Source organism: Symphalangus syndactylus, chromosome X (genome assembly GCF_028878055.3).
Source record: "Symphalangus syndactylus isolate Jambi chromosome X, NHGRI_mSymSyn1-v2.1_pri, whole genome shotgun sequence".
Taxonomy (NCBI): domain Eukaryota; kingdom Metazoa; phylum Chordata; class Mammalia; order Primates; family Hylobatidae; genus Symphalangus; species Symphalangus syndactylus.
Genome location: NC_072447.2, coordinates 134683066 through 134827244, shown reverse-complemented (window position 1 = coordinate 134827244; position 144179 = coordinate 134683066). Strand labels below are relative to the sequence as shown.

Here is a 144179-nt window from a genome sequence, read left to right as displayed (position 1 = left end):
AAATCTCAGGACCCCAAAATCACTAAGCCAAAGGGAAACGTCAGCCTGGGAACTGCGTCAGGCAAACCTGCCTCCCATTTTATTCCTAAATAAGATGGCTACAATGACTGAACAAAACAAAAACAAAAAGCTACATATCTCCCTCACAATTTGCCCACTAGGAAATTCCTTGTGAGTCCCAAGATTTTTACCCTGAAACAGTTGTGTTGAATTTCACCCTGACAATGCAAATTTTGGCTTATCCTCACAGGTATGGAACAAAAGACAGAACTCAAAGTCTTCCCTCTGCTCACTTGAGACAAATGCGTGTCTGATTGCTTCCTCTGCCCTGTGTTTATTTTATCCTATGTAAAAAATGCAGATTCACTGAGCTAGGTGAATGTGTACGTGACTATTCCTCTACCCTCATCCCACCTATGCAGGGCTGATCAAAGACTCAAAAGAATGCTACCCTTTGCCTCTTATCTACCCACAGCTTTTCAAAATTTCTTCCCCTTTCCCCAGTATCTGCCCTTTCCCTTTTAAATATTGAAGCCCTCAAAATCATCTTTGAAGGAAGGCATGGACCTATCTCCCAGCCATGCGTGTGCTTAAACTGGCAAAATAAATTTCTAAAACTATTGAGACCTGTCTCAGACCCTTTTTAGTTTACAAAACATAATCCAGATGTTTATCAGTATTACTAATAGGTACTGTTTATGACAGTGCTTTACTCTTGGTCAGCACATGGTTCTTTTCTGAATCCTTTGCAAATCCTTTGCAAGCACCATGTCTTAATTACTTAAGATAAAATACCATAAGATTGACCCCTAAGTGATAAGCACATACACACTATAAGTCACAGGAAACCATTGACAGTCATATAATAACATAGGAACATGCCTGTGTTCCGATCGTAAATTATTTTGACTATGAGACTGTATCAGTCTCCTCTGACTGGAATTTATACATATTTGAGTTTGTGTATCCCTCCAAATGGGCACTGTATAGCACGCAGTCTTGAGAACCATCTAGACACTTACCTTAGGGTTCCAGACAACTGCTTCTCCCTCAACACACAGGCCTAGTGCCTAGGCCAGAAATGGAGTAGGACTCCCAGGAAACCCGGGAAGTGAGTCAGGCAAGAACAATATGTACAGGTGCCTGGATTTGCTCTTCTCCAAGCCCTTAGATGCAACCATTTGCTTTTCCGTCTAGGCCTGGATCCCTGAGGTTTGACCCCGATACACCAAGACAATTTAGTACCATGAGAAAAAGCTAGGTGAAGAAAAAGCAGAACTGTGAAGACTAGGTAAGTGGAAATTGAGTTCTTGAACTGAAAAGACCCCTGATGAGAGTGTAGGTTTAGGCGCCAGTTTGATTTCAGATGAAAAACCAAAAGCAAAATCACAATAGTGTGAGCAAGTTTCTCAAGTCAGCCATATTTCCTGGTGCCTTAATCTGTTGGTCACTTTTTTTTTCACACCGGACGGGCGGGAGAAGTGGGCTTGGGGGCAGTATTGGATAGAATTCCAGGAGCAACACTGCCATCGTGAGGAAATTTCTGGAAAAAGCCCCATCCCTTAGAGGACTTGTATTGGAAAGTTCCATTCTGTTAGATGCTGAGCAGGCTCGGACCATGAGCTGGATCTTAGTTCCACTTCCTGAGGCCTACCTGAAGCTCTGGACAGAGTGAAGTCCAGGTATAGGAACTGGCCCGTGGGGAGGGAAGACTAAGTCGGCCTCTGGCAGGAAGTGCAGGCCCAGGAAGTTGTAGGGTGGAGTCTTGGTATTCTCCCAGTATGGGCGGGACTGGAGGAAGCCACCAACCAACGAAGTACTGCGCCTGTGGGTATTCGTCTCTCTCTCCGCCCCCGAGAGTCTGGGAAAGGCTGACACGTGGTGCCTTCAAGCTCTGGGGCCTAGGACCTTTGTGGTAGCAGAGTCAGTGCAGAGAACCAGACAATACCAGGTTGCTTATAAAAGGATGCCATGTGCTTGCTGGAGGTCCCAGGTGCAACCAAATTGCTTGCAGCTAGGAGGACCTTGAAGAGAAATGGAATCAGCCCGCGAAACCAAGAAGAGCTGACCACGCACAAACAGATGAGAACCAAAACCGAGTGAAGAGGATTGAAGATGAACCCACATTTTAAAAGTTCTTGTCTGCTGGAGGTGGCATTACCTGTGACCTCGCTTCACTTCTCCATACATGGCTGTTATAGCAGGTACATTGTAAAGAAGCATGATTATTTCCAGAAATGCAAAAACATGTGGCAAGATTTTAAAATCTGTCATTATTCTAAAGAATACTTAATGAGATTTGAAAAGCATTCAAGTTACAAATGAGGAAAACCTGTTTTAACATTCAAAGTACAAGAGAATTTGAACATTTTTTTAAGTATATATTATTTGTGCAAAGTGAAGATATAAGAATGTATGGCAAGGATATTTTTAAGTGGCTATTTCTTGTTGTGATTGAAGTACCGTTTACTCTCTACTTTATAATTTCTTAAAATCTAAACGGTGCCAGCAGTGGGTGTAACTTTTGTAATTTCTTGAAATAGAAAGATCTTCTAGAGTAAGATACAAAAAAAATCCAAGCACTCAAATATACATTGTTATTCATGTATGCAAATGGTATAAGGTAGTGTTGAAGACTTTGTGCAAAACTATATCCAGTTTGCATTCAATTATCTTTAAAGAGAAGGATAGTCCATGCTCCCAGAGGTTGAATAAAAATAAATAAATAAATAAATAAATAAATAGAAGTAAATGTATATATAATAGGTGCAATCATTTTCTTTTCCCTGTAGGCCTGTAACTAGGTAACTTGGACCTATCTATCTAATGCATATACATATATATGCATTATGCATATCATGCATAGTCATGTCAGTGTTAGAGTGAGTATGCGTTTCAACTTTATAGATTTTACATAAAATTTTAAGATAAATTTTTGTATAAGTTTTGAAAAATATAAACAAAAGAAACCCTAATGTTCTGAGGCATAAGCACACAGTGCCTGTTCCAATGTTAGTATATATATATAGTCAGCATAGTAATGATTAGGTAAGGCAGGTATCAAAATTAAGATACTTGAGTGGTGGCATTATAGGTATTATGTCCTGTGGATAAATTTTTTTTAAATTGAGAACTTAACATTCTTTAATGAATTAGTCAATCAAGAAGCTCATTGCAAATGTTTTATTATCTAAAATCCAGGTCTTGCAAATATTTCATGACAATTTCAGTTACCCAGGAACGAGCAGTGAAAAGTTTGCATCTAAAACATGATGCATATATAAATTTAATTTAAATATGTTTATTGTAGTGTATTACCGTAAATATAGACCTGTGTGCGTGTTGAAATAATGGGAGTAAATATACAAAAGGCTATTAGTGTTTAATACAAGATTTTATGACAGTGCTTTTGTTCTTGATCAGCACATGGTTATTTTCTAAATTCCTTACAAGCACCATGTCTTAATTACTTATGAGAAAACACCATAAGACTGATTCCTAAGCTTAAGCAGTGGCACACACATACATAATAAAGTCATAGGAAGCCATTAAAAGTGAAATAATGACGTGCATGGGAACTTGCTTGTGTTTTAATGTTGAATGATGGAACCATAAGACAAAGTCATGTTCCTTTCTACTGGAATTTTGTAAGTTTGGAGTGTGTGTGTCACCCCAAGCGGGACATTGTATGGAATTCAGCCTTGAGATCTATCTGGACCCTCCTATTAGGGTTCTGACATGGCTGCCCCCAACTCAATACACAAGACCTAGTGCCCAGGTCAGAAAATGGAGGACTCCCAGGGAACCTGGCAGTGAAACAAGTCACATGGCCTGCTGCCTAGATTTGCTCTTCTCTAGGCTGTTATTTCCATTATTTTCTTCACTTTCTTAGCCCTAGGTCCCTAAGAATTTCCCACTGAAGCAGATAACTTGGGAAATTGTTGGGGATCAAGGTTGAATGAAGAAGAGCAGACCTACAAAGCTGTGGTAGAGTGGAAATGGGATTCTTTAAACAAAGTATGGCTGATGAAACTGGGTGGTATAGGCTTCAGTTTGAGTTCAGAGGGAAACCAGGAGCAAAAGTGAATTGGAATGAGCAGATTTCCCCCAAACAGGGCCAATAGCAAGGCATCTTTGTTTCCTGTCTCCTTTGTCTTGGTGGCTTTTTTCAGATTGAATGGGTGAGAGGAGAAGGGCTTTGGGGGTGGGGTGCCCAGGTAGGGCTAATCAGCTTTTCCAGAGCAATACTGCCATCAGGAGGATGTAATTTGACAAAACACAAACCCAAAGTTGTTAGCGCTCCCTCAAGTTTTAGCAACTGAGAAATGTTGGGCCTTTTGTGAGGTTGAGTGGACCCTAGCCCTAAGCAGGTCCCCTTCACTTTAAATCTGAAGCCTTCCAGGAGCTCTGGACAAAGGCAGGATCCTGGGGGAGAAGCTGATAAGTGGGGGGTCAGAGGGAGGACTGAGGGGACAGCTGCTAGGCAGGTGGAGTATAGGAAGTATTGGGGCTTAGATATCTACCCAGTGAGGGTAGAGCTAAAACAAATGGCTCAGATCCTATTTGGGGGGACTTCTAGCCACATATCCTCTGGCCGTGCCCCTTGAACAATGAGGTAGGGGGTTGGCACAAGGTGTCAGCAATGTTAGGGTGCAGATGAAACATCTCATTCCAGATGATATCTAACAGCAGCCAGCGTGCTTTCTGGGGGTCTCAAGGATACCTAAAAGTCTGGTGCCCCCATTGCCTAGAGCAAGGAAGACCTGAGGAGAAGGCAGTGTGTGTCACTTGGCCAAGCCAATAAATCCTTGAACATCAATAGGAGTGCAGATACACACAACCAGAAGACCTGGAAGTATTTTCTGAAGCCAGGAGGTAACAGCTACTGTGGTTTCGCAGCACTTTTTCTAGGGCCCAGTGTGAAGGCCTACCTATTTAGAGAGACCTACTCTTAGCTCTATTAGGGGAACAGAAATGAGTTGTTTAGCTGTTGGCCTTCCCCTAAGGAAGATGAGGCCATTGAGACTTGGGACCTAACTGTTCATTCAGATTAGCAAGTATTGTTCTCTGTGCCTGCTTCTTAGCCTTTTTCTAATGAAGATTCCTTGTAAGGCCTCTAAAAGCTGAGCACATCAGGACCCGCAGGACACTTGCTCATAGCATAGCAAGAAAAGGCAAAAATTTCGTAAGATTGACTGCACGTGAGAGTTTTCTCGTGTATCAATGATGGATTCAGTGGCTGACCACTTACAGAAGAGAAAGGAATGTTATTCTCATGCACTGCTGTAATATGTGGTCACCACCTGAATTCTACTTGCCCAGGGTGGAGCTATAACATCTACTAGGAAATTTTTAGCAACTACTACAAAGACCATAGGGTCCCTGGGGAAATTGACTCTCCTGCTATTCATGCCTTGGTCTAGCTGTCCTTGAGTATGTTATAGGTTGACATGAGCCAAGAAGGGTTTGAAAACATTTGAGAAAGCATGTCTCAATGGTCTCAAATACCTTATAAAAGTGTAAGGTGACCTCTGACCTTTTCAGCCTACTTCAGCTAAGCAGGTGACTGAGAGAAACTCTGCATCAGATGGGTTAGGCTGCCTGCTGTTGAGTCATAGTTTGACTTGACCATATGCTAGACTAGGAAAGCTAGATGTGTGGAGACAGTGCACCATATCTGAACTTAGAATTGTGAGTGACAGAGAGGTAGCCCCAGCCCTAGAATTCCTCAGGGTCGGGAATTTTGTATTCCCACACATTTTGGTTTACATTAAGAGACTATCTGGTCAGAGAGTGGATAGAGGCCTAAAGCAGCAGCACCCTGCTGAGTCCCAGGAATTCAAACGTGACACCGTGACCAGTAATAGGAGATTATAACTATTGCCAACTCTCAATACCACTCCATCATTGACACTCAGCTCAGATCAAAAGCTGTTTCAAAATGTAGTTAAAAAGAAAACCACTCAGCAGGAAAGATGGCAAAGGAATAAGGCACCTCTATTATCACAGTCTCAAATTCACCAGTACTGAAGTAAATTGCAGTTCACTGTGTTCTTCCATAATGCCCTTAAGTCTTCATCATAACACCAAGCAAGCCTTTGAAAAGGAATCCATTGATGTCAGTGTTTGTGTAATGATTTGTAGAATTGGACAAGCTCCTACCAGGTGAGAAGCACTGTTAATTGGTACACCTCTTTGAAGGTCAATTGGCCAAATCATTTAACCTTTCACATGAGCATACCCTTTGTCCAGAGACTACCTCTTGAAAATGATCACACAGCCAAACTCCCACAGGAAAGTAGAAAGGAGAGGACAAAGAGGATCGCTGAGATTTCTTTTGCAAGGATGGCGGTGGGGAGGGGGCAAAACATCCATTGTCCAAGTTCAACTACAGTAAGTTCAGCTATAGTAGGTAGTCTTTTTAAGCCTTTGGAAAGATTGAAATCCATTCGTCAAGTCCTCAATAGGGGAGATGACCACACCTCTGATTTAGGGAAGAAAATGCAAAATGTTGTAACAGGAATCAAACCATTCTGGTCGGCTAATAGCAAGGAAATAGAAATGAAAAATGAAGTCTTTCTTTCTCTCTTAATTACATACATTATTAGTTCAAGTTGAACACATAAACCTATTGGTTCAGAAAAGTAAATAGGCAGAAAGGAAGTTATCTGGAAAGTTCCTCAGTCAAGCAACTAACAGTGTGTAATTTTCTACAGTGATGTTTCTAATGACTTGCCTTCACGTTTTCACTTACACTTGTCTGAAGGCTTGAAATGTTGAAAATGAGAAAAGCTTACATTTGCAAGTTTTTTAAAAATCAAGAAACCAGCATCATCTCAATATATAATTAGGAAAAGAACATATTACAAGATGTATTTTTCTTTAAAACATACACACTTCTACACACACGCAAGATTTAAAGGCTCTATTCTGAAATTCTATTTCCAAATTTTACTTAACAGAAAATCCAGCTTTCTGAAGCATATTTAATGACATATGATGAGACTTATGTGATGTGAGACCTGAGAAAACTATGATAGAAAGAAGCAACTCAAGCTGCAAGGATATTCCTCATGTATCATGCAAGGATATTCCTCATGTATCATGTAAGTAAAAAGTCACCAAATCCTGACAACCTGTCCACATGTGCCCACACATGTACAATTATATAATAAAGAGCAGAATGCAATATAACAAACATCAATGGAATATCGATTAAACTTCTTAAGAGTATCATTTCTTTACTGCTATATATTTGTTCCACTTACTGATTTTTTTCCAGATGCATATAATTCTTACGGTTTGATCAACAGTAAAAGAATGCTATGAGATTTAACCATAAAAAACTATCTTGTTCCTCAAGAAAAGTTAATGATATTGGAGAGTACTCATTGTCCAGTGTTGAGTTGAGAATTCAGGGCACCAAATTCTATGTGTAGTGGGACCAAGGAGGATGAATTTGAAGAAAAGAAATGGAAGTGTGTGTGTGTGTGTGTGTGTGTGCGCGCACGCGCCTAGCATTGTGCTGAGGAATGTGGTGAGTATATTGATGAGATATAGATTAAATTTATTTCACTGAATAACATCAGTTCTTATTGAAGTTATATATCATTTTTCTAATGTTTAAACCAATATACTCATGAAGCTGCTAACAGTGGATGCCTCAAAAAAGTGGGATTTGGAATAAAGTGTTTCCATTTGTTCTTCATAGATTGTGTATTCTAAGAGATTTTTCAAGAAGCTGATAAGATATTTGTAATTTGAGAGTCAACCCAGAACAAATATGTGCAGAAGAAATTATTGGTGAAAACTTGATTTGTTGGCTATTTGAGACCTAATATATTTATATATTTAACCGATCACAGAAAACAGGTGTATTCAGGACACCCACATTTTAAAAATCCTTATCTGCTTCAGCGGGCATTACTTGTGGCCTCACTGCACTTCTTTGTACAAGGCTAATGTGTCTGGTTATTTTGTAAACAGGTATGCTTAATTTTAGGAAATGCAAAAATATGAGAAGCAACCTTAAAAATATTGCATATTCCAAGGAGTAGTTAAGGATGTTTCCAAAGACCTCAAACTGTCCTAAGTGAGAAAAGCATGTCTGACATACAAGGTAACTGGGATTTTAGGTTAAAAAATATACATTAAATATAGATAGGGAAGATAAGAGAATGTATGGCAAAGACATTTTAAAAGTTATTTCTTCTAGTTTTCATTGAGATACTATTTATTTTTGGCTTTGTAATTTCTTAAAATATGAGCAGATTTCCAACAGCAGATGTTACCTTTATAATTCCTTCGAAGAGAAACCTCCTTGTAGAATAAAGTATAAAGAAATTTCCAGCTAGGGAAAATAGATGTTGATATATGGAAACATGCAATTTATGTAAGTTGGTGCAGAAGACTTTGTATAAACCTATGCCCAGTATAAGTCAAGTTATAATTAAGGTGAAATAAATGTGCATATATATAAAGCAATATTATATATTATATATGCCATATTTAAACTATATAATAAATGGAGTAATAGGAAACATTTTTGCTTGTTTGTTTTTTGAGACGAAGTCTCGTTCTGTAGCCCAGGCTGGAGTGCAGTGGCATGATCTCAGCTCACCACAACTTCCGCCTCCCGGGTTCAAGCGGTTCTTCTGCCTCAACCTCCAGAGTAGCTGTGATTACAGGCTCGCGCCACTGCACCTGGCTAATATTTTGTATTTTTAGTAGAGACGGGATTTCACCATGTTGGCCAGGCTGGTCTTGAACTCCCGACCTCTGGTAATCCGCCCGCCTCGGCCTCCCAAAGTGCTACGATTACAGGCATGAGCCACTGCGCCCAGCCAAGAAACATTTTTTTGCAGTGTTTTGATTACTAAACATGAAGACAAAAATTTTATATAATGTGGCCAAACTGAGAATCAGGAGTGGCAATCTCCTAGGCAAACCATCATGTACCAACAACAAGTTTTTTTTTTTTGTTTTTTTTTTTTTTTTTGAGACGGAGTCTCGCTCTGTCGCCCAGGCTGGAGTGCAGTGGCGCAATCTCAGCTCACTGCAAGCTCCGCCTCCCGGGTTCACGCCATTCTCCTGCCTCAGCCTCTCCGAGTAGCTGGGACTACAGGCGCCTGCCACCACGCCCGGCTAATTTTTTGTATTTTTAGTAGAGACGGGGTTTCACCGTGGTCTCGATCTCCTGACCTCGTGATCCGCCCGCCTCGGCCTCCCAAAGTGCTGGGATTACAAGCGTGAGCCACCGCGCCCGGCCAACAAGTTTTAATATAAATTCATTGTCACATATGAACATAAATATAGAACTCTGTGTGTATTGAAAGGAGTAAGAGGACATGATCCAAAAAGTTATCAGTGGTCTTAATCAGTTTTATGATAGCACTTTACTCTTTATCAGTGCATGGTTGTTTCTGAATCCTTGGCAAACATCATGTCTTTATTACTAATGAGGAAGTGATTTTAAGGCTTATCTCTAAGAGATAAATGGTAAATACAGATACAAAGATAAATACACAGACACACACACACACACACACACACACACACGTCCCTACATACCCAATAAAGTGGTAGGAAGCAATTGCAGACCACTTAATGGCATCGGAAAGTGTCTTCAAATGGTAAATGAAATCACAAGACAAAACTCTTGGAATGAGAGCTATTTGGGCGCTTAAGACTCCAGCCAAATGGCTGCCAACAAGTCAACACATAAGACTTAGACCTCAATCCTGAAAATACAGAATTCCTTGGGAGCCTTACAGATGGATGAGCCAGGCAAGGACATGTGGTTTGATACTTAGAGATAACCTCCTGGCCTTGAGTTTCTAGCATTTTCTTTTTCTGCTTAGGCCTGGATTCTTGAGTCTTGAATCCAGAAGCAGACAACGTGATAACTTGGGAAAATACTGGAGATGTAATGCTGAGTGAGCGAGAACACAACTGTGAAGGCTAAACCTATTGGAAATGTAGTTCTTAAAAAGAGAAGGCCTCAGTTTCGTTTCAAATGAAAACCAAAAGCAAAAGTGCAGCAGCGTGATGAGATTGTCCCAAACTGGGCAAAAGTAAGGCTGCCATGTTTCCTGGTGCCTTTTTCTTGCTGGAGTTTTTTTGGACAGAAAGGGCGGGAGAAGGACTAGGGAGCAGTACTTGTTGGCATATCTGGAGCACGACTGCCATCGTGAGGAAATAGTTTTAAAATACCCTACGCCATTACAGCGTCCGTCCCGTGAGGTCTTTCGGTTTAGAAACGTCCGTTCAGCGGAGAGATTGAACAGGCCCTGACCCGAAACTGGGCTTCCCTGACTTCTCTGAGTTATTCCGGGAGCTCTGGGCAAAGACTTGATGCTAATATGACAAAGGTGGTATCCAAGTGTTAAAGCCTGTTGTTGGCGAAGCCAGACAGAGCCAACAGCTGCCGGAAGTCCGGGCACAGGAAGTTGTTGGGTGGGGCTTCCGTTGAGGAAAAATTTCAGGGCCCAGTGCAGGGCTTGTGCCCATCGTCTCCTGTTCCTGCCCCTGTCCGTCAGAAGATGATTCAGGCCAATTCACCTTGTTCTGGAGCCATAGAACCTGGGCTCCTTGTGATAGCAGCATCACGACTCATAAAATAGGCTAATTTGAGGAGATACCTTATAACAGCATTTGTGCTTGCTGGGGGATCTCATACACAGCAAAAGTCTGGACCCCATTGCCTTACAGCAAGGAGGGAAATGAAGAAGCATTGGGAGCCATCCTGCCGAGCCAAAAAAGGCCAAATCTCCTGCTTAGAGAGCAGAGGCATACACTAAGAGGCCAAAAAATGTTATGCCTATAGCCAAGGCCTGTCCCCTAATAGAGCTTTGCTGTGATCTCAGGTCTCTTGATGGGGTTGGTGGGGAAGAAGGGAGGAGTGCGCATCTCTTTATTTGTTCTCCCAGAGGATGCTGAACTCCTTGAAGTCTAGTGATTCTCCCCATACATAACAGTTGTTCTTCTCTGTTACTTCTTCATAAAAAGCTCCAGATGAGGATACCTGGTAAGCCTGACAACCCATACTTCTTGCTCCTAAGTTGGTGGAGAATGTCTAGAATTACTTGGGATTCATTGCATGATGGAGAAACATTCTGGCGCCCTCTTCTACTTTCCTCACTCAGTTAGCATTTGACCTCATAGAGTAGTTGAAGATGATTTTTTGTATGTGTGTTTGCGTGTAAGCGTCCTGTGACTAAAAAATTTAAAACTTTCTGTTTCTGTCGTATTTAAACCAACGGCAAAATTGGTAAAGGAATTAAACAGGCAATTTACAAAAGAAGAACTCCAGCTGTTTATTAAATAAATGAAAAGATATTCAATTTTACTAGTGTTTACGACGTTCCAATTATCTACACACATTGTGTTTATGTATATATTGTTAGTTTATAAATATATGCACCAATATTTGCACATATTCCTATATCTATGCATACATACTTGTTATATATATATACGTACTGTGTATATACGCATGCACATTAAGTTATATACAATTTTACAAATATAGAGGTATATATATAAACACATGTATGTGTATTTGTAAATGTGTGTGTGCACAATTAAAATAATTCTATTCACTTAAATATTATATTCAATTACATATTAATAATTTCAGTTAAATATTCATTATAACTGATATAGTAAATAAATATAACTGAATTATATTAAGTTAAATATTAAATAATTCTATTCGGTTAAATGATTCTATTCAATTAAATATCCTATTTAATATTCTTTTATCCCCAAGGCTTAGAACAGTGTTCGGAACTTGGCAGGAATTAGATAAATATTGGTTAAAGGAATGTATGATTTCCTCTACATATTGAGAGAGCTGAGATGATAAACACCAAAGTGCAAATAGTAGTTACTGTACTACCATATACTGTTTATGAATGGGTGCTCATGCCTCTTTTTTGAAAAACATTTTTCACATGAAAGGATGCTTTATAAAAGATAAGAAACAGCTATTGTTTTAATATATTTAAAAATACAATTCCAGATTATTAGGTATCATCCATAGTAAGAGTCTTTTTTTTTGAGACAAAGTCTTGCTCTCTCGCCCACGCTGGAGCGCAGTGGTGTGATCTTGGCCCACTGCAACCTCCGCCTCCCAGGTTCAAGCAATCCTCCCACCTCAGCTTTCCAAGTAGCTGGGATTACAGACATGTGCCACCATGCCTGGCTTATTTTATTTTATTTTATTTTATTTTATTTTTTGAGATGGAGTCTCGCTCTGTCGCCAGGCTGGAGTGCAGTGGTGCAATCTCGGCTCACTGCAACCTCCACCTCCCAGGGGTTCAAGCGATTCTGCTGCCTCAGCCTCCAGAGTAGCTGGGACTACAGGCGCGTGCCACCACACCTAACTAATTTTTGTATTTTTAGGAGAGACAGGGTTTCACCATGTTGGCCAGGCTGGTTTCGAACTCCTGGCCTCAAGTGATCCACCCGCCGTGGCCTCCCAAAGTGCTGGGGCACCAGGCATAGGGGAAACTGGACACATTGGAGGAGGTCAGAAAATTTTGAGATAAATTTTGTGAGGAAAATTAAATTGATCAAAATCTATAATATGAATGAGACTCGAGAGATATTTTAGTCAGTTTGTATATGTGTGTGTTTGAATGAACTATGAGTACACAGACCATCAAATGAAATGACAAGTAAATTATTCTAGGGGACAGAGACTAGAGGAAAGATGTCCAGAAAAAGAAAAGCAAACACAATTTAGTACATGGATCATCTCAAGATATTTACATTGTCATAGTATTGTATGCATTAAACATTGACACAAGCAATTATAGCTACATTGGGAGGATGGGAAGAAAGGAAGGATGTAAGTGAAGTAGTAATATTGATATTAGTGAAGTGTAGTGAGGGCAAAGAAAGTGAAATATTCTTCTAGAAGGAAGAGTATATATTATGAATGTATGGGTTAGTTTATAAATTGGTACTATGGGCATTCTATTTAGGGATACATAAGCAAGTAAAAACTTACTAGCTAAGAGTGTTAAAAGTGTTTCAATCAGCCTGGCACGGTGGCTCACACCTGTAATCCCAGCACTTTGGGAGGCCAAGGCAGGCAGATCACGAGGTCAGAAGATCGAGACCATCCTGGCTAACATGGTGAAACCCCGTCTCTACTAAAAATACAAAAAATTAGCCGGGTGTGGTGGTGGGTGCCTGTAGTCCCAGCTACTCAGGAGGCTGAGGCAGAAGAATGGCGTGAATCCGGGAGGCGGAGCTTGCAGTGAGCCGAGATCGCACCACTGCATTCCAGCCTGGGTGACAGAGCGAGACTCCGTCTCAAAAAAAAAAATTAAAAAAATAAAAAAGTGTTTCAATCTCGGAGGAATGTCAGAGATGGCATAATGTTGTTTGTAAAGTATTGTACAAATAACTAATGTTGAAAAATGTGTTCATGTATAATTTTGACTTAAAATCTTTAAAAACTGTATCTATCTATCTCTCCATCCATCCATCCTTGTGGTATATAGGCAGAATTCTGAGATGATTCCATCTCCTTGTATAATTCCTTAAGTATGAGTGGGACCTGTGAATATGATAGATTATCACTTCTCTGATTCCTTTATATTATATGGCAAAAATGATAGGGTCTCAAAAGGGAGATTACCCTTGGGGGGCCTGATCCAATCAGGACAGGAAAAGAGGGCCTGGTGGTCTGAGATCTTCTCTTTTGCTAGCCTCAAAGAAGTAAGCAATTATGAGTTCTATAGCTGCAACAAAATGAATTCTGCCAACAATCACATGAGCTTCCAAGAGGATCTTGAGCCTCAGATGAGTCCCCAGCCTTAACCGACACCTTGATTGCAGCCTTGAGCTGAGGACCTACCTGAGCAATGCCCAGACTCCTGACTCACAGAAACTGAGATAAAAAATGTATGTTGTTTTAAGCTATTAAGTTTGAAGTAATTTGTTACATAGCAAGAGATAATGAATACAATGCTTACTCACGGGGAAGAAAAAAAAAAGAAAACCTAGTAGTATGGACTGAAAGTTTGTGTCACCTCGAAATCCATATATGAAAGCCTTAACCCACAGTGCGATGGTATTTGGAAATGAGACTTTTGGGAAGTAGTTAGGTTTAGATGAGGTCATAAGGGTGGAGCCTACATTATGATTAGTGCCCCTATAAGGAGATGAAGGGACAGAGCTTTCTCACTTTGCCTTGTGAGTATACAACAGGAAGGTGTCCATCAGCACACCTGGAAGAGGACCCTAGCCAGGAACTGAATTGGCTGCCACCATGATCTTGGGCTTCCCAGCCTCCAGAACTATGAAAAATACATATATTTTGTTTAAAAATCTATGATGTTTTTATGGCAGCCCTCCCTGACTAAAACATCTAGAATAAAGTATGGAGATATATTAAAACTGGTTTCCTCTAAGAAAATAATGGAGGAGATTCAGTTTACAAACTTTAAAGAACATATATTGACTATTGTTTTGTTAAGGAAAATAAAATAGTAAAATGCAAACCTGTGAATTCAGTGCAATGACATAAGTGAAAAAGGAGTGTGTGTGTGTGTTTGGACTTCCACATTTAGCATTGTAAGAAGTGTATTGATAATTACAAAGACAAATTGGTCACATGACAGATGTACTGAATAACTATATGTTTTTACGTGTATGAAAAAATAGATACACCAAAGTGCAAAGAAAAGTTACATCTGAAAACTGGTTTTAGATAAGAACTCACCTTTTTGTTTAATACGTTTCTTCATTAAGAGTTTCCTAAGAACAGGCTAGGCCCAGTGGTTCATGCCTGTAAATCCAGCACTTTGGGAGGCTGAGACGGGAGGATCACTTGAGGTCAGGAGTTCAAGACCAGCCTGGCCAACATGGTAAAACTTCATCTCTACTAAAAACACAAAAATTAGTCAGGCATGGTGGCGGGTTCCTGTAGTCACAGCTACTTGGGAGGCTGAAGCATGAGAACCGCTTGAACCCAGGAAGTGGAGGTTGCAGTGAGCCGAGATTGCACCACTGCACTGCAGCCTGGGAGACAGAGTGAAAGACTCCGTCTCAAAAATAAATAAATAAATAAATATAAAGGTACATTTGGTATGTCACATATGACATGACAAACCAATGAGAGCTATATAGGCTATAAGAAAATAATCTCAGGAATTCGGCCAAATAACAGCCTTCCACCAAACAAAAAGATTAGTGTCTCCTACAAAATGGAGGGAGATTCCCTGGTAACCTAGAAAGCTGCGTCAAGGACCATGATGCCAGGTGACTAGAGATGACCTTTTCCGGGCCTGGAACTTATGGCGTTTTCTTCTCCCATTTCATCCTGGAATCCTGAGTCTTGTTCAACTTTAAGAAGTCAACTTAATACATTGAGAAAATGCTGAAGAACTAATGTTGAGTGAAGAAGAGCTGAACTGTGAAGCCAAAGATGTGGTGGAAATTTAATGCTGGAAAAGGGAAGATGCCTGACCAGGGCGGGGTGGTTAAGGACTCATTTTGATTTAAGATGGAAATAGAAAGCAAAAGCACAGTGGTGTGAACAAGCTTCCTCAAACTGGGCAAGAATTGAAACAGTTATGTTTCCTTGTGCCTTTGTCTTTTGTTGGCGTTTTTTCATACTGGATGGGCGGGAGAAGAGGCACTGGGACAGGGCTGGTTGACATTTCTGGAGCACTACTGCCATCGTGAGGAAATCAGTTGATGAAAATCCAAGCCATGAACAATTCCTCCCAAAAACCCAGGATGTCGAGGAAGGTTGCACCTACGGGGAAGTTGGGACGGCTTCTGGCCTCAAGCATGATGTCCTTGCCTTCATCTTTCAGACCTTCTAGGATCTGTGGACAAAGGTGTGATATAGTTGTAGAAGTGGCCAGAACGGACCAGGGGGCAGGCAGGAAATTCATGCACAGGAAGTCCTGGAGGTGGAGCTTTTGTGTCCTCCCAGTACAGGAAGAACTAGAGGAAGCAGTTTACTGCTAAGTGCAGGGCTTCTGATCATTTGCCTCCTGCCCCTACTCCTTGTTGTAGAGGCAGACAGTCTGGGACACAGTCCTCTAGCACACTGGGGCCTGGGATATGAGCCTCATTTGGCAGTAGTGTCGGAGCTCAGAGTACAGGGGGAAAATTCCCACTATTTATTGTAGAGCATATATTGAAGAATGCATTCAGAGCTGAGAGGCAATACATAGTTGACAAGAAGGGTCAATAACTCTCAGGAGTGTCTTGGAGACGTGGTAAAGCATCCCTTAATGATCCCAGATGTCTTGTGAAGGTGAAAGGTCATTGCTGATCTCCTGATCTCAGTTAAAACAGACCGAAAGGGAAGGCCTGAACTAGATGGGTTAGCGTGCCTGCCTTGGAGCTGCATTTTGACTAGGTCGTATATTTGAAGTAGAGTAGACAAATGTGTGCAGACAGAATTGTGGATGGCACTAGTAGTGGCCTCAGCTCAGGAGTTCCTCAGGCTCAAGAATGTTGTGCTCACCTCACCTGGCTATACTTAATAGAGGCTAACAGGCCTGATTGCAGATGGAAACAATTTCATTGTTTCAGGCATAATAAAAATAACAGCAAAAACAGGAAACCACAAGCAATTATTTGTCAGTGTTTACTGCCCTTCAACCACTGATATCCATTACAGATCATTAGCTATTTCAAGATGAAAAGTTAAAGAGAAACAATTCAGCAAGGAAAGAGAAAAGGAATCAGGCACAAACTTCGCAGAAGAAAAAGGCCACGGAACAACAAAGTCCATTGGCAGAGGTTCTCAAATTCACCAATACTCAAGTAAATTACAGTGTGACAAAGTCTCAACCATTCCCCACCTCTTCAAAATATCCCTGAGTAAGCTACTGAACATGAAACCACTGATAACACCTGGTTTGTGTGAACATTTGTAGAATTGGACAAGTTCCCATGAGGTGGGAAGCATTGTCAATTGGTTTAACTATTTGGTGGGCAATATGTGTGCATCACTTAACCTTTCACATGAGCACACTCTTTGTCCAGAGTCAAGGTCACATTCCCATAGGAGACAGGAGTGTAGAGATGAGTAGGTTCATTCAGCTTTCCTATGCAACGTCAGAGAGTGGGGAGGAGCAAAGGGTCTATTCTCTAGTAGATTGACTCCACATGTTTCAGCTATACCAGGTAGTCCTCTTAAGTCCTTGAAAAGATTGAATTCCATTCTCAGTGTCCACATCAGTAAAGATATTCCACCTCTTTGATTAGGGGTTAAAGCAAATTATTGACTCTTTGGGATCAAACCATCCTAGTTTACTAATACAAGAAAACAGGCCGGGTGCGTTGGCTCACACCTGTAATCCCAGCACTTTGGGAGGCCAAGGCAGGCAGATCACGAGTTCAGGAGATCAAGACCATCCTGGCTAACATGGTGAAACCCCGTCTCTACTAAAAATACAAAAAATTAGCTGTGCATGGTGGAGGGTGCCTGTAGTCCCAGCTACTCGGGAGGCTGAGGCAGAAGAATGGCGTGAACCTGGGAGGCGGAGCTTGCAGTGAGTCAAGATCCTGCCACTGCACTCCAGCCTGGGCGACAGAGCAAGACTCCATCTCAAAAAAAAAAGAGAGAAAACAAAGGAAAAAATAAAGTCTATCTCTCTCTACTTATTCCATGTATGACTACTGTAAGTTGAGTGCATATATATGAATTCTAAAGAATGAATTTGCAGTCTTCTAACGAAGCTACTCATTGTGTCTACCTTCCTGTAGTAATTATTTTAAGGCCATGCCCTCAAGTATTAACGTTATACATGTCTCCATGTTTGAAATAGTAACAAGCAAGGTTTACATTGGAAATCAAGAAACAAAGGTATACCCTTCAGGTTTTAAAATAGCCTTCAGTGTAAGAATCAGTTTCTCTGAAAATTATACATTGCTCTGTTTACATATGGAAATAAAAAAATCACTTTTTATGGTGAAGAAAACAAAAATCTTTGGGCAAATTTATAAGTAACACAAAATCCAGTCATCCGAAGGATATTTAATGGCCCATGCGGTGGCCTTATAATAAAAGGGAAAAGTAAAAGGAAAAATTTCAAAACCCAAGGAGATCTGCAAACTATGGGGAAGCCTAAAGTCATACCAACAAACCCATGAGTGCTCACACATACATGTAGTCATGCAAATATTCAAATGGAATAGATTTAGAAGAGAGCAGAAGAAAGAAGATCAAAATACTCATGCTTGTTTTCATGGACTGCTCAGCATTTTCTCGAAAGGATCATGTACAGAGATCATCTCTGGTACGAAAGAGTGGCACTAAAGAGGCAAGTTTTCTGGGGTCTTGATGTACTCAACTCCTTGAAGGATATCTTGTCAGGCCTACAAGGAATCTTCATCAGAAAAAGGCTAAGGAGCAGGCACAGAGAACAATACTTGCTAATCTTAATGAACAGTTAGATCCCGAGCCTTAAAGGCCTCATCTTCCTTAGAAGAAAGCTAAAGAACCCATTTCTGTCCCATTAAGAGAGCTGAAATGAGAGCAGATCCCTCCACGTGGGTATGCCTTCACACTGGACCCTAGAAAAAAATGCTGCAAAGCCACTATAGCTGTTAACCCCTGGGCTCAGAGAATACCTCCAGGCCTTCTGGCTGTGTATATCTGCACTCTTATTGATGTTCTGGAATTTATTGACTTGGCACAGTGACACATGCTCCTTTTCTTAGATCCCTTTTGCTCTAGGCAACAGAGGCACCAGACTTTTGGTGTCCCTGAGACCTCCAGCTGCTGTTAGATGCCACCTCAAATGAGATTCATTTCCCCCTCCTCACATTCTAACGTTGCTAACATTGGGGCCCATACCCCAAAGTACAGGGATATCTTGTGCCAGCCCAACAGTCTCATGGTCTAAGGGGCAGGGCCAGGAGACCAATGCCCAGAAGCTGTGTGTAGACTGTAGTTTCTCTATAGTCCTGCCCACAGTGAGAGGAAACCAAAGCCCTGCATCAGTCCTGGTACCTTACTCAGCAGCTTCTTCACTGAGATTTTGCCTTTGTCCAGACTGAACTCCTGGAAAGCCTAAGAGTTGAAGTTGAGAAGGCCCATCTTGGGGTCAGGCCCTGTTGGACCTTTCAATTTGCTAAATCTTTCTTAACTGCTAGGTAGGAGGGAAGTTCAAACCCAGAGCTTTTGCTTTTGTCAAACTACTTCCTCGCGATGGCAGTATGGGCCCAGAAAAGCAAACTAACCCTGCCCCCAGGCCCTCTTCTCCCTCCCATTCCATCTGAAAAAAACCACCACTAAAAGGCAAAGCCACCAACAAACATGGCTACCTTGTGTCTTGCCCAGCTTGAAGAAACTTGCTCACACCGCTGCGCTTTTGCTTTTGGTTTCCATATACAATCAAACTGAAGCCTAAAACCACCCACTCTCATTAGGCATCTTTTCTTTTCAGTAATTCAGTTTCCTCTACCACAGCTTCATAGATCTCCTCATCAGTCACCATTAGATATGTAGGATTTTCCCCATTTTCAAGTTTTCTGATACAAGGTTCAAGTCCCAAGGAGTCCGTGCATGAGGAAAAGATATTGCTGGAACTCCAAAGCTTGTGTGAGGCTTGGCTATCTGTCTCCATCAGACGTTGTGGTCTTTGACCTGGCTCATTTCCCAGGCTGTTATGGCGTGCTCCATTTTCTGGCTCACATATTTTAGAAAGTAACCAAAATGGCATCCTTCTTTTTAAATGTCTTTCCAGATGGAGAACTCACTAATAAATATTTCAGTTGCTCAAACTTGATGTTCAAAATAAATACTCATATTTAGCTATTATCATTCAAAGACGTTAGAGTTAAGCTCTTCCATAGGTTTTGAACTAATATGTTAAAACATTATCTACTTTATCGTATGACCTTTTCTTACACTTTTATATTTTTATGCCTCATATGTATTCATGTTTTAATTTTCACATAGATGATGCCTTGAATGAATAAAGAAGCAACACATTTTAAATAATTAATTGGGCAGTTAGGTAGAGAATGTACATTGTGTATCCTCCTTAGATAATTATATAATTTACTGTCCAAGTTGGACAACTGTGTGAACTGTGACTTCCTAAGGCAAACTGAATGTTCACCCTATTTATCATTCCACAGTCTTGAGACAAATACTGATCACCTCTTTATGCTTTATTTACCTAAATATATTGATAATTTTTTTTTTTTTTTTTGAGATGGAGTTTCTCTCTTGTTGCCCAGGCTGGAGTGCAATGGCGCAATCTCAGCTCACCACAACCTCCGCCTCCCGGGTTCAAGCGATTCTCCTGCCTCAGCCTCCCTAGTAGCTGAGATTACAGGCATGTGCCACCACGCCCGGCTAATTTTGTATTTTTTTTTTAGTAGAGATGGGGTATCTCCGTGTTGGTCAGGCTGGTCTCAAACTCCTGACCTCGGGTGATCCACCCGTCTCGGCCTCCCAAAGTGCTGGGATTACAGGCATGAGCCACCATGCCTGGCCTTTTTTTTCTGTTTTTGAGACAGAGCCTTGCTCTGCCACCCAGGCTAGAGAGCAGTGACGCAATCTCGGCTCACTGCAACCTCTTGCTTCCTGGGTTCAAGTGATTCTCCTGCCTCAGCCTCCCAAGTAGCTGGGATTACAGGCATGTGCCACCGTGACCAGCTAATTTTTATATTTTTAGTAGGGACGGAGTTTGGCCATGCTGGCCAGGCTGATCTCGAACTCCTGACCTCAGGTGATTGGCCTGTCTTGGCCTCCCAAAGTGCTGGGAGTACAGGTGTGAGCCAGTGCGCCTGGCTGATAAATTTTAATTTGTATATACACATATATGTTTACAAAAATTGGGCATTGTCCTGCATATTTTTTCTTTCATACTTTTTCTCTTGGTTATATTATGAGCATTTTGACAGTAGTACTTTAGTTATCCAAAAGTATAATTTAAAAATATGAAAATAGCTATTTATTTATAAGAAATAGAAATATTTCTATTTATATAAATATTTATTAGTAGAAATATTTAAAATTGGCCGGGTGTGGTGGCTCACGCTTGTAATCCCAGCACTTTGGGAGGCCGAGGCAGGTGGATCACGAGGTCAGGAGATCGAGACCATCCTGGCTAACATGGTGAAACCCCGTCTCTACTAAAAATACAAAAAAAAAATTACCCGGGCATGGTGGCGGGCGCCTGTAGTCCCAGCTACTCGGAGAGGCTGAGGCAGGAGAATGGCGTGAACCCGGGAGGCGGAGCTTGCAGTGAGCCGACATTGCGCCACTGCACTCCAGCCTGGGCGACACAGCGAGACTCCGTCTCAAAAAAAAAAAAAAAAAAAAAAAAAAAATATTTAAAATTGAAAGAAATAGACTCTTTTAATAAAGAATATTTAGAAAATATGGAATTCAGATAAGTGAACACAAAATGACCTATCGTATTAATATAATCTGTATGTATTTTTTCTGTAAACACCAGTTGCATAATAGCGTATGTTGGATTTTTTTCCCCTGATATTTCTATTTTCTCCTCTTTAATCCACTCTTCATTTTTCTCTACTTCTCGGCGTATCAAATGGCTAATCTGTATGGACTATGTAATCTGGATGTCTTGCTCTATGGGTCCTGGTTATGTTCTCCCATAAAGGGTTCTGACAGGATTTCAGGAGTAGGTTAGGTATTTATTTAATCAGATCTATGGGTTTGACTCCATCCCTTAGCCAAATACCACTATCTTGACAGTATCCAGGAGGAGTAATTGAAATATTTGGCAAACAGCCCTAATGAATACCCGTATACCCATAAATATAGTTAAACAACGTCAGCATTTTTAAAAATTAAAACATTAGAACCTGAATGTGACTGTATATTTCTACATTCCCAACTCTAATTTATCTTTTTTTTCTGAGCCAAAGGGGTCCTTGGGCCTATAGGTAGCTAGGGATAAGTGGGGCCTTTATGGGAATTTCTCCCTTGAGCTGCTTGCCAGGCTGGAGTGCAGTGGCGCTATCTCGGTTCACTGCAACCTCTGCCTCCTGGGTTCAAGCAATTCTTCTGCCTCAGCCTCCTGAGTAGCTGGGACTACAGGCGCATGCCACCAAGCCCAGCTAATTTTTGTATTTGTTTTAGTAGAGAAGGGATTTCACCACATTGGCCAGGATGGTCTTGATCTCTTGACCTCGTGATCCTCCCACCTCGGCCTCCAAAAGTGCTGGGATTACAGGCGTGAGCCACCGCACCCGGCCAGAACTTTTAAAGCTTGCAATGAAAAGGAACAGATTGTGGAAAGGGCTTGGCCTGATAAACAGGTGGACTAATAATTGGAAGGTCAACTGAGTCGGACTTATTTTCGCCAGTTTTTCCCCTATGCCAAGAATACAAGATAGAACTGAATTTATTACCTGAGTCCTCCGTGGACCTGAGACTTGGAGAAGCAAGAAAACCAATAAAAGTTGGGAGGCTTCCTCAAAGTGCCTTGGAAGTGAGCTGACAGTTTGCCTAATGTAGATCTTAAGAATGTGAATTCTGAAGCCTTACTAATCCTATTTTAAAATTTGTTTCTAACTATTCTTCTGTCACTTTGCATAAGGTATTTAAACTTTCTTTGCAGCTGGGCACGATGGCTCACGCCTGTAATCCCAGCGCTTTGGGAGGCTGAGGCAGGCGGATCACAAGGTCAGGAGTTCGAGACCAGCCTGACCAACATGGTGAAACCCCGTCTCTACTAAAAACACAAAAGAAAATTAGCTGGGCATGGTGGCAGGTGCCTGTAATCTCAGCTACTCGGGGGGCTAAGGAAGGAGAATCGCTTGAACCCAAGGAGAATCGCTTGAACCCAGGAGGCGGAGGTTGCAGTGAGCAGAGACCACACCACTGCGCTCCAGCCTGGGCAACAGAGCAAGACTGTGTCGCAAAAAAAAAAAAAAAAACAAAAAACCTTTCTTTGCTATCTGTCCTCATTAATTAAGTGGCTAGAATCATACTACTTACATTAGAAGGATGTTATGAGGAATAAATATATAAATTTGTATTCAGATCCTTAGAATATTCCCTGGTATGTGGTTAAGTGTTCGATATTTGTTAGCTATTGTCCTTGATGGTGGTATTCCAGTAGCTTACAGGAGTAAAGAACACTTTATACTCTACCACTTGTGGAATTTCAGCTACTTGTTACTTAGTAACTCCAACAAAATAAATTGTAGCCCCCTTAAGCAGCATAAGCAGCCTTAGGCCCCTAACAGCCTCTGAACAAGCCAACCTTTGAATCAGCAAATACAGTAGCTAGATGAGAAAAATGACAACTTGAATTAAAAAACAAATATGAAATTATTAAGATTCAGATGCCTCCCAAAAGCCTTTGTTTAGGAAAACGCTAAACCATTAGGAAAAGTTTTGAAAGGGAGATCAATTGACATTGAATGAGAGGCTAGAAGGATCAACTGCATAAAATATCTCAAAGCAAACGAAAAAATAAAGCAATGGGAAAAATAAGGAAAAGTTAATAACCTTAAAGATTTAAGGTTTTAACATATTACTAAAAGATGTTACAATAGGGAAAAAACAGAATAAACAAGGCAAAATTTAAGGTAACAAGTAGAAGAAAACTTCCCACAATTGAAGAAGGCCCAGATTGTAGAGCCTCACTATGGTACAGAACGGAATAAAGATATGCACTAAGCATATGTTGGTAAAATACTAGAATTATTAAAAAGTCACCTTGGGGGGGGTGGAGCCAAGATGGCCGAATAGGAACAGCTCCGGTCTCCAGCTCCCAGCCCCAGCGACACAGAAGACGGGTGATTTCCGCATTTCTGCTTGAGGTACCGGTTTCATCTCACTAGGGAGTGCCTAACAGTGGGTGCAGGACAGTCGGTGAAGCGCACTGTGCGCGAGCCGAAGCAGGGCGAGGCATTGCCTCACTCGGGAAGCGCAAGGGGTCAGGGAGTTCCCTTTCCTAGTCAAAGAAAAGGGAAACAGACGGCACCTGGAATATCGGGTCAGTCCCATCCTAATACTGCGCTTTTCCAACAGGCCTGGAAAACGACACACTAGGAGATTGTGTCCCGCACCTGACTCGGAGGGTCCTATGCCCACGGAGTCTCACTGATTGCTAGCACAGCAGTCTGAGATCAAGCTGCAAGGCGGCAGCGAGGCTGGGGGAGGGGCGCCCGCCATTGCCCAGGCTTGCTTAGGTAAACAAAGCAGCCAGGAAGCTCGAACTGGGTGGAGCCCACCACAGCTCAAGGAGGCCTGCCTGCCTCTGTAGGCTCCACCTCTGGGGGCAGGGCACAGACAAACAAAAACTCAGCAGGAACCTCCACAGACTTAAATGTCCCTGTCTGACTGACAGCTTTGAAGAGAGTAGTGGTTCTCCCAGCACGCAGCTGGAGATCTGAAAACGGACAGACTGCCTCCTAAAGTGGGTCCCTCATCCCTGAGCAGCCTAACTGGGAGGCACTCCCCCAGTAGGGACAGACTGACACCTCATTCAGCTGGGTACTCCTCTGAGACAAAACTTTCAGAGGAACTATCAGACAGCTGAATTTGTGGTCTCACGAAAACCTGCTGTTCTGCAGCCACCGCTGCTGACACCCAGCCAAACAGGGTCTGGAGTGGACCTCTAGTAAACTCCAACAGACCCGCAGCCGAGGGTCCTGTCTGGTAGAAGGAAAACTAACAGAAAGGACATCCACACCAAAAACCCATCTGTACATCACCACCACCAAAGACAAAAAGTAGATAAAACCACAAAGATGGGGAAAAAACAGAGCAAAAAAACTGGAAACTCTAAAAAACAGAGCACCTCTCCTCCTCCAAAGGAATGCAGTTCCTCACCAGCAACGGAACAAAGCTGGATGGAGGATGACTTTGACGAGTTGAGAGAAGAAGGCTTCAGACGATCAAACTACTCTGAGCTACGAGAGGAAATTCAAAACAATAGCAAAGAAGTTAAAAACTTTGAAAAAAAATTAGAAGAATGGATAACTAGAATAACCAATGGAGAGAAGGGCTTAAAGGAGCTGATGGAGCTGAAAGCCAAGTTTCAAGAACTACGCGAAGATTGCAGAAGCCTCAGTAGCAGATGTGATCAACTGGAAGAAAGGGTATTGCTGATGGAAGATGAAATGAATGAAATGAAGAGAGAAGGGAAGTTTAGAGAAAAAAGAATAAAAAGAAATGAACAAAGCCTCCAAGAAATTTGGGACTATGTGAAAAGACCAAACCTACGTCTGATTGGTGTACCTGAAAATGATGGGGAGAATGGAACCAAGTTGGAAAACACTCTGCAAGATATTATCCAGGAGAACTTCCCCAATCTAGCAAGGCAGGCCAGCATTCAGATTCAGGAAATACAGAGAACGCCACAAAGATACTCCTCGAGAAGAGCAACTCCAAGACACATAATTGTCAGATTCACCAAAGTTGAAATGAAGGAAAAAATGTTAAGGGCAGCCAGAGAGAAAGGTCGGGTTACCCACAAAGGGAAGCCCATCAGACTAACAGCTGATCTCTCGGCAGAAACTCTACAAGCCAGAAGAGAGTGGGGGCCGATATTCAACATTCTTAAAGAAAAGAATTTTCAACCCAGAATTTCCTATCCCGCCAAACTAAGTTTCACAAGTGAAGGAGAAATAAAATACTTTACAGACAAGCAAACGCTGAGTGATTTTGTCACCACCAGGCCTGCCCTAAAAGAGCTCCTGAAGGAATCACTAAACATGGAAAGGAACAACCCGTACCAGCCACTGCAAAAACACGCCAAATTGTAAAGACCATCGAGGCTAGGAAGAAACTGCAGCAACTAACGAGAAAAATAACCAACTAACATCATAATGTCAGGATCAGATTCACACATAACAATATTAACATTAAATGTAAATGGGCTAAATGCTCCAATCAAAAGACACAGACTGGCAAACTGGATAAGGAGTCAGGACCCATCAGTGTGCTGTATTCAGGAAACCCATCTCACGTGCAGAGACACACATAGACTCAAAATAAAGGGATGGAGGAAGATCTATCAAGCAACTGGAAAACAAAAAAAGGCACGGGTTGCAATCCTAGTCTCTGATAAAATAGACTTTAAACCAACAAAGATCAAAAGAGACAAAGAAGGCCATTACATAATGGTAAAGGGATCAATTCAACAAGAAGAGCTAACTATCCTAAATATATATGCACCCAACACAGGAGCACCCAGATTCATAAAGCAAGTCCTGAGTGACCTACAAAGGGACTTAAACTCCCACACAATAATAATGGGAGATTTTAACACCCCACTGTCAACATTAGACAGATCAACGAGACAGAAAGTTAACAAGGATATCCAGGAATTGAACTCAGCTCTGCACAAAGTGGACCTAATAGACATCTACAGAACTCTCCACCCCAAATCAACAGAATATACATTTTTTTCAGCACCACACCACACCTATTCCAAAATTGACCACATAGTTGGAAGTAAAGCTCTCCTCAGCAAATGTAAAAGAACAGAAATTATAACAAACTGTCTCTCAGACCACAGTGCAATCAAACTAGAACTCAGGACAAAGAAACTCACTCAAAACCGCTCAACTACATGGAAACTGAACAACCTGCTCCTGAATGACTATTGGGTACATAATGAAATGAAGGCAGAAATAAAGATGTTCTTTGAAACCAACGAGAACAAAGACACAACATACCAGAATCTCTGGGACACGTTCAAAGCAGTGTGTAGAGGGAAATTTATAGCACTAAATGCCCACAAGAGAAAGCAGGAAAGATCCAAAATTGACACCCTAGCATCACAATTAAAAGAACTAGAAAAGCAAGAGCAAACACATTCAAAAGCTAGCAGAAGGCTAGAAATAACTAAAATCAGAGCAGAACTGAAGGAAATAGAGACACAAAAAACCCTTCAAAAAATTAATGAATCCAGGAGCTGGTTTTTTGAAAAGATCAACAAAATTGATAGACTGCTAGCAAGACTAATAAAGAAGAAAAGAGAGAAGAATCAAATAGATGCAATAAAAAACGAAAAAGGGGATATCACCACCAATCCCACAGAAATACAATCTACCATCAGAGAATACTACAAACACCTCTATGCAAATAAACTAGAAAATCTAGAAGAAATGGATAAATTCCTCGACAAATACACCCTCCCAAGACTAAACCAGGAAGAAGTTGAATCTCTCAATAGACCAATAACAGGTTCTGAAATTGTGGCAATAATCAATAGCTTACCAACCAAAAAGAGTCCAGGAACTGATGGATTCACAGCTGAATTCTACCACAGGTACAAGGAGGAACTGGTACCATTCCTTCTGAAACTATTCCAATCGATAGAAAAAGAGGGAATCCTCCCTAACACATTTTACGAAGCCAGCATCGTCCTAATACCAAAGCCTGGCAGAGACACAACCAAAAAAGAGAATTTCAGACCAATATCCTTGATGAACATTGATGCAAAAATCCTCAATAAAATACTGGCAAACCGAATCCAGCAGCACATCAAAAAGCTTATCCACCATAATCAAGTGGGCTTCATCCCTGGGATGCAAGGCTGGTTCAACATACACAAATCAATAAATGTAATGCAGCATATAAACAGAACCAAAGACAAAAACCACATGATTATCTCAATAGATGCAGAAAAGGCCTTTGACAAAATTCAACAACCCTTCATGCTAAAAACTCTCAATAAATTAGGTATTGATGGGACGTATCTCAAAATAATAAGAGCTATCTATGACAAACCCACAGCCAATATCATACTGAATGGGCAAAAACTGGAAGCATTCCCCCTGAAAACTGGCACAAGACAGGGATGCCCTCTCTCACCGCTCCTATTCAACATAGTGCTGGAAGTTCTGGCCAGAGCAATCAGGCAGGAGAAGGAAATAAAGGGTATTCAATGAGGAAAAGAGGAAGTCAAATTGTCCCTGTTTGCAGATGACATGATTGTATATCTAGAAAACCCCATTGTCTCAGCCCAAAATCTCCTTAAGCTGATTAGCAACTTCAGCAAAGTCTCAGGATACAAAATTAATGTACAAAAATCACAAGCATTCTTGTACACCAATAACAGACAAACAGAGAGCCAAATCATGAGTGAAGTCCCATTCACAATTGCTTCAAAGAGAATAAAATACCTAGGAATCCAACTTACAAGGGATGTGAAGGACCTCTTCAAGGAGAACTACAAACCACTGCTCAATGAAATAAAAGAGGATACAAACAAATGGAAGAACATTCCATGCTCATGGGTTGGAAGAATCAATATCGTGAAAATGGCCATACTGCCCAAGGTAATTTATAGATTCAATGCCATCCCCATCAAGCTACCAATGACTTTCTTCACAGAATTGGAAAAAACTACTTTAAAGTTCATATGGAACCAAAAAAGAGCCTGCATCGCCAAGTCAATCCTAAGCCAAAAGAACAAAGCTGGAGGCATCACGCTACCTGACTTTAAACTATACTACAAGGCTACAGTAACCAAAACAGCATGGTACTGGTACCACAACAGAGACATAGATCAATGGAACAGAACAGAGCCCTCAGAAATGATGCCGCATATCTACAACTATCTGATCTTTGACAAACCTGACAAAAACAAGAAATGGGGAAAGGATTCCCTATTTATAAAATGGTGCTGGGAAAACTGGTTAGCCATATGTAGAAAGCTGAAACTGGATCCCTTCCTTACACCTTATACAAAAATTAATTCAAGATGGATTAAAGACTTATATGTTAGACCTAAAACCATTAAAATCCTACAAGAAAACCTAGGCAATACCATTCAGGACATAGGCGTGGGCAAGGACTTCATGTCTAAAACACCAAAAGCAATGGCAACAAAAGCCAAAATTGACAAATGGGATCTCATTAAACTAAAGAGCTTCTGCACAGCAAAAGAAACTACCATCAGAGTGAACAGGCAACCTACAGAATGGGAGAAAATTTTTGCAACCTACTCATCTGACAAAGGGCTAATATCCAGAATCTACAATGAACTCAAACAAATTTACAAGAAAAAAACAGACAACCCCATCAAAAAGTGGGCAAAGGACATGAACAGACACTTCTCAAAAGAAGACATTTATGCAGCCAAAAAACACATGAAGAAATGCTCATCATCACTGGTCATCAGAGAAATGCAAATCAAAACCACAGTGAGATACCATCTCACACCAGTTAGAATGGCCATCATTAAAAAATCAGGAAACAACAGATGCTGGAGAGGATGTGAAGAAATAGGAACACTTTTACACTGTTGGTGGGCCTGTAAACTAGTTCAACCATTGTGGAAGTCAGTGTGGCGATTCCTCAGGGATCTCGAACTAGAAATACCATTTGACCCAGCCATCCCATTACTGGGTATATACCCAAAGGACTATAAATCATGCTGCTGTAAAGACACATGCACACGTATGTTTATTGCGGCACTATTCACAATAGCAAAGAGTTGGAACCAACCCAAATGTCCAACAGCAATAGACTGGATTAAGAAAATGTGGCACATATACACCATGGAATACTATGCAGCCATAAAAAATGATGAGTTCGTGTCCTTTGTAGGGTCATGGATGAAACTGGAAACCATCATTCTCAGCAAACTATCGCAAGGACAAAAAACCAAACACCGCATGTTCTCACTCATAGGTGGGAATTGAACAATGAGAACTCATGGACACAGGAAGGGGAACATCACACTCCGGGGACTGTTGTGGGGTTGGGGGAGGGGGGAGGGACAGCATTAGGAGATACACCTAATGCTAAATGACGAGTTAATGGGTGCAGGAAATCAACATGGCACATGGATACATATGTAACAAACCTGCACATTGTGCACATGTACCCTAAAACCCTAAAGTATAATAATAAAAAAAAAATAACATTGAAATTTTGAAACAGCAAAAAAAAAAAAAAAAAGTCACCTTATAATCTTCCCAGGTAAAAATTAAAACTTACAAAAGAAATATTGGAATGAGACTGCATTCTGGCTTCTCTGCAACACTGGAAAACAAATATCAATGGAATAACATCTATAGACTATTGGGAGAGAGAGAATACAACATAACCGCTGTGTGTCTCCAGCCAAGAAATTATTCATCAGTCAGACTGAACAGAAGTTCCTTGTGCATATGGAAACCTTCAGACAATATATCATCCACATATCCTGTATAAGGATAATACTTGAATAAATATCTAGCCATGGCCGGGCGAGGTGGCTCATGCCTGTAATCCCAGCACTTTGGGAGGCTGAGACAGGTGGACCACCTGAGGTCAGGAGTTCGAGAGCAGCCTGGCCAACATGGTGAAACCCCATCTCTACTAAAACTACAAAAATTAGCCTGGTATGGTGGTGGGCGCCTGTAATCCCAGCTACTCGGGAGGCTGAGGCAGGAGAATTGCTTGAACCTGGAAGGCAGAGGTGGCAGTGAGCCGAGATCTCGCCATTGCACTCCAGCCCAGGTGACAGAACAACATTCCGCCTCAAAAAAAAGAAAAAAAGAAATCTAGCCAAGTGAATATTCCAGAAAAGAGAACTGAAGTGGATGAAGAAGGAGAAACAGGAATAAAGACCTTACACTCTTTATAAATGAAGAACATAAGCACTCCAAATAGTCATAATCGAGGGACTCTACTGCAAAGGAAATAACATGAATACAGAATAAAAATATTAAAGAATTTTAACAAATCTTTTAAGTAGAAAAAATATAAAAGGACGAATTGGAATACATATTTTAATGGGCACAACATCTTGGGTTAGTTTTGAGGAAGAAATCAAGTACCTTGAGTTAAGAAATAGTGTGCTTTGGGGGACTTTATAGTACTTTGTTTCGGGCAACATTAGAAAAATATGTGGCTATTTGTGGACGTGGAGAAATGAAGGTAACTATTAATGGAAAATTAACAATTGATAAAAAGATATAATCAACAACTCAAACATCAAAAACAAGAAGTGGGGAAAAAAAGTAATAAACATAATGTAGAAAGGCAGGAATAAAGTTAAGTGTTTTCTTCATTACAGTAAACGTGAGTGGACAGAATTATCTCCTCAAAAGACAGAAGTCATTTTATTGGGCTAAAATACAAAAAGCAAAACAATAACAAAAACAACCCTATACAGTACTTTTAAAAATTAAGTCACTTAAAGCCAAGAATTTTAGGAAGTTTTGAAAATTAAGGTTGGGGCAAATAAATATTACACCAAAGGAAAGTAGCAGTACCAATATTAATATCAGACAAATGCGCTTTTGAAGTGAAAAGCACTAAAACATAAAAAGAAGGACATTGTGCAATGACAAATAGAGTAGCATTGAACCAATAAATCAATTGTCATAGAACTGATACCTTTATGATACTGCATTTTCCTATGTTTGATCATGGTGTCTGCATTTATTTCAATCTTCTTTACTATTACTTAGTAATTTTTTTTTTTTTTTTTGAGACAGGGTTTCGCTCTTGTTGCCCAGGCTGGAGTGCAATGCCGTGATCTCGGCTCACCGCAACCTCCACCTCCCAGGTTTAAGCCATTCTCCTGCCTCAGCCTCCTGAGTAGATGGGATTACAGGCATGCGCCACCACACCTGGCTAATTTTGTATTTTTAGTAGAGATGGGGTTTCTCCATGTTGGTCAGGCTAGTCTCGAACTCCCGACCTCAGGTGATCCGCCCGCCTAGGCCTCCCAAAGTGCTGGGATTACAGGAATGAGCCACCACGCCCGGCCTTCTTAGCAATTTTATATGATTTTCAAATGAAAAGTCTTACACATCTTTTATTCCTTGTTAATTTATTTCTGTTTGTTTTTTTGAGACGGAATTTCATTCTTGTTGCCCCAGTGCAATGGCGTGATCTCAGCTCACTGCAACCTCCGCCTCCCAGATTCAAGTGATTCTCTTGCCTCAGCCTCCCAAGTAACTGGGATAACAGATGCCTGCCACCACACCTGGCCAATTTTTTTGTATTTTTAGTAGAGATAGGGTTTCCCCATGTTGACCAAGCTGATCTCGAACTCCTGACCTCAGGTGATCCACCCGCCTCGGCCTCTCAAAGTGCTGGGATTACAGGCGTGAGCCACCAAGCCCGGCCTATCCCTAGTTAATTTATAGTTATTGGTGCTATTGCACATGGTGTCTTCTTTAAATTTATGTTTTCTAATGCCCTTTGCTATATAGAAATACAGTTTACTTTTATATATTGATCTTATGGCCAGTTTGATGTATTCTCTTATTTTACACATGTATAAAATTATATAATATATATGACATTTTACTTTTCTTCTTTTCTAATCCTGTTTTCATTTCATTTTTCTTTTTTCATTGCCTTCAGGACTCTATTTGGTAGAATTGCTATAATTGAGTAGCCTTCTATTATTCGTGGCTGTGAAAGGAATTCTTTAGCTATTTTCCCATTAAGCCTTATGTTAGATGTAGGTTTTTGTAGATATCTCTACTAGATTGAATGTGAAAACATCCTAAATTCTCCTCCGAGGGTGAATGTGAATTTTCAGTTCCTTTTCCAGGAAAAAGGTGGACTCTTTTCCCCTATTTCTTGAATCTGGGCTGTCTCTGTGACTTGATTTAGTTAATAAAATTCTGAAGTCATGGTGTGTCAGCTCTGAGTCTCACAAGACTTGTGTGCTTCCACTTTCCCTTGCAAACCTGCTACCAGTGTATGAATATGCTCAGGCTGGCCTGTTGCAGGATGGGGAGGAGAGACCAGCAGTCTCTACAGTGAATTTACCCCCAAACATGTAAGAGATAGCATTAGCAGAGCTGCCAACCTGACCCAGTGCTGATGCCAGATGCTTGACAATCCAGGCAAGACCATGATAACAACAACACAGTATATTTGTAGATTCCTTTTTTTTTTTTTTTTTTTTTTTGAGACAGTCTTGCTCTGTCGCCCAGGCTGGAGTGCAGTGGCCTGATCTTGGCTCACTGCAATCTGTGCCTCCCGGTTTCAAGCAAATCTCCTGCCTCAGCCTCCCGAGTAGCTGGGACTACAGGGGCATGCCACCACGCCCAGCTAATTTTTGTAATTTTAGTAGTGACAGGGTTTCACCACGTTGGCCAGGCTGTCTCGAACTCCTGACCTCAGGTGATCCGCCTACCTCAGCCTCCCAAAGTGCTGGGATTACAGGCGTGAGCCACTGCACTTGGCCTTACTTGTAGATTTTTGAGCTATGATAAGTGCTTGTTTTTTAAGCCACTGAGTTAAAAAATAGTTTTTCACAGAGCAATGATTAAATGATACAATAACCAAATTATGGAAGTTCCTTTATATTCATGGCTTCCTAAAAGTTTATATTGTAAGTGCTGTTGAATTTACCAAATATTTTTATTTTTCTGCATCAATTGAGATGACGATATACTTTTCTCCTTTATTTGGAAAAGTAGTGTATGACATTAGTCCTTTGGCAATGTTTTAACTCCCTTTCAGTCATGAGATAAATCCAAGTTGCTCATAGTTTATTGTCTTTTACAGAACTATGGATTAAATATGCTCATATCTTTCAATTTTTAAGTCTCCACTTATAACTGAAGTGGGTTTGTATTTTTCTCTTCAGTCACAATCTATGTTTGATTTAGGTACCAATGTTATAAAATTTGCTCAGAATATGTTGGGGAGTAATTCATCTCTATTTCCCCTCTAAAATATTTTGAATAAGATTGGAATCATCTTTTGCATAAAAATTCATAAAACCGGACGGGCATGGTGGCTCCTGCCTGTAATCCCAGCACTTTGGGAGGCCCAGGCGGGCGGATCACCTGAAGTCAGGAGTTCAAGACCAGCCTGGCCAACATGGCGAAACCCCATCTCTACTAAAAATACAAAAATTAGCCAGGCATGGTAGCATGCACCTGTAATCCCAGCTACTTGGGAGGCTGAGGCAGGAGAATCACTTGAACCCAGGAGGTGGAGGTTGCAGTGAGCCGGGATCGCACCATTGCACTCCAGCCTGGGCACAAAGAGTGAAACTCCATCTTAAAAAAAAAAAAAATTCATAGAACCAACCTGTAACCATGTGGGATAAGTGCTTGTGTTAAAGGAAAATCCCTAAATGTGTTTTATTTTTTAATCCATATGCTTCCCTTCAGGCTTTTTCTATCTTCTGTTCTTTGCCACCTGTGAGGTCTCTGAAAATGAAGGCCAATACTACCCAGGTAAGCAAATACCCGAAAGGTCAAAGAGACTGGGTAATCTGGTGTTCCCGTTAATTCTCTCTGTCTATAGAGTTTTAATCTGAGACTTTCTCTTTTGTGAATTCTTTGACACTTTTAAGGAGAATTTTGTATTTTGCCCTATATATTTTGTTTCCATTGGAGAGATATGGAGGAGAAATGGTCCAAATATTATAGCCAACCATAAACAAAAACTGAATTACGCCTAAATCTATTTAACAAGTTGAAATATGACTAAGCTGTTCAGTAATATTTGTCATTTATTTCAACGAATATTTTCCTTAACTTTCTGAGGAAACTAAGTAACTAATTTCAAACGAGAAGAAATACAATGAAAACAAAAGTAAAGTGAAATAAAAATTTTAAAATATAAGGCACAAAATTAATGATATGAGAAAGTGCTTGTGTTCCCATGTTAAAAGATGAAATCATGAGACAACCTTTTAGTAACTTCTGATAGGGGTTTATACATATTTATATATGTATACTACTCAAAGTCGGCATTTATGGCATGAAGTGATGAGCAGTATCTAAGGCTTCCTCTTAGGGCTCCAAGCAAACAGGTGCCTCTCATTTTACAGAGTCTAACCCCGTAAATGGAGAAAGACTCCTTGAGGGCATGAATATTGACAAAGGCTATCTCCTTGACCAAATTGTAGATAGGCTCCTCTGAGCCCTCTTTTTGACTGAGCTCATTCTTGAGTCCTGTCTTTGGCTTGCCTAGTCCAGTTTTAATAAGAATCTTAACTCAGTTTGGCAAGAATTCCCCTACCCTTGATGTCTCCTCTCTGTGATGTTCCACGCACTGACCCCCCTCACTCTGCTCCTTGACTATAAATCTCCAGCTGTCTTTGCTATGCTCCGAATGGAGACTGATCTATTTCTCACCTATTGCAATGTCCCTATTGCAGTAGTCTTGAATAGTCTTCCTTATCACTTTAACAAGTGCCAGAATAATTTTCTCTTTAACAATAGCAAGCCAAGTTAAGGAACATGTGGCCTGCTGCCTAGAAATGCCCCAATCCTGCCCTTAATTTTTCAAAATTGTCTTCTTCCTCCTAGGCCTAGCTCCTTGAGACTTGCCCCTAGACGTCAACAATTTGATCATGTAGGGAAAATGCTTGAGATGTAAAACTGAGTTAAGAGCAGAACTGCAAAGATTAGGTTAAGTGGAAATTGAGTTCTTGAAAGATAATATTGCCTGATAAAAGTGGGTGGTTTAGGGTGGGATCTGAACATGGCGGCGGTGGTAGCTGCTAAGGCGCTGAAGGCCCGGGGGGATGGAGGGCAAGAAATGCCCGCATCCTCCGGGGGATTCTCGCAGGAGCCACAGCTAACAAGGCTTCCCATAACAGGACCCAGGCACTGCAAACCCACAGCTCCCCAGAGGGCAGGGAGGAACCTGAACTCCTATCCCCCGAGATGGAATACATTCCCAGAAAGAGGAGCAAGAACCCCATGAAGGCTGTGGGACTGGCCTGGGCCATCGGCTTCCCTTGTGGTATCCTTCTCTTCATCCTCACCAAGCAGGAAGTGGACAAGGACCGTGTGAAGCAGATGAAGGCTCAGCAGAACATGCGGGTGTCCAACATGGGCGAGTATGAGAGCCAGAGGTTCAGGGCCTCTTCCCAACGTGCCCCGTCCACTGATGTTGGGTCTGGGGTGCAGACCTGAGGAACTATGCAACTCTCCTAAACTGTATTGACTGTGAAGTCCTCAGGTTTGGCCAGGATTCCAGTTCTTGCCGCTGAGGTCCACTAGAGGGCGCACGAAGCCCAGGTTGCTGCCAACCCCTACCCCGCCCCACACCCAGGAGCCAACCAAAGGCAAATAAAGTTATTGAGTGTTTAGTGGGGGGGGGGGAAGTGGGCAGTTTAGGCCTTGGTTTGATTTAAGATGGAAACAAAAGCAAAATTCCAGCAGTATGAGCAGGTCGCCCCAAACTGGGCAAAATGCAAGGCAGCCATGTTTGGTGGCGCCTTTGTCTCTGAGTGGCGTTTTTTCACACAGGAAGGGCGGGAGAAGAGTGCCCCAAGGCAGGCTTCCTTGCAAATATGCAGCACTACTGCCCCTGTGAGGAAATCATTTAAAGACAGAATGCGCCATTACAGCGTTCTCCCCTTGAGGCCCAGCTGTTGGAGAAGGTCTGGCCTGTGGGTAGGTGGAAGAGGCTGGGGCTCCATGCTGAGCCTCCTTGCCTTCTCCTCTAAGGCCTTAACAGAGACCCGGACATTGGTGGTATCCTGGTATAAAACCTGGAGAGTGAGGGGCTTGGAGTGAACCATCAGCTGCCAGGCGGTACTGGCACAGAAGTCGTGGGGCGGGGCCTCACTTCCTCCTGGTGTGGTCAGGACTGGAGGGACCCATTCAAACACAAATGCAAGCTCTTGTGGGCATCTGTCTCCTATTCCTGCCCCTTGGAGCAAGAGTTAGCAGGCTTTCACGTGGTACCACCATCCTATGATGAAGGCCTTATTATATACAAGGACTCCTCAAGGAAGCTATGGGACGTTGGTTTCTTGTGGCAGCTGTGTCAGAACACAAAGAACAGGCCAATTCCAGATGACATATTGCAGAGGCAAGTGTGCTTGCTGAGGATCTCAGGTCAAACATCTAGAGATTCACTGCCTGCAGCCAGGAGGAGTTGAAGAGAAGTGGGGCCACGTAGCCAAACCAAGAAGTAATGAAACGTCTAAAGGAGTAGATATGAAAAAACAGATGGAGAAGAAGTAATCCAAATATGTTAGCCAAGCATAAACAAAAACTGAAGTAGAATTCAATCTAATTTAGATGTTTTACATATGACTAAGCTATTAAATAATATTTATCATTTATTTCAACACAGACAGTGAAAAGGATTGAAAAAGAACACACATTTCCAAGTCCTTGCCTGCCAGAGGTGTCATTCCTTGTGATATCACTCTATGACTTCATACACGCCTGTTGTAGAAGGAGCATTGCAAAGAAATGTGATTATTTCTAGAAGTGCAAAAATCAGGTGGCAAAAATGATGCCACTGAAGATCATGAAGGAGGACACGTTGGCACATCATCCCTCCACAGAAGCAACAATGAGCCAGGCATAAACTAGAAAGAAGTGTCGGCCGGGCGCGGTGGCTCACGCCTGTAATCCCAGCACTTGGGAAGCCGAGGCGGGTGGATCACGAGGTCAGAGATCGAGACCATTCTGGCTAACACGGTGAAACCCTGTCTCTACTAAAAATACAAAAAATTAGCTGGGCGTGGTGGCGGGCGCCTGTAGTCCCACGTACTGGGGAGGCTGAGGCAGGAGAATGGCATGAACCTGGGAGGCTGAGGCAGGAGAATGGCATGAACCTGGGATCTCGGAGTGAGCCGAGATCACTCCACTGCACTCCAGCCTGGGCGACAGAGCGAGACTCCGTCTCAAAAAAAAAAAAAGGAAGGAAGGAAGGAAAGAAGAAAGAAAGAAAGAAAGAAAGAAAGAGAAAGAAAGAAAGAAGTGTCAGAATCCACTTTTACAGAACTCTAGAGCTTGTCAAAAACTTACAACACTCAGAGAAGCCTTGACGAAGAAGTAAGTGGCTGCTTTGTGGTGAGAGAGCGAGAGCTGCGACATTTTAAATTGCCTGTCTCCCATCCCCCAGCCTCCACAGTGCCTTCAGTATAGCTCCTACCCTCGTGCATAGGTATAATACAGAACTTGTTCTCAAAGAATTGTTGCATTCCAGTTTGACCTGTCTTTTGGCTCCCTAAAGGATTGGTTTAAGAGCTTGCTTTTGTTTTGCCTCACTTGGAGTGTTTCCAAGTTTGGAACAACTCCTGAGGGGCATGTGTTGAAAAAACTTAAAGACACAAGTATTGGCATAAGAGTCTGGGGCAAGGGACAACAGTTAAAATAAACAATAAACAGATGGAAAAGCATGGGAAGGAAGAGGCTATGAAAGGAAATACTTGGGGGAATAAGAACTTTAAAATGTTCTTGTATATACTAGAGAAATAAGAAAGCCATGCACATGAGGCTGGACAATTATTCAGAAAATGCCTGAGAAGACCTTAAGGTCTCATATCTCACTAGCTTTCAGGCCCCTTGCAAGCTAGAAGTGAAGACTACAGCCTGGCTAGTTGAAAGAGTGCCTCAACACACAAAGCCAGTCTTCAAGGACTTAGAGAATACTTCTCTTTCTTTCTTTCTTTCTTTTTTTTTTTTTTTTTTTTTGAGACAGAATTTTGCTCTTGTAGCCCAGGCTGGAGTACAATGGCACGATCTTGGCTCCCTGAACCTCCGCCTCCCGGGTTCAAGTGATTCTCCTGCCTCAGCCTCCAGAGTAGCTGGGATTACAGGCTTGTGCCACCATGCCTAGCTAATTTTTGTATTTTTAGTAGAGACGGGGTTTCACCATGTTGGCCAGGCTAGCCTCGAACTCCCGACCTCAGGCGATCCACCTGCCTCAGCCTCCCAAAGTGCTGGGATTACAGGCATGAGCCACCGCACCCGGCTACTTCTCTTTCTTTCTTAGGTTCCACGTGTTTAAGGAAACTGTCAGAGTGCTAGGTGACCACTAAGCTATCAGAACACTGACTCCAGTGGCCACAAATGATAAAAATACAGACTTTACAAAAATATTTAAGAAAAGTTACTAAAAAAGCAAATAACAAACGACAACACACAAATGCTATCAACTAACCCCATGGGGTGGGGAGGCAAGTGTGTTTAGAAATCTAATTTCCAGAGTTGATACAGTATGATATCGAAACATCTAATTTTTATTTTTATTTATTTATTTATTTATTGAGATGGAGTCTTGCTCTGTCACCAGGCTGGAGTGCAGTGGCGTGGTCTCGGGTCACGGCAACCTCCGCCTCCCGGGTTCAAGTCATTCTCCTGCCTCAGCCTCCCAAGTAGCTGGGACTACAGGCGCACGCCACCACGCCCAGCTAATTTTTGTGTTTTTAGTAGAGACGGGTTTCACCATGTTGGCCAGGATGGTCTTGATCTCTTGACCTCGTGATCCACCCACCTCAGCCTCCCAAAGTGCTGGGATTACAGGCGTGAGCCACCACGCCCGGCCCAAAACATCTAATTTTTTTTATTTTTTATTTATTTTTTTTTTTTTTGAGACGGAGTCTCGCTCTGTGGCCCAGGCTGGAGTGCAGTGGCGCAATCTCGGCTCACTGCAAGCTCCGCCTCCCGGGTTCAAGCAATTCTCCTGCCTCAGCCTCTCCGAGTAGCTGGGACTACAGGCGCCCGCCACCACGCTCGGCTAATTTTTTTGTATTTTTAGTAGAGACGGGGTTTCACCGTGGTCTCGATCTCCTGACCTGGTGATCCGCCCGCCTCGGCCTCCCAAAGTGCTGGGATTACAGGCGTGAGAATTTTTAATGATAAACAAAAAATAAGACATGCAAAGAAAACAAGAAGGTATGGCCTACTCACAGGGAAAAGAGAAATTCATAGAAACTGTGCAGAAGGAAGCCCAGGCACTGGGCTTACTAGAAAAGAATTATGTCAACTCTCTTAAATATCCTCAAAGTGTTACCATAAATGAAATACAAAGAACTAAAGGAAACCAAGAGAATAATGTCTCACCAAGTAAAGAATATCAATAAAGAGAGAGAAATTATTTTTTAAAAAGACAAATAGAACTTTTGGAACTGAAAAGTACAGAAACTGAAATGAAAAAAAAATCACTGGAAGTTTCCAACAGCAGATTAGAACAGTTAGAAAAAAGTCAGTGAATATGAAGCTAGAGCAATTGAAACACATGAATATAAACATGCAAGAAGCTCAACAGACTCCATGTAAGATAAACATGAAGAAATCTACAATGAGAAAGCTTATAATCCTGCTGTCATAAGACAAAGACAAAGCAAGAATCTTGAAAGCATCGTAAGAGAAAGGCCTTAATTATATACAAGGACTCCTCAATAAGATTAGCAGCCAGTTTTTCTTCAGAAACCATGGAAGCCAAAAGGCAGTGGGATAACATATTTAAAGTTCTAAAAGCAAACAAACTTGTCAATAATTTCATATCCCCCAAGACTAACTTTCAGAAATAAAGGAGAAATTAAGACATTCCTAGATAGAAAAAAACTTACAGATTCCTCCAATAGTAGACTTCCCATGACAGAAATGCAAAACGGAGTCTCTCAGGATGAAATGAAAAGACGCTAGATAGTAACTCAAAACCATATGAAGAAATAAGAAACAAAGAAAACGGTAGCTACACAGATACATAAAAAAGGCAGAAGAATTATATTTTTGGTTTATAATTCCCTTTTCCTCCCATATGATTTTAAAAACAAATGCATGAAACAATAAGTCTGCATTAATAGGTACACAATGTTCAATTATGTAGTTTGTAAAAATAACACAAAAGGGATTAGAGCTTTAAAGGAGGAGGTTTTATGTATTATATAAACTACTTTATAGATTAATAAAAATTGATTGCTCTAAAATCAAGATATTAATTGTATTCTGCAGGATAACCATAAAGAAAAAAATTAGTATATAGAGAAAAAGAAATGGAAAGGAATAAAAATGGTGCACTAGAAAAGATCAATTAATCACAAAAGAAGGTAGGAATTATGGAATTGAGAAAAAAGCTATAAGACATACAGAAAATATATAGCAAAATAGCAGGAATAAGTCCCTCTTTACCAGTAATTACTTTAAATGGATTAAACTCCAAGGCAAAGATTGGCAGAATGGATTTTTTAGAACATCCAACTCTATGCTGTCTAAAAGAGTTGGCTTTAGATCCAGTTCACAAATGGTTAATAGTAATAGCACGAAAAAAATATTTCATGCAAAAAGTAACCAAAAGAAAATTGTTCTGACTGTACTGATACCAGACAAAATACACCTTAAGACAATAATTGTTTCAAGAGACAAAGATGGACATTATATAATGATAAGGTCAGTCTGTCAAGATGTACTAATTAAACATACATATTTATTTTACAAAGTCCCCAAATACATGAGGCAAAAACTGAACAGAACTAAAGGAAAAAATAGAGTTCTAAAAAGTAAGTTGGTGACTTCAATACCCCACTTTATTTATTTATTTATTTATTTATTTAGAGACAGAGTCTCTCACTCTGTCACCCAGGCTGGAGTGTAGTGGCACCATCTTGGCTGCAATTTCCGCCTCCTGGGTTCAAGCGATTCCTATGTCTCAGCCTCCCGAGTAGCTGGGATTACAAGCATGCGCCAACATGCCCAGCTAATTTTTTTATTTTTAGCAGAGAAGGGGTTTCACCATTTTGGCCATGCTGGTCTTGAACTGTTGGCCTCAAGTGGTCTGCCCGCCTCAGCCTCCCAAAGTGCTAGGATTACAGGCGTGAGCCACGTCACCCAGCCTAATTCCCCACCTTAAATAACAGATGAAACAACTAAACTGAAGATCATTAAGGAATTAGAGAATGTGAACAAAGTTATGAATCAACTAGACCTAAAAGATATAAAAATATATCTTACCTTGAAAGGTAAGATTCTATCACCTACCATGTAGACCATGCTGTACCAGGAGAAGGGAACTGGCTTTTGTGACATCCTGGCCTGTGCCTAACTCTCTTTTAGACTTATCATGGTTGATTTCAAAGATGGCCTATGGACATAGGTGTACTGACACACAGCAGTGCCTTGCAGAGGCTCTGGGAAGCAAAGCACGAGGTCTTCCAGGTATTTTGTGAAAGAGAAAAATGACCTCTAACCTTCCCTTCATATATCATCTAAAGAACACTCACAGCCTTGACTAGATGAGTTAGGCTCCTTAGGTAGCCCCTTCAGCCTTCACAAAGTCTGAATTCCATTCTCTGTGGCCTGATTGGCAGAGACATTCCCTGCCTCTGATTTAGGGAGAAAAGCAAACAGTTGGACCTTGGGGATCAAACCATGTAAGTTTGCTAACACTAGGTAAGAGAAATGGCAAAGTCAAGGGCATTTTACTTCTAACATGTGATAACCTTGAACCAAACGTCTAAACATGTATGTATTCTAGAGAGCCAATATGCACATTGTAATGTATCTGTAAATTGAAAAAATTCAAACAAAACAACTAACAGTGTCTACTTCTCTAAAGCTGAGTTTTTGAGAGCACATTTTCCAGTTTTACTTTTATTTATAATGAAGGCTTGACGCATTGACAAATAAGGCTTAGTACTGATAACGTTCTGAGTAATACCATGTTTTTATCTAAAAATAAACAGCACTGTTTACATGCTGGGATGATTAAATGTCTTGCTCTTACTAGTCAAGAAAATTAAAAACTTCTAACAAATTATTATTTAACACAAAATCCAATTAGCTGAAGTATGTTTAGTGACATTTTAAGTAGCCTTTCTATATAAAACCTGAGAAAAATGATAGAAGGAAAAATATTAAATTAGAAGGAAATTTCACATAAAGGGTGTTATTTGATGTTTATAACAAAAAAAATTCCTGCACATGTACATTCCCTCTACCCCCCAATAAAATGCAAATAGAAGAACGAGCTAAATGCAATTGAGAAAAACAGTAATTGAATTTTGATTGAGTTTATGTGATAGAGAATATGCCTCATTAACTTGTTATAATTGTTTAATTTTTCATTTTTTTGCCAAATGTTTATATCATCCTTAGGATTTGAGCACTAGTTGATTCATTGCTATTTTTGAACAATAAAGAAATGTTATGAGAGTTAGCAATAAAGTACTATTAGTTACTCCATACCATTGGAAATTTCCCATTACCTAACATTGTGTGAAATATTCAAGGCACTAAATACTACCTATAGTTTGATGAGGATGGAATTGAAGGGAGTAATTAATGTGATTGTGTGTGTGTGTTGAACACTTCGTTGTGCAAATAAGGGAGTATATTAATAAGCCTATCGCTTTAGTTAAATAGTATCACCTCTCATGAACAATCATAGAACCCATTTATAATATTTGAATGCATGTAGCCATCAAGCTGCTGATGGTGGTTGCTTCATGAAAATGGGATTTACGATGAAGTGTTTTTGTTTGTCCTTCATAGATTTGAATATTCTAAGAGATTTCTCAAAAAGCTGATATTCACAATTTGAGAAGCAATCAAGAACAAACCTGTGCTGAAAAAGTTGGTGCAAATTCCTTATTGACCACAGATGGAATTCAATAATTTATATTTCTTCGAAACGTAGAAAAACGGAATATTGGGATCTGGTGGGGGGGCCGGCGGTGGTCTGGGAGCGGCGCGCCATGTACACCATCACCAAAGGGCCCAGCAAGCTGGTGGCGCAGTGCCGCACAGGTCTCAAGCAGCAGCAGGTGGAGGGCCAGCTCCACTAGCTCCTGAAACGCCTGCAGCCCGCGCCACCGACCTTGCAGCCCCAGCGGGCGCAGCCCCTCGCGCAGCCGCCAGGACCCTGGCCCCTGCCGAGTCCAGGCCCAAGGCTTGTGTTAAATCGTGTGAATGGCCGGAGTGCCCCCTCCAAGTCCCCATCCCTCCAGAGGACCCGGGAGACCTACACACTGGCCCACAAGGAGAATGTCCTCTTTGTGTCCGAAGCCTGGCAGCAGGTGCAGCAGCAGCTGGATGGTGGCCCAGCCAGTGAGGGCGGGCCAAGGCCTGTGCAGTACGTGGAGAGGATCCCCAATCCCCGGCTGCAGAACTTCGTTCCCTTCCCTTGGCCCAGCTGTCGCAAGCTGCTATGGCCAGGGGCCGAACCCATCTGACCTCAGTCCTGCTCACTGTGCCCAGGGACCAGAGACCAGCCCCTGGGGATGTCGGAGAGGAGCTCCAGGCTAATAACGTCGAGAAACTGCCAAAAAAAAAGGAAAGAAAGAAAAGAGAAAGGGAATACTGATAATAGATCCGCATTTTGAAATTACTTGTTTCTTGGTGGTGGCATTAACTGTGACCTACCTGCTTTTCTTTATACAGGGCTACCGTATCTGAAAATATTGTAAAGAAGCAGATCTAATTTCAAGAAATGCCAAAAACAGGAAGGCACTCTTAAAAAAAACCTAGCATCCCACAAAATGTTTGAGAATAATCTTTAAGAATATTTAACAAGTTTGCAAATGTTTAAGCTACAATAAATGTAGAGAACATATTTGAACACTGGACATAAAAATACATGGGAACTTTAAATAGAGAAGTTCTTATATGACCAATAGAAGACGTGAATGTGTGATAAAACCATTTTAAAAGTCATTTCCTATTGGGATTGACAGACCACTTATTTATGGTATATATACACCTATGTGTGTACACATGTTTACTAACCATAGTCATGATTAGTCATGGGAGTGATTAGTCATGGTAGTCATTTCAGTTAGCATGCTCTGTGCCTATATCCGTATGTATGTGTGTATGTACTTATTTATACAAAACAAGATGTTAAGGAGAATTCGTACATGCATTTAATGCAAGCAAATACTTTCTCTTCAAAACTTTGTCAGAATACACATCTGGTCTGATCCAAACCACAATGTACAGATTAATCCAATTTTAATATAGATTTATTTTTTGTGTGAACCAAAATATAGTAGGCGTATGTATGTATACATTGAAAAGTGTGGAAGAAAATAATCCAAAATGTTATCAGTTGTCTTAACAGATTTTATGATGATGTTATTCTTCTTGACGTACACAAGATTATTTTTAAACTACGTGGCAAACACCATTCTTTTTTAATTTTTTTTTTTTTTTTTTTTTTTAGAGACTGAGGTGTCACTATGTTCTTCAAGCTGCTCTGCTCCTGGGCCCAAGCTATTCTCCTGCCTCAGCCTCCCAAGAAGCTGAAACTACAAGAACACGAGACTGTACCTGGCTTGCAAACACCATTGCTAATAAGAAGATATTGTAAGACTGATACTCAAGAGATAAGAGGTAACGCACACACACACACACCCACACATGCATGCAGGCACACACATACACACTCAAGTCACAAGAAGAAGCTGAAAAATATTTAATGGCATAGGAACATGTGGAAATATAAATTATTCACTGTTAAACGGGGACAATTTTTAAAACTCTGTAACTATCTTTTTTTTTTTTTTTTTTTGAGACAGTCTCACTCATTCTGTCGCCCAGGCTGGAGTGCAGTGGCGTGATCTCGGCTCACTGCAACCTCCACCTCCTGGGTTCAAGCGATTCTCCTGCCTCAGCCTCCTGAGTAGCTGGGACTACAGGTGTGGCCCACCACACCTGGCTCATCTTTGTATTTTTAGTAGAGACAGGGTTTCACCATGTTGGCCGGGCTGGTCTCAAACTCTTGATCTCAAGTGATCCACCGGCCTCGGCCTCCCAAAGTGTTGGGATTACAGGCGTGAGCCACTGAGTCTGCTCCAAAACTGTGTAACTTCTAATGGGAGTTTATACAGATGTAAGTATATGTATCATGCCCTGTGGAACAATGTATTACATACAATGATGTGCGCTGTCTTGGCCTTCTCTTCCTACTTCTACCAAACACTTTCTGACAATTCATCACATAACCTGAGAAAATGGAGGAGGACTCCCTGGTTGTCTGGGGAGAGGAATAGGTCAAAGATCACCTAGACTTGTGAATTGTTGGCTCATGATGATCTCCAGGCTTCTGACCATTTATTCTCGCTTTTCTTCTCTGATCCGTCTAATTTCCGGCCTGAGACAGACATTTTGATACCAAGTGAAAGTACTGAGCCAACCCACATGGACTAAGTATGGAAAACATTTAATTTCTTGAAAGAACAAGATTCCTGATGAGGATGGGTGGTTTAGGCTTTGACTTGACTTCACATGGAAAAGAAAAGCAAAAGTACAGGAATTTGCACACGTTGCCCCAAACTGTGCAAAATGCAAGGCAGCCATGTTTCCTGGCGCATTTGTCTCTGGGTGGCGTTTTTTCAGACAGGAAGGGCGGGAGAAGACTGCTCCAAGACAGGGCGTCCTTGAAAATCTGAAGCCCTACTGTCACCGTGAGGAAATCGTTTAAAGACAGACTAGGCCATTACAGCGTCCTTCCTGGGAAGCCTCGCTGTGGGGGAAAGTCTGGTCTGTGAGGAGGTGAAAGAGGATTGGGCTCCAGGCTAGGTCTTGTTGCCTTCTCCTCTAAGGCCTGAAGAGAGACCTGGACTTTGGCGGTATCTTGGTGTAGAACCTGGAGAGCGAGGGGCTTGGAGTGAAGCAGCAGCTGCCAGGCGGTCCTGGTACAAGAAGTCGTGGGTCGGGGCCTCAGTTCCTCCTGGTGTGGGCAGGACAGCAGGAACCCTCTCAAAGACACATGTAGGCTCTTATGGGCATCTCTTTCCTGTTCCTGCCCCTTGGAGCAAGAGTCAGGTTTTCACGAGCTGTCATCTTGCTATGGATCTTTGGGTGTCTGGTAGCATCAGTGTCGCGCACAACGAACAGGGTTATTCCAAGGGAAGTTTACAGGATTTGCTATTAGAACCTTCACACTCCAGGTTCTGTAGCAAGATACCGCCAATGTCCAGGTCTCTTTTAAAGCCTTAGAGGAGTAGGCGAGGCTTCCTGGCATAGAGGCCAAGCCTCTTCCACCTCTTACCGGACCAGACCTGCCCCAACAGGTAGCCCTCACCACAACTCTGTAATGGCGTAGGGTTTCGTTAAACGACATCCTCACGATGGCAGTAGTGCTCCAGATATGCCAAGAAGTCTTGCCTTGGCGCCCTCTACTCCCGCCCTTCCTGTATGAAAAAACGCCACGCATCGACAAAGGCGCCACTAACCATGGCTGCCTTGCATTTAGCCCAGTTTGGGGCCAGCTGGTCTTACCGCTGCACTTTTGCTTTTGTTTTCCACTTGAAATCCAACAAGGCCCGCCTTCATCAAGAATCTTGTGCTTTCAGAAATTAAATATCCTCCTGTCCAAGGCTTTGAGGGTATGATTTATTTCACAGAGTTACGGGGCCAGTACATTTTATGGTATAAAATTATCTTTTTCAGGGGATGAAGGCACAAGGAGAAAATTACTTGAAACTTGGAGATCTTCTCTGGCAATCAATTTACAAATTCTGGTGTTCTTTGATCTGGCTCCTCGCCCAGACAACCAGGGAGTTCTTCATGTTCTAGCCTCACGTGTTGCACTATAGGCAGTAATTTGGCATCTGCCATAGAGGAGGGATCAGATAGTTGTCATTGCTGCCCGCCACATGTACTCCACATGGAATGATACTCATAGTGCATATGTTCAATTCCTGTCGAGGTTACACAGAGTTATATCTCATGGTCGCATCATTAAACATCAAAATACAACATTTCCCATGTGTTACATATACTTCAAGTATTTCCTGAGACTTTACACGGTGCCTATGTGGGGAATGGATGGGTGCGTTATGTTTTCTCCCTTTGAGCAAGAGTTAGCAGCCTTTCAGGCAGTGTCACTCTGCTGTGAGGCATGAGTCATTTGTTGCAGCAATGTGAGAACACCAAGGACATACCAGTTCCAGGTGGGATGTAGCAGGAGCGAGTAAGTTTTCTGAGGGTCTCAAGGGTACCCAATTGTCTGGAGACTAGAAGGGCATAAAGAGAAATTGAACCACTGAACTAATCAAGGAAGAGTTACATCTTCTTCTAGTGGACTGTTGTACATAAACACATAAACCAAAAACAGTGAAAGGGATTGAAAATCAATCTACATTTTAATAGTATTTGTTGGAGATGGCGTTACCCGTGATCTGACTTCACATTATCATGTATGACTATTGTGGCAGGGATGTTTTCAAGAAGCATGATTGTTTCTACAAATTCAAAAACAGGTGGCAAAAGTGACATCAATGAAAATTATGCATTAGGGAACTTCTGTAGTCCCTCTCTCCAGAAAGGCAACTCAAAACAATCAAGAATCTATAATTAGAAGATCATTTTCTCAACACGATATATGGGGTATTTATAAAAAATCTACAGGTAGTATTATACTCAAGAGTGAAAGACTGAAAGCTTTCCTCCTAAGATCATGAACAAGGCAAGAATGCACACTTTTGCCCTTTTCTTGAACAGTACACTTAAAATTCTAGTCAGGGTCATCAGACAATGAAGATATATAAAAGACATCCAAGTTGAAAAGAAAAAAAAATGGAAATTATCTCTCTTCATAAAGATGATGATCTTATAAAAATGCTTTAAAATGCAGAAAAGCCATATTAGAGCTAATGAACAATATTCAGCAAGCCCCGCAGGATAGAACATTACATCGTAAAAATCAGTTATAGTTGTGTACACTAGCAATGAACAATCTGAAAATTGAATTAAGAAAGCAATTCCATTTATAATAGCATCAAAATAAATCATATCTTAAGGAGAATATTTCACTAAACAGATGAAAGACTTGTACATTGAAAATCACAAAATATTGGAGAAGAACTTAAAGATTACCTGGATTTTTAAAAAGGACATCCTGTGGTAATGAGTTAGAAGACTAAATATTTATAATATGGCAATACTAGCCATAGAGATCTATAGATTTAATGTAATCCTAATTATTATTTCCATGAGCATTTATTTTTGGGAAAAAGAGCAAATTCTAAAGATCCTATTAAATTGCAAGAGATCTGAGTAACCAAAGTTTGAGTAAGAAAAACCAAGGTGGAAGACACACTTCTAGATTTCAAAATTTACTAGAAAATCTAGAGTAATCAAAGCAGAGTGATGATCAAATAAGAATACACACAGTGATTAATGGAAGAGATGAAGAGTCTGAAAATAAACCCAGACATTGTGGTCAATTGACTTTTCACAAAGTTATCAAGTTCATTTAATGAGACATGAATAGACTCCTTAAGAAATAGTGCTTAGACAACTGGTTATCTACATGCAAAAGGATGAAGTTAGACCTCTACCTCACATCATGTGCAAAAATTAACTCAAAATGTATCAAATGTCTAAAGGTAACAGTTAAAGCTATAAAACCTTCAGGGAAACTATAGGAATAAGTCTTCAAAACTTTAGATTTGGCAATGATTTTTTAGCTATACCGCCAAAAGCACCAATAACAAAAGAAAAAATAAATTGGACTTCCCTGGAATTAAAAACTTTTTGCATCAAAGTGCACAATTCAGAACTTGAAAAGCCAACTTACGGAGTGGGAGGAAATATTTCCAAATCAATTATCTAAAAACTGCTAATATCCAATACATATAAAGGACTCTGAAAAACAACAAAAGACAACCCAATTTTTAAAAAATAGGCCAAGGGAGAGTGACATCACCAAAATGGTAGAGTGGAAGCAATCTGACTTTACCCCAAAGAAAACTAAAAACAGCTGTCTAGTGCCAAGATTGTCACAAGCAATATTGCAGAACTGAAAATTGAGACTATGACGATCTGTGGGTCCACAAGAAAGTGAATACATATGAGCAGCTGGAAAGATTAATGGACTTCTGTCTCTGTGATTCCCCAACTCGAAGCTGCTAGGCACCATGTAGAAAATTCCCCCTGGACTCACGGTTTCCTCTGTAAAATGTGAGATCCAGGCAGGCAGCTAGCTTCTCTCCCATTTTGGTGTCCTTTGCAGGAATGCTGTTCTTGCCTCACTCCCTAGAAAGCATCCTGACTGCCTGTAGGAAGAAAAATCTCCGAGGGCAGCTAGAGACAAAAAGTGGAGTCGAAGCTAGCAACCTCAGTGCATTAAATCTGGGGACTCGTCTTTTACTGAGACAAAGAAGACCTCAAATCAGAGGGCATCAGCAGCAACATGAAAATGAACAGGAATGAAAAAAGAACCGGAAAGGCTATACTCTGGCCCAGCGTGGTGGCTCACGCCTGTAATTCCAGCGCTTTGGGAGGCCAAGGCAGGTGGATGACCTGAGGTCAGGAGTTCAAGTCTAGCCTGGCCAACATGGTGAAACCCTGTCTCTACTAAAAATACAAAAATTAGCTGGACGTGGTGGCACACGCCTGTAATCCCAGCTACTTGGGAGGCTGAGGCAGGAGAATTCCTTGAATCCAGGAGGCAGAGACTGCAGTAAGCCGAGATCATGCCATTGCATTCCAGCCTTAGCCACAGAGCGAGACTCCATCTCAAAAAAAAAAAAAAAAAAAAAGAAAGAAAGAAAGAGGGAGAAAGGCCATACTTAGATAAAATAGATTAAAAGTCAAAAACTGTAAAGAGAGACAAAGAAGGTCACTGTATAACAATGAAAATGCCAATACAGCAAGAGGATACGACAATTGCATGTATCTATGTACCCAACACTGGAACACAGAAATACATAAGGCAAACATTTGAAGATCTAAACAGAGTGCTAGAATGGCATACAACAATACTGGGAGACTTTAGTACTCCACTTTCAGTAATGGACAGCTTATCTAGACAAACACTGAAATTAAACTGTTCTCTAGACCAAATAAACTTAACTGACCTTTACAAAATATTTCATCCAATTGCTATAGAATATACATTCTTGTCATTAGCATATGGAACATTCTCCAGTATAGAGCATATGTTAGGCCACAGAACAAGGCTAAACAAATTTAAGAAAAGACCCGAAAATATGAAATTACTAGAAGAAAAGCCTGGGGAAATGCTTTAAGACATTGTTCTGGGGAAAGATATTTGTATAAGATCTGAAAAGCACTGGCAATCAAAGCGAAAATAGACAAATGAGAGTAAATCAAGCTAGAAAGCTTCTGCACAGCAAAGAAAACAACAAAGTGAGGAGACAACCTACAGAAAGAGAGAATATCTTAGCAAACTATTCGTCTAACAATGGAATAACAAATCACAATGTAAAACAAACTCAGCTCAATAACCAAAAACCAAATTATCTGATTTACAAATGGGCAAATGATCTGAATAGACATTTCTGAAAAAAAGACACAAATGGCCAACAGATACATGAAAATATGTTAAACATCACTAACCGTCAGGGAAACGCAAATCAAAACCACGTGAGATACCATGTTACCCCAGTTCAAATGGCTCTTACTAAAAAGACAGAAAATAACAGATGCTGGCTAGTAAGCAAAGAGGAATGCTTGTATACTGTTGCTGCAAATGTGTATTAATACAGCCACTATGGGACATGGGATGGAGTTTCCCCAAAAGCTAAAAATAGTTACCATATGATGCAGCAATTCCACTGCTGAGTATATATTCAAAAGAAAGGAAATCAGTACAGCAAAGAGATATATGCATTGCCATGTTTATTGCATCATTATTCACAATAGCAAAAATATAGAATCAACCTAAGTGTTCATTGATGGATGAATGGATTAAGAAAATGTGGCATGCATATAAAACGGAAGATTATTGAGCCAGAAAAAGGAATAAAATCCTGTCATCTGCAGCAACATGAATGGAACTGTAGGACACTACATCAACTGAAATAAGCCAGATACAGAAAAACATATTATCACCTGTTCTCACTCATATGCAGAAGCTGAAAAGAATCCATCTAATGGAACTACAGAGTAGAATGGCAGATAGCAGGAAGTTAGGAAGGGAGGGGAATAAAAAAAGATTGATTAATGGCTACAAAAACACAGTTGGACAGAAGGAGTAAGTTCTAGTGTTCAATAGCATAGTTAGGGCGACCATAGTTAGCAATAATTTAATGCTTATTTCCAAATACCTAAAAGAACATTTGAAATGTTTCCAACATAAATAATAAATGCATTAGGTGACGAGTATCCCAGTTATCCTTTTTTGGTTATCACACATTTTATGAAAATATATGTACTACATAAATATGTACAAGTATATGCAAATTTTAAAAATAGGCAAAGGTCTTAAATATACAATTCTCCAAAGAAGATATACAAATAGCCAACAGTTCTATGAAAGATGCTTCCTGGCCGGGCGCGGTGGCTCACGCTTGTAATCCCAGCACTTTGGGAGGCCGAGGCGGGCGGATCACGAGGTCAGGAGATCGAGACCACGGTGAAACCCCGTCTCTACTAAAAATACAAAAAATTAGCCAGGCGTGGTGGCGGGCGCCTGTAGTCCCAGCTACTCGGAGAGGCTGAGGCAGGAGAATGGCGTGAACCCGGGAGGCGGAGCTTGCAGTGAGCCGAGATCGCGCCACTGCACTCCAGCCTGGGCGACAGAGCGAGACTCCGCCTCAAAAAAAAAAAAAAGAAAGATGCTTCCATTATTAGTCTTTTCAGAAACGTAAATCAAAACCACCTGATGATACCAATTAACACCCACTAGAATGGGAATTACTTAAAAAGAGCAAATATCGGTGGGGAGGTGGAGAAATTAGAACTCTTCTAGAGTGTTGGTGGAAATGCTAAATTGTGCACCTGCTACAGAAAGCAGTTTATCAGTACTTCAAAAACTTAAACATAGAAGGAACTATATGAGCTAGCAACTCTACTCCTATGTATACACCACATATGATTGAAAACAAATACTCAAACAAGTACATGTATATACTCACTGTATGTATTTATTAACAATACCCAAAAGGTGAACATAAGCAAACATCAATCACTTGGTGAATGGATAAACAAAATGTGATATATACATATGTATATTATTCAGCTACAAAAATAAATGAAGTACTGACATATATTACAACATGGATGAAATTTGAAAACATGCTAAGTGAAAGAAGAAAGAAAAAAAAGGCTACTTATTGTGATGATCAGTAGTGAGGGAAAGTAGATTAGTGTTTGCTAGGAGCTGGGCAGAGAGTGGAATGGGGAATGACTGCTTAATGAGTTCAGGGTTTTCTTTTGTGGTAATGAAAATTATTTGCCACTACATAGAGGTAGTGCTTGCACTGCATTGTGAAAGTACTAAATGCCACCAAATTTGAACATTTTAATGGTTATTTTTATGTTACATGAATTTTACCAACACAGTTTCAAAAAGTGCCAATATTTTTAAACCTATCATTATTTCCAAGAATAACTAATTATATTTGAAAAGTACTCAAGTTATCAGTGAAGAAAACTTGTTTTAACAATTATACTACAGGGGAATTTGAACATTAGTTTATAAATGTACATATTATATGTGCATAGGAAAGAGATCATAATACATAACATAGATATTTTAAAAGTGATTACTTCTTCTCACTAGGTTTGACCTACCATATGTTTTCTGCTTGTAATTTCTTAAAGTTTTTCTAGAGTAAAATATAAAAAAACTCAAGCACTCAAAAGTATATATTGATATGGATATATTCAAAGATTATAAGGTGATGCTGAAGATTTTGTACAAAATTGCAAACAGTATGAATCCAATTATATTGAATGTAAAATGTGTGTGGGACTGTGTGTATTCATATCTGTTTATATGCATATACAGATTTTAAAATGCCATATATATTTTTTTTAGACAGGGTCTCACCGTGTCATCCAGGCTGGAGTGCAGTGGCATGATCGTGGCTCACAGCAGCCACCACCTCCCTGGGCTCCAGTGATCCTCTCGCCTCCACCTCCTGTGTAGCTTGGCCCACAGGTGCATGCCACCATGCCCAGATATATTTTGTATTTTTTGTAGAGACAGGGTCTCACTAAATTGCACAAGATGGTCTCAAACTCCCGGACTCAAGCAGTCCTCCTGCCTCAGCCTCTTAAAATGTTGGGATTACAGTCATGAGCCACCACACCCAGCCAATGGCATATGTTTTAAATCACAGTCAGTGTCATAGTGATTATATGTTTGAATATGGCATTTTTGGCCAATAAATTCATATCCTTAATTCATAGTTACATAGACAGTAATGAAATATTGTAGCTGCATGTGACTGGTATGAATACATCCATCTTACAGTTTTCTTAGGGTTCACATCTAACTGACTGTGAGAGATGCCTAATTCAATTATCATGTATTGAATTTTGTTTTGCTTCTTTTGAGTTTTTAAAGATAAAATTTGAAGGTAAGAATTAGAGCTAAAATCTCAAGAATAATTTTAAAATCCTAATTTTCAGAGATATAAGTATGTATAATATACATATTTATATGATATGTAAATATTTATGTGTTTATCTACATATAAACACATTTTTAGATTAAAAAGAGCAAACAGAGCTTATTTTTTAATGACTAGTATAATCACAAAGTTCTCTGCAAATAATTTATTGTCTAAAATCAAGAAATTGTAAATTTTTTATGACAATGTCAAAAATTGGTCAGGAACCAAATTTTAGAATGAAAATTTTTACTTTACAATACATAGCTAAATCCAATTTTTTTTTTTTTTTTTTTTTTTTCTGAGACAGGACCTCCTTCTGTTGCCCAGGTGGAAGTGCACTGGTGTGATGTCAGTTCACTGCAACCTCGGCCTTCCGGGTTCAAGCGATTCTCCTGCCTTAACCTTCTGAGTAGGTGGGATTATAGGTACTCGCCACTACACCTGGCTTATTTTTGTACTTTCAATAGACACGGCGTTTCAACATGTTGCCCAGGCTGGTCTCAAACTCCTGACCTCAAGTGATCCGCCCGACTTGGCCTCCCAAAATGTTGGGATTACAGGCATGAGCCACTGCGCCTGGCCTGAACCCAGTTTAAATGTAAATTTACTGTGGTGTTTGACTGTTTGACTGTATATATAGAACTTTTATCTATGTATTGAAAGTGGGAGCAAATACGAAAAAGGGTATCAGTGTTTTTTATTTTTATTTTTTGAGACAGATTCTCGCTCTTGTTGCCCAGCCTGGAGTGCAATGGTGCGATCTTTGCTCACTGCAAACTCCACCTCGCGGGTTCAAGCGATTCTCCTGTCTCAGCCTCCCGAGTAGCTGAGATTATAGGCATGTGACACCACGCCCAGCTAATTTTTATATTTTCAGTAAAGGCGAGTTTTCGCCATGTTGGTCAGGCTGGTCTCAAGCTCCTGACCTCAAGTGATCCGCCTGCCTCGGCCTCCCAAAGTGCTGGGATTACAGGCGTGAGCCACCGCGCCCAGGCTTCAGTGTTTAATACACAGTTGTATGGCATTGCTTTTCTCTTGATCACCACATTTTTTTAAGCATCTTTGCAAATCCCACCTCTTTGTTACTAATGTGAAAATATAGGACTGATTCCTAACTGATAAACAGTAACACACATACACAGCAAACTCATAGGACATAGTTGTAAGCCATTGCAGTTTAATGACCCGGGAAAATGTTTGCGTTACACTGTTACATAATGAAACTGTAAGACAAAATCCTGGGATCCATCTGATTAGCATTTATAGTCATTCCTGTATTTGTGTACATTCAAGTAGGGTTGTGTGTGTCTGTCAAGCTTGAGAGCTATCTGGACTCTTATGTTAGAGCCCCACTAAATAGCGGCCTCCCTCTCAACATACAAAGCCTACTGACTAGGTCTGAACACGGAGTAAAACTCCCAGGGAACCTGGGTAGGGAGTCAAGAGAAGAAACACATGGTTTCTAGTGCCCAGATTTGCTGTCCTCCAAGACCTCAGATGTCAACATGTTTTTTTTTCCTTTCTCTTTAGACATGGATCCCTGAGGTCGGTCCCCAATACTACAAGACAATTTGATATCATAATAGAACACTGCAGACACAATGCTGAGTGAAGAAGAGGAGAAATGGGAAGACTTGGTTGAGCGGAAACTGAGTTCTTGAAAAGAGGAGATGCTTGATGAGGGTGAGTGGATTACACCTCAGTTTAATATCCAGCAGAAGCCCAAAGTGGAATACCTTTATGCAAATGTAGCAAAAAGTTAGGTAGCCATAGTTTCTGGTGTCTCTGTCTCTTCTTGGCCTTTTTTTTTGAAACGCGATGGGCGGGAGAGGAGCTCCTGGAACAAAGTTAGTTGGCTTTTCTCGCACAATACTGCCATCATGCGGAAATAGTTTCATAGCGTCCAAAGCCGTGAGCGTTTCCTCCATGTAAGCCCTAGCAGTTGTGGAAGGAAAAGCCGCCCAAGACACAAGTTGGCATTCCTACCCTTTTCTCTGAGGCGTGGCAGAAGCAATGGACAAGTGCAAAGTCTTAGTGAAGTATCTGCTGAGTGAGGGACCAGGACTAAGCTGTTTCCAGGAACTCCTGGTACAGGAAATAGAGGACAGGGCCTCAGTTTCCTCATAGTGGGGACAAGACTAGAAGATGACACAGCCAAGTGCAGACCCTTGGGGCATTTATATTATGAATATGCCCTTGGGAGTTTTAGGCAATCTGGCTGTCCCTGTGTTATGCGGCTGTGACATTTATAGCAGCATTGTTAGATTGCAATGGACAGGCCAGTTCCAGGGACCATCTATCTAAAGCCAGTGTCATTCACGTGGTCCTCGATACACAAGAATTCTAAACACCATTGCCTACAACTAGAGGGACCTCTGTAGAGGAGTGAGGATACACTGACATGCCTATGAGGGCCAGATCATCTTTTAGGAGAGCCGATTTGCTAAAGTGGATGAAGGCCAAGAATGTGATGGAAGGCCTAAGCAGTTATCTGAGCGCACAAGCCAGCAACTTCTGTGACTTTATAAGTTCAGGAGAAAGTCTTTTGTCATAATGAGACCCCGATGACATCTCATTTCTGTCAAGGAGGCCACATAGGTAGCTCTCTTCTGTTGGATGTCCCTGAGAAGGATGGCATTGTTTAGGCCTGAGCAAATCATTATTTACCTCATCCTAGCTAGTATTTTCTGTATCAGCTTCAAAGCTATTTCCCGATGAAGACATACAACCTTTGGTGTGGAGACCTCCAGATACTCTATGACTCATAACTGAAGAATCAATAAGAGTGGCTAAAATTGTATGGGTGACTTATTCCTCATGACATTCTTCCTCAGAATTTATTATCTCAGTATCTGAATTCTTAATGAAAGGAATTAATGTTAGTCTGGTTCTGCACTGTGACATTACAGTGCTTCAAGGGCTTGTTCAGGTATGACCTCTCCTGGCCTGAGGATTCAGGCGGGCATTCCAGGGCAAGGCATTCTAGGGTAGCTTGGCTTTTTTGACATCTTTGACTGTGTCTAGCTCTCTCTCTAGCTGGTTTTGTTGAGTTGAGTGATGATTTGCAGACATAGATGCCATTGGCATGCATGAATGTCTCGGAGACTCTGGGGGAAGCATTTCTCCATGATCTTTGTTCCTGGAAAGGACAAAAAAGATATCTTACCTCCCCAGAGTATTTCACCTAAAGTAGACTTAGACGTCTGCTAAACTGCCTCCTGTAGAGGAATAGTTTGACCCGACCATTTTCATGGAAGAATACAGACCTACCTATGGAACAGTATCTCATATCTGAAGGTAAAAATGCTGGTGGTGCCAATCCTAGAATTCTTTATGCTAAGTGGCCTTTTATTCACCCCTTGCTAACTATCTTTAATAGAGAGGCTGTGTGCCTGGGCAGTGGATGGAAGCCTGGAAAGGAAATCACACGTAGCCAAGTTCCAGTGGTAGTGACAAGGAGGTTGATTGGTTTATTCTGCAACGAAATGTAGTGTGGAGGGGCAATGAGCCTGTCATTCCCATTTAGATTGGGTACATGTCATTCATCTGCACCAGATAGTCCCTTTATCCTTCACATTTTTTTTTTTTTTTTTTTTGAGGCGGAGTCGCCTTCTGTCGCCCAGGCTGGAGTGCACTGGCATGATCTCGGCTCACTGCAACCTCCGTCTCCCGGGTTCAACCAACTCTCCTGCCTCTGCCTCCCAAGCAGCTGGGATTACAGGCATGCGCCACTACACACAGCTAATTTTTGTATTTTCAGTAGAGACCGGGTTTCACCATATTGGCCAGGCTGGTCTCGAACTCCTGACCTCGTGATCCACCTGCCTTGGCATCGCAAAGTGCTGGGATTACAGGCATGAGCCACTGCACCTGGCCCATCACAAAATCTTAATTGCATTCTCTGTGGCCTCATAAACAGCCATTCCCTGCCTCTGATTTAGGGAGAAAAGAAAAATTATAGAACCTTGAGGATTAAACCTACCACACGGTAAGATAAATGACAAAGTAAAGTGTATGTTACTCTACTTCTAACATGTCAGAACCTTAAACCAAACATATAGTCAAATATGTATTCTAGAGAGCCAAAATGCATGTCGTGATGCATCTGTAATAATTTAAACAAAAAATTGGCCAGGCATAGTAGCTCACGCCTGTAATCCCAGCACTTAGGGAGGCTGAGGTGGGCGGATCACCTGAGGTCGGGAGTTTGAGACCAGCCTGACCAACATGGAGAAACCCCGTCTTTAATAAAAATACAAATTTAGCCGGGCCTGGTGGTGCCTGCCTGTAATCCCAGCTACTTGGGAGGCTGAAGCAGGAGAATCGCTTGAACCTGGGAGGTGGAAGTTGCAGTGAGCCTAGATCAAGCCATTGCACTCCAGCCTGGGCAACAAGAGCAAAACTCCGTCTCAAAAAAAAAAATTATAAATAAATAAATACTGTCTACTTTTCTAAAGGAATGTTTTTGAGCATATATTTTTCAGATTTTCCTTCATTTACACTGAAGGCTTGAAATGTTGAAAACAACGCTTAGTATTGATGATATTTAAATGAATTCATGCTCCTGAAAGCTTTGTTAAAATACACACTTAATCTGCTCCAAACCACAATGTAGAGTGTAACCCAATTTCAATACAGATTTATTATTTGCATGAAATTAGGAATGTACATATAGCTGGGTACAGTGGGTCACACTTGTAATCCCAGGACTTTGGGAGGCTAAGGTGTTTGGATGCCTTGAGGTCAGGAGTTCAAGACCAGCCTAGCCAACATGGCGAAACCCCATGTCTACTAAAAATACAAAACAATTAACCAGGCCTGGTGGCCTCCGCTTGTAATCCCAGCTACTAAGGAGACTGAGGCAGGAGATTTGCTTGAACCTGGAGGTTGCAATGAACCGAGACTGCACCATTGCACTGTAGCCTGGGTGACAGAAAAAGTTTTGGTCCCCCCAAAGAGAAAAAGTGTGTGTGTATATATATATATATATATATATATATATATATATATATATATATGGAAATAATCCAAATGGTTATTTTTTGCCTTGACAAATTGTATCGTACTACTTTTCATCTTTATTAATACATTGATTTTTCTCAATCTTTGTCAAGCATTATTCTTTAAACAGTAGGAGAATACTGTAAGACTTATATCTAAAATACAAATTAGTAAAAAAAAAAAAGACACACACAAACACACACACACACACACAAAAACAGACACACTGCTTAAAGTCTCAGGAAATACCTGAAAAATATGTAGTGTCATGGGATCATGATGTGTTTTGATGTTAAATGATGAGACCATGAGATGAAATTCTGAGTAACCTCGACAGGAATTGAACATATGTAGTATGAGTATCATGCCATGTGGAGCACATATGTATGGCATGCAGCAATGACAGCTTTCTGGTTCCTCCTCTATGGTTCTTGCCAAATTGTTGCCTACAATGCAACACATGCGCTAAAACATGAAGAACTTCCTGGTTGTCCGGGAGGGGAGCCAGATCAGAGACCACCAAGGTCTGTAACTTGTTTGCTAGAGAAGATCTCCTCTGAGGTTCAAGCAGTTTTATCCTTGTGCCCTCATCCCCAAATTTATCCCCTGAGGAGGCAGTTTGATGCCATGGAGACTACTGGACCTGTAAGTCTGAGGTAATTCCTAATCATATAGATTAGGTTAGGAAGATTTTAAGTTTCTGAAGGAGTAAGATTCCCGATGAGGATGGGTGGTTTAGGCCTTGGTTTGATTTCAGATGGAAAACGAAAGTGCCACAGTAAGGCCAGATGGCTCCAAACTAGGCAAAAAGCAAGGCAGCCATATCTTCTGGTGCCTTTGTGTCTGGGTGGCGTTTTTTCAGACAGGGAAGGCGGGAGAAGAGGGATCCAAGACATATCTTGGCACATCTAGAGCACTAGTGCCATCGTGAGGTGGTAGTTTAAAGACACCCTACGCCACGTCAACGTCCTTCCCCTGAGGACTACCTGTTGGAGAAGGTCTGGTCTGTGGGGAAGTAGAAAAGGCCTGGGATCCATGCTGATCCTCCTTGCCTTCTCGTCTAGCGCCTTAAAAGAGATCTGGACTTTGGCGGTGTCTTGGTATAGAACCTGGAGAGTGAAGGAAAGCAAATCCTGTAAATTTCCCTTGGAAGAACCCTGTCAATTGTGCGCGGATACTGATGCCGTAAGAGACCCAAAGACCTGTAGCAAGATGACACCATGGGAAAGCCCACCAGCTCTTGCTCTAAGGGGCAGGAACAGGAGACAGATTCCCACAAGAGCCAGAATTCGTCTTTGAGTGGGTTCCTGCTGTCCTGCCCAAACCAGGAGGAACGGAGGCCCCGCCCCCGACTTAATGTATCTGGAACGCCTGGCAGCCGCTGCCTCACTCCAAGCCCCTTACTCTCCAGTTTCTACACCAAGCTACCGTCAATGTCCAGACCTCTCTTAAGACCTTAGAGGAGAAGGCAACAAGACCTAGTCTGGAGCCCAATTCTCTTCCACCTTGGCCCAGATGAGACCTTCCCCCATAGCTTCCTGGGAAGGAGTGTGTGATGGCGGAGTCTGTCTTTAAACAATTTCCTCACGGTGGCAGTAGTGATTCGTATTTTCATGGAAGCCATCCCTTGGCGCACTCTTCCCCCGCCTTTTATGTCTGAAAAAACGCCACTCAGAGAAAAAGGCGCCAGCAAATCTGGCTGCATGGAGATTTGTCCAGTTTGGTGCAACTTTGTCTTACTGTTGAATTTTTGCTTTTTTTCTGTGCATCTGAAAACAAAATGAGTCCTGAACCACCCATGATCCTCAGGAGTCTTGTTCTTTCAGAAATTAAATATACTCCTCACTGTGTCTATCTGGATAGGATTTACTTCACACAGTTACAGTCCAGCAAGTTCCATGTGGATAGAATTTACTTCACACAGTTACAGTCCAGCAAGTTCCATCTGGATAGGATTTACTTCACACAGTTATAGTCCAGCAAGTTCCATGGCATCAAATTGTCTCCTCCAGGTGATAAACTTGGTGGATAAAAGTGCAATAAGGAAAAAATTATTTGAAGCTAGGAAGAGATCTTTGGCAAACAATTTACAAATCTTGGTGGTCTTTGACCTGGTTTCCCTCCCAGAAAACAAGGAGTTCTTCATGTTCTAGCCTCAAGTGTTGTTTGTAGTCAACAATTTGGCATGAGTCACAGAGTAAGGACCAGATAGCAGTCATTACTCCTTGGCCTATATGCTCCACATGGCGTGATCCTCATAGTCCCTATGTTCAGTTCCTATCGAGATTACTCAGTTTCATCTCATGGTCTCAACATTTAACACCAGAACACAGCATGTTCCCATGCATTACATATTCTTCAGGGATTTCCTGAGACATTAGATGCTGTGTGTGGGGGGGATGGGTGTGTATGTCATGTCCTGTCCCTTGGAGCAAGAGTTAGTAGGCTTTCAGGCAGTGTTACTGTATCACAGTCCTTTGTTGCAGCAGTATGAGAACACCAAAGACAGGCCTGTTCCAGGTGTGATAAAGCAGGAGCCAGTATGTTTTCTGATAGTCTCAAGGGCATCTAGTTGTCTAAAGACTGAAAGGACCTTAGATGGAGTCTTGCTCTGTCGCCCAGCCTGGAGTGCAGCGGCACGATCTCAGCTCACTGCATCCTCCATCTCCCAGGTTGAAGGGATTCTCTTGTCTCAGCCTCCCGAAACTGGGACTAAAGGTGGGTTCCCCCATGTTCGGCTAATTTTTGTATTTTTAGTAGAGATGGGGTTTCACCATGTGGGCCAGGCTGGTCTTGAACTCTTGACCTCAGGTGATCAGCCCGTTTTGGCCTCCCAATGTGCTGGATTACAGGCGTAAGCCTAAGCCACTGTGCCCAGCCATTCTATTTATTTATTTATTTATTTATTTATTTATTTAGTGGAGTTGTTACACATAAAGGGATGGGAAACAAAACCAGTGAAAAGGATTGAAAATTAATCCACATTTTAAAAGTGCTTGCCTGTTGGAGGTAGCATTACCCATGATCTCACTTTGTTAGCAGTGGCAGAGAACCGAGTTACCCCGAGTAACAGGCGGCATATCCATATGGATCCAGAGGAACTTCAGTCCTGGCGCCTCAGAAGAAAGAACTTCACTGAGGGGCATAAAGCAGGAAAAGAGACTGAGGCAAGATTCAGAACCGGAGTGGAAGTTTATTTAACAGGCTTTAGAACAGGAAAGAAAGGAAAGAAAAAACCCTTGGAAGAGATCCAAGTGGGTGCCTGAATGGCCAAGAGAACAAAAAGACCTTTTAACCTTGATCCTGGGACCTTACAGGCTTGCCTCTTGCCCATGATTCTTCCTTTAGGGTGAGCTTCCTGCATGCGCAGTGCTCTCCTTACCCTTTGGAATTGAGCACCGTGCACTGTGTTTAGGGAGTTATACACATGCCCATCTGAGGCTTTTTTCTTTTTTCTGGTGGCATGTACCCGGAACATCATATTTCGCCATTTTGTGTCTTAATACGCGTGCCCAAGAAGCTGCTTCTCCCTGGGGCCTGCATTCAATTCGCACTTTTTTTTTTTTTTTTTTTTTTTTGAGACGGAGTCTCGCTCTGTCACCCAGGCTGGAGTGCAGTGGTGCAATCTCCGCTTACTGTAAGCTCCGCCTCCCGGGTTCACGCCATTCTCCTGCCTCAGCCTCTCTGAGTAGCTGGGACTACAGGCGCCCGCCACCACGCCCGGCTCATTTTTTTTTTTTGTATTTTTAGTAGAGACGGGGTTTCACCGTGGTCTCGATCTCCTGACCTCGTGATCCGCCCGCCTCGGCCTCCCAAAGTGCTGGGATTACAAGCGAGAGCCACCGCGCCCGGCCTCAATTCGCACTTTTAATATTAACAGATGTGGATCATCAGGAGATTGTCTCTCCCAGGCTACCAAATTATCATTTTTAGAGGGGCAATGTGATCATTGCCGAACCATCATGTGACATTCGTACTGGGTCGGGGAGAGCCCTTTCCTGCCCTGCTCACTGCCTAACTACCTGTAACTATTTTTTCATATGTGACTATTGTGTCAGGCAAATTTTGAAGAAGGATGAGTGTTTCTGCAAATTCAAAAACAGGTGGCAAAAGTGACGTCAGTGACAATGGTGCAGTAGACACTTTCTGTAGTCCATCTCTCCAGAAAAGCAACCCAAAGCAATCCATAATATATAATTAGAAGATCATTTTCTCAGCACGATATATGGGGCATTTATTAAAACCTACAGCTAATAATATAGTCGAGAGGTAAAGACTGAAAACTTTGCTCCTAAAATCATGAACAGGAGAAAAAAGCCCACTTTTGCCACTTGTCTTAAACATTACACTTAAAATCTAGCTGGGGTCATCAGGCAATGAAGATATATAAAAGGTATCCCAGTTGAAAAGAAAAAATGGAAATTATTTCTCTTCACAAATACAATGATCTTATAAAAAATGCTGCCAGGCACAGTGGCTCACACCTGTAATCCCAGCACTTCGGGAGGCCGAGGCATGTGAATCACCTGAGATCAGGAGTTCAAGACCAGCCTGGCCAACATGGTGAAACCCCGTCTCTACAAAAATACAAAAATTAGCTGGGCATGATGGCAGGTGCCTGTAATTCCAGCTACTCAGGAGGCTGAGGTGGGAGAATCGTTTGAACCCGGGAGGCAGAGGTTGCAGTGAGCCGGGATCATGCCGTTGTACTCCAGCCTGAGCGACAGAGCAAGACTCCAGTCAAAAAAAAAAAAAAGCTTAAAAACCCAGAAAAACAGTATTAGAGGTAGTTAACAAGATCCAGCAAGCAACTGCAGGACAGAACATTAACTTGGAAAAATCAGTTGTAGTTGTGTACACTAGCAATGAATAATCTGAAAATTCAATTAAAAAAGCAATTCCATTTACAATAGCATCAAAATGAATCATAATTTCAGGACAATAATTAACTAAATAGATGAAAGTCTTGCACACTGAAAATCACAAAATAATGGAGAAGTTAAAGATAACCTAAATTTTAATAAAGAACATCCTGTGGTAATGGGTCTGAAGACTAAATATTTTTAACATGGCAATACTACCCATAGAGATCTATAGATTTAATGTAATCCTTATTGTTATCCAACGAGAATTTTTTTGTTGTAAAAAAGGAACACAAATCCTAAAGATCCTATTGAATTGCAAGAGATCTGAATAACCAATGTAAAGTCTGAATAAGAAAAACCAAGGTGGAAGACTCACACTTCTGGATTTCAAAACTTATTAGGAAAGCTAGAGTAATCAAAGCAGTGTGATAATCAAATAAGAATACACACAGTGATTAATGGAAAAGATGGAGAGTCTGGAAATAAACCCAGACATTGTGGTCAATTCATTTATGACAAAGTTATTAAGGTCATTTTACGAGTAGTTGATAGATTCTTTAACAAATAGTACTTAGACAACTGGTTATCCACATGCAAAAGGATGAATTTAGACCTCTACCTCACATTATATGCAAAAATTAACTCAAAATGTATCAAATTTCTAAATATAAGAGCTAAAGCTATAAAACCTTCAGGGAAACTATAGGGATACATCTTCACAACTTTAGATTTGGCAATGATTTATTAGCTATACCACCAAAAGCAGCAATAACAAAAGAAAAAATAAATTGGACTTCCCTGAAATTAAAAACTTTTCACATCAAAGTACACAATTCAGAACTTGAAAAGCCAACTTACAGAATGGGAGGAAATATTTCCAAATCAATTATCTAAAAACTTCTAATATCCGATAAAAGCAAAGAACTCTTAAAACTCAACAATAAAGAGATAACCCAATTTTTAAAAAATAGGCAAAGGGAGAGTGATATCACCAACATGGTAGAGCAGAAGTGATCTGACTTTACCTCAAAGAAAACGAAGAACAGCTATGTAGAGACAAGATTTTTTTTTTTTTTTTTTTTGAGACGGAGTCTCGCTGTCGCCCAGGCTGGAGTGCAGTGGCGCAATCTCGGCTCACTGCAAGCTCTGCCTCCCGGGTTCACGCCATTCTCCTGCCTCAGCCTCTCCGAGTAGCCACAGGCGCCCGCCAACACGCCCGGCTAATTTTTTTGTATTTTTAGTAGAGACGGGGTTTCACCGTGGTCTCGATCTCCTGACCTCGTGATCCGCCCGCCTCGGCCTCCCAAAGTGCTGGGATTACAAGCGTGAGCCACCGCGCCCGGCCAAGACAAGATTATTAGAAGCAATATTCCAGAACTGAACATTGAGACTGTGACGATCCATGGGGCTATAAGGAAGTGAAAAAGTGTGAGCAGCTAGAAAGACCAATGGACTTCTCTCTCCATGATTCCCCAACCCCAAGCTGCTAGGCACCATGTAGAAAAGTCCCCCTTGACTGGGCGTGGTGGCTCACGCCTATAATCCCAGTATTTTGGGAGGCGGAGGCAGGTGGATCACCTGAGGTCAGGAGTGTGAGACCAGCCTGACCAATATCGTGAAACCCCGTCTCTACTAAAAATACAAAAATTCGCCGGGCGTGGTGGTGTGCCCCTATAATACCAGCAACTCGGGAAGCTGAGACAGGAGAATTACTTGAACCTGGGAGGTGGATGTTGCAGTGAGCCCAGATTGCGCCACTGCACTCCAGCCTGGGTGACAGAGTGAGACTCCATCCCCCCACCCCCCTCCTCAAAAAAAAGGAAGAGGCCAGGCGCGGTGGCTCAAGCCTGTAATCCCAGCACTTTGGGAGGCCGAGGCGGGCAGATCACGAGGTCAGGAGATCGAGACCATCCTGGCTAACACGGTGAAACCCCGTCTCTACTAAAAATACAAAAAATTAGCCGGGCGTGTTGGCGGGCACCTGTAGTCCCAGCTACTCGGGAGGCTGAGGCAGGAGAATGGCGTGAACCCGGGAGGCGGAGCTTGCAGTGAGCCGAGATTGCGCCACTGCACTCCAGCCTGGGGGACAGAGAAAGACTCCGTCTCAAAAAAAAAAAAAAAAAAAAAAGGAAGAAAAGAAAAAAAGAAAAGTCCCCCTTGGTTCACAGTTTCCTCTGTAAAATGTGAGATCAAGGCAGAGAGCTAGCTTCTCTCCCATTTTGGTGTCCTTTGCAGGAATCCTATTCTTGCCTCAATCCCTAGGAGGCATCCTGACTGCCTGTAGGAAGAAAAATCCCTGAGGGGGTCGTCTGAGACTGAAAGTGGAGTTGAAGCTAGCAACCCCAGTGCATTAAATTTGGGGACTTCTCTTTTACTCAGGCAAAGAAGATCTCAAACCAGAGAGGGACATCAGCAACAACATGAAAATGAACAGGAATGGAAGAAGAACAGGAAAGGCTAGACTTACATAAAATAGATTAAAGTCAAAAACTGTAGAGAGAGACAAAGAAAGTCACTGTATAACAATAAAGATGCCGGCTGGGCGCGTTGGCTCACGCCTGTAATCCCAACACTTTGGGAGGCCGAGGCGGACAGATCACGAGGCTAGGAGATCGAGACCTTTCTGGCTAGCACGGCGAAATCCCGTCTCTAGTAAAAATACAAAAATTAGCCAGACTTGGTGGCGGGCGCCTGTAGTCCTAGCTGCTCCGGAGGCTGAGGCAGGAGACTGGCGCATACCTGGGACGGGGAGCTTGCAGTGAGCGGAGATCGCGCCACTGCACTCCAGCCTGGGCGACAGAGCAAGACTCAAAAAACAAACAAAACAAAACAAAACAAAAATGAAGATGCCAATTCAGTAAGAGGATATAACAATTTAAAATATGTATTTACCCAACACTGGAACACACAAATATATAAGGCAAACATTTGGAGATCTAAACGGAGAGATAGACTGGTGTACAACAACAGTGGGAGACTTCAGTACCCCACTTTCAGTAATGGACAGCTTATCCAGAAAAAGAAACATTGGAATTAAACTGTACTCTAGACCAAATGAACTTAACAACTGACATTTACAAAATATTTCATCCAATTGCTGTAGAATATACATTCTTGTCATCAGTCAGCACATGGAACACTCTCCAGTATAGAGCATGTGTTAGGCCACAGAACAAGGCTCAACAAATATAAGAAAAGACCCGAAAATATGAAATTACCAGAAGAAGAGACTGCAGAAATGCTTTAAGACATCATTTTGGGCAATGATTTTTTTGTAGGAGACCTCAAAAAGTACTGGCAATCAAAGCAAAAATGGACAAATGAGAGTAAATCAAGCTAGAATGCTTCTGCCCAGCAAGAAAACAATAAAGTGTGGAGACAACCTACAGTAAGAGAGAATATATTTGCAAACTTAAAAAAACTCAGCTCAATAGAAAAAAAACAAATATATCTGATTTACAAATGGGCAAATGATCTGAATAGACATTTCTGAAAGAAAGACACACAAATGGCTAATGGATGCATGAAAAAATGCTCAACATCACAAATCACCAGGGAAATGCAAATCAAAACTACAGTGGGATACCGTATTTCCCCAGTTTAAATGGCTCTTACAAAAAAGACAGAGAGTAACAGATGTTGGCTAGGAAGCACAGGAAGAGGAATGCTTGTATAATGTTGCCTGCAATGTACATTAGTACAGCCTGTATGAGACACAGGATGGAGTTTCCCAAAAATACTAAAAATAGAATTACCATATGATGTAGCAATCCCACTGCTGGGTATATATCCAAAAGAAAGGAAATCAGTACATCATATATATATATATATATATATATATATATGTGTGTGTGTGTGTGTGTGTGTGCATTCTTATTTTTATTGCAGCATTATTCACAGTAGTCAAGATATGGAATCAACCTAAGTGTTCATTAATGGATGAATGGATTAAGAAACTGTGCCATACATATAAAATGGAAGACTATTGAGCCAGAAAAAAGAATGGAATTCTGTCATCTGCAGCAACCAGAATGGAACTTTAGGACACTATGTTAAGTGAAATAAGCCAGATACAGAAAGACAAATTATCACATGTCCTCACTCATATGTAGGAGCTAAAGGAATCCATCTCATGGAATGTATAGAGTAGAATGGTGGATACCAGAAGTTAGGAAGAGAGGGGACTGAAGAGAGGCTGGTTAATGGCTACAAAAATACAGTTAGACAGAAGAAGTTCTAGTGTTCAATAGCACAGTTAGGACATCTATAGTTGACAATAATTTAATGGTTATTTCTAAATAGATAAAACACATTTGAAATGTTCCCGAACACAAATAATAAATGCAGTAGGGGATGAGTATCCCAGTTTTCCTTTTTTGATTATCACACATTTTATGCGTGCATCAAAATATCATGTGTACCCCATAAATATGTACAACTATAATGCATCAATTTAAAGAATCGGCAAAGGTCTTAAATAGACAATTCTCCAAAGAAGATACACAAATGACCAACAATTACATGAAAACATGCTTCCATTATTAGTGTTTTCAGAAATGTAAATCAGAACCACTTCATGATACCACTTAACACCCACTAGAATGGATATTACTTAAAAAGAACAAATATGGGTGGGGAGGCGGAGAAATTGGAACCCTTCTGCAGTGAAGGTGGGAATGCTAAATTGTGCATCTGCTATGGAAAACAGTTTATCAGTACTTCAAAAATTTAAACATAGAAATAACCATATGACCTAGCATCTCTACTCCTAAGTATACTCCGCAAACAATTGAAAACAAGTACTCAAACAAGTACATGTATATACTCACTGTATATATTTATTAACAATACCCAAAAGGTGAACACAAACAAACATCAATCACTTGATGAATGGATAAACAAAATTTGATATATACATATGGATATTACTCAGCTACAAAAAGAAATGAAGTACTGACATATATTACAACATGGATGAAATTTGAAAACATGCTAAGTGAAAAAAGCAAAATGAAAAAGGCCCCTTATTGTGATGATCAGTAGTGAGGGAAAGCAGATGATTTTGCCAGGGGCTCGGCATAGAGTGGAATGGGGAATGACTGCTTCATGAGTCCAGGGTTTTCTTTTGTGGTAATGAAAATTATTTGCCACTACACAGAGGTAGTGCTTGCACTGCATTGTGAATGTACTAAATGTCACTGAATTTCAAACATTTTAATGGTTAATTATATGTTACATGAATTATACCAACACAGTTTTAAAAAGTGCCAATATTTTTAAGCCTATCATTATTTCCAAGAATAACTAATTATGTTTGAAAAGTACTCAAGTTATTAGTGAAGACAACTTGTTTTAACAATTATACTACAGGGGAATTTGAACATTAGTTTATAAATGTACATATTATATGTGCAAAGGAACAAATCATAATACATAGCCCAAACATTTTAAAAGTGATTCTTTCTTCTCACTATGCTTGACCTACCATATGTTTTCTGTTTATAATTCTTAAAATTCTTCTAGAGTAAAATATAAAAAAAACTCAAGCACTCAAAAGTATATATTGATATGGATATATTCAAAGATTATAAGGTGATGCTGAGGATTTTGGACAAAATTTCAAATAGTATGAATCCAGTTATATTGAAAGTAAAATGTGTGTGGGACTCTGTGTGTATTCATATCTGTTCATATGCATATACAAATGTTTAAATACCATATATATGTTTTTTTTACACAGGATCAGACTCTGCTGCCCAGACTGGAGTGCAATGGCATGATCATGGCTCAATGCAGCCTCAACCTCCCTGGACTCAGGTGAGCCTTTCACCTCCACTTCCTGAGTAGCTGGGACTACAGGTATATGCCACCATGCCTGGCTATTTTTTTTTTTTTTGAGACAGGGACTCGCTATATTGCCAAAATTGCTACTTGCTAAATTGGTCTTGAACTCTCAGGCTCAAGCGATCCTCCTGCTTCAACCTCCAAGGGTGCCGGCATTAGAGTTCTGAGCCACCACGCCTGGCCAATGCCATATATTTTATATCATGGTCAGTGTTATACTGAGCATGTGTTTGAATATGGTATTTTTGAGCAACAAATTCATATCTTTAATTCATAGTTACATAAACAGAGACATTAATGAAACATTATAGCTTCATGGGAGTAGTGTGAATACATCCATCTTAAAGTTTTACTGGGGTTCACATCTAAGTGACTCAATATGAGACGTGCCTATTTCAATTATCATTTATTGAATTTTGTTTTCTTTCGAGATTTTAAAGAGAAAATTTGAAGGTAAGAGAGATAAAAATTCAAGAATAATTTTAAAATCCTAATTTTCAGAGTCATAACTATGTAAAATATATATATTTATATATGTGTTTATGTATGTATAAATAGATTTTATAGATTAAAAAAGCAAGATGAGATCTTAATTCTTAATGACTAGTCCAGTCACATAGTTCTTTGCAAATATTTTATTGTCCAAAATTCAGAAATTGCAAATTTTATATGACAATGTCGAAAACTGCTCAGAAATCAAATTTTAGAATGAAAATCTTCATTCATACTATGGAATATTCATACTAAATGCAGTGCATAGCTAAATCCAATTTAAATGTAAATTCATTGTGTTGACTATATATAGAACTTTTTATCTATGTATTGAAAAATGGAATAAATATGGAAAAGGGTGTCTGTTTAATATACAGTTTTGAGACTGCTTTTCTCTTGATCAGCACATGGGGTTTTTTTTTTTTATTTCTTTGTAAATTCCGCCTTTTTGTTACTAATGAGAAAATATAGGACTGAATCTTAACTGGAAAACAGTAACACATATACACAGCAAAGTTATAGGGCAGTCTTTTTTTTTTTTGGGACGGAGTCTCGCTCTGTCGCCCAGGCTGGAGTGCAGTGGCGCAATCTCGGCTCACTGCAAGCTCCGCCTCCCGGGTTCACGCCATTCTCCTCCCTCAGCCTCTCGTGTAGCTGGGACTACAGGCGCCCACCACTACGCCCGGCTAATTTTTTGTATTTTTAGTAGAGACGGGGTTTCACCGTGGTCTCGATCTCCTGACCTCGTGATCCGCCCGCCTCGGTCTCCCAAAGTGCTGGGATTACAGGCTTGAGCCACCGCGCCCGGCGGGCAGTCTTAAGCCATGGCCATTTAATGACACAGGAAAATGTTTGTGTTCCAATGTTAAATAATGAAACCATGAGACAAAATCCTGTGATCCATCTGATTAAAATTTATAGTCATTCCTGTGTTTGTGTCCATTCGAATCCGGTTCTGTGTCTCTGTCAAGCTTGAGAGCTACCTGGTCCCTTATCTTAGAACTCCACTAAATGGCAGCCTCCCACTCAACATATAAGGCCCAATGCCTAGATCAGAACATGAAATGGAACTCCTAGGGAACCTGGGTAGGGAGTCAGGACAAGAACCACATGGCCTGGCCGGGCGCGGTGGCTCACGCCTGTAATCCCAGCACTTTGGGAGGCCGAGGCAGTCGGCTCAGGAGGTCAGGAGATCCAGACCATCCTGGCTAATGCGATGAAACCCCGTCTCTACTAAAAAAAAAAAAAAATTAGCCGGTTGTGGTGGCGGGCGCCTGTAGTCCCTGCTACTCAGGAGGCTGAGGCAGGAGAATGGCGTGAACCCGGGAGATGGAGCTTGCAGTGAGCCGAGATTGTGCCACTGCACTCCAGCCTGGGCGACAGAGCAAGACTCTGTCTCAAAAAAAAAAAAAAAAAATTAACCGCATGGCCTGGTGCCTAGATTTGCTCTTCTCCAAGACCTTAGATGTCAACATTTGTTTGTTTGTTTGTTTGTTGTTCCCTTAGGCATGGATCCCTGAGGTCTGCCCCAGATATAAGAAAACAGCAGATATAATGCTGAGTGAAGAAGAGTATAAATGAGAAGATTGGTTGCGCGGATACTGAGTTCATGAAAAGAGGAGATGACTGATGAGGGTGAGTGGACCACACCTCGGTTTAATATCCAATGGAAAACAAAAGCAAAATGCTGAGAGTGGAATAAGTTTACACAAATTGAGCAAACTGCTAAGTAGTTCTAGTTTCTGGTGTCTTTGTCTCTTCTTGGCCTTTTTTTTGAAATGTGATGGGCGGGAGAATAGCGCCTAGAGCAAAGTCAGTTGGCTTCTCCCGTACAATGCTGCCATCGTGAGGATATAGTTGCATAACATTCAAAGCCGTAAGCGTTTCCTCCATGTCAGCCCCAGCGATTGAGGAAGGAAAAGCCAGTGAAGGCTGAACAGGCCCGAGACACAAGTTGATCTTCCTACCCTTTTCTCTGAGGCCTGGCAGAAGCAATGAACAAATGTAAAGTCTCCATGAAGTGTCTGCTGAGTGAGAGAGCAGGACTGAGCCAGCTGCTTCCAGGAAGTTTTGGCACAGGAAGTAGAGGACAGGGCCTCAGTTTTCTCATAGTGGGGACAAGGCTAGAAAATGATACAGCCAAGTACAGACCCTTGGGGCATTTATGTTATGAATATGCCCTTGGGAGCTTTAGGCAACCTGGTTGTCCTTGTGTTGTGAGGCTGTGACATTTATAGCAGCAGTGTTGGCTGGCAATGATGGGCCAATTCCAGGAACCATCTATCTGAAGTCAGTGTCACTCACATGGTCCTCAATACACTAAAATTCTAACCACTATTGCCTATAGCTAGAAGGACCTCTGTAGAGGAGTGAGGATACACTGACATGCCTATGTGGGCCAGAACATCTTTTAGGAGAGCTGATATGCTAAAGTGGATGAAGGCCAAGAATGTGATGGAAGGCCTAAGCAATTATCTGAGCGCACAAGCCAGCAGCTTCTGTGACTTTATATAAGTTCAGGAGAAAGTCTTTTGTCATAATAGGACACCAATGTCATCTCAGCTCTCTCAAGGAGGGCAGATAGGTGGCTTTTTCCTGTTCTATGTCCTTGATAAGTATGGCATTGTTTAGGCCTGAGTAAATCATTATCTACTGCATCCTAGCTAGTATTTTCTGTAGCAGCTTCAAATCTATTTCCTAATGAAGATATCCAATCTTTGGTGTGGAGACCTCTAGATACTTTATGACTCATAATTGAGAATCAAAATGGTGACTAAAAGTGTATGGGTGACTTGATCCTCATGACATTCTTCCTCAGAGTTTATTATTTTAGTATCTGAATTCTTAATGAAAGGAATTAATGGTCTGGTTCTGCACTGTGACATTACAGTGCTTCAAGAGCTTGTTCAGGTATGACCTCTCCTGGCCCCTGAGGATTCAGGCAGGCATTCCAGGGCAAGGCATTCTAGGTTAGCCTGGCTTTTTTGACATCTTTGACTGTGTCTAGCTCTCTCTCTAGCTGGTTTTGTTGAGTGATGATCTGCAGACATAGATGCTATTGGCATGCACAAGTGTCTTGAGAACTCTCTGGGAAGCATTTCTCCATGACCCTTGATATCTTACCTCCCCCAGAGTATTTCACCTAAACTAGACTTAGACGTCTGCTAAACTACCTCCTATGGAGGAATAGTTTGACCCGACCATTTTCATGGAAGAATACAGACCTACCTATGGGACAGTGTCTCATATCTGAAGGTAGAAATGATGGTGTCCCCAAACCTAGAATTCTTTAGGCTAAGTGATCTTTTATTCACCCCTTGCTAACTATCTTTAATAGAGGCTGTGTGCCTGGGCAGTGGATAGAAGCCTGGCAAGGAAATCACACCTAGCCAAGTTCCAGTGGTAGTGACAAGGAGATTGATTGGCTTATTCTGCAATGGAAGATAGTGTGGAGGGGCAATGAGCCTATCATTCCCATTTAGGTTGGATACATGTCATTCATCTGCACCAAGTAGTCCCTTTAGCCATCATAAAATCTTAATTGCATTCTCTGTGTCCTCATAAACAGCCATTCCTTGCCTCTGATTTAGGGAGAAAAGCAAATTGTTGAACCTTGTGGATTAAACCTACCACACCATAAGATAAATAACAAAGTAAAGTGTATTTTACTCCACCTTTTTTTTTTTTTTTTTTTTTTTTTTTGCGGTGGAGTCTAGCTCTATCACCCAGGCTGGAGTGCAGTGGCGCAATCTCGGCTCACTGCAAGCTCTGCTTCCTGGGTTCACACCATTCTCCTGCCTCAGCCTCCTTAGTAGCTGGGACTACAGACACCGGCCACCACGTCTGGCTAATTATTTGTAATTTTAGTAGAGACAGGGTTTCACCGTGTTAGCCAGGAGGGTCTCGATCTCCTGACCTCGTGATCCGCCCGCCTCGGCCTCCCAAAGTGCTGGGATTACAGGCATGAGCCACCGCACCCAGTGCATTTTACTCTACTTCTAACATGTCATAACCTTAAACCAAACATTTAGTCGTGTACATATTCTAGAGAGCCAATATACACATTGTGATGCACCTGTAAAAATTTAAACAAAAAATGAATGGTGTCTACATTTCTAAAGGAATGTTTCTGAGCATATATTTTTCAGAGTTACCTTCATTTACACTGAAGGCTTGCAATGTTGAAAACACTTACCATTTATGATATTCAAATGAATTCATCCTCCTGAAAGCTTTGTTAAAATACACACTTGATCTGCTCCAAACCACCATGTAGAATGTGACCCAATTTCAATACAGATTTGTTATTTGCATGAAATTAAGAATGTATATATAGCCGGGCGTGGTGGCTCACACCTGTAATCTCAGCACTTTGGGAGGCCAGGGTGATTGGATCACTTGCGGTGAGGAGTTGGAGAACAGCCTGGCCAACATGGCGAAATCCTGTGTCTACTAAAAATACAAAACAATTGGAGATGGTCAAGGTGGCTCACGCCTGTAATCCCAGCACTTTGTGGGGCCTAGGCGGGCAGATCACGAGGTCGGGAGATGGAGACCATCCTGGCTAACATGGTGAAACCCTGTCTCTACTAAAAACACAAAAATTAGCTGGGCGGGTGGCATGTGCTTTTAGTCCCAGCTACTCAGAAGGCTGAGGGAGGAGAATCACTTGAACCTGGGAGACGGAGGTTGCAGTGAGCAGAGATCACACCACTGCACTCCAGCTTGGGTGACAGAGCGAGATTCCATCTCAAAAAAAAAAAAAAAAAACCAACAAACAAAAATAACAAGTAACCAGGCCTAGTGGCGTGCACTTGTAATCCCAGCTATTCAGGAGGCTGAGGCAGGAGAATCACTTGAACTGGAGGTTGTAATGAGCCGAGATCTCGCCATTTCACTCCAGCCTGGGAGACAGAGAGAGTTTTACTCTCAAAAAAGAAAAAAATAATGTGTATATATCGGGGAACCTGCCCCGATATTCACGTAGGTTCTTTTCTATTTTCCTTAAGCGTCGGCCAGCTTGAGAAATAAAGAGACAAGAGTACAAAAGAGAAATTTTAAAGCTGGGCATCTAGGGGAGACATCACATGTTGGTAGGTTCCGTGATGCCCCACAAGCTGCAAAAACCAGCAAGTTTTTATTAGGGATTTTCAAAAGGGGACGGAGTGTGCGAATAGGTGTGGGTCACAGACATCAAGTACTTTACAAGGTAATAGAATATCACAAGGCAAGTGGAGGCAGGGAGAGATCACAGGACCACAGGACCGAGGCGAAATTAAAATTGCTAATGAAGTTTTGGGCACCATTGTCATTGATAACATCTTACCAGGAGACAGGGTTTTTGAGATCAACCAGTCTGACCAAAATTTATTAGGTGGGAATTTCCTCTTCCTAATAAGTGTGGGAGTGCTATGGGAGACTGGGGTCTATTTCGCCCCTGCAGGCTCCACCATAAGAGAGGGCTACGCCCAGGAGGGCCTTTGGTAGGCCTACTCCCAGGCACGCATTCTCTTTCTCAGGGATGTTCCTTGCTGAGAAAAAGAATTCAGCGATATTTCTCCCATTTGCTTTTTAAAGAAAAGAAATATGGCTCTGTTCCGCTCGGCTCACTGGCGGTCAGAGTTTAAGATTATCTCTCTTATTCCCTGAAAAATTGCTGTTATCCTGTTCTTTTTTCAAGGTGCTCAGATTTCATATTGCTCAAACACACATGCTGTACAATTTGTGCAGTTAATGCAATTATTACAGGGTCATGAGGCGACATACATCCTCCTCAGCTGACAGGATTAAGAGATTAAAGTAAAGACAGGCATAGGAAATCACAAGGGTATTGATTGGGGAAGTGATGTGTCCATAAAATCTTTACCATTTATGTTTAGAGATTGCAGTAAAGACAGGCATAACAAATTACAAAAGTATTAATTTGGGGAACTAATAAATGTCCATGAAATCTTCTCAATCCACGTTCTTCTGCCATGGCTTCAGCCAGTCCCTGACTTCCTGCAACATGTATATATATATACGTATATATATACACATATGTATATATATATACACACATAAGTATATATATACATATATGTACATATGTATATATACACACATACACATATATATGTGTACATATGTATATACATATATACACACATACACATATATATGTGTACATATGTATATACATATATACACACATACACATATATATGTGTACATATGTATATACATATGTACACACATATATACGTATATACGTATATATACACACGTATATACCTATATACGTGTGTATACACACATATATACGTATATACGTGTGTATACACATGTATATATATGTGTATACATGTATATACACATGTATATATACGTGTATATATGTATATATATATGCATGGAAATAATCCAAATTTATTTATTTATTGCCTAGACAAATTGTATTGTAGTGCTTTCCATCTTTATTAGTACATTGATTTTTCTCAATCTTTGTCAAGCATTATTCTTTAACTAGTGGGAGAATACTGTAAGACTTATATCTAAAAGACAAATTATAAAACACACACGCACACACACACACACACAAACAGACACACCCCATAAAGTCTCAGGAAATACTTGAAGAATATGTAGTGTCATGGGAACATGCCCAGTTTTGATGTTAAATGACGAGACCATGAGATGAAACTGTGAATACCCTTGATAGGAACTGAAGATATGTAGTATGAGTATCATGCCATGTGGAGCACATATGGCATGCAGTGATGACAGCTATCTGGTCCCTCCTCTATAGTTCATGCCAAATTGTTTTCTGCAATGCAACACATGAGCTAAAACATGAAGAACTCTCTGGTTGTCTGGAAGGGGAGCCAGAACAGAGACCACCAGGATATGTAAATCCTGGTGGTCTCAGAGCCTCAAGCAATTTTATCCCTGTGCCTTCATCCCCAAATTTATCCCCCGAGGGAGACAGTTTGATGCCATGGAAAGTACTGGGCCTATAAATCTGAGGTAAATCGTAATCATATAGACTAGGTGAGGAGGATTTTAAATGTCTGAAGAAATAAGATTTCTGATGAGGGTGGGTGGTTTCGGCCTTGGTTTGATTTCAGATGGAAAACAAAAGCAAAATTGCCACAGTAAGACCAGATGACTCCAAACTGGGCAAAAAGCAAGGCAGCTGTGTTTCCTTATGCCTTTGTCTATGGGTGGCGTTTTTTCAGACAAGAAGGGCGGGAGAAGAAGACTCCAAGACACCTGTTGGCACATCTAGAGCACTACTGCCACCGTTAGGACATAGTTAAGCAACGCCCTACATGCTATGCCTAAGCCATATCAATGTCCTTCCCTTGAAGACAGTCCTTCCACCTGCTGGGGAAGGTCTGGCCTGTGGGGAGGGGGAAGAGGCTTGAGCTCCATGCTGCTCATCCTTGCCTTATCCTCTATGACCACACTTTGGGAGGCTGAGGTGGGCAGATCGTCTGAGGTCGGGAGTTCAAAACCAGCCTGGCCAGCTTGGTGAAACCCCATCTTTACTAAAAATACAAAAATTAGTCGGGTGTGGTGGCAGGCGCCTGTAATCCCAGCTACTCAGGAAGCTGAGAATCGCTTGAACCCGGGAGGGGGAGGTTGCAGTGAGCCGAGATCTCGTCATTGCACTCCAGCCTAGGCAACACAGTGAGACTCCGTCAAAAAAAAAAAAAAAAAAAAAAACGAGACCTGGACATTGGTAGTGTCTTGGTATAGAACCTGGAGAGTGAAGGAAAGTAAATACTGTGAAGGTCCCTTGGTAAAATCCAGTTTCTTGTACGCGGTACTGATGCTACCAGAGACCCAAAGACCTATAGCAAGATGCCAGCACATGAAAGCCTGCCAACTGTTGCTCCAAGGGGCAGGAACAGGAGACAGATGCCCACAAGAGCCTGCATGTGTGTTTGAGTGGGTTCCTGCTGTCCAGCAAACAACTGGGGAAACGGAGGCCCTGCCCCGGAACTTCCTGTGCCAGGACTGCCTGGCAGCTGTTGCTTCACTCCAAGCCCCTCACTCTCCAGGTTCTACACCAAGATACCGCCAATGTCCAGGCCTCTCTTAAGACCTTAGAGGAGAAGGCAAGAAGACCTAGCCTGGAGCCCAATCCTCTTCCACCTCAGCACAGATTAGACCTTCCCCCACAGCGAGGCTTCCAGGGAAGGACACTGTAATGGCGGATTCTGTCTTCAAACTGTTTCCTCACGGTGGCAGTAGTGCTTCACATTTTCTTGGAAGCTGTGTCTAGGAGCCCTCTTCTCCCGCCTTTTCTGTCTGAAAAAACGCTACCCAGAGACAAAGGCGCCACCAAACATGGCCACCAGGAGATTTGTCCAGTTTGATACAACCTTGTCTTACTGTTGAATTTTTGCTATTTTCTTTCCATCTGAAAACAAAATGAGGCCTAAACCACCCATGCTCCTCAAGAATCTTGTTCTTTCAGAAATTAAATATACTCCTCACTGAGACTATCTGGGTATGATTTACTTCACACTGTAACAGGTCCAGCAAGTTCCATGGCATCAAATTGTCTCCTTCAGGTGATAAATTGGGTGGATGAAGGTACAATAAGGAAAAATTTATTTGAAACTTGGAGAAGATCTTTGGCAAACAGTTTACAAATCCTGGTGGTCTTTGACCTGGTTCCCCTCTCGGACAACCGGAGAGTTCATGTTCTAGCCTCCTGTGTTGCATTGTAGGCAAAAATTTGGTTTAAGTCATAGAGCAAGGACCATCTGGTCATTACTCCCTGGCCTATATGCTCCATATGGCGTGATCCTCATAGTCCCTGTGTTCAGTTCCTATCGAGATTACTCAGTTTCATCTCATGGTCTCAGCATTTAACACCAGAACACAGCATGTTCCCATGCATTACATATTCTTCAGGGATTTCCTGAGACATTAGATGCTGTGTGTGTGGGGGATGGGTGTGTATGTCATGTCCTGTCCCTTGGAGCAAGAGTTAGTAGGCTTTCAGGCAGTGTTACTGTATCACAGTCCTTTGTTGCAGCAGTATGAGAACACCAAAGACAGGCCTGTTCCAGGTGTGATAAAGCAGGAGCCAGTATGTTTTCTGATAGTCTCAAGGGCATCTAGTTGTCTAAAGACTGAAAGGACCTAAGTTTTACATCTTCTAGTAGAGTTGTTTTTTGGTTTTGTTTTTTTTTTAGATGGAGTCTTGCTCTGTCGCCCAGCCTGGAGTGCAGCGGCACGATCTCAGCTCACGGCATCCTCCATCTCCCAGGTTGAAGGGATTCTCTTGTCTCAGCCCCCCGAACAGCTGAGACTACAGATGGGGTCCACCACGTTTGGCTAATTTTTGTATTTTTAGTAGAGACGGGGTTTCACCATGTGGGTCAGGCTGGTCTCGAACTCCTGACTTCATGTGATCAGCCTGTCTCAGGCCCCCCAACGTGCTGGATTACAGGCTTAAGCGACTGTGCCTGTTCGTTGCTTTTTATTTTTTATTTATTTACTTTCTTAGTGTAGTTGTTACACATAAAGGGATGGGAAACAAAAGGAGTGAAAAGGATTGAAAATTAATCCACATTTTAAAAGTGCTTGTCTGTTGGAGGTAGCATTACCCATGATCTCACTTTCTTAGTGGTGGCAGTGAACCGAGTTACCCCGAGTAACAGGCGGCATATCCATATAGGTTGACAGCAACTTCAGTCCTTGCCTCCTCCGAAGAAATAACTCGACTGAGGGGCAGAAAGCAGAAAAAGAGACTGAGGCAACATTCAGAGCAGGAGTGGAAGTTTAACAGGCTTTAGAACAGGAAACAAAGGAAAGAAAGAACCCTTGGAAGAGATCCAAGTGGGTGCCTGAATGGCCAAGAGAACAAAAAGACCTTTTAACCTTGATCCTGGGACCTTACAGGCTTGCCTCTTGCCCATGATTCTTCCTTTAGGGTGAGCTTTCCGCATGCGCAGTGCTCTCCTTACCCTTTGGAATTGAGCACCGTGCACTGTGTTTAGGGAGTTATACACATGCCCACCTGAGGCTTTTTTCCTTTTTCTGGTGGCATGTACCCGGAACATCATATTTCGCCATTTTGTGTCTTAATACGCGTGCCCAAGAAGCTGCTTCTCCCTGGGGCCTGCATTCAGTTCACATGTTTAATATTAACAGGTGTGGGCCATCAGGAGATTGCCTCTCCCTTGCTACCAAATTATCATTTTCAGGGAGACAATGTGATCATTGCTTAACCATCACGTGACATTTCTATTGGGTGGGGGAGAGCCCTTTCCTGCCCTGCTCATTGCCTATGTAACTAACTGTAACAACTTTACTTTTTCATGTATGACTATTGTGTCAGGCACATTTTGAAGAAGCATGAGTGTTTCTGCAAATTCAAAAACAGGTGGCAAAAGTGACATCAATGACAATGGTGCAGTAGACACTTTCTGTAGTCCATCTCTCCAGAAAAGCAACTCAAAACAATTAATAATATGTAATTATACGATCATTTTCTCAGCACGATATATGGGGTATTAATTAAAAACCTACAGCTAATAATATAGTCAAGAGGGAATGACCGAAAGCTTTGCTTCTAAAATCATGAGCAGCAGAAGAACACCCATTTTTGCCACTTCTATTGAACATTATACTTAAAATTTTAGCCCGGGGCATCAGGCAATTAAGATATAGAAAAGGTATCCCAGTTGAAAAGAAAAAATGGAAATTATTTCTCTTCACAAATACGATGATCTTATAAAAAATGCTTAAAAATCCAGAAAACAACAATATTAGAGCTAGTGAACAGTATCTAGCAAGCACAGCAGGATAGAACATTAACTCGGAAAAATCAGTTGTGGTTTTATTTGTGTACACTAGCAATGAATAATCTCAAAATTAAGAAAGCAGTTCCCTGGAAATAAACCCAGACGTTGTGGCCAATTCATTTTTGACAAAGGTATTAAGGTCATTTTATGAGTAATTAATAGAGTCTTTAACAAATAGTACTTAGAAAACTGGTTATGCATATGCAAAAGGATGAATTTAGGCCGGGCGCTGTGGCTCATGCCTGTAATCCAGCACTTTGGGAGGCTGAGGTGGGCGGATCACAAGGTCAGGAGATCCAGACCATCCTGGCTAACGGGGTGAAACCCTGTCTCTACTAAACAATACAAAAAAAAATAGCTGGGCGTGGTGGCGGGCGCCTGTAGTCCCAGCTACTCTGGAGGCTGAGGCAGGAGAATGTTGTGAACCCGGGAGGCGGAGCTTGCAGTCAGTGGAGATTGTGCCACTTGCACTACAGCCTGGGTGACAGAGAGAGACTCGGTCTCAAAAAAAGAAAAAAAAAAGGATGAATTTAGTCCTCTGCCTCACATTATATCCAAAAATAAGTCAAAATGTATCAAATTTCTAAATGTAAGAGCTAAAGCTATGAAACCTTCAGGGACACTATAGGGATAAATCGTCACGACTTTAGATTTGGCAATGATTTTTTAGCTATACCACCAAAAGCACCAATTAACAAAAGAAAATATAAATTGGACATTCCTGAAATTAAAAACTTTTTGCATCAATATACACTATCAAGAACTTGAAAAGCCAATTTACACAATGTGAGGAAACATTTGTAAATCAATTATCTAGAAACTTCTAATACCCAGTACATATAAAGAACTCTTAAAACCTAGAAACAAAAAGATAGATAACCCAATTTATATCGAAGAGATAAGATATCATGGCCGGGCGCGGTGGCTCATGCCTGTAATCTCAGCACTTTGGGAAGCTGAGGTGGATGGATCATGAGGTCAGGAGTTCCAGACCAGCCTGGCCAACATGGTGAAACCCCGTCTCTACTAAAAAACACAAAAATTATCAGGCATAGTGGCATGCGCCTGTAATCCCAGCTACTGGGGAGGCTGAGGCAGAAGAATCGCTTGAACCCAGGAGGCGGAGGTTGCAGTGAGCCAAGATCGCACCACTGCACTCGAGCCTGGGCAACACAGCAAGACTCCATCTACAAAAAAAAGAGAGAGTTATCAAAAAGATAACCAATGGAAGAAATTTGAAAACACCTTAAGTGAAAGAAACAAGACTAAAAAGACCACTTACTGAGATGATCAGTAGTGAGGGAAAGTAGATGAATGTTTGTCAGGGGCTGGGCAGAGAGTGGAATGGGGAATGATTGCTTAATGGATCCAGGGTTTCCTTTTGTGGTAATGAAAATGCTTTGCCAATAGATAGAGATAGTACTTGCACTGCATTGTGAATGTACTAAATACCACTGAATTTCACACATTTTAATGGTTAATTTTATGTTGTGTGAATTTTACAAACTCAGTTTTAAAAAGTGCCAATACTTTTAAAGCTGTCATTATTTCAATCAATAATTAATTCTATTTGAAAAGTACTCAAGTTATCAGTGAAAAACTTGTTTTAACTGTTATACTACAAGGTGGCTGGGCACGGTGCCTCATGCCTCTAATCCTGGCACTTTGGGAGGCCGAGATGGGAGCATCACTCTAGGCCAGGAGTTCAAGATCAACCTGATCAGCATAGCGAAGCCCCATATCTAAAATTTTTTTAAAAATGTAACTAAAAAACTGTTATTCTACAGGGGAATTTGAACATTAGTTTATAAAAGTCCATATTATATGTGCATAGGCAAAAGTGATTATTTCTTCTCATTATGTTTGACCTACCATATGTTTTCTACTTTATAATTTCATAAATTCTCCTAGAGTAAAATATGAAAAAATTACAAGCTCTCAAAAATATATATTGATGTAGATATATTCGATGAGTATAAGGTGATACTGAAGATTTTGTACAAAATTTCAAACGTTATGCATCCAATTATATTTAAACTGTGTCGAGTGTGTATTTATATCTGTCTATATGTATATTACAAAATTTTTAATGCTGTATATGTATGATTTTTTAGACAGTGTCTCACTCTGTTGCCCAGGCTAGAGTGCAGTGGTATGATTATGGCTCACTGCAGCATCAACCTCCCTGGGCTCAGGTGGTCCTCCCACCTCTGCCTTCTATGTAGCTGGGGCTTCCATTGCATACCACCGTGCTCAGCTATTTTTTGTATTTTTTGTATAGACGAGGTCTCACTACATTGCCAGGGCTGACCTTGAACTCCTGGGCTCAAGCTATCCACCTGCCTTGGCCTCCCAAAGTGCTGGGATTACAGTTGTGAGCCACTATGCCCGGCCAATGCTCTACATTTTTAATCATGGTAGATGTTATACTGAGTATATGTTTGAAGATGGCATTTTTGGCCAACAAATTCATATCGTCAATTCATCATTATATAAACAGAGACACTAATGAAGCATTCTAGCTGCATGTGAGTGGTGTGAATGCATCCATCTTACAGTTTTCTTTTTGTTTTTGTTTTTTGTTTTTTGTTTTTGTGAGACAGAGTCTCGCTCTGTAGCCCGGGCTGGAGCTCAGTGGTGTGATCTTGGCTCACTGCAACCTCCGCCTCCTGGGTCCCAGTTCAAGCAATTCCCCTGCCTCAGCCTCCCAAGTAGCTGGGATTACAGGCATGCGTCATCATGCCCAGTTAATTTTTGTATTTTTAGTGGAGACGGGGTTTCACCATGTTGGCCAGGCTGGTCTTGAACTCCTGACCTGGTGATCCTCTTTCCTTGGCCTCCTAAAGTGCTGGGATTATAGGTATGAGCAACCGCGCCTGGCCGTACAGTTTTCTTAGGTTACACATCTAGGTGACTGAATGTGTGAGATGCCTATTTCAACTACAATTTGTTGAATTTTGTTATCTTTCTTTGAAGATTTTAAAGATAAAGTTTTAAGGTAAGAATTAGGAATAAGAATTCTAGAAGAATTAAAAATTCTAATTTTCAGAGGTATAAGTATGTATTATGCATCTGTTTATATTGTATATAAATATGTATTTATATGTTTATGTATGTTTAAATATATATATATTTTTTAGCCAGGTGCGGTGACTCACGCCTGTAATCCCTGCACTTTGGGAGGCCGCGGTGGGCGGATCACCTGAGGTCGGGAGTTTGAGACCAGCCTGGCCAACATAGCAAAACCCCATCTCTACTAAAAATACAAAATTAGCCGGGCTTGGTGGTGCACACCTGTAGTCCCAGCTACTCCGGAGGCTGAGGCAGGAGAATCCCTTGAGCCCGGGAGGTGGAGGTTGCAGTGAGCTGAGATGGCGTCACTGCACTCCAGCCTGGGAGACAGAGTGAGAATCCATCTAAAAAAAATTAATATATGTATATGTATTTTTTAGATTTAAAAGTGAAAATTGAGAACTTATGTTTTGATGAATAGTCCAATTAAGAAGTTCTTTGCAAATATTTTATTGTCTAAAATTCAGGTATTGCAAATTTTTTATGAGAATATCAAAAACTCAACAATCAGATGTGAAACTTCTAATTCTTCAACCTTATGTATAGCTAAATTCAGTTAAAATGTAAATTTATTGTGTGTTTGACTGTATACATAGAACTTTTTATCTGTGTATTGAAAAAAATGGGAGTGAATATGGAAATGGTTATCACTGTTTAATATATAGTTTTATGACATTGCTTTTCTCTTCATCAGCATATGGTTACGTTTTACTTTGCAAGTTCTATGTCTTTGTTACTAATGAAAAAATATAGGACTGATTCCTAATGAAAAAGAGTAAGACACATATACAACAAAGTTATAAGACAGCGTAAGTCATAGCCATTTAATGACACTGGGAAAAGTTTCTGTTCTAATGCTAAATAATGAAACCATGAGACAAAATTCTGTGATCCATCTAATTAGAATTTATAGTCATTCCTGTATTTGTGTCCATTCAAGTAGGGCTGTGTGTGTTTTCTCAGGCTGGAGAACTATCCGAACCCTTATGTTAGAGCCCCACTAAATATCAGCCTCCCTCTCAACATATAAGGCCTATTGACTAGGTCAGATCGTGCGGTAAAACTCCTAGGGAACCTGGGTAGGGAGTCAGGACAGGAACCACATGGCCTGGTGCCTAGATTTGCTCTTCTGAAAGACCTTAGGGGTAAAACTTTCTTTTTTCTTCCCTCCTTAGGCATGGAAACCTAAGGTCTGTCCCCAAAACTACAAGACTATTTGACATCATAATAAAACACTGCAGATACGATGCTGAGTGAGTAAGAGTAGAAATGGGAAGACTTGGTTGTGCAGTGACTGAGTTCTTGAAAAGAGGAGATGCTTGATGAGGGTGAGTGAATTACATCACTGTTTAATATCCAATGGAAACCAAAAGCAAATGGCTAAGAGTGGAATATGTTTACATGAATTGAGCAAAATATTGGGTAGCCGTAGTTTCTGGTGTCTTTGTTTCTTCATGGCCTTCTTTTTGAAACGTGTAGTCATGTATGTGTACACATTCAAACAAAAAGCTGATAGTGTCTACTTTACTAAAGTAATATTCTTGAGGCCAAATTTTAAGATTTACCTTTATTTGCCAAGCGCAGTGGCTCATACCTGTAATCCTAGCACTTTGGGAGGCTGAGGCGGGCCGATCACAAGGTCAGGAGTTCGAGACCAGCCTGGCCAACATAGTGAAACCCCGTCTCTACTAAAAATACAAAAATTAGCAGGGTGTGGTGGCACACACCTGTAATCCCAGCTACTCGGGAGGCTGAGGCATGAGAATCACTTGAAACCAGAAGGCAGAGGTTGCAGTGAGCCGAGATCGTGCCTCTGCACTCCAGCCTGGGCGAAAGAACAAAATTCCGTCTCAAAAAAAAAAAAAAATTTACCTTTATTTACAGTGAAGGTGTGAAATGTTGAAAAATAAGACTTAGTACTGTGGACATTCAAATGAATTCACGCTCCTTAAAGGTTTCTTAAAATACACACTTGGTCTGATCCAAACCACAGTGTACACAGTAATCCACTTTTAATACAGATTTATTTTTTGCTGAAATTAACAATGTACTTATTGAAAGATATGCATGGAAATAATCCAAATGAGTTGCCTTGACAAGTTATATGGTAGCGGTTTTCTTCGTTATTAATACATGAACAATTCTTAATATTTGTCAAGCATTATTCTTTAACTTACTATTTGGAGAATACTGTAATACTTATACCTAAAAGACAAATTATAAAACTCTCAGAGAAACATACCATTATAAACACACACAGCCCATAAAGTCTCAGGAAATACTTGAAAAATATGTAATGGCATGGGCACATGCTGTGTTTTGATGTTAAACGATGAGACCATTAGACGAAACTCGGAGTAACCTTGACAGGAATTGAACATGTGTACTTTCAATATCATGCCATGTGGAGTATATATGGCATGCAGTAATGAGCATCGCCTGGTTTCTCCTCTAGTGGCTCATGCCAAATTGTTGCCTACAATGCACCACAGAAGGCTCAGAAGGCTCTCAGAATAGGGAGAACTCCCTGGATGTCTCACAGGGGAGCCAGGTCAAAGACCTCTGGGATTTTTGTTTGTTTGTTTTTTGTTTTTTTGAGACGGAGTCTCGCTGTGTCCCCAGGCTGGAGTGCAATGGTGTGATCTCGGCTCACTGCAACCTCCGCCTCCCGGGTTCAAGTGATTCTCCTGCCTCAGCCTCCCGAGTAGCTGGGACGACAGCCCACCACCACGGCCGGCTAATTTTTGTGTTTTTAGTAGAGATGGGGTTTCACCATGTTGGCCAGGATAGTCTTGATCTCTTGAACTCGTGATCCGCCCGCCTTGGCCTCTCAAAGTGCTAGGATTACAGGCGTGAGCCACCACGCCCGGACGACCTCTGGGATTTTTAAATTGTTTGCCGGAGAAGATCTTTTCTGCTTTCAGAACTTTTCTCCTTTTTGTGTTTTCACCCACCGAATTTATCCGCTGAAAGAGACGGTTTGATGCCACGGAAATTACTGGACCTGTAACTCTGAAGCAAATCAAACTACCACAGACTAGTTCAGGAGAATATGTAATTTTTGAAAGAACAAGGGCAGGTGGTTTAGGCCTTGGTTTGATTTATTTTATTTTATTTATTTATTTATTTATTTATTTATTTATTTATTTTTGAGACAGAGTTTCTCTCTTGTTGCCCAGGCTGGAGTGCAATGGCGCGATCCCTCAACCTCTGCCTCCCGGATTCAAGCGATTCTCCTATCTCAGCCTCCCGAATAGCAGGAATTACAGGCATGCGCCACCACGCCCGGGTAACTTTGTATTTTTAATAGAGACGGAGTTTCTCCATGTTGGTCAGGCTGGTCTCGAATTCCCGACCTCAGGTGATCTGCCCTCCTTGGCCTCCGAAAGTGCTGGGATTACAGTCGTGAGCCACCGCGCCCAGCCTTTAGTTTGATTTCAAGTTGAAAATAAAAGGAAAAAGTGCAGCAGTAAGACCAGCAAGCTCCAAACTGCAAGATATAAAGTATACCGGTTTGGAACGCCTTTGTCGATGGGTGGCTTTTTTTTTCAGGCAGGAAGGGCGGGAGAAGAGGACTCTGAAACAGGGCTTCTTCTGTATGTGGAGCAATACTGCCATCGCGCGGATGTCGTTTTAAAAAAACCCTTCCACCATTACAGGGTTCTTCCCGTGAGGACTACCTGTTGGCCCAGGTCTGGTCTGTGTGGAGGTGGAAGAGGCTTGGGCTCCATGCTAGGAGTCCTTGTCTTCTCGTCTAAGGCCTTAAAAGAGACCTGGATATTGGCAGTATCTTGGTATAGAACATGGAGAGTGAACGTTCTGAAAGCAAATCCTGTAAACTTCCCCTGGAATAACCCTGTTCTATGGGCGCGGTACTGATGCTACCAGAGACCCAAAGACCCATAGCCAGCACGAGAACGTTGGCTGACTCTTGCTCCAAGGGACAGGAATAAGAGACAGATGCCCGCAAGAGCCTCCATGTGTGTTTGAGTGGGTTCCTACAGTCCTGCCCACAGCAGGAGGAACCGAGGCCCCGCCCCACGACTTCCTGGGCCGAGACCTCCTGGCAGCTGCTGGTTGACTTCAAGGACATCACACTCCAGGTTCTACACCAAGATACTGCCAATGTTAAGGCCTCTCTTCAGGCCTTAGAGGAGAAAGCAAGAAGACCTAGCCTGGAGCCCAAGCGTCTGCCATCTCCCACAGTTCAGACTTTTCCCCACAGCGAATCTTTCCGGGAAGGACGCTGTAAGGGCGTATTGTGTCTTTAAACGATTTCCTCACGGTGGCAGTCGTGCTTCACATTTTCAAGGAATCCCTATCTTGGAGCCCTTTTCTCCCACCCTTCCCGTCTGAAAAAACGTCACTCAGAGACAAAGGCGCCAACCAATATGGCTGCCTGGAGATTTGTCCAGTTTGGTGCAGCCTGGTCTTACTGTTGAATTTTTCCTTTTTTTTTTTCCATCTCTAAACAAAATGAGGCCTAAACCACCCATGCTCATCAAGAATCTTCTTCTTTCAGAAATTAAATATACTGCTCACTGAGTTTATCTGGGTATGATTTACCTCACACAGTTACAGGTCCAGCAAGTTGAATGTAGTGAAAATGATTTGCCACTAGATAGTGGTAATGCTTGCACTGCATTGTGAATATACTAAATGCCACGAAATTTCACACATTTTAATGGTTAATTTTATGTTTTATGAATTTTACAAACTCAGTTTTTAAAAGTGCCAATACTTTTAAACCTATCATTATTTCCATGAATAATTAATTATATTTGAAAAGTACTCAAGTTTTCAGTGAAGAAAACTTGTTTTAACAGATATACTACAAGGCAACCAGGCTTGGTGCCTCGTGCCTGTAATACTAGCACTTTGGGAGGCAGAGTTGGGTGGATCGCTTGAGGCCAGGAGTTCCAGATCGGTCTGGTCAACATAGCGAAACCCCATATCTAAAATTTAAAAAAAAAAAAGAAAGAAAAAAACCAGTTGCACTACAGGGGAATTTGAACATTAGTTTATGAAGTCCATATTATATGTGCACAGGGAAAATTGATTATTTCTTCTCACTGTGGTTGACCTATCATATGTTTTCGGCTTTATAATTTCTTAAAGTTCTTCTCACTGTGGTTGACCTATCATATGTTTTCGGCTTTATAATTTCTTAAAGTTCTTCTAGAGTAAAATATGAAAAAAATTCAAACACTCAAAAGTAAATATTGACGTAGATACATTCAAAGAGTATAAGGTGATGCTGAAGATTTTGTAGAAAATTTCAAACAATATGAATCCAATTATATTTAGAGTAAACTGTGTTGAGTGTGTGTGTATTTATATCTGTCTGTAGGTATATTACAAAATTTTAAATGCCATATATATATATATATATTTTTTTTTTTTTTTAGACAGCATCTCACTCTATTGCCCAGGCTGGAGTGCAATGGCATGATCATGGTTCACTGCAGTATCAACCTCCCTGGGCTCCAGTGGTCCTCCTACCTCCACTACCTAAGTACCTGGGATTTCCATTGCAAGCCACCATGCCTGGCTATTTTTTGGATTTTTTGTAGAGACGGGGTCTCACTACATTGCCAGGACTAGTCTTGAACTCCTGGGCTCAAGCTATCCACCTCCTTGGCCTCCCAAAGTGCTGGGATTACAGTTGTGAGCCACTGTGCCCGGCCAATGCTATATATTTTTAATTCTGATAGGTGTTATAGTGAGTATATGTTTGAAGATGGTATTCTTGGCCAACAAATCGTGTCTTTAATTCATCATTATATAAACAGAGACACTAATGAAGCATTCTAGTGGCATGTGAGTTGTGTGAATGCATCCATCTTACAGTTTTCTTAGGTCACACATCAAGATGACTCAATGTGAGAGATGCCTATTTCAACTATCATTTATTGAATTTTGTTATCTTTTGAGATTTCAAAGATCAAATTTTAAGGAAAGAATTAGGAATAAAAATTCAAGAAGAATGAAAAATTTCAGTTTTCAGAGGTATAAGTGTGTATAACACATGTTTATATTGTATATAAATATGTATTTATATGTTTATATGTGTATAAATATACATATTATACTTAAAAGTGCAAATTGAGTACTTATTTTTTGTTTGTTTTGAGATGGAGTCTCACTGTCGCAGAGGCTAGAGTGGAGAGGCACAATCTCTGCTCACTAAAACCTCTGCCTCCCGTGTTCAAGCGATTCTACCACTTCAACCTCCTGAGTAGCTGGGATTACAGGTGCCTGCCACCACACCCAGCTAATTTTTGTATTTTTAGTAGAGTCAGGTTTCACCATGTTGGCCAGGCTGGTCTCGAACTCCTGACCTCGTGATCCATCCGCCTCGGCCTTCCAAAGTGCTGGGATTATAGGCGTGAGCCACCGCGACTGGCCGAGTACTTATGTTTTCATGAATAGTCCAATCAAGAAGTTCTCTGCAAATATTTTATTGTCTTAAATTTAGATATTGCAAATTTTTTATGAGAATATGAAAAACTCAGGAATCATATGTGAAACTTTCTTCAACCTTATGTATAGCTAAATTCAACTAAAATGTAAATTTATTGTCGTGTTTAACTGTATAGATAGAACTTTTTCTCTGTGTTGAAAAAATGGGAGTAAGTACGGAACTGTTTGCTTGTTTGGTTTTGAGACAGAGTCTCGCTCTCTCGCCCAGGCTGGAATGCAGTGGCATGATCTCGGCTCACTACAACCTCCGCCTGCTGGGTTCAAGCAATTCTCCTGCCTCAGCCTTCTGAGTAGCTGGGACTACGGGCATGCACCACCATGCCCGGCTAATTTTTTGTATTTTTAGTAGAGATGGGGTTTCACCATGCTGGCCAGGCTGGTCTCAAACTCCTGACCTCTTGTTCTGCCCGTCTCAGCCTCCCAAAGTGCTGGGATTACAGGTGTGAGCCACCACGTCTGGCCCATAATATGGAACTGTTTATCAGTGTTTAATACACAATTTTATGGCATTGATTTTCTCTTGATCAGCACATGGTTATTTTTATCTTCTTTGCAAGTTCCATGGCTTTGTTAATAATGAGAAAATATAGGACTGATTCCTAACTGAAAAACAATAAGACACATACAAAACAAAGTCACAGGACACAGTCGTAAGTCACAGCCTTTTAAAGACACTGGAAAATATTTCTGTTCCAATGTTAAATAATGAAACTGAGACAAAATCCTGTGATCCATCTGATTAGCATTTATAGTCATTTGTGTATTTGTGTCCATTCAAATAGGGCCGTATGGGTCTTGTCAGGCAGGAGAGCTATCTGTACCCTTATGCTAGAGCTCCACTACATATCGGCCTCCCCCTCAACATGTAAGGCCTACTGCTTAGGTCAGATATGGAGTAGAACTGCCAGGGAACCTGGGTAGGGAGTCAGGACAAGAACCACATGGCCTGGTGCCTAGATTTGCTCTTCTGCAAGACCTTAAGGGCAAGCTTTTTTTCTCTTCTCTCCTTAGGCATGGATCACTAAGGTCTGTTCCCGTTATGAGAAGACTATTTGACATCATAATAAAACACTGCAGATACGATGCTGAGTGAAAAAGAGTAGAAATAGGAAGACTTGGTTGTGCAGAAACTGAGTTCTTAAAGAGAGGAGATACTTTATGAGGGTGAGTGGATAACCTCTCAGTTTAATATCCAATGGAAACCAAAAGCAAATGGCTAAGAGTGGAATATGTTTACACAAATTGAGCAAAATGTTAGGTAGTCATAGTTTCTGGTGTCTTTGTCTCTTCATGGCCTTTTTATTGAAACGTAGGGATATATCTGTAAACATTCAAACAAAAAGCTGATAGTGTCTACTTTTCTTTTTTTTTTTTTTTTTGAGACAGTGTCTTGCTCTGTCGCCCAGGCTGGAGTGCAGTGGCGCAATCTCGGCTCACTGTAAGCTCCCTCCCGGGTTCACGCCATTGTCCTGCCTCAGCCTCTCCGAGTAGCTGGGACTACAGGCACCCGCCACCACGCCCAGCTAATTTTTTTTTTTTTTTTTTTTTGTATTTTTAGTACAGACAGGGTTTCACCATGTTAGCCAGGATGGTCTTGATCTCCTGACCTCGTGATCCGCCCGCCTTGGCCTCCCAAAGTGCTGGGATTACAGGCGTGAGCCACCACGCCCGGCGATAGTGTCTACTTTTCTAAGGCAATATTCTTGAGGCCCTATTTTAAGATTTACCTTTATTTATATTGAAGGTGTGACATGTTGACATATAAACTTAGTACAGTTGACATTCAAATGAATTCACACATCTGAAAGATTCGGTAAAATACACACTTGGTCTTATCCACACCACAGTGTGCACAGTAATCCACTTTTAACACATTTATTTTTTGCATGAAATTAACAGTGTATGTACATATTGAAAGATATGCATGGAAATAATCCAAAAGTTCATGAGTTGCCTTGACAAGTTGTATGGTAGCAGTTTTCTTCATTATTAATACATGGATTTTTCTTAATCTTTGTCAAGCATTATGTTTCAATTTACTATTTGGAGAGTACTGTAATCCTTATACCTAAAAGACAAATTATAAAACTCTCAGAGACACACACAAACACAAACACGAACACACACACCCCATAAATTCTCTGGAAATATTTGAAGAATATGTAATGGCATGGTGACATGCTGTGTTTTGATGTTAAATGATGAGACCATGAGATGAAACTCTGAGCCACCTTGACAGGAATTAAACATATGTACTATGAGTATCATGTCATTTGGAGTATATATGGCATGTGGTAATGAGCGAACCTGGTTTCTCCTCTACTGGCTCATGCGAAATTGTTGCCTACAATGAACTACAGAAGGCTCTTAAAATACGAAGAACTCCCTGGATGTCTGATCAGGGAGCCAGGTCCAAGATCCCTGGGATTTTTTTTTTTTTTTTTTTTTTTTGAGACCGAGTCTTGCTCTGTCGCCCAGGCTGGAGCGCAGTGACACAATCTCGGCTCACTGCAACCTCCGTCTCCTGGGTTCAAACAATTCTCCTACCTGAGACTCCTGAGTAGCTGAGATTACAGATGCCCGCCACCACCCCCGGCTAATTTTTGCATTTTTAGTAGAAACCACGAGTTTCACCACGTAGGCCAGGCTGATCTCCAACTCCTGACCTCAGTCAATCTGCCCGCCTTGGCCTCCTAAAGTGCTGGAATTACAGGCGTGAGCCACCGCACCCTTCCCCCTGGGATTTTTTAATTGTTTACTGGAAAGATCTTTTCCAAGCTTTCAGCCCTTTTCTTTTTGTGTGTCCATCCACCGAATTTATCCCCTGAAAGAGACAGTTTGATGCCACGGAAATTACTGGTCCTGTAACTCTGAAGTAAATCAAACCCACACAGACTAGGTCAGGAGGCGATTTCATTTTTGAAAGATCAAGATTCCTGATGGAGGCAGGTGGTTTAGGCCTTGATTTGATTTCAAGTGCAAAACAAAAAGAAAAAGTGCAGCAGTAAGACCAGATGACTCCAAACTGGGCAAAATAGAAGGCATCCATATTTGGTGGTGCTTTGTCTATGGGTGGCGTTTTTTCAGACAGGAAGGGCGGAAGACCTGGGCTCAAAGACAGGGCTACTTGGCATATCTGGAGCACTACTGCCATCGCGAGGAAGTCGTTTAGTGAATCCCTATGCCATTATTACAGCGTTCTCTGAGGACTACCTGTTGGGGAAGGACTGGTCTGTGGGGGAAGTGGAAGAGGCTTGGGCTCCAGGCTGGGAGTCCTTGCCTTCTTGTCTGAGGCCTTAAAAGAGACATGGACATTGGCGATATTTTTGTATAGAACCTGGAGAGTGAAGGTTCTAATAGCAAATCCTGTAAACTTCCCTTGGAATACCTTTGTTGATTTTGCGTGGTACTTATGCTACCAGAGACCCAAAGACCCATAGCAAGATGCCAGCACGCGAAAGCCTGCTGACTCTTGTTCCAAGGGGCAATTACATGAGACAGATGCCCCCCAAGAGCCTCCATTTGTGTTTGAGTGGGTTCCTGCAGTCCTGCCCACACTAGGAACAGAGACCCCGCCCCACGACTTCCTGTGCCAGGACCGCCAGGCAGCTGCTGCTTCATTCCAAGCCCCTCACTCTCCAGGTTCTACACCAAGATATCGCCAATGTCCAGGTTTCTCTTCAGGAGTTCCAGGAGAAGCCAAGAAGACCTAGCCTGGAGCCCAAACCTCTTCCACCTCCGCACAGATCAGACCTTCCCCCACAGCCAGGCTTCCCGGAAAGAAGCTATAATGGCGTATTGCGTCTTTAAACGATTTCCTCACGGTGGCAGTAGTACTCCATATTTTCAAGAAAGCCCTCGCTTGGAGCCCTTTTCTCCCGCCCTTCCTCGCTGAAAAAACGCCACCCAGAGATAAAGGCACCATCCGACTTGGCTTCCTGGAGATTAGTCCAGTTTGGTGCAACCTGGTCTTACTGTTGAATTTTTCCTTTTTTTACTCCGTTTGAAAACAAGATGTGGCCTAAACCACCCAGGTTCATCAGGAATCTTGTTCTTTCAGAAATTAAATACACTCCTCACTGAGTCTATCTGGGTATGATTTACTTCACACAGTTACAGGTCCAGCAAGTTTCATGGCATAAAATTTTCTCCTTAAGGTGATAAATTGTGTGGATGCAGGTACAACAACAAAGATGGATATCAAAGAGATAGATAACCAATACATGACATTTGAAACATGCTAAGTGAAAGAAGGAAGTTGAAAACGGCCACTTTTTTTTTTTTTTGAGACGGAGTATCGCTCTGTCGCCCAGCTGGAGTGCAGTGGCACAATCTCGGCTCACTGAAACTCTGCCTCCCGGGCTTAGGCCATTCTCCTGCCTCAGCCTCTCCGAGTAGCTGGGACTACAGGCGGCCGCCACCACGCCCGGCTAATTTTTTGTATTTTTAGTAGAGACGGGGTTCATCGTGGTCTCGATCTCCTGACCTCGTGATCCGCCCGCCTTGGCCTCCCAAAGTGCTGGGATTACAAGCGTGAGCCACCGCGCGCGGCCGAAAAAGGCCACTTGTTATGATCAGTAGTGAGGGAAAGCAGATGAGTGTTTGTTAGGAACTGGGCAGAGAGAGAGCCCAATGCGGAATGATTGCTTAATGGGTCCGGGGTTTTGTTTTGTGGTAATGAAAATGATTTGCCACTATGTAGTGGTAATGCTTGCACGGCATCTTGAATGCACTAAATGACACTCAACTTCACACATTTTAATGACTAATTTTATGTTATATGAATTTCACAAACTCAGTTCTAAAAAGTGACAATACTTTTAAACCTATCATTATTTCCATGGATAATTAATTATATTAGAAAAGTGCTCAAATTATCAGTGAAGAAAACTTGTTTATAACAGTTATACTATTGGGTGGCTAGGCATGACACCTCATGCCTATAATCCTAGCACTTTGGGAGTCCGATATGGGACGATGGCTTGAGGTCAGGAGTTCGGGGTCAGCCTGGTCAACATAGCGAAAACCCATATCTTGTTTTTTTTTTTTTTTTTTTGAGACAGAATCCCACTCTGTCGCCCAGGCTGGAGTGCAGTGGCGCTATCTTGGCTCACTGCAACCTCCGCCTCCTGGGTTCAAGCAATTCTCCTGCCTCAGCCTCCCAAGTAGGGGGGACTACAAGCGCGTGCCACCACACCCGGCTAATTTTTTGTATTTTTAGTAGAGACAGGTTTCACCATTTTAGCCAGGATGCTCTCGATCTCCTTACCTTGTGATCCGCCCGCCTCAGCCTCCCAAAGTGCTGGGATTACAGGCGTGAGCTACCCGGCCCGGCAACGAAAACCCATGTCTAAAATAAAAAGTAAAAAACCTGTTATACTACAGAGGAAATTGAACATTAGTTTTAAAAAGTCCATATTATATGTGCATAGGGAAAAGTGATTATTTCTTCTCACTATGTTTGACCCACCACGTTTTCTGCTTTATAATTTCTTAAAGTTCTTGTAGAGTAAAATATAAAAAAATTAAAGCACTCGAAAGTATATATGGATGTAGATATATTCAAGGAGTATAAGACAATGCTGCAGATTTTGTACAAATTTCAAACATTATGCATCCAATTATAATTAAACTGTGTCAAGTGTGTGTGTATTTATATCTGTCTGGAGATATATTACAAAATTTTAAATGCTACATATGTATATGAGACTGTCTCACTGTTGCCTAGGCTGGAGTGCAGTGGCATGATGATCATGGATCAATGCAGCATCAATCTCCCTGGGATCAGGTGATCTTGCCACCTCTGCCTCCTATACGTACCTGGGGCTTCTGTTGTACCCCACCATGCCCAGCTATATTTTGTATTTTTGTAGACACAGGGTCTACCTACATTGCCAGGGCTGGTATTGAACTCCTGGGCTCAAGCTGTCTACCTGCCTTGGCCTCCCAAAGTGCTGCAATTACAGTTGTGAGCCACCGTGCCCAGCCAATGCTATCAATTTTTAATCATGGTAGATGTTATACTGAGTACATGTTTGAAGATGGCATTTTTGGTGAGCAAATTCACGTTTTTAATGTATCTTTAAACAGAGACACTAATGAAGCATTCTAGCTGCATGTAAGTTGTGTGAATGCATCCATCTTACAGTTTTCTTAGGTTACACATCTAGGTGACTGAAAGTAAGAGATGCCTATTTCAACTATCATTTATTAAATTTTTTTATCCTTCTTTTGAGATTTTAGAGATAAAATTTTAAGGTAAGAATTAGCAATAAAATTTGAAGAAGAATTAAAAATCCTTATTTTCATAGGTATAAGTATGTAAAATACATGTTTATATTGTATATAAACATGGATTTATGTTTATGTATGTATAAATATATATATTAAATTTAAAAGTGCAAGTTCAGAACTTATGTTTTGATGAATAGTCCAAACAAGAAGTTCTTTGCAAATATTTTATTGTAAAAAATTCAGATATTGCAAATTTTTATGAGAATATCAAGAACTCAAGAATCAGATATGAAAATTTTAATCATCATTATGTATGGATAAATTCTAGTAAAATGTAAATTTATTGTGGTGTTTGACTGTATATATAGAACTTTATCTGTGTATTGAAAAAATAGGAGTAGGCCAGGAACAGTGGCTCACACCTGTAATCCCAGCACTTTGGGAGGCCGAGGTGGGCAGATCATGAGGTCAGGAGATGGAGACCATCCTGGCCAACATGGTGAAACCCCATCTCTACTAAAAAACACAAAAAATTAGCCGGGCGTGGTGGCAGGCGCCTTAGTCCCAGGTACTTGGGAGGCTGAGGCAGGAGAATGGCGTGAACTCGGGAGGTGGGGCTTGCAGTGAGCCAAGATAGCGCCAATGCACTCCAACCTAGGCAACAGAGCGAGACTCTGTCTCAAAAAAAAAAAGAAAAAAAAAAGAAAAAATATGAGTAAATATGGAAACGGTTATCAGTGTTTAATACACAGTTTTATGATGTCACATTTCTCTTCATCAGCAGTTGGTTACTTTTCACTTTGCAAATTCCATATCTTTGTTACTAGTAAGAAAATATAGGACTGATTCCTAACTGAAAAACAGTGAGACACATACACAACAAAGTCATAGGACACAGTTGTAAGTCATAGCCTTGTAATGACACTGGAAAATATTTCTGTTCCAATGTTAAATGATGAAACTATGAGACAAAATCCTGTGATCCATCTGATTAGGACTTATAGTCATTCCTGTGTTTGTGTCCATTCAAGTAGGATTGTGTGTGTCTTGTCAGGATTGAGAGCTATCTGAGCCCTTATGTTAGAGCCCCACTAAATAGCCGCCCCTCCCTCAACATATAAGGCCTAATGACTAGGTCAGAATATGGAGTAAAACTCCCAGGGAACCTGGGGAGGGAGTCAGGACAAGAAACACGTGGCCTGGTGCCTATATTTGCTCTTCTCCAAGACCTTAGGGGTAAGCTTTTTTTTTCTTCTCTCCTTAGGCATGGAAATCTAAGGTCTTTCCGGAATACTACAAGACTACTTGATATCATAATAAAACACTGTAGATGTGATGCTGAGTGAGTAAGAGTAGAAATGGGAAGACTTGGTTGTGCAGAAACTAAGTTATTAAAAGGAGGAGATACTTGATGAGGGTGAGTGGATTACATCTCGGTTTAATATCCAATGGAAACTAAAAGCAAATTGCTGAGTGGAATATGTTTACACAAATTGAGCAAAATGTTGGGGAGCCACAGTTTCTGGTGTCTTTGTCTCTTCATGGCCTTTTTTAAAGAAATATGTAGTGATGTATCTGTAAAAATTCCACAAAAAACTGATAGTGTCTACTAAAGTAATATTCCTGAGGCCCTATGTTAAGATTTACCTTTATTTATATTGAAGGCGTGAAATGTTGAGATATAGGACTTAGTACTGGGCCGGGTGAGGTGGCTCACACCTGTAATCCCAGCACTTTGGGAAGCTGAGGTGGGCGGATCACGATGTCGGGAGTTCGAGACCAGCCTGACCAACATGGTGAAACTCCATGGGCGTGGTGGCGCACGCCTGTAATCCCAGCTGCTCAGGAGGCTGAGGCAGGAGAATCCCTTGAACCCGGGATGCAGACCTTGCAGTGAGCCGAGATCCCACCACTGCACGCCAGCCTGGGCGACAGAGCGAGACTCTGTCTCAAAAAAAAAACAACAAAAAAAGAGTTAGTACTGGTGACATTCTAATAAAATCACGCTCCTCAAATGTTTGTTAAAATACACACTCGGGGTGGGTGGGCGCGGTGGCTCACGCCTGTAATCCCAGCACTCTGGGAGACCAAGGCGGGCGGATCACGAGGTCAAGAGATCGAGACCTTCCTGGCTAACACGGTGAAACGCCGTCTCTACTAAAAAATACAAAAAATTAGCCGGGCATGGTGGCGGGCTCCTGTAGTCCCAGCTACTCGGGAGGCTGAGGCAGGAGAATGGCTTGAACCCGGGAGGCGGAGCTTGCAGTGAGCAGAGATGTACCACTGCACTCCAGCCTGGGCGACAGAGCGGAGACTCCGTCTCAAAAAAAAAAATACACACTTGGTGTGATCCAAATCACAGTGTACACAGTAATCCACTTTTAATACAGATCAAGATTCCTGATGAGGGCGGGTGGTTTAGGCCTTGGTTTGATTTGAACTGGAAACCAAAAGAAAAAGCTCAGCAGTAAGACCAGCTGGCTGCAAACTGGGCTAAATGTAAGGCACCCATTCTGTAAGGCCTTTGTCTATAGGTGGCGTTTTTTCAGACAGGAGGGGCGGGAAAAGAGGGCTCTGGAACAGGGCTTCTTCCCATATCTGAAGCACTACTGCCATCACGAGGATGTTGTTTAACAAATCCCTACGCCATTACGGTGTTCTCCTGAGGACTACTTGTTGGGGAAGTTCTCTGTGGGGAGGTGGAAAAGGCTTGCTCCATGCTGGGAGTCCTAGCCTTCTCGTCTAAGGCCTTAAAGGACACCGGGACTTTGGCGGTGTCTTGGTATAGAACCTGGAGTGTGAAGGTTCTAATAGGAAATCCTGTAAACTTCCCTGGGAATAAACCTGTTGTTTGTGCGCGGTACTGGTGCTACCAGAGACCCAAAGACCCGTAGCAAGATGCTAGTACGAGAAAGCCTGCTGATTCTTGCTCCAAGGGACAGGAATAAGAGACAGATGCCCACAAGAGCCTCCATGTGTGTTTGAATGGGTTCCTGCAGTCCTGCCCACACTTGGAGGAACCGAGGCCCCGCCTTACGTCTTCCTGTGCCAGGATCGCCTGGCAGCTGCTGGTTCACTACAAGCCCCTCACTCTCCTGGTTCTACACCAAGATACTACCAGTGTTAAGGCCTCTCTTCAGGCCTTAGAGAAGAAAGCTAGAAGACCTAGCCTGGAGCCCAAGCGTCTGCCACCTCCCACAGTTCAGACTTCCCCCCACAGCAAGTCTTTCTGGGAAGGACGCTGTAATGGCGTATAGTGTCTTTAAACAGTTTCCTCATGGTGGCAGTCGTGCTTCACATTTGCAAGGGATCCCTATCTTGGAGCCCTTTTCTCCCGCCCTTCCTTGTCTGAAAAAACGCCACCCAGAGACAAAGGTGCCACCCAACATGGCTGCCTGGAGATTTGTCCAGTTTGGTGCAACCTGGTCTTACTGTTGAATTTTTCCTTTTTGTTTTTTCATCTGAAAGCAAAATGAGGCCTAAACCACCCATGCTTCTCAAGAATCCCGTTGTTTCAGAAATTAAATATACTCCTCACTGAGGCTATCTGGTTATGATTTACCTCACACAGTTACAGGTCCTGGAAGTTCCATGGTATCAAATTGTCTCCTTCAGGTGATACATTGGGTGGATGAAGGTACAAAAACAAAGACAGATATCTAAGAGATAGATATCTAAGAGACAGATATCAAAGAGATAGAAAACCAATTCATGAAATTTGAAATGCTAAGTGAAAGAAGCTGTACTGAAGCAGGAGATGTAAAAGAAAAAAAAAGAGAGAGAAAAGCTAGTTCTCTGTGCTGGGCTGACTCACTCCAAGGCCCAGCAATAAGTAGGGCTCTGTCAGGACTTTGATAGCACTATCAGCAGAGTGGGGGCCCAGAAGGAATGGGCTCTAGAAGCAGGGATAAGAAGAACAAGTTCTTTGGCCGGGCACTGTGGCTCACACCTGTAATCCCAGCACTTTGGGAGGCCGAGGCTGGCGGATCACCTGAGGTCGGGAGTTCAAGACCAGCCTGGCCAACATGGTGAAACCCTGTCTCTACTAAAAATACAAAAATTAGCCAGGCATGTTGGCAGGCAGCTGTAATCCCAGCTACTTGGAAGGCTGAAACAGGAGAATCACTTGAACCCGGTAGGAGGAGTTTGCAGTGAACCGAGATTGCGCCATTGCACTGCAGCTTGGGGGACAAAAGCAAGACTTCATCTAAAAAAAAAAGAAAAAGAAAAACAAGTGTTTTTTATCAGTTTCCCCTTTGAAATTCTTTCCCCATACCATTATTCTTTGTTCTGCTCTCACAACTATTTTTGTAACTGTTTCTGCAAGCTTGTAAGGATTTTGTAAGTTCCTGTTTTCCAGCTGCGCAGTTATGGCGAAGGTCACAAGACATGCCTGAATCGTAAAACCTATCACTGTTTGATAAACTGCCTTTGTGCTTCTGTAAGCTTGCTTACCAGCCTTACAGGTTTTGGGCCCTTTTCAGATATATGTATAAAAGTCAAGCCCTGTCTTGGTTCGGGGCCAAGCCTTTGGATGTTAATCTGCTGAGTCGGTGACCACCTAGTAAAATCCTCCTGTTCCACCCATTGGTCTCTCTGGTCTCCTGATTCCCGCAACAAGACAAACAAGGCCACTTGTGATGATCAGTAGTGAGGGAAATCAGATGAGTGTTTGCCAGGGGCTGGGCAGAGAGTGGAATGGGGAATGACTAACTAATGGGTCCAGGATTTTCTTTGTGGTAGTGAAAATGATTTGCCACTACATAGTGGTAATGCTTGCACTGCATTGTGAGTGTCCTAAATGCCATTGAAATTAATACATTTTAATGGTTAATTTTATGTTATATGAAGTTTACAAACTCAGTTTTTAAAAGTGCCAATACTTTTAAAGCTATCATTATTTCCATGAATTATTAATTATATTTGAAAAGTACTCCAGTTATCAGTGAAACAAACTTGTTTTAACAGCTATAGTACATGGTGGCCAGTCAAGGTGCCTCATGCCTGCAATCCTAGCACTTTGGGAGTCCAAGATGGAAGGATCACTTGAGACCAGGAGTTCAAGATCAGCCTGGTCAACAGAGTGAAACCCCATATCTAAAATGAAAAATACCAAAAAAAAAAAAAAATAACAACAACAACAAGTTACACTACAGGGGAATTTGAACATTAGTTTATAAAAGTCCATATTATATATGTATAGGGAATAGATCATAGTACCTAACACAGACATTTTTAAAGTGATTATTTCTTCTTACTATGTTTTTGACCTACCACAAGTTTTCTACTTTATAATTTCTTACAGTTCTTCTAGAATAAAATATAAAAAATTTCAAGCACTCAAAAGTATGTATTGATGTAGATATATTCAAAGAGTATAAGGTGATGCTGAATATATATACATATACATGTATCTACATATATAGATACATATGTATGTGTCTATATATATAGATATACACATATATATGTATCTATATATGTAGATACATGTATATATATACAGATATATGTATATATATATAGATAGATACATGTATATATATACAGATATACGTATATATATATTTTTTAGACAGCATCTTACTCTGTTGCCCAGGGTGGAGTGTAGAGGCATGATCATGGCTCACTGCAACATCAACCTCCCTGGGCTGAGGTGATCCTCCCATTTCCGCCTCCTACGTAGCTAGGGCTTCCATTGTAGGTCACCATGCCCGGCTATTTTTTGTATTTTTTGAAGAGACAGGGTCTCTCTACATTGTCAGGGCTGGACTTGAACCCCTAGGCTCAAGCTATGCACCTGCCTAGGCCTCCCAAAGTGCTGGAATTACAGTTGTGAGCCACCATGCCCGGCCAATGCCATATATTTTTAATCGTGGTAGGTGTTATAGTGAGTATATGTTTGAAGATGATATTTTTGACCAGTAAATTAATATCTTTAATTCATCATTATATAAACAGAGACACTAATGAAGCACTCTAGCTCCATGTGAGTTGTGTGAATGCATCCATCTTACAGTTTTCTTAGGTTACACATCAAGGTGACTGGAATGTGAGAGATGCCTATTTCAACTACCATTTATTGAATTTTGTTATCCTTCTTTTGAAATTTTTTTTTTTTTGTGAGACAGAGTCTCGCTCTGTCACCAGGCTGGAGTGCAGTGGCTCAATCTCAGCTCACTGCAACCTCTGCCTCCTGGATTCAAGTGATTCTCCTGCCTCAGCCTCCGGAGTAGATGGGACTATAGGCATGCACCACCATGCCTGGCTAATTTTTTTGTATTTTTAGTAGAGATGGGATTTCACCATGTTGGCCAGGTTGGTCTCAATCTCTTGACCTCGTGATCCACCCAGCTCAGCCTCCCAAAGTCCTGGGATTACAGGCTGGAGCCACTGTGCCCAGCCTGAAATTTTAAAGATAATGTTTTGTGGTAAGACCTAGGAATAAAAATTTGAGAAGTATTAAAAATCCTAATTTTCAGAGGTATAAATATGTATAATACATATGTTTATGTTGTATACAAATATGTATTTATATGTTTATGTATGTGTAAATATATATATTTTTTCGATTTAAAAGTGCAAATTGAGATCTTATGTTTTGATGAATAGGCCAATCACAAGTTCTCTGCAAGTATTTTATTGTCTAAAGTTCAGATATTGCAAATTTTTTGTGAGAATATCAAAAACTCTTAAGGAATCAGTGGTGAAACTTTTAGTTCTTTAACCTTATATATAGCTAAATTGAAGTAAAATGTAAATTTGTTGTCGTGTTTGACTGTATATATAGAACTTTTTATCTGTGTATAAAAAATTGGAGTAAATATGGAAACGGTTAATATTGTTTAATACAGTTTTATTACATTGGTTTTCTCTGGATCAGCACATGGTTATTTTTATTTTTATTTTTTCCTTTTTTTTTTTTTTTTGAGATGTAGTTTCATTCTTGTTACCCAGGCTAGAGTGCAATGGCGTGATCTCAGCTCACCGCAACCTCTGCCTCCCGGGTTCAAGTGATTCTCTTGCCTCAGCCTTCCGAGTAGCTGAGATTACAGGCATGTGCCAGCACGCCTGGCTAATTTTGTATTTTTAGTAGAGACGGGGTTTCACCATGTTGGTCAGTCGGGTCTTGAACTCCCGACCTCAGGTGATCTGCCCTCCTAAGCCTCCCAAAGTGCTGAGATTACAGGCATGAGCCACCGCGCCCAGCCCCCCACCCCGTTTCTTTTCCTTGAGACGGAGTCTTACTCTGTTGCCAGGCTGGAGTGCAGTGGGGTGATCTCGGCTCACTGCAACCTCTGCCTCCCAGGTTCAAGTGATTCTCCTGCCTCAACCTCCTGAGTAGCTGGGACTACAGGTGCGCACCACCAGACCCAGCTAATTTTTGTGTTTTTAGTAGAGACGGGGTTTCACCATGTTGGCAGGATGGTCTCAATCTCTTGACCTCGTGATCTGCCTGCCTCCACCTCCCAAAGGGTTTTTTTTAACTTCATTGCAAATTCCATGTCTTCCTTACTAATAAGAAAGTATAGGACTGATTCCTAAGTGAAAAACAGTAAGACACATACACAACAAAGTCATAAGAGGCAGTCTTAAGTCATAGCCTTTTTGTTTGTCTGTTTTGAGATGGATGGAGTCTCACTTTGTTGCCCATGGTGGAGTGCATTGGCACGATCTTAGCTCACTGCAACCTCTGCCTTGGGTTCAAGCGATTCTCCTGCCTCAGCTTCCCAACTAGCTGGGATTATTGGCATGCACCACCATACCTGGCTAATTTTTTTGTATTTTAGTAGAGACAGGGTTTCACCATGTTGGCCAAGTTTATCTCGACCTCCTGACCTCAAGTGATCCGCCCACCTCGGCCTCCCAAACTTCTGGGATTACAGGTGTGAGCCAGCACACCCAGCCAGTCATAGCCTTTTAATGACATTGGAAAATATTTCTGTTCCAATGTTAAATAATGAAACCATGAGACAAAATCCTGTGATCCATCTGATTAGCATTTATAGTCATTTGTTTGTATCCATTCAAATAGGGCTGTGTGTGTCTTGTCAGGTTTAAGAGCTACATGGGCACTTATGTTATAGCCCCTCTAAATAGTGGCCTCCCGCTCAACATATAAGGCCTAATGACTAGGTCAGAACATGGAGTAAAACTCCCAGGGAACCTGGGGAGGGAGTCAGGACAACAACCACGTGGCCCGGTGCCTAGATTTGCTCTTCTCCAAGACCTTGGGGGTAAGCTTTATTTTTCTCTCCTTAGGGATGGATCCTTAAGGTCTGTTCCCAATACAGCAAGACTATTTGCTACCATAATAAAACACTGCTGATAGGATGCTGAATGAAAAAGAGTAGAAATGGGGAGATTTGGTTGTGCAGAAACTGAGTTCTTAAAAAGAGGAGATGCTTGATGAGGGTGAGTGGATCTCATCTCAGTTCAATATCCAATGGAAGCCAAAAGGAAATGGTTAAGAGTGGAAAATGGTTACACATATTGAGCAAAATATTAGGTATCCGTAGTTTCTGTTGTCTTTGTCTCTTCATGGCGTTTTGTTTTGAAACGTATAGTAATGCATCTTTAAAAATTCAAACAAAAAGGTGATAAGTGTCTACTTTTCTAAAGTAATATTCGTGAGGCCCTATTTTAAGGTTTACCTTTACTCATATTGAAGGCATGAAATGTTGACATATAAGACTTAGTACTGGTGACATTCAAATGAATTCACCCTCCTCAAAGGTTTGTTAAAATACACACTTGATCTGATCCAAACCACAGTGTACACAGTAATCCACTTTCAGTACAGATTTACTTTTTCATGAAATTAACAATATATGTACCTATTTAAAGATATTCCTGGAAATAATCCAAAAGTTCTTAAGTTGCCTTGACTAGTTGTATGGTAGTGGTTTCCTTCATTATTAATACATGGATTTTTCTTAATCTTTGTCAAGCATTATTCTTTAATTTACTAGTTGGAGAATACTGTAATCCTTATACCTAAAAGACCAATTATAAAACTCTCAGAGACACACACAAACACAACCACACACAGCCCATAAAGTCTCAGGAAATACTTGAAGAATATGTGGTGGCATGGGCACATGCTGTGTTTTGATGTTAAATGATGAGACCATGAGATGAAACTCTGAGTCACCTTGACAGGAATTGAGCATATGTACTATGAGTATCATGCCATGTGGAGTATATATGGCATGCAATAAGGAGCGTCACCTGGTTTCTTCTCTAATGGCTCATGCCAAATTGTTGCCTACAATGCACCACATAAGGCTCTTAGAATAGGAAGAATTCCCTGGATGCCTGACAGGGAAGCCAGGGCCAAGATCTCTGGGATTTTTAAATTGTTGCTGGAGTTCCTTTCCAAGCTTTCAGCCCTTTTCTCCTTTTTGTGCGTTCATCCACTGAAGCTATCCCCTGAAGAAGACAGTTTGATGCCTCGGAAATTATTGGACCTGTAACTCTGAAGTAAATGAAACCCACCCAGACTAGGTCAGGAGAATAATTTCTTAAAGAACAAGATTCCTGACGAGGGTGGTTGGTTTAGGCCTTGGTTTGATTTCGAGTGGAAAACAAAAAGAAAAGGCACAGCAGTAAGACCAGCTGGCTCCAAACTGGGCAAAATAGAAGGCATCCATGTTTGGTGGCTCTTTGTCTATGTGTGGCGTTTTTTCAGACAGGAAGGGCGGGAGAAGAGGGCTACCTAACAGGGCTTCTTGGCATATCTGGAGCGCTACTGCCATCGCGAGGAAGACGTTTAACGAATTACAGTCGTTTAACGCCATTACAGAGTTCTCTGAGCACTAACTGTTGGGGTAGGTGTGGTCTGGTAAGAGGTGAAAGAGGCTTGGCCTCCATGCTGGGCGTCCTTGCCTACTTGTCTAAGGCCTTAAAAGAGACCTGGACATTGGCAATATCTTGCTATAGAACCTGGAGTGTGAAGCTTCTAATAGCAAATCCTGTAAACTTCCCTTTGAATAAACCTGTTGTTTGTGCACGGTACTGATTCTACCAGAGACCCAAAGAGCCATAGCAAGATGCCAGCATCAAAAAGCTTGCTGACTCTTGCTCCAAGGAACAGGAAGAAGAGACAGATGCCTACAAAAGCCTCAATGTGTGTTTCAGTGGGTTCCTGCAGTCCTGCCCATGCCAGGAGGAACTGAGGCCCCGCCCCACGACTTCCTGTGCCAGGACCGCCTGGCAGCTGCTGGTTCACTCCAAGCCCCTCACTCTCCAGGTTCTACACCAAGATACCACCAATGTCTAGGTCACTCTTCAGGCGTTTGAGGAGAAGGCAAGAAGACCTCGCCTGGAGGCCAAGCCTCTTCCACCTCCCAACAGATCAGCCTTTCCCCACAGCGAGGCTTCCTGGGAAGGAGGCTCTAGTGGAGTATTACGTCTTTAAACGATTTCCTCACGGTGGCAATAGTGCTGCACATTTTCAGGGAAGCTCTATCTTTGAGCCCTTTCTCTTGCCCTTTGTCTGTGAAATAAGCAAACCAGCGATAAAGGCGCCACCAAACATGGCTGCCTGGAGATTTGTCCAGTTTGGTGCAACCTGGTCTTAACTGTTGAATTTTTTTTGTTTTGTTTTGTTTTTCCATCTAAAAACAAAATGCAGCTTAAACCACCCATGCTTATCAGGGATTTTGTTCTTTCAGAAATTAAATATACTTCTTACTGAGTCTATCTGGGTATGATTTACTTCACACAGTTGCAGGTCCAGCAAGTTCCATGGCATCAAATTGTCTCCTTCAGGTGATAAATTGGGTGGATGAAGGTACAACAGCAAAGATCCATATCCAAGAGGTAGATGTCAATAAGATAGATAACCAACGCATGAAATTTGAAACACGCTAAGTGAGAAAAGCAAGACTTTGAAAAACGCCACTTATTGTGATGATCAGTAGTGAGGGAAAGTAGATGAGTGTTTGCCAGGGGCTGGGTAGAGGGTGGAATGGGGAATGCTTAACGGGTTCAGGGTTTTCTTTTGTGGTAATGAAAGTGCTTTGCCAGTAGATAGAGATAGTGCTTGCACTGCATTGTGAAAGTACTAAATGCCACTGAATTTCACACAATTTAATGGTTAATTTTATGTTATATGAATTTTACCAACTCAGTTTTAAAAAGTGCCAATAATTTTAAACTTGTCATTATTTCCATGAATAATTATATTTGAAAAGTACTCAAGTTAGCGAAGAAATCTTAACAGTTATACTACAAGGTGGCTGGGCTTGGTGCCTCATGCCTGTAATCCTAGCACTTTGGGAGGCTGACATGGGAGGATTGCTTGAGGCCTTATCAAACTGGTCAACATAGGGAAACCCCATATCTAACATTAAAAAACAAAAACAGTTGTACTATAGGGGAATTTGAACATTAGGTTATAAAAGTCCGTATTATATGTGCAGAGTGAACAGACATTTTAAAAGTCATTATTTCTTCTCACTATATGAGACCTAGCATGTTTTCTGCTTTATAATATCTTAAAGTTCTTCTAGAGTAAAATATAAAAAAATTTCAAGCTCTCAAAAGTATATATGGATGTAGATATATTCAAGGAGTATAAGACAATGCTGAAGATTTTGTACAAATTTCAAACAGTATGCATCCAATTATATTTAAACTGTGTTGAGTGTGTGTGTATTTATATCTGTCTGTAGGTATATAACAATATTTTAAATATATATATATATATATATATACACACATATATGACAGTGTCTCACTGTTGCCCAGGTGAGAGTGCAATGGCATGATCATGGGTCACTGCAGGATCAACCTCCCTGGACTCAGATGGTCCTCCCACCTCTGCCTCCTACATAGCTGGGGCTTCTGTTGCACACCACCATGCCTGGTTATTTGTTGTATTTTTTGTAGAGACGGGGTCTCACTACATTGCCAGGACTGGTCTTGAACTCCTGGGCTCAAGCTATCCACCTGTCTTGGCCTCCCATAGTGTTGGGATTACAGTAGTGAGCCACTGGGCCCGGCCAATGCTATATATTTTTAATCATGGTAGGTGTTATAATAAGTATATGTTTGAAGATGATATTTTTGGCCAACAAATTCAAAACTTTAATTCGTCATTATATAAACAGAGACACTAATAAAGCATTCTAGCTGCATGTGAGTTGTGTGAATGCATCCATCTTACAGTTTTCTTAGGTTACACATCCAGGTGACTGAATGTGAGAGATGCCTATTTCAACTATCATTTATTGAATTTTGCTATCTTTCTTTTGAGATTTCAAAGATAAAATTTCAAGGAAAGAATTAAGAATAAAAATTTGAGAAGAATTAAACATCCTAATTTTCTAGATATAAGTATGTATAATACATATGTTTATATTGTATATAAACATATATTGTATATACATTGAGGGGGAGGACGCTATTTAGTGGGGCATTAACATAAGGGTACGGATAGCTCTCAAGCCTGACAAGACACACACAGCCCTACTTGAATAGACACAAACACAGGAATGACTGTAAATACTAATCAGATTGATCACAGGATTTTGTCTCATAGTTTCATTATTTAACATTGAATTAGAAATATTGTATATAAACATTTCTATTTTATGTGTGTATAAATATATATATATTTTAGATATAAAAGTGAAAATGGAGAACTTATGTTTTGATGAATAGTCTAATGAAGAAGTTTTTGCAAATATTTTATTGTCTAAAATTCAGATATTGCAACTTTCTTATGAGAATAAAAAAACCTCAGGAATCAGATGTGAAACTTTTAATTCTTCAACCTTATTTATATATCTAAATTCAAGTAAAATGTAAATTTATTGTGGTGTTTGACTGTATATATAGAACCTTTTATCTGCGTGTTGAAAAAATGAGAGGAAATATGGAAACAATGATCATTGTTTAATACAGTTTTATGACATTGCTTTTCTCTTGATCAGCACATGGTTATTTTTAACTTCTTTGCAAATTCCATGTCTTTGTTACTAATGAGAAAATATGGGACTGATTCTCAACTGAAAAACAGTAAGACACATACATAAGAAAGTCATAGGGCACAGTCCTAAGTGACAGCCATTTAATGACACTGGGAAATATTTCTAATTCAATGTTAAATAATGAAACTATGAGACAAAATCCTGTGATCAATCTGATTAGTATTTACAGTCATTCCTGTGTTTGTGTCTATTCAAGTAGGGCTGTGTGTGTCTTGTCAGGCTTGAGAGCTATCCGTACCCTTATGTTAATGCCCCACTAAATAGCGTCCTCCCCCTCAATGTATAAGGCCTACTGACTAGATTAGAACATGGAGTAAAACTCACAGGGAACCTGAATAGGGAATCAGGACAAGAACCACGTGGCCTGGTGCCTAGATTTGCTCTTCTCCAAGCCTTTATAGGTGAGCTTTTTTTTTTCTTCTTTCCTTAGGCATGGAAACCTAAGGTCTCTCTCCATTACAACAAGACTATTTGATATCACAATAAAATACTGCAGATATGATGCAGAGTGAAAAAGAGTAGAAATAGGAAGACTTGGTTGTGCAGAAACTGAGTTCTTAAAAAGATGAGATGCTTGATGAGGGTACATGGATTACATCTCAGGTTAATATCCAATGGAAACCAAGCAAATGGTTAAGAGTGGAAATTGTTTACACAAATTGAGCAAAATGTTAGGTAGCCATAATTTCTGATGTCGTTGTCTGGTCATGAACTTTTTTTTAGAACCGTGTAGCGATGTAGCTGTAAAAAATCAAAGAGCTGATATTGTCTACTTTACTAAAGTAATTTTCCTGAGGCCGTATGTTAAGATTTACCTTTATTTATATTGAAGGCATGAAATGTTGACATATAAGACTTAGTACTGGTGACATTCAAATGAATTCATGCATCTGAAAGGTTTGTTAAAATACACACTTGGTCTGATCCAAACCACTATGTACACAGTAATCCACTTTTTATACAGATTTTTTTTTTTTTTGCATGAAGTTAATGTATGCACATTTTGAATGATATGCATGGAAATAATCCATAAGTTCATGAGTTGCCTTGACAAGTTATATGGTAGCGGTTTTCTGTGTTATTAATACATGGATTTTTCTTAATCTTTCTCAAGCATTATTCTTTAATTTACTAGTTGGAGAATACTGTAATCCTTATACCTAAAAGACCAATTATAAAACTCTCAGAGACACACACAAACACAACCACACACAGCCCATAAAGTCTCAGGAAATACTTGAAGAATATGTAGTGGCATGGGCACATGCTGTGTTTTGATGTTAAATGATGAGACCATGAGATGAAACTCTGAGCCACCTTGACAGGAATTGAACATATGTTCTATGAGTATCATGGCATTTGGAGTATATATGGCATGCAGTAAGGAGCGTCACCTGGTTTCTCCTCGAATGGCTCATGCCAAATTGTTGCCTACAATGCTCCACATTAAGGCTCTTAGAACAGGAAGAATTCCCTGGATGCCTGACAGGGGAGCCAGGGCAAAGACCACTGGGATTTTTAAATTGTTTGCTGGAGTTCTTTTCCAACCTTTCAAGCTTTCAGCCCTTTTCTCTCTCTCTCTCTTTTTTTTTTTTTTTTGAGACACTCTAACTCTGTTGCCCAGGCTGGAGTGCAATAGTGCGCTCTCCGCTCACTGCAACCTCCCCCTCCCAGGTTCAAGTGATTCTCCTGCCTCCTCCTCTGGAGTAGCTGGGATTACAGGCCTGTGCCACCAGGCCCGGCTAATTTTTGTATTTTTGGTAGAGACAGGGTTTTGCCATGCTGGCCATAATGGTCTCGAACTCCTGACCTCGGGTGATCCGCCGGCCTCGGCCTCCCAAAGTGCTGGGATTAAAGGCGTGAGCCACGCGCCCGGCCCCTTTTCGTTTTTTTGTGAGTTCATCCACTGAATGTATTCCCTGAAGGAGACAGTTTGATGCCTCGGAAATTACTGGACCTGTAACTCTGAAGTAAATCAAACCCACACAGAGTAGGTCAGGAGGATATTTAATTTCTGAAAGAACTGGATTCCTGATGAGGACGGGTGCCTTAGGCCTTGGTTTGATTTCAAGTGGAAAACAAAATGAAAAAGTGCAGCAGTAAGACTAGCAGGCTCCAAACTGGGCAAAATAGAAGGCATCCATGTTTGGTTGCGCCTTTGTCTATGGGTCGCGTTTTTTCAGACAGGAAGGGCAGGAGAAGGGGGCTCCAAGACCGGGCTTTCTGGCATATCTGGTGCACTACCGCCATCGCGAGGATGTCATTTAACGAATCCCTACGCCATTACATAGGTCTTGTGAGGACTACCTGTTGGGGAAGGTCTGGTCTGTGGGGAGGTGGAAGAGGCTTGGGCTCCATGCTCAGAGTCCTTGCCTTCTGGTCTAAGGCCTTAAAAGAGACATGGACATTGGCGGTACCTTGCTGTAGAACCTGGAGAGTGAAGGTTCTAACAGCAAATCCTGTAAACTTCCCTTGCAATAACTGTGTTCCTTGTGAGCGATATTGATGCTACCAGAAACCCCAAGACCCATAGCAAGATGTTAGCACGTGAAAGCCTGCTGACTCTTGCTCCAAAGGGCAGGTACAAGAGACAGATGCCCACAAGAGCCTCTATGTGTGTTTGACTGGTTCCCTACTGTCCTGCCCACACCAGAGGAACCAAGTTTCCGCTCCACGATTTCCTGTGCCAGTACCTCCTGGCAGCTGCTTGTTCCCTCCAAACCCCGCACTCTCCAGATTCTACACCAAGATACCGCCAATGTCCTGTCTGTTTTCAGGCCTTAGAGGAAAAGGCAGGAAGACATAGCCTGGGGGCCTACAGATCAGCCTTTTCCCCCACAGGGAGGCTTTCCGGGAAGGACGCCATGATGGCGTATTCCGTCTTTAAACGATTTCCTCACGGTGGCAGTAGTAGTCCATATTTTCAATCAAGTCCTGTCTTGGAGCCCTTTTCTCCCGCCCTTTCTGTTTGAAAAAACGCCTCCCAGAGATTAAAGGCGCCACTGAACATGGATTACTGGAGATTTGTCCAGTTTGGTGCAACTTGGTTTTGTGACCCTTAGAGGGTCAGGATTGCAAGTTGTCCAGGTTCTTGGCGTTTTGAACAAATAATTGCACAAAATGCCCAGCAAAGCAAAGCAAGAATGAAGCAACAAAAGAATGAAAGCAAAGGTTTACTGAAAACGAAAGTACACTGCACACTGTGGGAGATGGCCTCAGCAGAGGCTCAAGGGCCTGGATACAGAATCCTCTTTGGTTCAAATACCCCCTAGAAGTTTCCCATTGGCCACCTCTTGCTCACCTCATGTAAGTGAAGTGCTCGCCAGAAATAAGTCTGATTGGTTGCAGAAAGGAGACAACGAGAGGCTAAACTGGTGTTACAAAGGTCACACTCCTGTGAGGCAGAGGGACTGAAAGCTTTCTTCTGTAACTGCTTCTTGCCCACCTGGGGCATAGTCCCTACCTGTTGGAAATCACCAAACTCTCCCGATGCTCTATCTCGTGGAGGCAGGGTAGCTTCTTGATGGCCAGGGGTGGTGTCTTCACCTGGAACTGGCTGGAACCGTGGTTGCATGATCATCTGAAGCTTGATGATTATCTAGGCGAGAGGAAATGAATTTGGCTAAAAGATTTAATGGGAACTTTAGGGGGTTGATACCTATGCTGTCAGAAATGTTTTTTATAGAGATATGCAGGAGAAAAAAAAAACAAAACCTGGTCTCTTGTAGAATCTATGCGTTTCCCTAAAGTTTTAGCACAAGCGACTCCATTTGGGTTTGGTTTGGTTTGTAGGGGCCTAGTGCATGAGCTCAGTCCAAAACTGGCCTCCCATAATTTTCTTTTAAAAATTCACCTTTATTCAGGTTTTCACTTGAGTGAGAGTGTGACCAAAACTTAGGGCCGGCCGGGCACGGTGGCTCACGCTTGTAATCCCAGCACTTTGGGAGGCTGAGGCGGGTGGATCACGAGGTCAGAAGATCGAGACCACGGTGAAACCCCGTCTCTACTAAAAATACAAAAAATTAGCCGGGCGTGGTGGAGGGCGCCTGTACTCCCAGCTACTCGGAGAGGCTGAGGCAGGAGAATGGCGTGAACCCGGGAGGCGGAGCTTGCAGTGAGCCGAGATTGCGCCACTGCACTCCAGCCTGGGTGACAGAGCGAGACTCCGTCTCAAAAAAAAAAAAAAAAAAAAAAAATTAGGGCCTTAGCACCACTCTTGGTTACTATCATTTTGGTTTTCATTCTCAGCACGTCATGTATAGGTTACGGTGTCCTCATGGTTGCACATTCTTTTGGCTCTTGTTATTCCAGTTGAAAAGAAACTATATTTCATTTTAGAGATGGCTGCATGCAAGCATTTAAAACCGTTGAGAGAATGCAGCACACCAGGGAGACTATTATTAGAGGATATACCAAGAATTTGGAATATGCACCTTACCCAAGATCCCCATAAACCAAACCTCCTAAAACCAAACAGATCAAAGAATGAGCTAGATAAAGAGTTTACTCACTTAATGAAGCAATTTCTTCATCAATTCCCGACCACTGAATTTTTTTTTTTTTTTTGAGATGGAGTCTTGCTGTGTTGCCCAGGCTGGAGTGCAGTGGTGCGATCTTGGCTCACTGAAAGCTACGCCTCCCGGGTTCACGCCATTCTCCTGCCTCAGCCTCCCGAGTAGCTGGGACTACAGGCACCCGCCACCACACCTGGCTAATCTTTTGTATTTTTAGTAGAGACGGGGTTTCACCATGTTAGCCAGGATAGTCTCCATCTCCTGATGTTATGATCTGCCTGCCTCGTCCTCCCAAAGTGCTGGGATTACAGGCGTGAGCCACCTACGCCTGGCCACTACTGAATTTTTATAATCCTCATTTGATGTATTTCCCCATAGGCCACGAGTGCCAGCAGCTGCACAGATACTTTTTCTGTTCAGCCATTTCTATCCCAACTTTCACAAGAGAATTTAGAATCACTGGAACTGCAGCCTTTACAGTAGAATTTGCTATAGAACCTATCATGAGGGATAGATTTCCAATCATTGCTTCTTTTACTCCAAATCATGGAAAAAGGACTTAACAAATGATGCCCTTTGAGAAGAGTGAAGGCCCTCTGGCAGTGTTCTCTTCAACCAATGAAATGGGCCAAGAGGAATGAACCAATGTTCTGCTTTTGACTGATGATGAGGCAATGCATGTACCATTAAAGTTTCTTACGTACATTGGCCTTTATCCTTTATCTATCAAAGTAGAAGCTTATCCATGTAACCTTATACTTGCAGGCTGGCTGGACGCTCCTTCACAAATAAAAGTACACCCTATTAGTGCACATAACAGACACTTTTCCACTTCTATTGTTCACAGAGGCATAAGCAAGAAAAAGACATTCAGAGAAGAGTTTCATGTCACCAGAAGTCTTAATATGTGAACTTGGGAAAGCTATTCACATCAAGGATGCCATCTTCTTCTTGGGAGAAACTTCCCTGGTTAGCTTTACCTCAAGGGTTACAATGGGTGCACAGTTCCAAAAGTGTGGAGGAACCCTTCTTAGTTGCAAGACCAGGAACCCAAAGCTCAAGGTCCCTAAGTTTTGTTGTAGTGTGGATGGCAAGGACAGTCTTTTTCTGATGTTCTCAGAAGATCCAAACCATAAAAAGCCTTTTTTTTTTTTAACCTGGTGAAAATACACTGTAGCATAATAATCTACTATTAGAACATCAGCTCTGTTGCATGGGAAAGTTTTTGTTTGTTTGTTTGTTTGTTTTAAGACAGAGTCTTACCCTTGTTGCCCAGGCTGGAGTGTAATGGCATGATCTCTGCTCACTGGAACCTCCGTCTCCGAGGTTCAAGCAATTCTCCTGCCTCAGCCTCCCAAGTAGCTGGGATTACAGGCGTCAGCCACCTTGCCTGGCTAATTTTTGTATTTTTGTAGAGACAAGGTTTCACTATGTTGGCCAGGCTGGTCTCGAACTTCTGATCTCAGGGGATCCACCTGCCTCGGCCTCCCAAAGTGCTGGGATTACAGGCATGAGCCACTTTGCGCCGGCCGGGAAAGCTTTTATACAACCAGAAAACATGCATTGAAATGACAATTGAATGATGTCCCTTTATAAAATGTTTAAATGGCCAACCAGGTGACCAAATGTACCTGAAACTTTGTTTTCCTCGGAATATGGGATCAAGCATTGGTTATAAACTATTTTTATTTATTTTTTTGTTTATTTTATTTATTTATTTATTTATTTTTGAGATGAAGTTTTTTTTGCTCTTGTCACCCAGACTGACAATGAGTGCAATGGCCCAATCTTGGCTCACTGCAACCTCTGCCTCCAGAGTTCAAGCGATTCTCCTACCTCAGCCTCCTGAGTAGCTGGGATTACAGGTGTGCACCACCACGCCCGGCTAATTTCTGTATTTTTAATAGAGACGAGATTTCACCATGTTGGCCAGGCTGGTCTCGAACTCCTGACCCCAGGTGATTCTCCCCACTCAGCCTCTGCAAGTGCTGGGATTACAGGCGTGAGCCACCACGCCCGGCCGGTTATAAACTGTTTTAAACAATTTTAGTATTAGCTGATTTAACACTATTTTCTTGACATTTAATTATTTGATTTACTTGGGTTAGTAGCTTTATACAAGGAAATTTGGTTATTTCTGTAATTTACAATAACTTAGCATAATAACTATAATTGTGATTGGTAGCATATATTTAGACATTAGAATTTTAGAAATCCCATACAATTTTGGAATATATATTAGTATTATTCACAAAAATATAACCTAAAGAAGATTGAGCATCACTTTGGCAATCCCATTGTTGGGAATAAATTTTCAGTGCCGCAAAAGAAATAGCAGTTGAACATGAGTTTTCTCAGCAAGGCAATTTTTCTTCTATAGAAGGGTGCGTCTCACAGATGGAGCAATGGCAAGAGCACACCTGAACAGGGGGAGGAGAAGGGGTTCTTATCCCTGATGCGGGTGGCCCCTATTGCTGTGTCGTTGCCCTATAGGCTAGGGTTGGACTGCACAGTCTAAGCTAATTCTGATTGGCTATTTTAAAGAGAGCAGGGGTATGAACCAGAATGGCAGGGTGAGCAGTTTCGGCTGGAAGGATGGTTATGGAACACATGACTAAATGTGACAGATCAAAGCGGGTAACCAGGGGTGACTCAGGACGGAGCAGGTGACCAGGGGAACAGGTGTGAACTACTGATTAGAACTGATGGAAAAGGTCATTTACTGAAACTAGGGGCAAGGAGACGAGGAGAATGAGGAAGTTAAACTTTAAAATGGAGAACAAAGAACTGAACATACTGACATACTGATTCTTTGAAGAGAAATTTAGAACTCACTGTATTTAATACCATGTACCTAATCCTGTTTACCTCTCTTTTCTGGACACTTCAGGGACCCTCTGAAGTATTCCAAAAGCCAGGTGCCAGGGCAGACAATTTTGAAACTGAAATTTGATTTTGGGAGTTCCAGATTACTACAAGTTATTTATTTTGCCAAAATGATGGCTCAGAAATTTTAAAGAAGCAAAAACCTTTTATAATCCTTTTGAATTTAGTCAACATGTTCACACAGAGAACCTCTTCAGCAAGACTAATTTCCACAATTCTTCCACCACTTCTTTGAACCTTCAGCTTTTTCCTAATTTAACTCAAAACAATCCTTTAACCCTAGGCAAAACTTGACATTTCCATGCCTTCATTTAACCTTTTACTATAAAAACACATTTTACTGTTTTTACACACCTTGCATGTAAATCTATTTCTAGTAGTTTCAATTAATTCCCAGCAATTTTACCCTTAAGGTAAAACATGGTAAGTTGCTTTACTTGTGTGCTAAGTGCAGTCTAGGCTTGCCTTCTTAGTTAAGGTTGTGGTTAGTTTCATATGTCCCCAGGTGTCATCAAGTGTGAAGCAGGCAAGACAGACAGTTCTCAAAACCTAAAAAGCAATTTGTAACCTTAAAACACTTAGCAAACCTTGCATCTGACCAACAATTTTTTTTTGAGACAGAGTTTCCCTCTTGTTGCCCAGGCTGGAGTGCAATGGCACAATCTCGGCTCACCACAACCTCTGCCTCCTGGGTTCAAGCAATTCTACTGCCTCAACTTCCCGAGTAGCTGGGATTATAGTAATGCGCCACCACACGTGGCTATTTTTGTAATTTTAATAGAGACGGGGTTTCTCCACGTTGGTCAGGCTGGTCTCGAACTCCCGACCTCAGGAGATCCGCCTGCCTTGGCCTCCCAAAGTACTGAGATTACAGGCATAAGCCATGGCGTCTGGACCTTTTTTTTTTTTTTTTTGGATGGAGTCTCGCTCTGCCACCCAGGCTGGAGTGCAGTGGCTGAATCTGGGCTCACTGCAACCTCTGCCTCCCGGATTCAAGCAATTCTCCTGTCTCAGCCTCCTGAGTAGTTGGGTTTACAGGCTCCCACCACCATACCCTGCTAATTTTTGTATTTTTAGTAGAGACGAGGTTTCACCATGTTGGCCAGGCTGCTCTCGAACTCCCGACCTCAGGTGATCCGCCTGCCTCGGGCTCCCAAAGTGATGGGATTACAGGCATGAGCCACCACGCCTCGCCTACCACTAATCTATAAAACCATCTTTATATCCCAAAGATTGCTAAAGTTATGTGAACTAAAAGGCATTACACTCTACTTTTCTGACAAAATATTTGATTTAAGTTCTTTTTATTATTAAACCAAGTAATTTAAAATTTCAGAGGAGATTAACCAGTTTGCACACAGAGATAGAGGCCAGAGACTGGTAAAAAATTCTTATCCTGGCCGGGCGCGGTGGCTCACACTTGTAATCCTAGCACTTTGGGAGGCCGAGGCGGGCGGATCACGAGGTCAGGAGATTGAGACCATGGTGAAACCCCGTCTCTACTAAAAATACAAAAATTTAGCTGGGCGTGGTGGCGGGCGCCTGTAGTCCCAGCTACTCGGAGAGGCTGAGGCAGGAGAATGGCGAACCCAGGAGGCGGAGCTTGCAGTGAGCCGAGATTGCGCCACTGCACTCCAGTCTGGGCGACAGAGCAAGACTCTGTCTCAAAAAAAAAAAAAAAAATTCTTATCCTTTTGCCTGCATGCCAGGTTTCTGGGTTCTCTCTCCCTGAGTGAGTGGCCCTGGTGACCATGCTTGACTTTATGCAAGCAAACACATTGCCATGAATTAAGAATATTCATAGTTTACAAATTTGGAGAAATTAGCCAGAGAGAGAGAAGTATGACTCAAATTCTATTTGTGAGAGTATACTCAACACATTTAAAGTATCAGGAAGCCTAAAATCCAAAAAGTTAGTTTATGGATAAGAAGCTGGTGTGCTGCATTAATTCCTGATACACAATTCAATACCCTTAAGTTCACCAATATCATTATATATTCTGTACAATTAAGAAATTTACTTTAGGCACATGACCAATATGTACTCCAACAGTATCCACGCCAAATGGCGCAGTGGCTCACGCCTGTAATCTCAGCACTTTGGGAGGCCGAGGCAGGTGGATCACCTGAGGTGGGGAGTTCAAGACCAGCCTGACCAACATGGAGAAACCCCGTCTCTACCAAAAATAAAGAATTAGCTGGGTATGGTGGCGGATGCCACTTCAACATAGTGTGAAGCAATGCAAGCATGTATGTGAAATTTGGCTCCACATTAATTCCAGCTTCATGCTTACCTATATTTAAAAAAAAAAAAAATTGTCAAACTGCTGATACTGTTTTTTTGTTTTGTTTTGTTTTTGTTTTTGTTTTTGTTTTTGTTTTTGTTTTAGACGGAGTTTCACTCTTCTTGGCCAGACTGGAGTGCAATGGCACGATCTCGGCTCACTGCAACCTCTGCCTCCCGGGTGCAAGTGATTCCCTTGCCTTAGCCTCCTGAGTAGCTGGGATTCCAGGCATGCACCACCACGTCCGGCTAATTTTGTATTTTTGGTAGAGACGGGATTTCTCCATGTTGGTCAGGCTGGTCTTGAACTCCTGACCTCAGGTAATCCACCCGCCTCGGCCTCCCAAAGTGCTGAGATTAAAGGTGTGAGCCACTGCTCCAGGCTGCTGATACATTTGTATAATACTGTTTATTTTACTTTAATCAAGACTAAGAACTTTAACTATGAGAATGTTCATTAGCCAAATGTCTCCAATTCTCTCAGGTTTTAAAGAATATTTTGTGGGCCGGGCGCGGTGGCTCAAGCCTGTAATCCCAGCACTTTGGGAGGCTGAGGCGGGCGGATCACGAGGTCAGGAGATCAAGACCATCCTGGCTAACACGGTGAAACCCCATCTCTACTAAAAAAAAAAATACAAAAAATTAGCCGGGCGTGTTGGCGGGCGCCTGTAGTCCCAGCTACTCGGGAGGCTGAGGCAGGAGAATGGCGTGAACCCAGGAGGTGGAGGTTGCGGTGAGCCGAGATCGTGCCACTGCACTCCAGCCTGGGGGACAGAGAAAGACTCCGTCTCAAAAAAAAACAAAAAAAGAATATTTTATTATTTAAATTTTTCCACAACTTTCTTCCCTACTTATAATGATTCCTTACTACATTGTTTCATAAATAATCTTTTCAAAACTGTAATTTGAACAAAATTTAGATAACTTCTGAATTAGACAAAATTATTATTTTTCCACTAATAACGTAACCCTTTCTGGCCCATTTTGTATACAAAATTACTTGTTAACTAAAATTTTTATCCTTAGTAACGTAAAATGTCAGTGAAACCCTAAACAGCAATAAATTCTGACCTATCAGATATAGGCATTTATAGATAAGAACAATTCTACAATTTTAGAAACATGTTTCCCCGTATCACAACCCTGTCTTAATTGGAAATGACCAAGATATTAAATGAGCATCAAAAATAACTTTAAGATTTTAATTTACACAAACATTTATCTAAAACATTTACCTCATTCACCGTACTTATTTTTCCTTTTAATAAGGGAGACATGAGACATCAATCAACGTATGTAAAACAAACAAGACAGGACAACTGGAGAGGAGGCAGCTTGGGAGATTTTAGATCACAGGTGGGAGACAAAGGGTTGCATCCTTTGAGTTTGTGATTACCTTTTCCAAAGGAAGCAATCAGATATGCATTTATCTCAGTGAGACTTTGAATAGAATGGGAGGCAGGCTCACCCCAAGCCCCCAGCTTGAATTAACACTGACATTTTAAAATATCCAGCAAAGACAGTGGGAGGCCAAGGCCACAGATCACCTGAGGTCCTGAGTTCCAGACCAGCCTGGCCAGCATGGTGAAACCCCATCTGTACTAAAAATACAAAAATAACCGAGCGTGGTAGCAGGCACCTGTAATCCCAGCTACTTGGGAGGATGAGACAGGAGAATTGCTTGAACCTGGGAGGCAGAGGTTGCAGTGAGCCGAGATCGCACCATTGCATTGCAGCCTGGGCAATAGAGAACTCCATCTCAATAACTAACTAACTAACTAAATAAATAAATATCTGGCAAAGACAAACATAAAATTCAGACAAAATGTATGTTGACAATTCTGAAGGCATATCTATTTTTATTCCACCAATATATTTTTTTAATTTTTATTTCACCTTTAATGATTATCCAAGACCCCAGTATAACAATTAACCCAGTGGCCGAGCACGGTGACTCATGCCTGTAATCCCAGCACTTTGGGAGGCCGAGGCGGGTGGATCATGAGGTCAGGAGTTCAAGACCAGCCCGGCCAAGATGGTGAAACCCTATCTCTACTGAAAATACAAAAAATTAGCTGGGCTTGGTGGCAGGTGCCTGTAATCGCAGCTACTCGAGAGGCTGAGGCCAGAGAATTGCTTGAACCTGGGAGGCAGAGATTGCAGTGAGCCGAGATCGTGCCACTGCACTCTAGCCTGGGTGACAGAGTGAGACTCCCTCTCAAAAAAAGGATAAAAAACCAAACCAATTAACCCAGCAGATTTTGTTCACGTGAATGGCCAGAGTACAACCCTTTAAATCTTTGAATTGAGAAAAAGGCTTTCAGATTTTAAGTTCTGAGGGGTTTTTTTGCTTGATCTAGTCTATCATTGAGGCTTTTGAGTGTACTTTGTATTTCATCCTATGATTTCTTCAGTTCCACATTTGCTGTGTGCCCTGGAAAACTCCATTTCTGGTTGGTAATTACCTCAACCATATCCAGAATTGCTTCTGTCATTTCGCTCCTTTCTTTTTCAGACGTCTCTTGTATCCCCTAATCTTGGTTAAAATCAGTATGTGCAATTCTCTATCTGACATTTCTTGAATTTCTTTTGGATAGGGATCTGTTGCTGGAGAATTACTGGGTTCCTTTGGAAGCATCCCGTTTCCTTGCTTTTGATGTTTCCGGTGTCCTTCCCTTGAGATCTGCACATCCTGTGTAAATTGCTTCTTTCAAGTTTGTGAATTCGCTTTGTAGGGGAGGACCTCCTCCTTTTCCCTTCACGTGGGAGCTGCAGGCTCCAATAGCTTGCAACTTTAGCCATGGGATAGCAATACAAGCTTTCCAGTTTTACTTTGCCCCAACAGATAATCCAATGAAGGCTGTGAACCGCAATTTCGGGTAAGCAGTCTCCATGGCAGTTTGATTTTTAAAGTCTAAACCTCCCCATACTCCAATAAGGATCACTGGGGCCAAACTAACAAAGGAAGGCATCACACGTTAACTAGGCCCCCTACTTAGAACAGTAGCACAAAAACCCGGTTGCATGCAACGCCATCCTGCTTTTCCATTAGACAATAAACTTCAGATTCTAAACAATTTTGGGGCCGAGGAACATTACAACTCTGAGAGAAAATTCCAAGGAGGGCTTAATACTAGACCTTAGAACCTCTGCAGAAAGCATCCTCTTTGGAGAATTTGAGGTCCGGAGGATCTTCCAGCGCATCCTCCTGTGGGGTCCAAACTTAGAGTTCGAGAAGTCTCTGGCGTTACTGAGGTGGGCACTGGTGCCACTTTACATGCGTTCCATCCAGAGCCTTCTATGAACTTTATAAGAATAGCCATGAACTGTATAACTGGATGCGGGGTGAGCCTTTTTGTTCCTTAGCCAGTAGAGTACAATAAGGAAAGAATTTAGCATAACTCAGTTCTAAAAAGTGCCAATATTTTAAAACCTATTATTATTTCCAAGAATAATTAATTATTATATTTGAAAAGTACTCAATTTGTAAGTGAAGATAACTTGTTTTAATAGTTATACTACAGGATAATTTGAACATTAGCTTATAAGTTCACATTATATGTGCATCATCAACAGATGATAATACATGGCCCAGACATTTTAAATTACATCGTCTCACTATGTTTGACCTACCATATGTTTTTTGAATTATAATTTCTTAAAGTTCTTCTAGAGTAAAATCCAAAAATCTCAAGCCCTCAAAAGTATATATTGATATGGATTCATGCAGATATTATAAGGTGTTCTAAAGATTTTGTACAAAATTACAAACAATATGCATTGAATTATGTTGAAAGTAAAATGTGTGTGGGACTGTGTATCTGCATCATATCTGTATGTATACACAGTTTTTAAATGACATATATATATATTTTTTAGACAGGCTCTCACCCTATCACCCAGACTGGAGTACAGTGGCATGATCATGGTTCACTGCATCATTGACCTCCCTGGGCTGACGTAATCCTCCCAACTCAGACTTCCAAGTAACTTGAACTACAGGTACACACCACCGTGCCTGGTTATTTTTTGTAGAGCCAGGGTCTCACTACATTGCCTGGGCTGGTCTCGAACTCTTGGGCTCAAGTGATCCACCTGCCTCAGTCTCCCAAAGTGCTGGGATTACAGTTGTGAGCCACCGCACCTGGCCAATGCCACGTATTTTTATTTCATTTTATATATATTTTTTGAGATAGTCTCGCTCTGTCGCCCAGGCTGGAGTGCAGTGTTGCTATCTCGGCTCACTGCAACCTCCGCCTCCCAGGATCAAGCGATTCTCCTGCCTCAGCCTCCCAAGTAGCTGGGACTACAGGCGCCTGCCACCATGCCCGGCTAATTTTTTGTATTTTTAGTAGAGACAGGGTTTCACCATGTTGCCCAGGCTGGTCTTGAACTCTTGACCTCGTGTGATCTGCCCGCCTCAGCCTCCCAAAGTGCTGAGATTACAGTTGTGAGCCATCATGCCTGGCCTAATGTCATATATTTTAAATCATGGTCAGTGTTATAGTGAGTACATGTTTGAATATGATAGTATTGGCCAACAAATTTATATCATTAATTCATATTTATATCAAGACAGACATTAATGAAACATTGTAGCTGCATGTGAGTGCTGTGAATACTTCCATCTTAAAGTTTTCTTAGGTTACACATCTAGGTGACTGAATGTCAGAGATGCCTATCTCAACTATCATTTATTGAATTTTGTTATATTTCTTTTGAGATTTTAAAGATAAAATTTAAGGTAAGAATTAGGGATAAAAATTTGAGAAGAATTAAAAACTAATTCTGAGGTATAAGTATGTATAATATATATTTATATTATGTGTAGTATGTATTTATATATGTGTTCATGTATGTATAGGTAGATTTTTAGATTTTCATTTTGTTGCACAGGCTGGAGTGCAGTGGCACAGTCCTGGCTCACTGCAACCTCTGCCTCCCGGGTTCAAGCAATTCTTGTGCCTCAGCCTCCTGTGTAGCCGGGATTACAGGCGCCCGCACCACTCCCGGCTGGTTTTTTTTTTTTTTGTATTTTAGTAGAGACGGCGTCTCACCATGTTGCCCAGGCTGGTCTTGAACTCCTGAGCTCAGGCAATCTGCCCATCTCAGCCTCCCAAAGTGCTAGGATTACAGGTGTGAGTCACTGTACTTGGCCAAGAACTTATTTCTTAACGATTCATCCAATCAAGTAATTCTTTGCAAATATTTTATTGTTTAAAATCCAGATATTGCAAATTTTTTTATAACAATGTCAAAAACTGTTCAATAATCACATGTGAAAATGTTCACTCTAAAACATGACGTATAGCTAAATCCAATTTAAATGTAAATTTATTGTGGTATTTGCATATATATATGTAGAACTTTTATCTATGTGTTGAAAGGGGGACAAAATATGGAAAAAGTTATCAGTATTTAATACACAGTTTTATGACGTTTCTTTTCTTTTGATCAGCACATAATTTCTTTTTACTTCTTTGCAAATTCCAAATTTCTTTTCTACTAATGAGAAAATATAGGATTGAATCCTAACGGAAAAACATTAAGACACACACACAGCAAAGTCATAGGACACGGTCGTAAGCCATTGCCATTTCATGACACTGGAAAATATTTCTGTACCAATATTAAATAATGAACCACGAGACAAAATCCTGCCATCCATCTGATTAGCATTTATAGTCATTCCTGTATTTGTGTACATTCAAGAAGGGTTGTGTGTGTCCGTCAAGTTTAAGAGTTATCTGGACCCTTATCTTAGAGCTCCACTAAGTAGCAATAGCGGCCTTCCCCTCAACACGTAAGACCTAATGCCTAGGTCAGAACATAGAGTAGAACTCCCAGGGAACCTGGGTAGAGAGTCAGGACAAGAACCACATGGCCTGGTGCTTAGATTTGCTCTTCTGCAAGACCTTAGGGGTAAACATTTGTTGTTGCTTTTTTGTTTGTTTCCGTAGGCATGGATCCCTGAGGTCTGTCCCCAATATTACAAGACAATTTGATATCATAATAAAACACTTCAGATAGGATGCTGAGTGAAAAAGCACAAAGGGAAAGACTTGGTTGTGCGGATACTCAGTTCTTTTTCTTTTCTTTTCTTTTTTTCTTTCTTTTTCTTTTCTTTTTTTCTTTTTTTTTTTTTGAGACCGACTCTCTTTCTGTCACCCAGGCTGGACCAGGTGCACTGAGCAATCTCGGCTGGCCAATACTGAGTTCTTGAAAAGAGGAGATGCTTGATGAGGGTGAGTGGATTCGATCTCAGTTTAATATCCGATGGGGCCAGACGTGGTGGCTCACACCTGTAATCCCAGAACTTTGGGAGGCCGAAGTGGGTGGATCACCTGAGGTCAGGAGATCCAGACCACCCTGGTCAACATGGTGAAACCCGTCTCTAGTAAAAATACAAAAACTAGCCGGGCGTGGTGGTGCGTCCCTGTAATCCCAGCTACTTGGGAGGCTGAGGCAGGAGAATTACTTGAACTCGGGTGGCGGATGTGAGCCAAGACTGAGCCACTGCACTTCAGCCTGGGCAACAAGCGCGAAACTCCGCTCAAAAAACAAAAACAAAACCAAACAATGGAAGCCAAAAGCAAAATGCCAAGAGTGGAATACATTTATGCAAGTTGAGCAAAATATTAGATAGTTTTAATTTCGGGTGTTTTTGTCCCTTCGTGGCATTTTTTTCAAACGCGATGGGCGGGAGAGGAGCGCCTAGAGCTACCTGGCTTTTCTTGGGCAACACTGCCATCGTGCGGAAATAGTTTCATAGCATCCAAAGCCGTGAGCGTTTCCTCCACGTAAACCCTAGCCGTCGCGGAAGGAAAAGCCAGTGGAGGCTGAACAGGCCCAAGACACAAGTTGGCATTCCTACCCTTTTCTCTGAGGTCTGGCAGAATCAATGGACAAATGCAAAGTCTTAGTGAAGTACCTGGTGAGTGAGGGACCAGGACTGAGCCAGCTGCTTCCAGGAAGCAAGAATGTAATGCAAAGCCTAAGCAATTATCTAAGCCCACAAGCCAGGATTATCTGTGACTTTATAAGTTCATGGGAAAGTCTTTTCTCATACTAGGACACTGATGGTAATCTCAGTTCTCTCAAGGAGGGCAGATAGGTGGCTCTTTTCCGTTGGACATTCCCTGAGAACGATGGCATTGTTTAGTCCTGAGCAAACCAGTTATTTATCATTCTAGCGAGCGTTCTGTGTACCAGCTTCAAAGCTAGTTCTTCATGAAGATATCCACACTTAGGTGTGGAGACCTCCAGATACTCCATGACTCATAATTGAAAAATCAACAAAGGTGGCTAAAATTGTATGGGTGACTTGTTCCCCATGACATTCTTTTTCATTGTTTGTTATCTCAGTATCTGAATCTTTTAAAAAAGGATGTAATGTTAGTCTGGTACTGTAGTGTGACCTTCCAGTGCTTCAAGAGCTTCTTCAGGTAGGACTTCTCCTGGCCTGCGAAGATTCAGGCAGGCGTTCCAGGGTATGGGACCTGGCTTTTGTGACATCCTTGACTGTACCTAGCTCTCCCTCAAGCTGGTTACAGTTGAGTTGATTGATGGTCTGTAGACATAGATGCTATTGGCATTCAGGAATGTTTTAAAGATTCGGCCAGGCCTGGTGGCTTATGGCTGTAATCCTAGCAGTTTGGGAGGCTGAGGCAGGTGGATTGCTTGAGCTCAGGAGTTTGAGACCAGCTTGGGTAACATGGTGAAGCTCTATCTCTACAAAAATCCCCACAAAATTAGCTGGGCACAGTAGTGCCTGCCTACAGTCCCAGCTACTTAGGAGGCTAAGCTGGGGGGATTGCTTGAGCCCTGGAGGTCGAAGTTGCAGTGGGCAACAGTGCACTTCTTCCTGGGAGACAAAGTGAAACCCTGTCTCAAAAAAAAACAAAACAAACAAACAAAAAAGAAGTGTCTTAACGACCCTCTGGGAAGCATTTCTCAATGACCCCCATTCCTGGAAATGACAAAATGACATCTAAACTCCCCACACTATTTCACCTAACGTAGACTTGGATATCTGCTAGATCAAGGGTCTCCAGTTCCTGGGCCATGGACCTGTACTGTTCTGTGGTCTCTTAGGAACTGGGCTGCACAGCAGGAGGTGAGCGTGGAGCAGGCAGTTTCACTGGTATTTAAAGCCACTCCCCATCGTTTGCATTACCGCCTGAGTTCCACCTCTTGTCAGTATTGGCAACATTAGAGTCTCATAGGAGCATGAATCCTATTGTGAACTGTTCGTGCAAGGATCTAGGTTGGGCTATCCTTATGAAAATCTAATGCCTGATGATCTATCACTGTCTCTCATGACCCCCAGATGGGATCATCTAGTTGAAGGAAAAGAAGGCTCAGGGTGCCTACTGATTCTACATTACAGTGAGTTGTATAATTATTTCATTATTTCATTATATATTACAGTGTAATAACAATAGAAATAAAGTGCATGATTAATGTAGTGCGCTTGAATCCTGAAACCATCCCCAACCTTGGACCGTGCAAAATTTATCTTCCACAAAACCGATCCCTGATGCTAAAAAGGTTGGAGACTGCTAAACTACCTCCTGGAGAAATAGCTTGGTCTGACCATTTTTGTGGAAGAGAGCAGCCCTACATATGAGACAGTGTCCCATATCTGAAGCAGTTACAGTAGGTGGCTAGTCAGATATGAGCAGGGCAGGAGAGGGCTCTCGCCGACCCACCGGGAATGTCAGCTGACCATCAGGTGGTAGTCAAACAGTTGTCACACTGCCTCTTTAAATAATAATGTTTTAAGTTAGGTAGAAAAATCTGAAGGTTTGAACACTTATGGAAGGCTTGTGACTAATTGTAAACGAAATTCTGTGTGTGAACATATTAGCTAAAGTTAAAGGGGTACTATTCAATTTTTCCATAAATTGAACATTGGAATAAAAGTACAACAGAGTTGGCCGGGTGCAGTGGCTCACACCTGTAATCCTAGCACTTTGGGAGGCCGAGGCGGGTGGATCACGAGGTCAGGGGTTCGAGACCAGCCTGACCAACATGGTGAAACCCCATCTCTATTCAAAATACAAAAATTAGCTGGGCGTGGTGGTGGGCTCCTGTAATCCCAGCTACTCGGGAGGCTGAGGCAGGAGAATTGCTTGAACCTGGGAAGTGGAGGTTGCAGTGAGCCGAGATAGTGCCATTACACTCCAGCCTGGGTGACAGAGAGAGACTCCGTCTCAAAAAAAAAAAAAAAAAAAAAGTACAACAGAGTTTTCTTACAGCACTAATTTGCTCTTAAACAAAAATTGGCAAAGAATTATAAAAGATTTATAAGAATCTTACCTTATGGTCAGACATTAAAATTGGATAGATTTGTCCACAAGGTTTTATTAAGATTTGGGTTTGACATCAATAGTGCACTAATACAATGGTGAAATTTGGCTTTCTCTCTTGAACAAGATTTTCATGTAATATTAAGAAATAATGAAAGATTTTTGAATAAACTGTAGGAAGAAGAAGGGAAAGAAAAAAAAAACAGATTGTTTGGAGAGCTAAGTCTCCCTCTTAATGAGTAAAAGTTTTTTCCGTTTTAAAACATTTTGAGTTATTGTTTTGGCTAATTAAATGACTTATGGTGACCTGGGATTTGATTTTATAATACCAAGTGTTTTAAACCATTGATATTTGACAAAACTTCCAAAATTAAATTATAAATTATGTTTTCTTCTGACATAATTACTATTTTAGATATTAAGTCCTCTGAAGTCCAAAAATGATATATTTGGCCTATTTGGTATAAAAATCATACATTAAGCACTGTCAACTATGAAATGGTGTTTGGCTTTCTTTGGGTTGTATTTGTATAAATATGTTAGCGGTTGAAGTTATCTGTGCTACCAGCGTTGAATCCAAACAGGTCTGGAGCAACCTCGATTCCTGCCTTCTCAGAAGAAAGAATCCGACTGAGGGGCATAAGGCAGAAGAAGAGACCAAGGAAAGTTTTAGAGCGGGAGTGATGTTTATTCAAAAGCTTTACAGCAGAAATGAAAAGAAAGTAAAGTACACTTGGAAGAGGGCCAAGCAGACATCTTGGTCAAGTGCTCCGTTTGACCTTGGACCTAGGATTTTATATGGTGGCCTACTTCCGGCATCTTGTGTCCCTTTTCTTTTGATTCTTCCATTGCGGCAGGCTGCCTGCATGCGCAGTGTATTTACTGAAGCTGTACACATGCTCAGGTGAGGCATTCTTCCCTTTACCGTGCAATATCCCTGGAAGGCCATATACCAGTTAAATTCCACCATTTTGCCTCTTAATGTGAAGCCCACTGGACCAATTCCTGAGATGTTATTGGAAGCTGCCGATGACCAATTTCAGGCGTTTTTATCTATTGGGAAACTGCTTCTTGGTGCAGGGTGCACCCAGTTACTATTTTAGAGAGGCAGTGTGACAACTCTTGACCATCACCTGATGGTCGCCTGACATTCCTGGTGGGTGGGGAGAGCCTCACCTGCTCTGCTTATACCTGACTAGCTACTTAGTGTAACAAAGCTAGAAAAGTTGCTGGTCTCAGACCTAGAATTCCTTAGGCTAAAGAATTTTTTATTCACTCCTTGCTAACTATCTTTAATAGAGGCTGTGTGCTTAGGCAGTGGATAGAAGCCTGGCAAGGAAATCACACCTAGCTGAATCCCAGTGGTAGTGACAAGGAGGTTGATTGGTTTCTTCTGCAAGGGAGGATAGTGTGGAGGGCCAATGAGCCTATCATTCCCATTTAGGTTGGATACATGTCATTCATCTGTACCAGGTAATCCCTTTAGTCCTCACAAAATCTTAATTGCATTCTATGTCCTCATAAGCAGCCATTCCCTGTGTCTGATTTAGTGAGAAAAGTAAATTATTGAACCTTGAGGATTAAACACTTCCACATGGTAAGAGAAATGACAAAGTAAAGTGTATTTTACTCTACTTCTAAAATGTGATAACCTTAAACCAAATATATAATCACGTATGTGTTCTAAAGAGTATCTGTAAAAATTCAAACAAAAAATAGTGTCTACTTTTCTAAAGCAATGTTTTCGAGGGCATAGTTTTAAGATTTACCTTTGTTTATAATGAAGGCTTAAAATGTTGACATATAAGATAGTATTGATGACATTCAAATTAATTCATGCTCCTCAAACCTTTGTTAACATACATACTTGGTCTGATTCAATCCACAGTGTACAATGTAATCCAGTTTTTTGTTTTGTTTTGTTTTGTTTTTGAGAGAAAGTTTCCCTCTGTCGCCCAGGCTGGAGTGCAGTGGCACGATCTTGGCTCACTGCAACCTCTGCCTCCCAGGTTCAACTGATTCTCCTGCCCCAGCCTCTTGAGTAGCTGGGATTACAGGTGCCCGCTAAGTTTTGTATTTTTAGTAGAGATGAAGTTTCACTATGTTGGCCAGGTTGATCACGAACTCCTGACCTCAGGTGATCCACCCACCTCGGCCTCCCAAAGTGCTGGGATTACAGGTGTAAGCCACCGTGCCCAGCCTATAATCCAGTTTTAATACAGATTTATTTTTTACGTGAAATCAAGAATGTATATATATATTGAAAGATATACACAGAAATGATCCAAAAGGTTAGTTGCCTTGACACGTTGTATGGTAGTGTTTTTCTTCTTTAGTAGTATGTGGATTTTTCCGAATCTTTGGCAGGCATTATTTTTTAATTAATTAGTGGGAGAATACTGTAAACATTATACCTAAAAGACAAATTATAAAATGCAGACAGACAGACAGACACACACACATACACACACACACACACACACACACCATAAAGTCTCAGGAAATACCTGAAGAATATGTAATGGCATGGGAACATGCTGTGTTTTGATGTTAGATGATGAGACCCTGAGATGAAACACTGAGTAACCTGGACAGGAATTGAACATATGTACTATGAGTATCATGCCATGTGGAACATATTTGACATGCAGTAATGACAGCTATCTGGTCTCTTCTCTGTGGTTCATGCCACATTGTTGCCTACAATGTAACACATGAGCTACAACATGAAGAACTCCCTGGTTGTCTGAGAGGGGAGCCAGAACAGACACCACCAGAATTTGTAAATTGTTTGCCAGCGAAAATCTCTAAGCTTCTAGCAACTTTCTCCTTTTTGTGCCCTCATCCATTGAATTTATCCCCTGAAGGAGACAGTTTGATGCCTTGGAAAGTACTGGACATATAATTCTGTGAAGTAAATCATACCCATATAGACTAGATGAAGAAGACATTTAATTTCTGAAAGAATAAGATTCTTGACGAGGGTGCGTGGTTTAGGGTTTGGTTTGATTTCAAACGGAAAACAAAAGTAAGGCCAGGTGGGGTGGCTCACGTCTGTAATCACAGCACTTTGGGAGGCCGAGGCGGGCGGGTCTCCTGAGGTCAGGAGTTCGTGATCAACCTGGCTAACATGGTGAAACCTCGTCTCTACTAAAAATACAAAAATTAGTTCGACTTGGGTGCGGTGCCTGTAATCACAGCTACTTGGGAGGCTGAGGCAGGAGGATCGCTTGAACCCGGGAGGCGGAGGTTGCAGTGAGCTGAGATTGTGCCACTGCACTCCAGCCTGGGAGACAGAGCGAGACTCCGTCTCAAAAAAAAAAAAGAAAAAGAAAAAAGAAAAAAACAAAAGCAAAAGTGCAGCAGTAAGACCAGGTGGCCCCAAAAAAGGCAAAATGCAAGGCACCCATGTTTGGTGGCGCCTTTGTCTATGGGTGGCGTTTTTTCACACAAGAAGGGCGGGAGAAGAGTGCGCCAAGGTAAGGTTTCTTGGCATATCTGGAGCTCTACTGCCATCGTGAGGATATCGTTTAACGAACCCCTACGCCATTAAAGAGTTCTACTGAGGACTACCTGTTGGGGCACGTGTGGTCTGGTAAAAGGTGGAAGAGGCTTCGCCTCCATGCTGGGAGTCCTTGCTTAGTCTCGTTTGAGGCTTTAAAAGAGACCTGGACATTGGCGGTACCTTGGTATAGAACCTAGAGAGTGAAGGTTCTAATAGCAAATCCTGTAAACCTCCCCTGGAAGAACGTTGTTCATTGTGCGCGGATACTGATGCCACAAGAGATCCAAAGACCCGTAGCAAGATAACACCATGTGAAAACCTGCTGACTTTTGCTCCAAGGGGCAGGAACAGGAGACAGATGCCCACAAGAGCCTGCATTTGTCTTTGAGCGGGTTCCTGCAATCCTGCCCAGACAAGGAACCGAGGCCCCGTCCCAAGACTTCCTGTGCCAGGACCGCCTGGCAGGGGCTGTTTCATTCTAAGTCCTCACTCTGCAGGTTCTACACCAAGATACCGCCAATGTCCAGGTCTATCTTAAGGTCTTAGAGGAGAAGGCAAGAAGACCTAGCTTGCAGCCCCACGCCTCTTCCACCTCCCCACAGATCAGAACGTCCCCAACAGAGAGAAAAATACTGTTCTCCAGAATTGGAGAACAGTGTAAAGGCGTAGGGTTTCATGAAACTGCATCCTCACGATGGCAGTAGTGCTCCAGATACGCCAAGAAGCCGTGTCTAGATTTCCCTCTTCTCCCGCCCCTCGTGTCTGAAAAAACTCCGGCAAACATGGCTGCCTTATGTTTTGTCCGGTTTGGGGGCAACCTGGTCTTACTATTCAACTTTCGCTTTTGTTTTCCATCTGAAATCAAACTGAGACCTAAAACCACCCACCCTCATCAGGAATATTGTTATTTCAGAAATTAAATTGACACCTGACCTTGTTTATGGAGTTCTGCTTTCATTATATGCAATCTGTGCAGTTCTACTCAATATTCTATATCCAGTACTTTCCCATAGTATCAAATTTTCTACCTGAAAGGTAAGTGTGAAGTATCCAAGCTTAAGAGAGAGAATAAAGTGCTGGAAGTTCAAGACTTAGAGAAAGGCCCCTCTGGCCACCCTATTTTCCTTTGAGACTCTCAAGATATTGTGCGTTTATTTTCAGTCCTACACTAATACTTGTTTGGGAGTTACTCCTGTTCCAGGAACGAAGCCGGGCCCACTGCATTTTCTAGAGGCCTAGTACGGAAAAGCAGGCAAACTAGGAAACACAGGAATTTATTGCTGTAACTGGATACAGGAAGAACGCTGGAGATAATTCCGCCAGACCAACCTAAAGTGTTACAATTTGCTTAGTGCTTATATAGGTTGGGGTTATGTGCCTACTGCAGTATAGCATTCGCCTATGTCTATTGGTAACTAATTTTGCTTCAACTAGAATGTCAGAAGCAAAAAAAATGCTTGCTAAGTCCAATTAAAAGGGCCCCAGTACCTTCAAAGCGTGTCTACTGTGGTACTGGAATGATTATTTCTATCTTATCTCCTTTACAGCTTGGTCCGGAGAGCTGCCTTGGACTCTCCAATGAATTCAAACAGCTGCCTCTGTTACCTTGACTCGTCTCAGATTTCGTTGACCCGAGATGGGTTCTGGCACTAGGAGTGTAAGACTGTCTCCATTCTTTTGGCTTGTTCCAGTTTAAAGAGAAGCCCATGCAAGGTTCCTACTGACCATATGTTTCTTTCTTTTCTTTTGTTTTTTGAGACGGAGTTTCGCTCTTATTGCCCAGGCTGGAGTGCAATGGTGCGATCTCGGCTCACTGCAACCTCTGCCTCCGGGACTCAAGCGATTCTCCTGCCTCAGCCTCCTGATTAGCTGGGATTACAGGCATGCGTCACCACGCCCGGCTAATTTTGTATTTCTAGTAGAGTTAGGGTTTCTCCATGTTGGTCAGGCTGGTCTCGAACTCTCGACCTCAGGTGATCTGCCCTCCTTGGCCTCCCAAAGTGCTGGGATTACAGGCGTGAGCCACCCCACCCGGTCTTGACCATATGAGTCATTTCTAGCTTTGATGTCTGGGCATCGATTTCCCTCGGTTAAACTATTTGCTCAATGTTAAAGCCACTCTGTAGAAATTTGTCTGTGTAACTGAGGTGCTATGCAGGCCTGCCTGTGTGACTATCATGCAGGCCTATCTGTGTGATTGTCAGGGAGAATTGGTCTGCCACAATCCTTTTCTAAGCATAGCCAGTAGAGGTAGTTAGGGATAATTTGTATATTACAGAAATTGCCTTACAGAGAGTAACACATTTCTGTACTCTCCTTCCATAACAGACACTTAAAAAAAAAAAAAAAGTAATGTATGCTTGCTGTGGACCTCATTTAAGATTGCAACAGAAGCACTTTTCAATACTGTTAAACAGCTTTTTACTTTCCATATTTTAAGCTTTTTAGTTTATTATTTTCTTAATTTTCTATTTTTAATTTTTTGATACATTATATTTGTATATATTTAAGGGTACATGTGAAATTTTGTTACATGCATACAATGTGTAATGATCAATTCATGATATTTAAGTTACCTATCAACAAAGTGTTTATCATTTCTATGTGTTGGGTACATTTCAAGTCCTTTCTTCCAGCTATTTTAAAACTACAGAAGATTGTTAATTATAGTCACCTTACTTTTCTATCAAAGTTTAGAACTTATTTTTTCTAACTCTATGTTTCTACTCATTAACCAACTCTCTTCCGCCCCACTGCCCTCCCGCAAATACACCCTTCCCTGTCTCTGATATCTATCATTCCACGCTCCACCTCCATGCCAACAAGTATTTTAGCTTCTACAGATGAATGAGAGCTATATTTTCCTTTCTGTGCCTGGCTTATTTTACTTAACATAATGATCTTCAGTTCCATCCATGTTGCTGCAAATACATGATTTCATTTTTTTAATGGCTGAAGAGTATTCCATTGTGTATATATAGACTGCATATTCTAGGTTTTCCAGTTCGTTAGTGTATAGTCGTTCATAATACTCTCTGATGATCTTTTGTATTTCTGTGGTATCAGTGATAATCTCTCCTTTGCCATTTCTGATTTTGTTTATTTGGGTCTGTTCTTTTCTTGGTTAGTCTAGCTAGTGGTTTATCAGTTTCATATATGTGTGTGTGTGTGTGTGTGTGTGTGTATAACTGTCACCCAGGCTGGAGTGCAGTGGTGTGATCTTGGCCCACTGCAACCTCCACCTCCTGGGTTCAAGCGATTCTTGTGCCTCAGCCTCCCTAGTAGCTGAGTTTACAGGCGTGCGCCACCATGCCCGGCTACTTTTTCTATTTCTAGTAGAGATGGGATTTCACCATTTTGGCCAAGCTGGTCTCGAACTCCTGACCTCAAGTGATTCACCTCTCTCGGCCTCCCGAAGTGCTGGGATTACAGGAGTGAGCCATCGCGCCCAGCAGTTTTGTTTATATTTTCAAAGAACCGATTTTTCATTTTGTTGATCCTTTGTGTTGGTTTTTCATCTCTATTTTGTTTAGTTCTGCTTTGATCTGTATTATTTATTGATCCATGTTACCATGGTTTTTTTTTTTTAGTAGAAAATACCTTTTATTTATACATGGATTCAGAAAATAAGGAAATACTCTCTTTTTTTTTTTTTTTTTTTGAGACGGAGTCTCGCTCTGTCGACCAGGCTGGAGTGCAGTGGCGCAATCTCGGCTCACTGCAAGCTCTGCCTCCCGGGTTCACGGCATTCTCCTGCCTCAGCCTCTCCGAGTAGCTGGGACTACAGGTGCCCGCCACCACGCCCGGCTAATTTTTTTTTGTATTTTTAGTAGAGACGGGGTTTCACCGTGGTCTCGATCTCCTGACCTCGTGATCCGCCCGCCTCGGCCTCCCAAAGTGCTGGGATTACAAGCGTGAGCCACCGCGCCCGGCCAAGGAAATACTCTCAAAAAGAAAAACACTGATATAAATGGACCATGCCATAATAAGCACTGATTAAATTTAATACTTCTGATTCTCTTGTTTTATGCATAAATCAGTCTTTAGATTCCTGTAAAAGACATAAAGAACTGAATTATTCAATCAATAAACACAATTTACGTATTAAATATAACAATTTACATCTCACAATTAGAGAATTAGATTTTTTTTTTTTTTTTTTTGAGATGGACTTCTGGCTCTGTCGCCCAGGCTGGAGTATAGTGGCCTGATCTTGGCTCACTGCAACCTCCAACCTCCCAGGTTCAAGTGATTCTCCTGCCTCAGCCTCCCGAGTAGATGAGATTACAGGTGCCTGCCACCACACCGGCCTATTTTTGTATTTTTTAGTAGAGACGGGGTTTCGCCATGTTGGCCAGGCTGGTCTCGAACTCCTGACCTCAAGTGATCCGCCCCCCCCTTGACCTCCTAAAGTGCTGGGATTACAGGTGTGAGCCACTGCGCCTGGCAAGAATGAGAATTTTTAATAGATTTATCAGTCTTTTGGCACAAAATCATTTAATATATTAAAATAGTAGGCATTTAGCCATCTACATCATTTGTCTATTCAATAAATTTGGAAGTAAAGAAATGTTACCAAAATCTTTCTAATCTGAAACTAATAAACATGTTTAAGATTTTCTTTTACTCAAATAGGAAATAAAAAGGGAACTTACATAATATCCAGAGAATAATTAAAGGCAAAATACATCAAGTCAAATCCTATTATGCCTGCAGATGCTTTTCTCAGAGGAAAGCCTTTATCCATTAATGACTTTATTAAAATGTTTATTTATTTATTATCATAAGCTCAACCAAGTGTTATATAAAACAGTTTTGAAAATTAAGGTAATAAGACAGAAAAGAATGAACTAATCTTACCAAATGTTAATAAATAATTAATCCAAGCAAGTGAGAAGAATTGAGTGAATCATTTTGAAAGTGAAATCACAGGAATAGAAAGCCAAAAATTAATAATCAATGAATTTTAAAGAGATTCTTTGAAATTATCAATAAAATATATCAGCCTTATTTTAGTCCATTCAGGCTGCTGTAGCAAAATACCATAGCTAGGTAATTTATAGTCTTTTATAAATAATAAAACTTACTGCTCACAGTTCTGGTGTCTGGGAAGTCCAAGATCAAGGCCCCAGCACATACATTGTCTGTGGAAGACTCACTCTCTGCTTCAAAGATGGCACCTTCTATCTATGTGTTCACATGGCAGAAGAGGTGACAAGCTCTCTCACGTCTGTTTTATTAGGGAACTAATCCCATTCAGTATGACTGACCCTCCATTATCTAATCAGCTTCCAAAGGCTACATCTCTTAATAATATCACCTTGGGGGTTAGATTTCAACATATAAATTTTGGAGGATACAGACTTTTAGAACATACCTTCCCACACTTGGGACCCCCAAATTTGTGTCTTTCCCACATGCAAAATATATTCATCCTATCCTAATAGCCCCCAAATTCTTTTTTTTTTTTTTTTTTTTCCTGAGACGGAGTCTCACTCTGTTACTCAGGCTGGAGTGCAGTGGCACAATCTTGGCTCGCTGCAACCTCCACCTCCCAGGCTCAAGTGATTCTCCTGCCTCAGCCTCCTGAGTAGCTGGGACTACAGGCGTATGCCACTATGCCTGGGTAATTTTTGTATTTTTAGTATAGATGGGGTTTCACTATGTTGGCCAGGCTGGTCTTGAACTCCTGACCTCGTGATCCACCCACCTTGGCTTCCCAAAGTGTTGGGATTACAGGCGTGAGCCACCGTGCCCGGCAATAGCCCCCAAATTCTTAACCTGTTTTTCCATCAACTCAAAAGTTTAAAGTTCAAAGTCTCATCTAAATATCATCTACATTAGATTTGGGTGAGACTCAAGGTATCATTCATTCTGAGCCAAATTCCCCTCCTACTCTGAGCTTTTGAAGTTAAACAAGTTTTGTGTTTCCAAAATACAGTGGTGAGACAGGCATAAGTTAGAAATTCCCATTCCATAAGGGAGAGAGAAGAAAGGAAAAGGGGTAATATGTTTCAAGCAAGTCTAAAATCCAAGAGCACAAACAATATTAAAACTTAAGGCTGGAGAATGATCTTCTTTGATTCAGTGTTGTGCCTTTCACACACACTTGGATGAGGATTGGGCCCCCAAGGCTTTAAGTGGTCCCATTCCCAATGACTTCTCTGTGCATAGCCCGTGCCACAGTGCTCATGTGTTAGAGTCTTGTGTTTGTGGTTCTCCTAGGCTGGAGTTGCACACTGGTGGCTTTACCAATCTGAGGTCTCTGGGATGGCCCTGCCCTCATGGTTTTACCAGACTTTGCCTTTACGGTGGCCCCTCCATGGCTTTAATAGACATTGCCCCAATGGTGACTCTTTATTGTAGTCCTGTTCCTGTGGGACATCTTTGTCCATGCCCTGCAGCTTTCTGGGGTACCCTTAGTAATATAGGTGGAGGTAGCCATGTCCCTACAGCTCATTTTGCTCTGTGCTCCTGTGGAGATGGCACTGTGTTGATGCTGCCAAGATTTTTACTGCCTGTGCACTTTAGAGTGGTGGCCTGAACCACATCTGGGCCCACTTGAGACACATCTGATGAGAGAGGGAGCTGAAACATGCTGTGCCAGATTGTAGGGAGCAGAGACTTGAGGTAGTTCAGGGCAGCAAGCACTGAGGTTCTTTGGATGCCCAAGGTCCCTCTTTTGACCTCATTTTGCGCCCCAGGTTTGGTATTCTGAGCCTGTGATGTGAGTGGCAGGCTGGATGGTCTCTGAAATGCCTTTAGGGTCATTCTCTTATTGTCATGCAGAATAACATCTGCCTTCCTTCTATCCCTACTAATCTTCTTATCAAATGGTGGCTTGGTCATACCTTTAATATTCTCTTCTGAATATACTTTTTCATTAATTCTTTACAACATAGCCACACTGAAAATTTTTCAGATCTTTACATTCTGCTTCCCTTTTGATTATAAATTCTTTTTAATTTGTTTCTATCTTCTTGTATTTTACTACAAGCATTCAAGAGAGGCCATACCACACCCTCAACACTTTGCTTAGATATTTATTTCACTAACTATACTATCATTGCTCAGAAGTTCTACCTTCTACAAAGCCCTAGGATACATACACAGTTCAGCCAGGTTATTTGCCATTTTATAAGAGGGATGACTTTTCCTCCAGTTTCTGATAACATTTCTCATTTTTACCCGAGACTTCATCAGAATGGCCTTTACCATCCAGATTTCTACCAAAATTCTGTTCATGACCTCTGAGGAAATCTCCAAGAAGATTAAGGCATTGTTTACAGCTCTCCTCTTCTGAGCCATAACCAGATCACTCTTAACACTCTGCTCACAGAAATGCAGGCTTTTTCTAGCCTGATCCTTTGCATTCTTACAGCCTCTATCCATTACCTAGTTCCCAAGCTGCATCCACATTTGTAGGTATTTGTTAGAGCAGCACCCCACTTCTTGCTATCCATTTCTACCTTGATTCTTTCAGGGTGCTATAACAATGTAACTTGGACTGGGTAGTTTTTAAAAACATGATTTACTGAGAGTCCTGGAGTCAGGGATTTCGAACATTAAGGTGCCAGAAGATGTGGTGAACAATGAGGGCTCAGTCTTCTTCAAAGATGGTAACTTCTAGATATGTCCTCATATGGTGGTAGAATTAAAAGAGCTCCCTCGGGCCACATTTTTAAGGACACTAATCCCATTCATGGGGGCAGAGCCTCATGACCAAATCACCTCCCATAGGCCTTACCTCTTAATACCATTACCATCGGGATTAGGTATTTGGGGCAATCATTAAAAAGTCATTAGGTATTTGGCGATCATTAAAAAGTCAGGAAACAACAGATGCTGGAGAGGATGTGGAGAAATAGGAAAGCTTTTACATTGTTGGTGGGAGTGTAAGTTAGTTCAACCATTGTGGAAGAGTGTGTCGATTCCTTAAGGATCTAGAATCAGAAATTCCATTTGACCCAGCAATCCCATTACTGGGTATATACCCAAAGGATGATCAATCATTCTACTATAAAGACACATGAACACGTATACATATGTTTATTGCAGCAATGTTCACAATAGCAAAGACTTGGAACCAACCTAAATGCCCATCGATGATAGACTGGATAAAGAAAATGTGGCACATATACACCATGGAATACTATGCAGCCACAAAAAAGGATGAGTTCATGTCTTTTGCAGGGATATGGATGAAGCTGGAAACCATCATTCTCAGCAAACTAACACAGGAACAGAAAATCAAACACTGAATGTTATCACTCATAAGTGGGAGTTGAACAATGAGAACACGTGGACACAGGGAGGGGAACATCACACATCAGGGCCTGTCAGGGGTGGGGGGCTAGGGGAGGGATAGCATTAGAAGAAATACCTAATGTAGATGGCAGGTTGATGAGTGCCACAAACCACCATGGCATGTGTATACCTATGTAACAAACCTTCACATTCTGCACATGTATCCCAAAACTTAAAGTATAATAATAAAAAAAAGAAATGGTTCATATTCATAAAATATCTTTCAAGGTCAAGTTCCATGACAAAAAATGCAATTCTAACTCCCCAATTGACTGAATGGATCCCACACTTCTGCCAAAGAGATTCCAAAGAAACCTGAAAAACTAGGTAAGGCCATAAAGGGAAGGAAGTAGGTGGTCAGACATGCCTCATTATACCCTCTCCCATTTGGATTTCAGGCATAACTGACCAGCATGAACATTAAAACAGATCTTGGCCTGGTGAGGTGGCTCACACCTATAATGTCAACACTTTGGGAGGCTGAGGTGGGCGTATCCCTTGAAGTCAGGAGTTCAAGAACAGCCTGGGCAACATGGTGAAACCTTGTCTCTACAAAAATACAAAAATTAGCTAGGCATGGTGGCATACACCTTAGTCCTAGCAACTTGGGAGGCTGAGGCAGGAGAATCGCTTGAGCCTGGGAGGCAGAGGTTACAGTGAGCTGAGATTGTGCCACTGCATTTCAGCCTGGGTGACAAAGTGAGACCACCTCTTAAAACAAACAAACAAAAACAAAGAAAAAAAACAGATCTTAACACTGACAAAACAGACTCTTTGTAGCAATAAGATACCAGATTCCAACCTGACTCTAGTATAACTTCACATGATAAAAATGGAAATAAAAATATTTTACCCCAAAGTATGTTTTTTTGCCCTATTTTGAAATGGACCTGCAAAGCCATTGGGAAACATTTGCATCGGTAAAGCATCTCATTAACATAACTAGATCTTTCCTCTTCCAGGCCTTCCGAAACCTTGAAGAGATTAACTGAGAATCTAGCACCTTTTAAAAGTCTAAATAGAAAACATTTGCCACCTATTATCTCTAAGGGCAGCCACTTATGAGACTTCATCTATGTAATAAAAACCTTGGTCTCCACAACCCCTTATGTTAACCCAGTCATTCTTTTCTATTGATTCCAGGTCTTTAGAAAATAACTTAACTCTTTCAAGCAATTGCCAATCAGAAAATCTTGGAATCCTCCTATGACCTGTAAGCACCCACTTTCCCCTGCTTTAAGTTGTCCTGCCCTTCTGGACCAAACCAATGTATACCTCACATGTATTGATTCACGTCTTCTGTCTCTCTAAAACATAGAAAAGAAAGCTGTAACCCAACCACCTTGGTCAGGACCTCTTGAGACTGTGCCTTGTGCCATGGTCAGTCATATTTTGTGCAGAATAAACATTTTTCAATATTTTACAGAGTTTGGCTTTTTTTGTTGACTTTTTTCATAAAATATGAAAGATCATGTTTGAGAAAGGCGTTTCTTAAGTGAGCATGTGAGGATATTGGAAAATCCTCTCACCAAAGAACAACTATGAAATGGACAAAACCAACCATTTCTGTGCTCTGGAAATTAAACGTGCACAGCAATGTTAAACTTTGGGCAAGAAAGTTTGAATTCTAATATGGTTTTGATTTGTGTCACTGCTGAAATCTCTTGTGCAATTGTGACCCTCAGTGTTGGAGGAGGGGCCTGGTGGGAAGTGATTGGATCATGGGGGTGGATTTCCCCCTTGCTGTTCTCATGTAGTGAGTGAGTTCTTGTGAGATCTGGTTGTTTAAAAGTGTGTAGCACCTCCCCCTGCTCTCTTCCTCCTTCTCTGGCCATGTAAAACGTGCCTGCTTCCCCTTTGCCTTCTACCATGATTGTAAGTTTCCTGAGTCCTCCACAGCCATGCTTCCTGTACAGGCTGTGGAAGTGTGAGTCAATTAAACGTCTTTAGTCTTTAAACCTATAAATATCTTTGTAACAACTTCCTTAGCTACAATCTATAAGTTATTTATAGATTACACAGTCTCAGGTAGTTCTTAATAGCAATGCAAGAATGCACTAATACAAACCCTGTTTTGGTCTGGCCTGTGGCTGCTTCCATATTCCTCTTTCCCAGGTCCATCTATAGGGACATTCTGCCAAGGTGAAATAAAGACTGATAAAATTCCTTACTAGCAAACTTGTATTACAAGAAATAACTAAAAACAGTCCTTCATTCTAAAAGGAAATGACTCTATATGGTGACTTGAATCCACAAGAAGAAATGAAGAGCACAGGAAATGGTAAATAGCTGGGTTAATATAAAAAAGACTCTGTGTATTTTTTTTTATTTGTTCTATGTTATCTAAATGACCTAAGATTATGTGAAGCAATAATTATTACATTTTATTGCTGGTTTTAAAATATATAACTGTAATTTATATGATAACAGCCCAATGTTGGAGGGGTTTGGAAATAAATATGAGCAAAGTTTCTATGTTTTACTTGAAGTAAGTTAGTATTAAGCTGATGTATATTCTGATAGGTTAAAATGTATATTGTAACCCTTAGAACAACTATTAAAATAAATCAAAAACATAATTAAAAATTCAAAGAGAAGTTAAAGTGGTACATAAAAATATTTAGTGAATATATAGTGAAAAGTTAAAAATATTTACTGAACACAAAAGAATGCAGTCAATCTGGAACAGAGGAACAAATCCAGACAGGAGATATATAGAAACCAATTACCAAAATGGCAAATTTAGATTCAACTATATCAAAAACTACATTAAATTTTAGTGATTTAGACACCAAAATTAAAAGGCAGAGATCATTAGGTAGATAAAAAAGCAAGATCTGAGTTTATACTACCTACAGGAGACGAGTCTTAAATCAACACCCAAATAGGTTGAAAGTAAAAGGATGGAAAAAAGATAGATGGTGTCAATGGTAATCATAAGAAAGCTGGAGTGGCTATATTAATATCTGAAGAAATAGATTTATGGCAAGGCTTCATGATAAGAATATTATGGAATACACAGATAAAAATTACATAATAGTGCCAGAGTTAATATATCCAGAAGCTAGATCAATTATACGTGTATACATGCCTGCAACAAAGCTTCAAAATACATAAAGCAAAAAGTGCCGTAAATAAAAGGACTACACGATTCAGCAATAATAATGGGGCATTTTGCTGGGCGCAGTGGCTCACGCCTGTAATCTCAACATTTTGGGAGGCAGAGATGGGTGGATCGCATGAGGTCAGGAGTTCAGGACCAGCCTGGCCAACATGGTGAAACCCCATCTCTACTAAAAATTCAAAAATTAGCTAGGCATGGTGGCAGTCACCTGTAATCCAAGCTACTCGGGAGGCTGAGGAAGGAGAATCACTTGAACCCAGGAGGTGGAGGTTGTAGTGAGCCAAGTTTGTGCCATTGCACTCCAGCCTGGGCAACAGAGCAAGACTCCATCTAAAAAAAAAAAAAAAGGAGGGGGGGAATTTTTATTCCTCATTCTCAATAACTGGTAGAGCAAGCAGACAGAAAACCAGCAAGAATATATAACACTTGAAAAGACAACATCAACTAGCTTCACCTAATTGATATATAAAATGACTTCACAC

At 41.5% G+C, this 144179-nt stretch overlaps 2 pseudogenes; both read left to right on the top strand.

Moving 5' to 3' along the window:
- Positions 1–35392: 35392 nt before the first annotated feature.
- Positions 35393–35829, top strand: LOC129475895 (probable hydrolase PNKD; annotated as a pseudogene).
- Positions 35830–43355: 7526 nt separating this feature from the next.
- Positions 43356–134619, top strand: LOC129475894 (MAPK regulated corepressor interacting protein 2-like; annotated as a pseudogene).
- The last annotated feature ends 9560 nt before the right edge of the window (positions 134620–144179 follow it).